The sequence below is a fragment of the Anastrepha obliqua genome, chromosome 1 (genome assembly GCF_027943255.1).
Source record: "Anastrepha obliqua isolate idAnaObli1 chromosome 1, idAnaObli1_1.0, whole genome shotgun sequence".
Taxonomy (NCBI): Eukaryota; Metazoa; Arthropoda; class Insecta; order Diptera; family Tephritidae; genus Anastrepha; species Anastrepha obliqua.
The window spans coordinates 105,033,424-105,177,602 of record NC_072892.1 but is presented as its reverse complement, the minus strand read 5'-3'; the positions used below and the strand labels follow the sequence as shown (position 1 = coordinate 105,177,602).

Below are 144,179 nucleotides of genomic sequence, written 5' to 3'. Positions count from 1 at the left end.
GTTTTTTTTTTTGTACCTAACTCGCCATAATCAACGACCACCATCTATTGTATTTTGTGTAGGTCCAAAAGCTTGTGCCAGCCCACTGTCATTTTCGCATTGATCGCTACATTTCGCAACAATCAGAAGAAGGGGAAAGTAAAAAAATCATACCTTATTACAAACTTTAATTTTTGCATACTTGCTTTTTTTATTTTTTTACCAAGATACTATTTACTTATGAATACAAATATTTTACTCACTTAAAATATAATACTTCAGTAATTTTGTTCAGTAATTCTTCAAATATTAACATACAAGATAACAGTAATAAAAACACTCGTACGCACATGCGAAAATATTAAGTATACACACACACACACACATGTATTTGCAAGATTCCTTAAAAATTTCAATATTTCAAACCTTACACTACGACGCATTATCTGCCCCAAAACGCCGCATAATTCTTTTTTTTTTCAAAATTAACGTTTCACATGTAAGGTCTTTGGAAAAAATTGGTATAAAAGTTCAATAAGTAAAAAAAAAAAAACAAAAAAAAAATTTGGTGACTTTAAAGCATATAAAACAAGTTATGCGACTAAACAATGAACTGCAAATATTTTGTATTTTTACTATTACTTTATTTTATTTTAATCTTAACACTTTTTTGTTTTATAATTAACACTTAAAATTAAACTTGCAAAAATGAAATTGTACTGATTTATGTTATATGTATGTATTTTAAGTTATATTCTTGTTAAAAAATAAAAGGAAATGTAATAAAAAAGTATATTTCAATTCGTTTTAAAAATATTTTTAATCAAACAATAAACCGCTGTACATTACCATATTCTAGCCGTGTATATTTAGCAATAAAATATATTTTTAATTGGAAAATTTCGAAATTTCTAAAATTTTAAATATTTTTAACAATTTTTAATTATTTATTTAATTTTTTTTTTTGTGTGTTTTTTGTTGAGAATGCGTTTGCATTTGAAATACTTTTATTGTAATTAATTTAAATTTAAATTCGAGTTTTTGTCTTTATTTTGGCTTAAATATTGCGCACTTAACAAAAAATTTAGCTTTTAACAAAATTAAATTTGAAAATGTTAATTTTTTGTTTTGGCATTATGTTTGTTTCATAAAATTTTCTTGAATTGTTCTAATTATGTTATGTTACGTTTGTTTTTTTTTTATTTGTATTTTTATTTTTTTTTTTTTTTTGTAATTTGAAATCGGGACGACAGAGCGTTTGGCAAATTAGATCTAATTGTTCAGTGGTTTTGGATATATTCATTTAATTTCAAACAAATAATAAATTGCGTATTTTAAAGTTTGTGAAATATTTGTAAACACATTTTTGGAAATTCACGTTATTTTCATTTTGTTGTAGCAAAATATTTCTATTTTATATTTTACATTTTAAATTGGATAATTATATTGAAAACACTCAATAACTGAATATAACTTATTGTAACAATTTTTGTATGTATTACTTAAAAAAAAAATAATGTTTTAGTGCATAAATCTAAATTTTAATAACATTAACATATATTTTTTTGCATATACATATGCCGTGTGTAAATTAAATGTAAGCAATGTGTTAAATTTACACATTATAATTAACTAATTGTATAATGGAGCAAAAAGCAAAAGCAAAAACAAAAAACAAAAAACAATGTATGAGTATAAAAAATTATTGTGCGAACATCAAACGAATGATTTAACTAAAAAGAGTTATGATATAAGAAAAATGTGATCGCGAAAGTAGTAACCGAATCGTTGAGTTAGGAGAAATGGCATATACATACAGACATATTTTAAGTAACTATTTAGTAAAAGTGGCGCAACGTAATGCAAAATGGCATGCAAAAGCATACACGTAATTTCTGAAGGAAAAAACAAAACAGACTGCGAACTTTAAAGTAGATTTTTTGTTGTGTAAATCATTAAGTTTTAATTGGCAAATAAAGTAATAAAATAAATAAAGTATAAAAAAATAAATCAAAAAACATTTTTTAAAAAATTGGCTAAATTATTTTTTCTAAATTGGTTAGGATGCAGCTATTTTTTGTTCATACAATAATTGTATGCATTAATGATTTGTTGGCGTTTCAACTGTACCTATTTCGTTTGGCATATAGCTACATAGACGCGCATATGCTTATATGTAATTTCTAATTGGATGTTTACATAAAAAAATGAAAGTGTAATAATATGCAGTAAATACCGACGTGATATTCACATAGTTTCCACTATTCACAATCCCTATATGATACTCGTGTGTACATACATATATCCATAGGTTAGGTTAGGTTAGCTTGGTTGGCATTAAGCCACGCATAGACCAATTGGTCCCTAGCGATGCCAGATGACGACCGACCTCTATGAATACTGAAAGTAGACATCATGTGGAGTATATACCCATAAATACTACATATCGACATGGTGCGACGAGGGTAACTTATGTAAACTGCTGTTAATGTGCAACTGAAGTAAATTTTGACCATTTTTTTGTTAATATATTTTGGTAATAAATATTAATTTTTCCTGTTTTCGCTTTATTTCGCTACACCTTTAACTCTCGGACCTTCCTTTGTGGAAAAAACTATTAACAATCAAGGCCTGATCGCATTTCATTTAAATCTATGCTTACAGAAACCTCTCGAAAAATTTTTCCAATTCTGTGTCATGCATTGTGTTAGGCACACTTCACTTCTCTTACTTGCAAGTGTCCATTAGACGTTTTTAACAATCGAGGCCTGATCTCCTTTCATTTCATTTACTTATTTAAATTTGTGGTTATAGTAACCTCTCAAAAAATTCTTTTAACTCTGTTGAATTTTTTCAGACACACTTCACTTTTCTTAACCTCTTCAGGGACATCGGCACATATGTGTACGTTTAGGTTTTGTTTTATTTCAGTTATTTCAAGAGAAATGATGTAAAATTTTATTAGAAAATATTTCACTACAGAATCCCTCAACTAAAGGAAAACTAATCGTCAAGTATAACGGAAGGGATAACGGAATATTCTGCTTTATTCATGGTGTTTTTATAGAATTCCAACCATAACTTCTTTAAAAAATTCGTCCCTGAAGAGGTTAATTGTAATTCTTTATTAGTCGTTTTTAACAATCAAGGCCCGATCTGATTTCATTTCAATCTATGATTACAGTAACCTCTTGAAGCATTCTTCCAATTTTTCAGAAACACTTCACTTTTCTTATTTGTAATTCTCCTTTAGTGGTTTTTAAAAATTCAGATCAAGCAATTGGATACCGTTTTCAACTAAAACAACTTCAAAACCTTGCTTGTGTTTTACTACTTTCTCTCACAAATTAATTACAATACTTTCCTCTTTTTCACTTTTCATTCATCTCTTAATAATTTCGTGCCCTTAACATATCCGCTATTAAGAACTCAAATCCAGCAATAACATTTCTCTTTCGCTAGTATAATCAATGCTTTCTCTTAAAAATAACTTCATCTGTCATTAATATCTTAGCACTTTTCTTATTTGCCATACTTCTCTGCTGCTCTCTCAACATACACAATGCACTTTTCTTACTTGCCAACCAGGCGCAACTACAAATCAGACGCCTTTTTTTGTTTAACTGTAAATGAACACTTGATAAAAATATCGTATTTAAACATGGGCTTGAACGCACTAAAGATCGAAATAGAATACAGCGCAATTACTTTAAATAAATAACTATATCTACTTATAAAATCACACAAAATGTACGCGAATAGAATGGAAGCCACGATCTGTTTGTTGGATTTGTACGACTTCCGCTAATTACAAAGCAAACTCAATATGCCGTCAGCTTCGAATGCACAAGTGGTCGGACTGCATATTGTTGGTAGGTAGACAGTTCACAACTTAAATCAACGTTTAACTGCTAACGTAACGTCGCTCACACATTCACTCGCCGTAACCCAACACACATTTAACAATTATATATAAATAAGAAACTGAATAAAACATCAATCGTTTTTTACATAAAAATCGTATGACTTTTTCTAATATTGCTACAGTTTTTAGCTGTTAAACGATCTAAAAAAATATTATTATTAAAGAAAAATAATGAAGTTACGAAGAGTGAAAAACTAAGGAAAAAGGAAGAATTATATACAATAAATAAAATAAAAATAAAAAATAAATAAAAATAGTGTTATTTCTTTCAAATGTGAAATCTTTGCTTTTGGCAAAGCATTTAAAGTGAGTGATATCTCAAATTTTAGCTGAAGTTTGGACTTATTTCTACTTCAATTAATTTGGTTTTACTTTTTTCATCGAAACAACGGGGTTATTTTATACAATTCACATTTTCTACAAATCTTTAAATTATTATAAGTCCAACTAAAAACACTTTAAAAAACGAAAAAGGCAGAGCAAATCGAATGGTATAGAATAAAAAAGCTAGAGAATACCACTTTACGTGATATAATTTTAGCTTGTTTTTTATAATACATATTTAGACTTATATTTTCAACAAATGACTTATGTTTTCAATTTAATTACAAAAAAAAAACAACAGATGCAAAAATAAAAACAAAAATATTACAATATTTGGAAATGTTTGTCTTTAAGTTATATATAGCATAACATATATTATCTTGTTGTAGTCAAAATCAGTACTTTTTTGACAAATGTAAACTAAAATTGCTACTGGAATCTAAAAAATAAGCTTAAAAATCAATTACTAACCAGTCCAAATTAAAGTAAAGCACAAATCATGATTCTTAAACCGAAAAAAGATTAAATTAAATACCTACATATGTATATCAACCAACAAAACATCGGATTGAAAACTTTCTAAAAAAGTAATACAGAATTGATGAAATATTGCAACAACACGTTAACCTATCCAATAACTTATATACAAATATATATTTGATCGTAGCGAAGGTTAATGCATGCAAATAAAAATAATCGAAAAATGAAGTTAGGCATTATTATTCAAATAGTAAGTATTCGATTTAGTAACTATGATTTTTATTTGATTTTCATATTTTTTTTAAATTATAAATACAATTTTAACTTTCATTAAATGTAAAGCAGCATGGACACATTGAAGGAGAAAAACGGTGAACACATTTAACGGCACTTAAACCTAAGACTTAAGTAAAACAACAATTGAGCTTAGTTTACGTAATTGAAAAATTTGATGACCTCTTTCGAATTTTGTCGCCGCATGCTACAAAAAACATAAAAAAAAAAAAAAATAGAAATGACAAATATATACATACATATAAACAATATTTGAAACACACAACAAAAACACAAACTTTTCTGGCTAAAATAAGCAATGTTATAATTAGCTTAAAAGTGTGTTCTTCTCTATTTTTTCAATAATTTACGATAATAAAATATTTATACGCAAAATTCTAATAAATCTGAATTAATAATGTGAAACAATAAGTGAGTTTATTAAAAAGTAAACAAATAAATATGTAAACCGTAATGAAAATGAAAATACTAAATCAGAAAATTAAAAATATTGTAATAATAATAAAGCAAATTTAATATTAGTTAAAATAAAATAATCCTTGTTTTTTATTAAGTTTGGTGAGTCATTTATATTTTAAATACGATAAATAAAGGGTGTTTTTTTAGAGGTTAGGTTTTCAAGTTGGCACTACTTTTTTCGTAGATGGTCTTTTTGACAGCTGTCACTTGATTTATGCTCAGTTTGGTTTGCCATTTCATAATGAATAGACTTACACCTGAACAACGTTTGCAAATCGTGCAAATTTATTACGAAAATAATGGTTCGGTTCGCGCGGTTCGAAAATAATGGTTTTTGTTCAGCGATGAAGCTCACTTTTGGTTGAATGGGTATGTCAATAAGCAAAATTGTCGCATTTGGAGTGAACATAATCCACAAGCCATTGCTGAGACGCCGTTACATCCTCAAAAAGTCACTGTTTGGTGTGCTCTATGGGCAGAGGGAATCATTGGTCCATATTTCTTTAAAAATGAAGCCAGCCATAATGTTACAGTCAATGGAGAGCGCTATAGAGCCATGATTAATGACTTTTTCGTGCCTGAATTGGACAATGTTGATGTGGACGACCTTTGGTTCCAACAAGACGGCGCTACATGCCATACAGCCAACGCAACAATCGATTTATTGAAGGAAACTTTTGGTGAGCGCATTATCTCGCGCCGTGGACCTGTGGCGTGGCCTCCAACATCGTGCGATATAACACCGCTGGACTATTTCTTGTGGGGCTATGTGAAGTCGCTTGCCTACGCAGATAAGCCCGAGACGATTGACGTCTTGGAAGAGAATATTCGGCGCGTTATTGCTGACATACGGCCCCAATTGCTGCAAAAAGTGGTCGAAAATTGGGCCTCTCGGCTGGAATTTATTCGAGCCAGCCGCGGCGGCCACTTGCCCGAAATCATTTTTAAAACATAATGGCAAACCCTTATCTTTATAATAAAGCTAAATTCTTGGCCATAACATTAAATTATATACGTTTTATTTCATCTTGAAAACCTAACCTCTAAAAAAAACACCCTTTATATACGAGTATCAAATAATTGCATATCTGGATTTAAATTACAAGGTGAGTCCAAAATAAACAAGACTGGCGTCATATTTTTAATGAGTTAGTGCGTTGGAATTTACATCCTTAGTTGACTTCTAGTGAAAGCTTGGGGGCATTCGGTTCAGTGGAAGCGAAATTATTGTGTCTAAAGTGTCAGTATATTTGTGATATTTGTGTCATCGGTGCAAAAATGAGTTTCAAAGCAAGAGCTAATATCAAATTTTGTTTTAAAATCGGTAAAACGTTTACCGAAACATTTGAATTGATGAAAAAAGTTTATGGCAATGATTGTCTATCTCGTGCCAGAGTTCATGAGAGGTTTACACGTTTCAGAGATGGTTGTGATGACATAAATGACAATGAACATACAGGTCGCCTAAAATCAGTAATCAGCGAAAACTCCATCGAAATTTTTCGTAAATTTATCAAAAATTAACCGAAATCATCGTTGAAATTCATGGAATCGGAGTGGAATATCTCCCAAACATCGATTTATCGCATTTTAATTGGTCATTTTGGCTTACGAAAGGTCTGTGCACGTTTCATTCCGCACAAGTTAACTGAGCACCAAAAATTGCTCAGAATTCAACATTCGAAATACCTCATTAAAGAGGCAAGAAAAGACGAAAACTTCCTCTACAACATTGTAACTGGTAATGTCAAAGTGCTCAGACGAGCCATCACTCAAAATCCCGTTTCGAGAAGCTAAAAATCAAGTCGATGCTCATTTGTTTCTACGATTCCGAGGGAGTTGTCCATAAGGAGCTCGTCCCAACGGGCCCAACCGTAAGTGCAATTTTCTATCTTAGCGTTTTGAAGCGTTTGTTGCATCGCATTCGTCGAATTCGCCCTGAATACCGCGAAGGAGGAAGCTGGCGCTTATTGCATGATAATGCACCATCTCATCGATCCACTCTTGTGACTGATTTTTTGACCATAAATCGCATTTTTATCATCAATCGTTCATCGTATTCGCCTGATATGGCTCCCTGTTACTTCCACCTATTCGGAAAATTGCATTTGACCATGAAAGGAAACGTTTTGCGTCCGTAGTGGCCAACCAAAAGGCTTGTATCGACATCATGAAGGACATTCCGGTCAATGATCTGAAACACTCTTTCGAAAAGTTTTTAGATCGCGCAAACCAGTGTATCGAGGGCAGAGGAAACTATTTTGAACAAATAAACTCGAAGTTATCAGAACAAAGCTCCTGGATTTTCTATTTTAGCTCAGTCTTGTTTATTTTGGACCTCACCTTGTATTACTTTATGTAAATAGGTTTTTGGATACACGAATATAGGTGGCGATCAAAACTGTACTTTACAAGATTACTTTACAGATTAAAAGTAAAATCAATATATGTATATACATGTATATATGTGTATATTGTATATATATATAATTGGCGCTTACACTCTTTTCGGGTGTTTGGCCAAGTAACTCCTCCAATTTGCGGCGTGCGTCTTGAAGTTGTTCCACAAATGGAGGGACCTACAGTTTCAAGCCGACTCCGAACGGCAATATTTTTATGAGGAGCTTTTTCATGGCAGAAATACTCTCGGAGGTTTGCCATTGCCTGCCGAGGGGCAACCGCTATTAGAAAATGTTTTTCTTAATTTTGGTGTTTCACCGAGATTCGAACCTACGCTTTCTTTGTGAATTCCGAATGGTACTCACGCACCAACCGATTCGGCTACGGCGGCCGAACAATACTTAATAAAAAAATAGGCCGACTTCCTAAACTCAAGTTTGCAATGCATAACTCTAAAAAATGTGTATGCAATGCAAAGCAGATTTTAATTGCAACCATGCTTTGCATAAAATAGCTTTGCATGAAAACGGCGTTTAGGAACATAAAACATGTGTCAAAAGTAGATAATAAAACAATCTAGTTATATCGTCTCTGGAAAAGGGAAAAGAGCTTTCCACATCTTTAATTTCTCGTAATATAGTTTCCCAAATGGTATTTTGTTTCTTTTTTTTTTGCCGCTAAAATCAGCTTCATGGCGAAGTCTTGTCGTAATTAATAACTTTTTGCGTTGATGTGTCCACTTCTTTTCTCTGTAACATAGATATAAATATACGTTTTCAATTATTTGTAAAGATTCAAACATAAATAAACAAATTAATAGTATATTTATAATAAATAAAGCGACTTACTCTGCCATTGTAGTTTCTTTGAACACACTTTGCATACCAAACAAAACTGATGCACGATTTTGACATTTTATGCGCATCTAAATGAGTTGCCAACCGATTAGGAACATGAGGCGTTGCCATAAAATTCACGAATGCATTTAGGAACTATATGAGTTGTAAATATGCATTGCAACTTGCATTTAGGAAATGGGCCATACAATTAAACACAATACTTACCCCATATCTTCGTCTTTCGCAGATACTAGGTCTGTTCATGTAAAAACTATCCAGTAACTTAATTTCCGAGACTTCGCTCCTAAAGAAAAAAATATCAAAAAAAAAGTGCATGAACACAAAACTACAACAATTTGCAAGTTTTACGAACAGCTGATTAAATTGTTATGTGGAAAAATCACAAAAATTAAATATTTTTCAGTATTAAATAAAAATAAAAAATTAAGCAAATAAAATGCAAAATTACGAGCTTGTGTTATGCGTACGCTTTTTTATTTATTTTGTTCCATTTCATAATCGCTGTCAGTTTTTTATTTCGGAGAAGTGCATACCTCTATAACATTGGACGATTCCCATTTAAAATATGTATGATTTCAAATAAATTTTATGCTTTTGATGTAAAACATATTTACTTGCATCCTCCATTTTAATCACCATTTTTATTTAAATTTCGAATTCTGACTCAATTCGCAAATTTCAATTCGTGTTTACTTTTACTTTGCGATCAGCTGTTCTTCTCACTTGCAAATTCTTACAAGTAAAAATTTATCCAGTAAAAACTTGCAACTTCCCCTCAAAATGAAATGGCCGTTCGCTCTCTAACTTTCTCCTACTTTGCAAGTTTTCTGTATACATGAACACGAAATTTTGATAATTTGTAGAAATTTTTACAAATTATTTGCTTCATGAACAGACCTGTGAGAACAAAATAAATACTCAGGTGAATACTGCGATTTTCCACTGTTACACACACCATCATACAGGAAATCTTAGCATAGCTGCCTTAACATTAACTGTAATTTCTTAGCCTGACAACTCAACTGCTCCCATATATTATAAATATATAATTGGCGCTTATACTCTTTTTGGGTGTTTGGCCAAGCTCCTCTTCCTATTTGTGGCTTGCGTTTTGATATTGTTCCGACTCCGAACGGCAGATTTTTTTATGAGAGGATTTTTCATGACAAAAATACACTCGGTGGTTTGCCATTGCCGGCCGAGGGGCGACCGCTATTACAAAAAACTGTTTCTATTATTTGCTTTTTCATGCACGGAGATTCGAGCCTGCGCACTTTCGAATGGTAGTCACGCCCAACCATTTGGCTACGGCGACTGACTTTTCCCATGGGGTAACAAAATAAAAGCAACAAAGGTGTTTTGAAAAGTTCAGCATGCTTATTTCAGAATGATACCTTCTTGATTTATTTTCATTCATTTCTAACTATTTTCGTTTCTTCCTTAATCACTGTCTATGTTGCAGGAAATGTAATGAGCCGGGTACAAGAAAAACCCTGGATCATCTTCCATCTAGACATGCTACCCGGGTTATCTTAGTTTTGAAAAACTCAGTTTTGAGCAACTCCTAAATTTCGCGAACAGTACGAGCATCTTGAGTGATTCATATTTTCGCTAAAAAAGGACTGATCTGGTACTGCTGTGGACCAAATTGCTCTCTGCGTGGCCTCGGGCACCCAGTATAACCTAACCTAACCTATATACATGTTTATGTAATTATTTCAAAAGTTTATATTCCTTTCCAAGAAGATGTGAACACTATGTTCAAGTCAAATTCACGTATACACGAATTAAGAATATTACTAAAATAATGGTACGGGTGGCAATAAATGTATCCACTTTTTAATGCCTTTAAATTCATTACCAGAATAGTCTCGCCGAAATAAAAAGGTTGAATTACTGGCACCGCCTTATTATTTTTACACCATGACCTTGCTGGCGTTTATATAAAAACTGAACGAACTGATCTATATATATAAAAATGAAATGATGTTTGTTTGTACGCATTTTTTTGGGCCTATACGAGGCCAATTTTATTCGTTCTTTTTTCATATTATAGGGATCCACTAGGGGAAGGTTTTTAGCAAAAAAAAATTTTTTATAAATATTTTCTTCTTATAAAAAAAAGAAAAAATCAAAATATTGTACAAAACAAAACTTCCTCGATTCTTAGATTAAAGTAAGTTTCGAATCGACATTCATTTTATGTGTACAACTTTTTTTGAATTTTTCGTTATTGTATACAGAAATTTCAAATGATTCGAATGAAATTTTTTTTTTTTTATTTCTTCCATAAAATATTACACCTGTCGTTAGACAATAAGTAATTTGATTTACAAAAAGATGGAATGAGAGTGATATTGAAGGGCCAATGCCCCCAAGCTCATTTAGAAGAAATATATACATATTATTTAAAAACAAGTGGTTAACAAACAATGACATATACGATTAGTTGACAATTGATTACAAGGATTTTGCAAGATCTGTTGGTGTTTGACGGTTAAGCCGACTTTGGGTAGATTTTTCTTTATTTGGTAGTCTTCTCATCATAGGATTTGTATGCCTTAATAGTCTATTTATGTGTCTTCTGCTAGCGCTTTGTATTGTTTCATCAATAGTATCGATGTCAAGGTCGCGATGAATATCTGCGTTAGGTATGTACCAAGGTGCATTAGTTAAGGTCCTAAGTATTTATGAAAATAATGTTTCAATTCAATTGAGCAATGCTTTCTTTGACCAATTCTATATGGAAATGAATGCGTTTGCAAACGATGTTTTCGGCTATGAACAAATGTTGGAATCGAATGAAAATTAAAGAAACGCGAAATGATAAAAAAAATTCTTGGAAAATTTAAAATGAATGGTGCTTCATTGGAAAAATTCAAAGGTAATAAGAACATACACAAGATAAAGTTAGAATTCGAACATGAAGCAATAATTAAAGGTGATGTAAGTAGCCTAATTTTCACCCTGTGTTAGCCATCTTGAAGCTACTTAATAAATCCGTGTTGTCCTCTTGGAAAAGCTACTTTTTATTTCAGAGCAAATTCTAAAGAAAAAGTACTCAAAAGCGTAGAAATTAAAATTTTTGCTGAAAAAGTTAGCAGGCAATACTGTTTTGCCTATTCCATTTTGCTTAGACTTTCGCATCTTTCAATTCTATTGAAAGTTCTGTGAAAATTATTTATTTTATTTATTTTTTAAAAGCTTAAATAACAATACAATTGCTAAATAAACAAAAAGATAACGCAGCGCTAGCAACGGAGGCTTTCAGCTGGCTGGTGAAGAATTCCTGGTTTATATACGTCGTAGAAGATCAGAGTCCTTCAGAAATTTATAGATTTTCGAAATGTTGGAATCGGAAGGGTTAATTAATAGCGATAGTGCATCATGACCGTCGAAATTCTGCTGTCTTTGTCTATCTAGTCCAGGGCAAAAGGCAAACAAGTGCAGGATATTGACTGGAGTATTACAAAATGGACACAGGCTTGGTTGCCTCCCTTGCAGTAGATATGCATTGGTGATTACACTGTGACCAATGCGTAGGCGAGTATATGGCGTAGTATAGTTAAATGGGAGGGATGATAGATAAGTTGGTTTAGTACGATTAGGATTAATCCTGGAGTAATGGTGGCTATAGTGAAACCAGTCAGCTACTAGTTTGGTTTGCCTATGCTGTTTATAAGTCGATATACATAATTTTTACATAAAAGGTTTGATGTGATCGTAGGAGTAATGCTCATATCCTTGGCAGTATTATCAGCGATTGTATTGCCGTTGATGCAAGAATGCCCTGGTACCCACATGATTTTGATATTATGAGGGTGAGAAATCAGGATATTTCTTATGGTTCCAATAATGTGGTTGGAATTAATATAGTTCTTTATGGCCTGAAAACAGGACAGACTGTCTGTGCATATAATGTATTTCCCCTTCGATTTTGACGAATACTGCATGGCGTAGAGAACTGCTGTTACTTCTGCGGTGAAAATTGAACAAAACGGAAGTAGTAGTCAATACGATATAGGCTCTCCATTCTCTTTCGCGACAGCAAAGGAAGTGTAATTCGCTTTGGAACCATCGGTGAAGATTAGCTGCCAACTAGTGCTTTTAAAGCGAGATGAAATTTCTAAAAAATGTGCGCAATACTCTGCCGATGTCGTAGTAGATTTTTGCATGTAACTTAAGTCGTTTATAAAAGATGATTTTTTTAGCACCCATGGCGGGTAATGGCCATGTCTCGTCGATAATAGTCTTAAGGGCAGTCCATTGTCTTTTGCAAAAGAGGCGCATTTGGAAATTGATGAAGCTATCTTAGGAGCCCGTGCACGCACGGCTGCCGAGTGAAAGCATTTTTGTAGCAAAGCATTAGAAGTGAGAGCAAGCTTAGGATAAAGTTTCCTTATATTGTCCTCCATATTGTCGATTAGTGATGGTAGACCTGATTCTGCCAAGATGTTTTTTATTGGCGAAGTAGGAAATGCACGTAAAGATCGTCGGACAGCAGTATGGTAAGGAGACGCTAGGAGCTTGATGTTATTTTTAGCATGTTGGCCATGTTCCATCACATCCAAATAAATTAAATTTACTTTCGTCAGTAAATAATACCTAAAGAATGAATATTAATATAAAACCATGAAATTGTTATTTTTTCCCCCACTTACAGTGCTCCAAAAATCGAAATCCTTAGCCATATATTGGCCAGCAAAAACAAGCCGGCCATTTTGGTTTTTCTTGCTTATTAGGGGCTTCTTCCGCGGAACTCGGCCGTGAAAATCATTTTTTCGAAGAAGTCTTCTTATAGTTTCGGGATTTACCTCCACCCCAAGATGCTTCTTTAACCATCGCAGTTAATTTTGGAGCAGAAATGAATGGATTTTTCTTCACTTCCCTTAGCACCATGCTCTCATCTTTGGAGGAAAGCTTCTTTGCAATGAAATTTGCAATGAAACCATTTTCATTGTATCTAGCAATAATATCGTGCACTGTTGGCTTGCTTTTTTTTATCAATTTCGATATTGCTCGCTCAGATTTTCCGTCTAAGTGCAGTTGAATTACTATTTTGCGTTCCTCCAATGTAGACTGTTTACCATTACGCGGCATTTTGCAAAATACTTTTATAAACTCACCCAATGATTAACAAGGCAACAATGAACAATAACTTTTAATACAAGTATAGAAAATTTAGAAATAACGGTATGCATATTTGCAAAACATGGTTTGCCCGACTTTAAATGTGAGACAGAGAAGTGGCCTTTTTCAGTTTTTTATACATTAACATTTTATAAAGCAACTTGGAATATATTTTTTTTGTTGTTTTTAAATAAAACAATTTTTGTGAAAAAACAAAAAAAGGTAGAATGTGTTTTCTTTCATCAAAACATAGATATTATGTCTAGAAGTTTTCGTATGCATCTGCCTGACTTTGAATGTGAGTGACTGTATATAAATTTATCTTTTTTTAACACAGATTTTATACTTCTAACTTTGCAAATCTCGTTAAAAAATCAAATGTATGATTAGCGGACGTGACGAAATAAAAGTGGGTTTTCCTCGTTAAGAGTTCCCACAATTCTCAAGTTATTTTATTTATTACTTCAGTGTAGGTTTACAAATGGCACATATAGATTTCAATTCGATGCATGGTCAAAATACATACATATATGACACAAATCCATGGGAATAGTTAAGTTAAAAATATAAATAATTAAGTACCACTTATAAAATAACATACAATTATTCTATGGCTTGCAACGACCTTTTTAAATTTTTTACTACATTTTCAGAAAGGGGATAAACTTATGCCCTTTTTTCCCTTGCTTCCAAATTGCATCAATGGATTAAGTAGCATCCGAAATCAGTTGTCAAACTTTACTTAACCTTGTATAATTGAATCATGGAATTCGAATTTTTAGATTTATTTTGTTTATTTCTCATTTTTTCAGAAGTACACCACACAACAACTCATTCCAACTCTGATTTTGAAATCCTGTTGGAATTGGTGATCGATAATTTTGTCACTATAATGGTCAATGGAAATTTGCGTGTATCAGACCCTGCATATTATTTACCATATCAACTTTTTATGGAGCATATGGACCAAATGAACACAAAAAAATAATTTAGTTTTGTTTTGATTTTTTGCAACATTTTGGTTTTCAGTTAATACAATAAAAACAATACTGTTTTTTCGTGAGCACAAAATTCTAAATTGTTGTATGTTTAGAATTTTTTTAGAAAAAAAATAAATTTTTTGGTTTTGAGGAAATTTGTTTATTGTTGCTATTTGTGAAAGCGTAGATATTTGTAAGTATTTGACTATAATCCTAAAAGTTAATGGAATACCACTATGACACATAGAAAACATTTTTTCAAAGGGATGTTTTTCGAAAATTATAAAAAAAATTGTTTTCTAAAATTTTGAAGAAATAAAGTAAAATAAAAAAATTTCGAAAGCATGAAATTTTTTCAAAACCAAATTTTCCTCAAAAAGATAAAAGAAATTTCTTCGAAGAGGTGTTTTTCTAAAATTACAAAAAAAAAAATTTCAAAAATTTTAAACAAATAAAATAAAATAAAACTTTTTCAAGGGTGTGAAATTTTTTCAAAACAAAATTTTCTGAGACCAAACAAAATTTAAAAAAAAATGGTGTTTTCAAAGCATTTCATATTCCACTATTAATAGAGAATAAATTTTTTCGAGGGGGTGTTTTTCAAAGCGGAAAAAAGTCTTTTTTAACAAATCAATTTAAACTTTTACAAAAGTATGAAATTTTTTCAAGCACAAAACTTTTCTCAAAAACGTTAAATTAAAAAAAAATAGTTTTTTCAAATTATTTAATTTTCAGCAATTAACTGAGAAGAAATTTATTAGAGCGAAGTGTTTTTCAAAACTTCAAAAAACACTTTGTAACCAAAAAAATAAACCTTTTTTCAAAAACAACAGGAATGATAACATTGCCTTACAATTTCTGCACTTTTGCACAATCTAAAGAGGCATTGATACAGAGTGTATTTCCAAACATAGTTCAACATTACAAAAACCATGATTGACTCAGCGAAAGAGCAATTTTAGCTGGGAAAAATAAGGACGTCAATGATATAAATTCAGCTATTTTAGATCAAATACCTGGTGACATAGTTGCGTATAAGTCAATGGACACTATTACTGATCAAGATGAGGTCGTAAATTATCCAACTGAATTCTTAAACTCAATCGATTAGCCAGGCCTACCACCTCATAATTTACTATTAAAAATTGGAGCACCGATTATTATGCTGCGCAATAGTAATGTGCCCCGACTTTGGGGCACGTTATCGAATGGGTAACGTTATCGAAGCAACAATTTTGAAAGGGAAGTACAAAGGAGAAGACATTTTGATACCCTGAATTCCACTGATTCCGGCGGATTTACCATTCGCAGTTCCCTATTCGCCTTGCCTTCGCTATGACAATTAATAAGGTGCAAGGACAGTCTCTACAAATGTGCGGTATTAATTTAGAATACCCAATTTTTTCTCATGGACAATTGTATGTAGCTTGCTCACGAGTAGGCAAACCATCGTCATTATTCATTTACGCGAAAGATGGAAAAACCACAAATGTTGTCTACCAAAAAGTGTTACAATAAAGTTCGAATGAAATTGTATCAAAGAATTTGCTTTGTTTCGTATTAATTTTATTCTCTTTCAGCAAATCATTGAATTTATCGCCTAGCGAAGTGGGCGAGGGTACGCTAGTTAAAAATAAAACTCCCGAAAGAGCGAATTACCGTACTGAGCGACAGTCCGGCTACACTCAAGGTCTTATCTTCTTCGAGCTTAAGTCCTCACTAGGTCTTGAGTGCATACAGAAACTCAATAGGACATATCGGAATACCTGGAAATAAGATGTCTGATGCCCCATTCCTTGTTTTGGGGCAAGGAAGAGCTTAATGCGTAGACCTAAGACTAAGTGATATAAGCTGGCACCAACTAATGGGGCCAGGCTAAGTCCTTATTTTGAGGATACAATCAAAACAAATTCAGCCATCTAAAGACAAACTAAGCATGCTCACTGGCACTCTTACAGATCACTGCAGATTATGCCGTCATCTTCACAGGCTGGAGATATGGTCCGTCAGTTGTCACAAAGCCAATAAAAAGAAACATCGTTGAGTCGCTGAAACAATAATAATTCATGGTATAATATAATAGTCAACTAAATATTATGGTATTTCCGGATTTTCAACTACGTTTAACCATATTAAAAAGATGAAAAAACTACGAGTGGAATCCTCAAGCGGTCATATAAATTAAGGCAGTTCATTTGTAGGTGAACGAATACGAAAATCTAAACGAATTAAAATCCTTACTTGTTGCAAAAAATGTTTCGAAATTAACTGTAAAAAGACATTAGTGGTGCATTCAACAATACTATGTCGAGGGAAGCCATTCTAAGGGGCTTAGATACAACAAATACAGAACCCGCTGTTTATTCATGGATAAAGAACCTTTTAGGTTGCAGAATAATACGTGCAGAATAGTACGAAGCTAAACTCACTAAATTAATATAGCATTTGACGGTACGCCACAAGGTGGCGTTCTATCGCCAGTTCTCTGGTTACTCGCAGCTAATGAGCTATTACCGAAATTTGAAGACCCGGCATCTGAACTAATAGCATATGCAGATGGCATAGCCATAGTAGTGACAGGCAAATACCTAGATACCAGCTACCAGCTACCTAGGATACCATATATATACCTAGATATGAGCGACATAATGAATAGTACACTCGCTACAGTACATCAATGGGCAACTCAGACAGGCTTGGGGAAAATCAGCGATAAAACGGATATGATACCTTTTACTAGAAGGTACAAGATCCCCAATTGACACCCTCCGAAGCTAAACGGCGTAAAACTGACTCTTAAAGACCAGGCAAAGTACCTTGGAGTAATTTTAGATAGCAAATTACATGGGGAGTTACCATGTACTGGGGTGCATGAGGTCTTCTTCTTCTTCTTAATTGGTGAAATAACCGTTTACGCGATTTTGGCCGAGTTTAACAAAGCGCGCCAGTCGTTTCTTTCTCGTGCTAGCTGGCGCCAGTTGGACACACCAAGTGAAGCCAAATCCTTCTCCGCCTTATCTTTCCAACGCAAAGGAGGCCTTCCTCTTCCTCTGCTACAATCAGCTGGTACCGCATTGAATACTTTCAGAGCCGGAGCGTTTGTATCCATTCGGGCGACATGACCCAGCCAACGTAGCCGCTGGATCTTTATTCGCTGTGCTATGTCTATGTCGTCGTAAAGCTCATACAGCTCATCGTTCCATCGCCTGTGATATTCGCCGTTGCCAACATGCAAAGATCCAAAAATCTTCCGCAGAATCTTTCTCTCAATCTTTCTCTCATCTCACGCTTCTGCGCCATACGTTAGGAGAGGCTTGATGAGAGCCTTGTAGAGTGTTAGTTTTGTTCGTCGAGTCCAAAGTAGCACTTGTTGGCAAGAGAGATTCTACGCTGGATTTCCAGGCTGATATTGTTATAGGTTTTAATGTTAGTTCCTAAATATACGAAGTCTTTTACAACCTCGAAATCATAGCTGTCAACAGTGGCGTGGGTGCCGATACGCGAATGAGCCGACTGTTTGTTTGTTGACAGGAGGTACTTCGTTTTGCCTTGTTCACCACCAGACCCATTCGATTTGCCTCTTTATCCAGTTTGGAGAAGGCAGAACTAACAGCGCGGTTGTTAAGTTGTTGATGATGGCAATATCATCGGCATACGCCCACAATTGTACGCTCTTATAAAAAATTGTGCCTGAGCGATTAAGATCTGGGGCTCGTACGATCCTTTCGAACATCAGGTTAAAGAAGTCACACGACAGCGAGTCACCCTGTCAGAAACCTCGTTTGGTATCAAACGGCTCGGAGAGTTCCTTCCCAATTCTGACGGCGCTGCTGGTATTGAGCAACGTCATCTTGCATAGCCGTATTAGTTTTGCGGGGATACCAAATTCAGATATCGCGGCATACAGATAACTCCTTTCCGCAGTGTCGAATGCAGCTTTGAAATCGACGAAAAGATGGTGTGTGTCGATTCTCCTCTCATGGGTCTTATCCAAGATTTGGCGTATTGTGAATATTTGGTCGATGGTAGACTTTGCAGGTCTAAAGCCGCACTGATAAGGTCCAATCAGTTGGTTGATGGTGAGCTTCAGCCTTTCACACAATACGCTCGCTAGAACCTTATAGGCGATATTTAGAAGACTAATCTTGCGGCAATTGGCACAGATTGCAGGATCGCCCTTCTTATGGATTGGGCAGAGCACACTTAAATTCCAATCGGCAGGCATGCTTTCATCCGACCATATTTTGCATAGAAGCTGAAAATGATGGACGGTGTAGGTGCAGGGATTTATTGCATAGAGCTAAACATCAGGCGGCCAATTAAGTTCCCTGACCAGTGCAGTATTTTTCAAGCATAAGTCTTTGCTGTAAGAAAGGCTGCAGAAATAGCATTCGCAAAACCATCGAGCAACTCCAAAATAAATATATACGTTGAGAGTCAAGCGGCAGGAAAGGCAACTCATATGAAATTTCATCTAAAAATGTTCTTAAGACCAGGGAAGCCATAGAGAGACTAGCCGCATACATACAGTTACACATCTATTGCGTACCCGGACATAAGGGCATTGCAGGATACGAAATTGTAGATGAGATTACCAAAAGCGCTGTTTCCATACAATTCGAACAAGAAAACGACATACCTACATACTTGTAAAACCGCGAAAATCATATGTTCACGGAATGCAAATAAATACGTCAGATTCGTACTAGTCCTGTCTAGAAAGGAGAGCAGAACTATCGTAGGTATACTGACAGGCCACAATTTATTAGTGGAACACGCATACAAGATGGGAATTGCAAACAATGATAATATAGCTGCAGATTTTGCAATGAACGGAAATAGAGGGAAACTCTTGAACACCTTCTATGTTCTTACCCTGCGTTAGCTAAAAACCCGAATGAAATGTGAGAGGTAAGAATGTCTCTCGGGGTCAGAGCTTCAGAGCTTACTTAGACTCGTACCACTAAGGACCAATAGGTCTATGTGATGGCTTTCCGCCAGACAAGTCAAGCTAACTTAACCTAACTACAAAAAATTGCATCATTTCCATTATTTTTAAGTAGAGGCCTATACATTTTTTACATTTATATCCGCACGAAAACATCTATAAAAAATTCCACCATCTGTTTCATCCGATATTGGAAAACCTATTTTCCCATAACTTACAGTGGGTGGGTAAAGCATGTGAGCCGATAGCTTTTGAGGTAATTGATTGGAATGAAATTACCGTTGTATTAAAAGTCAAGATTGTATTGAACTATTAGAAACTGCACTGTTCCACTGGCCAGTGGCGATAAAACGCTCAAGTGAGCGATAACGAGCTACATTTTCCTAGATCCCAATTTATTAGTATTAAATAACGGCACATGGTGTTAATCTTACATAAATTCGTAACAATTGACCGATTGATACAAAAAAAAAATTCGACAGTGGCATTCAATACACACACTGGTTCTCCTAATGTATTATCGGGTGTTTTTTAAGAGCTTAAGAACTTAAAATGATAATACAAAACAGAAACATTGTTGGAATGATTTTTTTTTTACAATAATTTGGTAGACAATTTCATGGCATTTTTTTTTTTTTATATGATATCCGGCATATGACCGCGGCTAAGAGTTAATGGGTTAAATCAGCGCAATTTTTGATTACTTTTTCTAATAAATCTGGCCATATAATGACTTGAATATTGCAATTAATCAATTGTTGAGCGCGCTGCATGGCAAGTTGCGCCGCCCTGCCAGAATCAAATGACTTCTATACTTCGCTGATTAAATTTTGGAAGAAAAGTCAGTCAGCGTGAATAGATAACGCTCGTCATTCATTGTAACGGCAGCCCCTTCTCCATTTCGAAAGCAATAAGGGCCGATGATGTCTCCACTGCTCTATGAACTTCGCGAACAAGTTTTTTTATTTGCCAAACCTTACTGAGCAGAAAAGTCAACACAGTTTGCCATTCTCAGCTGGAAGCAATGGTTATCGATATCGATAGTTTTCATTCTGTCAAAAAAAAACACCCGGTATATAATTAATTTCGCACGCGCCCTTGAAATGTCGCGGTTGATGCGTTAAGTATTTGTTCATAGTTATGCAAATCATAAATCAGTTCAACCGCACTCAATAGTTAATCTTATCAGTATACTCACGCGCATCACAGACGCTTTGTTGCTTTGTTATCAGTGGTTCCATTGACCAATAAAATGATGCATATATTACAGAAAAATAGTTAGTTCGGTTTATTTGTTTAAATTCGAAATACCTTTTGATTTGTTCTTTCTTTTTCATTATTACAAATTCTCGCTCTCAGTAATCTGATAAAAATCCGAAAATTCATAGATTACGAATGAAATGGTATGTATTTTTCTTTACAGATACATACAATGATCATTAACTGATCATTAGTTCTTGATAATTGCACAATCAGCCCTTTGAAATATACATACACAAATTGGTTGGAAATTATAAAATTATTTACACGAACACAGGCGTCACGGAACACGGCTGTACTTGTAAATTTCAAATACGCGGCAGTTTTGTAGGACAAGAGAGTAAAGTAATAATTTGTGCTTTAATTAAGTGCGTGAGCCACATTTCTTAGTCTTCTTTCCGTTTAATTTGCGCTAAATTTTGAACATTCGAATTTACATATAACTGCGTATTACTTTAATATTACGGCGGCTCATGGATGAAGCACCAGTACTTTATTTCCCCAAATGTCTTTTACGCGGCCTCCTTTTTCTCCAGGTATTGATAGTTGATGAAGCGCATTCCTTGCACAGTTTGAGCAGTAGAATTTGTTAAATGGCAAGCGAATAGAAGCATATTTCTTGGTTGCACTTTCCAAGCGAATCGCATGAACACGCACGAGTAGAGTGTAAGGGCTGAAAATAAAGCATGGAGATTAAATATTATTTCTACCAAAAAAACAAACAAAAACAAGAGTAACTAATCTGCAAGTTCAATAGTTCGTGGCACGTTATGTCAGTGTTTGCCAATCAAATATACAAATAAAGCTAATTTAATAATCATCTGGCTTTTCGCGTATTCATACGCTTATTAAATATGGGGCAATAAAAACCGGCTCATAAGCACACCAGTCGAACAACTATTCAATTAGGTTAATATAAAGAATAGGAATTAAAACAAGATAAGAGCGTAATAAGAGCATCTAGGGTGATGTTAGATGAGAATTGGCGCTTGCGACTAGTGGCTGCACCGCGGTCAGATAAACTGCTACAACAACAATGTTGAAATTACTGATTCTGAAGGGGTACCCATGCATACAGTTGTGAGCGAATATTATACTTATATAACTTAATTATTATATTAGCTATGAACGCACATGCCCACGACAACAACAAACTTACCAAGAGTCATTTTCCCTGAGATGAATTTCGGATCTTTTTTGAAATCTGCAATTGCTGCAAGTGGTATTCCCCAATTAGCTACTGGCCCCCAAAAATGTGTGCTGCAGTCGATGAATGAAAAGGATTATTTAATATTAGTTCTACAAATTATGCTTAATTGGTTTGCAAACCTCATTAAATAATCCCGAAACTCCTTGCTCTTCAAGCTGTTCACCATTTTGGAGAGCAGACTTTTGTTAGGTGCGCGTTGAGCCATCCTGATGTTAACTTTCTAAACTGCCGAGATTAGTTATTTGAATCACTTCAGAAGCGTGCACTTTTGTTTGGATGTCTGGCGAGATGCGAAAAAATTCGAATTATTTTCTTTTATTTACAAATTTCTTATTGTCATCGTAAAACTTTTACTGACACATGTCAGCATCAAAGTGTGAATTTCTAAAATGCCCTTTACTTTGTGCCATTAATCACAATTTATTCGTAAAGTGTTTGCTTGCAATTTTAAACATGCAAATGCCCTAACTATGGTGCTTGAAAAGATAAGGAAGATAGCTATCTTTCTGCGACACGTTATGTAAATCGCAACGTCCAAATGGATAGCGACAATTCAATACCCACCAAAACAAATCCAAAACCGATCTGCACTGTTCACTCGCTCAAAATAAACAAGAGACAAACATCAAACTGTTGACAAAATGACTGACGTTTATTGATAAAATCATCTGGTCATCTTATCATATCCTGTGATGCCACATAACTAGGCACTAATACACCTTCAAGAAATAGTTTTCACTCTACTATCGGAGGTGTTCTGAAATCCAATTTTTACTGAAATCGTAATTGAATAATCGCGCTCTGCAATTCAATCGGTTATGATTTATCGAAAACTATGTTCGAATCAGATTGCTTTGCACATCGATTTTGCTGAGACTTCCCTTTGAATAAGACCGACGAGAAATATTTGTTTTGAAATTACCATTTTATAAGCATCTGTTTCTCATTATTTATCATTTATTCATAAATTATGAAAATTTTTGGTATAAAAGTGAAAACTTAAGAATGCGGATCAAAATGTTTCGAAAGAGCTAAAATTGTGTTCAGCATAAAATATATTGTGTATTAAATTATATATACAATCCCTTCTTTTCTTATATTGGGTGCGGTAAGCACGCAAAAGTTTGCTTTTAATTTTCTCCATTATATACTAATCTTTAATTTCGGTGGCTGTCGTAACTACAACCAATATGTTTTATAAAACTGTTTGTTAAATTTGCTTTAACAAACGGTACAAAATCGAACCTCCAAGGCAAATTGTTCACACTCTATCACATTTGTACACCATATATGGCAAGAAACCTATTGACTGTCAGTTCGAATAGGTTTGGTATTCGATTCCAAATTCTCGTTTGCTATAGAATGGCCGAATACTTTTCATATTAAGAGGTGGATTGCGTTCCGATCGTAATTCAGAAGGCCCGGTATGATTCCGCAAGAACGTCAAAGCGATGGTTTTCCAAATAAACTTTAAAAATTGGTTATGAAAGCGAATTCGTGTATTGTGAATTGTCTTTCGGGGCATATGTTTAACACCTCACCGTGTAAATATTTTTGTAGCGGTTTCAAAACATCTCGCGTGAATTTAATTTAAATAAATGGTTAACTATCTCAACAATTGGAGCTAAGTAAGCTATTCAACTCAGACGTACACCCCTCTAAAGAGAAAATATCGTGAATTACAAGATGCATAAGCTCACCCTCTTTCAGTTATGTGGTACAGGAAGACATTCAAATATCTTCTTAATTTTCTTTTGTTTTCATTTGTGTGATGCTTTGCATTTATTTTGTATCATGATGACGAACCAGCCCAAATCAATGCAATTTAGAAAAGTAACTAAGCTGCTTAAAGTACGTTCACATATGCATTAATTACCAATAAATCCACAAAATTAATCTACCCGTTCACATATTAATATTCTATAATAAGTAATAAAAGGACAAAGCGTTTATGGACACACGCTTTTTTCAAAAAGTTTATTAGAATTATATCCACAAGCCTGTTTTCTTTGCCGGCGTTCATTTTATTTAGTTTTTCCTTTGACGTTTCTCTTTACACGCGTAAAAATAATGGTCTATCACGCAGAAAACACAGGGTTGTATGTCAAAAAGTATGGTTATGATTTACGATTATTTTATAATCTCAGATTTTGGGAGAGAAATTTTGTATGGGAAAGCTCACCTTTTAATTATGGATTGGAAGTTAAGCCAATAGATCATCTACTTACATGTGAACATATATATATATACGAGTAAAAAATAATCGCACGAAAATGTTCACGATTTAATTCCATTTTTGGACCGAGATGAATCTTTTAAGTTACTGTAAACAACACAAATAGCGCTGGTATTTCAAAACGTCCTGAGTACGTAAAGCTAAATACACACCAGGCAACTGTTGAAGCAACGGTTGCAGCAACGTGTTGCCTTTGTTTAAGAAACACGTTGCGACCGTTGCTTCAATCTCAGTATTGTGTATAACTGTAGTGCAGGAAAGGTACAAGCGGAAGATACGTAAAACTAAATTTTTTAAATGATCGACGAAATGCATAAAATTACTTCTCTTATTATAATTGACGAACTTTTGTACGAAAATGAGGAAGAAAAGATGCAACAAAAAAAGAGGAAAAAATCTGGTCCAAAAATTGGCTTTTAAAAAAATCGAATTTTCGAACGAGAGGCTGCTGAAAGAACTGAAGGAAAATGAGCCAGCGGACTATAAAAATTACATGAGGATGGACGAAGCCCTGTTTAGAAAATTGTTGGACTTCGTAAAGGCCAAAATAACGAAACAAGATACCATAATGAGAGAGGCAATATCAGTAGAAATTAGACTGGCAATAACTTTGCGGTATCTTGCAACAGGAAACGCTTTTGCGGACTTGAAATTTTTATCAATTTTATTGTATTCATTTTTTAATTGTTCGTATGATTTTTTTCTAAAATTTTTATTTTCATATTTTTCACTACTTATATCCCACAGCTCTCTCAAACTTTTATATTCGTTAATAAAATTAAAATAATTTTCATTATTTTCAATTGCCATTTTTTCCTTTTTCACTTTATTTTACTCCGCACGAACCTTCTTCTTTGCTTGTGTTCAACGAACTGAACGAGTAAAAGCAGTAAACAATGATACACACGAAGCAACGGTTGCAGCAACCTATCCCAAAAATCAAATTTATTTGATATTTCAGGCAACGGTTGCAGCAACACGAAAATCATTTGGCAACACAGCTACACACGAGGCAACGGTTGCTTCAACATGGCCGAGCTGCTGCAACGGTTGCCTGGTGTGTATTTAGCTTAAAAGCCAAAAAATGTCAAACTTTGCGATACAGCTGTCAGTTGCCAGATTGCAACACCGGGGTTGCTAAATCCCGAAATATAAAAGGCACACCTCATATATATATATATATATATATAATTGGCACGTACACCCTTTTTGGGTGTTTGGCCGAGCTCCTCCTCCTATTTGTGGTGTGCGTTTTGATGTTGTTCCACAAATGGAGGGATTTACAGTTTCAAGCCGCCTCCGAACGGCAGATATTTTTATGAGAAGCTGTTTTTCATGGCAGAAATACGCTCGGTGGCTTGCCATTGCCTGCCGAGGGGCGAGCGCTATTAGAAAAATGTTTTTCTTACTTTTGGTGTTTCACCGAGATTAGAACCAACGTTCTCTCTGTGAATTCCGAATGGTAATCACGCACCAACCCATTCGGCTACGGCGGCAGCGTATTATTACGAGTACGTTGTAAAATAGACTAAGTGTGTTTAGGAAATGGAGTGGGTGTGAATGCACCTTATTTTTAAACATTTCTTAATTTGACCTTGTTTTTAGAAAACTGTTCTAGAAATTTCCACTCCTGGTTTAGAATGACACCGTTGAAACCAAACGGATCTCATTGTCTGCAAATTATTCTCCGCACAAATTTTAATTTTCTCCCGTTATAATATTCTTGTTCATAATTATTAGTTCCGATAACATTAGGCTTACGATATTTCTCTTATGCTTCTTTCGATTACACGAAATTTCTCAGGTTCAAAATTCCAAAAATGTGTTTCCTTGGATGTGGCATCATTTACAAAAATTCGGAACTTATCTGAGTTTCGGAGTAAATGTAATTTTGAAGTTGCCAATGTAAAAACAAATTTAGGTAAAAGTTAATTTGAGTAATTAGAACTTTTGTGGTACGTACTTGAATCCTGTTGGATACGGTGTAGGCTATATGGAAAAACAAAGTCTTACATATATTATTTCAACTTCCATTTAATAAGTAAAGTCACTGCTATTTATTCGACCGTACACGTAAAAAATAAATATGACAGTTGTTATTTCGGACTAATTGTAAGTTGGGCAGCCCTATTAGAATGTCAGTTTGGTGTATTTTGTTGCTTTGCACAGGTTGGTTTTACAGTGCGCTTGTGTGATTTTCGTCAAAATTTCTGTTGGACATTGAATTGGTAAATGAACGTGAAATATAATCAGAGTTTTTCCGATCACATCGCGGTTCGAACGTAAAGTAGTTTGAAGGTTATTGCGCCGGAATTATATTCACAATTTAATAACGAAAATAAAAGTGAAATAGTCTCTTCGTTGCTGTGTTTGTGTGTGTTTGGTGCGGAGAGTTAGTTCAAGAACAGTGACTGCTGATATTAAAGTTCACATGCGAATTGGTGAAATATAATACAAAAATTCGTGCACATATTCATATGTACTCGTATATGATTTGTGAAGTATTTATATTGAAATAATTATCCTAATTTTATTAGCAATCATTTACGCGTTGTATGGTTAGTATTTGCACTTGAATGTTAAATTTCATGAATTGTTTGATTTCAAACTTAAAAAACAGAATGATCGTAATAGAATGCATAAATAAAATCTGTGGAGTGATAACCGAAAACGAAGACTTTTTGTGATAAAATAAGATGTGTGTGAATAGATTTAGAAACTTCAAAAGTAACACAAATTATAAGACCGATCATATCATGATACAATAATTATTAGAAGGTAGTGTGGCGTGATTAAAACATCTGTTTGCGCTTCGTATTTACAGTTCCGGACATAAGTTGTGGCACACCTTCCATCATGAAAATTATTATAAAAAATTGGCTAAAATAAATGCAACATAAATTTTTACGTGTTTTTCTCATTTATTTATTAGCATTATTATTTATTCATTTGTAATGCTATTATCCCACTCATATAAAGGAAACAATCAGTGGTGGGGCCCTTAAAAATATGTCATCTGTCGTTAAAGTAAAAAAAGTATGGGCCCGCTAGTGAATCTTCATATATGAAAAAATTACCAGGTACTCCTAGTGTTGTAAGTACCATAAATATACTCAGCGGGCGATGCTTTCATGGTCATGCTCAACAGGTTCTTAACCCAAGCAATGCTGCTGGTATCACCAGCGTGCCTTGGTCCATGCGCAATTTTTGTTCGTCGAAGAACATATATCATTGTGCGATGATATTTACGGAAGCCCACCCACTAGGATGTGTAACATTTTGTAACATATCATAAACTTAGTGACGCAGCTGCAACGGTACGAACTGTCGTATGTTGCCGGTTGAGGCGTTGCAAGTTCTCTATGCCCAGGACGGCTGTAGAGCATTTACAGGTTGGAGTGACAGCATTGTAAGCGAACAGGCGCTTGATTGCTTATAGGTGATATGTTCGATGATGACGAAATTGGCTTGGTGAAGGCGGGAAATTATCGCTAAGTATTTGGTTGCTAAGGAGGAATGAATCTTTGTTTTTCTAGTTCATCCTAAGGCGAATTTATTAAAAGTTGTGTTGGTAAATCAGCTGATTTGTTTTTTTCTTTCGCTGTGTCCATGTGGCTGTCAGCACAGAATAAAACTAGGCGAATTAATTTTTTGTTTTCCAATACTTTGCCGTGACCATCAAAAGTCTAGTGCCACCACCTTTAATAAATGTTGGTTCAGCCGATTCATATAAGAATAAATTCGCCGGGAATCGATTGGATAGTTTTCGTGTTAACCCTTTCGCGATATTGTTGCCATATGGCAACAGTAAACTTGTAAAAAATATCAACTTTTTTGTTACATATTTTGAAAAATTGAAGTTTAATGGTTAAACAGAAATAAAATAAATAATAGCCGCCCATTATATATCGGTAATACAACATTTTTAAAGAAAGCCTTCTGGGATATAGCACTTCACTCTGAAATTTGTATTTTGCATTTTTAGATTTTTGAGGTATTTTGGGCAAATGTTTTAAACAATTTTTGAATAAAGTATATAGAAAAATGTTCAATCTGTCATTTGGCATATAAATATTTTTTCGCTCGCAGTTTTAAAAGCTGTGCTAATTTTTAAAACTAAGCTTGTTGCCATATGGCAACAAATTTCTCGTAAGGTGTTAACTTGCATTAGATTGCAGAAGAAGTTTATTTGCGATTGAAACGAATACAAAACATTTGTTGCCATATGGCAACATTAAAAAAAAACCACTTAACAAAAAAAAAACAACAAATTATTTGTATTCTTATTGGCCCTAAAATAAATACTCAGACAAAAATTTGGATTTTTTGGATGGCGCAATAAAAAGATGTAGCGAAAGAGTTAAGATGGCAGAAGTTTTAGGAAATGCTGTTCCGCGATAAGATTTTAAAATTTTCACTGTATGTTCCCAATAAGTTTTACTTACCAAATACGTAAAAAAATAGTAGCTTTTTTTAACCGAACACACGAGTTGACCGCCTCAATTCTTTTATGTAAATGCAAAAAAAGATATGGGGATTGAAAATTTTATCTTATTGACGACAATTTCATGAATATAACAAACCGTTGATTTACTGTTATATTCATATTCGTAACCGATACGCAATGGTATCTGTGATTCAGAGTCTATTCTGCTTTAATCTCTTCGCGTAGAATGCAACATGCAAATAGAAAAGCGCCCCAAATAGAAACGCGAAACTTTGTTGAAGGATACTAACCAACGAAACTATGCAATACAAATTTTGTAAACAGGTGTAAATTATGGGTAGCGCTACCCAAATTGTAATTAATGAATTTAGTTTGAATGAACTACAATTTCGTACATAACGAATTTAGATGTGGTTTAATCTATTGCATTTTTTGTTTAACACCATTTACAGTGATGAGCAAAAGTCTGCATATACGCCCTATTTTCTTTGGTTTGAAAGTCCATAAAGTTTACTGAAAATTTTAGTTACACAATACCATTTCAAACTTTTTTCTAATCTCAATAAACTGAAAAAAATCCATTAAAATAATAAGTTCTGCTAGGTGGTTGGCCGAGCTCCTCCTTTTATTTGTGGGGTGCATCTTGATGTTGTTCCACAAATGGAGTGACCTACAGTTTTAAACCAGCTCGGAACGGCAAATGATTAAAAAAAAAACAGGTGAAAAGGTAAAGTACCGTTTTTTTCTTACATTTTAAGCTTCAAAACTAGCTGAACCTGTATCAAGCATATCAGAAAAGCTTGTCTATCAAAGAGCTATTCGAAGAGCTCTGAACAATAACGGTTTCCAATGTGAAACACCACCCAAAACTCTACTTCCACTTTCCGAAAAAAAAAACATTAAGCAGGAGTTCGCAAGTACATAAAAAGGAAATGGATTATTGGCAATAAGTTTTGCTTATAACTGCAAAGCTTAATATGGTACATATATTTGGAAGCGATGGAAGCGGAAAAGTTTGGAGGAGGAAAAAAATAGTCCACTTAATCCGAAGCATTTGGCATCAACTATAAAGCATAAGCCGCTAGGGCAACGTAATAGTTTGGGGAGCTGCTGCGGCGTCTGGAGTTTGAAGGCTATCATTAAGTGAGTGTAAAATATGTCGTTATAAATACAATACAAACCTTTACTGGTACATAATTTCACACCTTCGGTGGATAATTTCGAGTTTAGTGCATGTTGGAGCTTTCGTCAAGATAACGATCTGAGACACCTGACACAGATCGTTAAGGAGTGGCTGCTTTACTGTGCACTAAGCCAATTAAGCACACCACCGCAAAGCCCAGGTTTGAATATTATTGAATTGGATATTGCAGAAAACTAAATGAGAAAAAAACAGGTTTCTAGCGCTGCTAAGCTCAACAAACGCTTGATAGAAGCCTGGAACAGCACAACAGCTGCAGAGCTAACAAAATTAGTTATCTTCAGCTTCAAGCAGTTATTGATGTTAACGGTGAACCAACTAATACCAAAAAATCGCAATATCTAGAGTTAAGTAAAGTTTTCACACTAAATTAAATTATTTTTGTACTGGATGCATACTTTTTGTCGTCCCTCGGCAGGCAATGGCATACCTCCGAGTTTGTTTCTGCCATGAAAAAGCTCTTCATAAAAAATATTTGCCGTTCGGAGTCGGCTTAAAACTGTAGACCTCTCCATTTGTGGAACAACATCAAGAAGCACGCCACAAATAGAAAGAGGAGCTCAGTCTAACACCCAAAAAGGGTGTAAGCGCTAATTATTTATGTACATATAAAGTGTGTTTAAGTTTCAAGGGCCGGTGTTGATTTTTAATAAAATACAATTTTTTTAGGAAATTATTGTCGATTATCTTTATTATGATAATATACGTATGGAACAAAATATCGGTCAAATGGCTGCCGCGGCATCGGCAGCACACCTCCATCCGATGGTCCAAATTTTCGATGACGCTGAGACATAATTGAGGTTCAATGCCGTTAATGTGCTGAATTATCTCATCCTTTAGCTCTTGAATTGTTGTTGGCTTATCGACTTACACCTTTTCTTTCAAATTACCCCAAAGAAAGCAGTTCAACGGTGTCGTTGACGTTGAGGTCTGGTTCAAATTCAACATCGGCCCTTGAAATTTAACCAACCTTTACAAAGAGTTTTGTCAACACGGTTTTTACGTTTTCTCTCCCTAACTTTATTACTTTATGTTAAAGAATGTTATTATGATTAGAAAAAACTTTTTGGACTTTCAAACCAACTAAAATAGGAGGTGTATGTAGACTCTTGCCCATCACTGTACCTAAGTACATTCGTAGACTTTTCAAATATCTAAACACATAATTTTTTGTTTTCATTTTATTAATCAATTTTTCATTTGTCTCCCTTCCTCTTCTCCACAGTTAAGCAAAAAGTTCCTTTATTTCCGCTCACACAGTTTAAATCGAAGAACTACTCGCTGCAACTCGCATAAGGATAATATCGTTAAAGTTTAATTTCCGGCAAAGAGCTTGGAAGTGAATGAGTTTACGTTATATTCCTTTCAATAAAAATCTAAATACAAAGCAAGTAACTCACTTTAATAAAAAATAACTATTTGCTACGCAAACATTGTTGCTGCTATAATATCCGTACAATTCTCTATCAACTAAGCTCGCAATTCGTCGCACAGTTTATATCCTTACTAAATATATTTTCATCATGACGCATTGGGAAGACTTTTATAATACTCATTTACCACCAACCGATTTCGAGGATAATCGTTCGCTATTGAAAGAGTTTTGTGAACGACACAATAAATTGCAGAACCGCATCGTCCTTATAACGGTAAGTTGACAAATAATAAAAATGTGAATATACGTACATATATGTTTACATATGTATGTGTGTATGTAATTGAAGTTAGATTTGCCAGATTGGTTGCAAGCTCTAATATGTAACTACACTAGCAACTCGCACCTTGTTTCAAGCAAGTTTATCGTAAAATAATATAATAATAATCTTATAATATAAAAAATATGTTTTGGAACACTTCGAAACGATGGCCCAAACGAATGAAACGAATGCACATTTAAATGAACTCCAATAAGTGGTTATACTTAGTCCTGCCATAAGTTCTGTTACAACTTAAATCTGTTATAGATATCAAATTACAATACTCTTTTTATTAAAGTTAGTTTCATGTAATCATGTAAATATTAAAAACAAAAATTTTACATTTTCATTCGAAACGGTTACCATTTGCTTCTACACAATCCTTCAAACGATTAGGCTATTCAGCTGTTGTAACACGCACGGTTTTCATGGATATTGACGGCGTTGCTCGAATCAAAGATTGTTCGAGGCTCTCCAAATTTCTTTGATGTCTTCGACAGGCCATGTTCTCCAATTCTGGCCACAAACTTTAGTCCAATGGATTTACATCTGGACTTCCAGACGGCCAAACTTCTGCGGCTATGAACCCAAGCTATGTGGCTATGTTTTTTAGCCACTGCTGGGTGGCTTTTGCCTTGTAGGCTGGGCAGGAACCTTGCTGGAAGACCAAACGCTGTTTATTAAAGAGACTACTGCTCAACTGCTTCATCACGTCTTCTAAGACATCCTCCTGGTACATTTTTTGCCCGGTCTTAACCTCTTTTTCGCAGAAATGAAGAGAAGTAATACCACCATTACAAGACACTCCCACCGAACCATTACGGAGGCTAAACCCTTGGCACAACATTTTTTGCGTCTTTAGAAGCTTTAGCATAGATTTTGTCATTTTTCTTATTAAAAACTTCTTCAACAATGAACATTTTCTCAACTGTGAAAATAATATTTTTATGGCCGCTTGCCACCGAAGAAGCTGCTTGCATCAGTCGAGTCTAATTTTCTTCAAGCGCGTTGTCAAAAGATGACCAGTTGAGCGAGGGAAAGCTTTTATGTGGAGATCATCTCTAATTGGTCTTGACAGGGATCTGGTCGATACATTCATTTCCCTGTGCATCATTTTCTGATTTCTAAGAGGATATCTGTGAATTCTTTCTGGGCTTTTGTGGCTGCACTGATTTGCACCACGCGAGGACGACCACTTCTTTTTCTGTCCGCCACTTCAGACGTTTGGGAAAAACGATTGATCGTGCGGTAAACAAACATTCTCGAAAAATTAAGTTTTTTCAGCACTTGTAGATCTCTCTGCCACTTTTACCACACTTTTGTAATGCAATCACTGCAATGCGATTTTCCTTAGCTTCCCACTCCATTGTTAACAAGCGAAATTTGCCCCAAAACTGAGTATAATTTATGTGTAGACAAAGCATATGAACAAAAACAAAAATAACGAAACTTTTTTCTGCGAGTTCGTTCCCGCCGTATGCATTGTGAAATTTATCACAGAATTTATGGCAAGACGAAGTACATCATACATACCTTCAGTGACTCACAGCTTATTTGATGCAGGTAATACTTTTTTAGAAAAAAGAAATTGACTCGATGCATATTAAATTTAATAATAAAAAAATGTATACGACTTGTAATAAGATATGTATGTATGTACTGCTTACCACTGCACAAAAAACAATAACAAAAATAAAGCTTGCGGAAAAAATATAGAAACAAACAGTTTTCTCATCAAAATATGCTCACAGCTTAAATGATGCAGTGTATTTTATATTTTCTCTGAGAATGCCATAACGGTGAAATGTATTTTTTTCTGTTTAGCTTAGCGTCTTAAGTCATTCTCAAAAAATTTGTGTAAAGAAAAGTTGAAAAAATTTAAATTTTTTAAGATGGGGAAAACGGACCTCGCTTTAAGAAAGGGAATACGTTATTCGTCATTATAAAGAGGGCAAAAGTCAACGAAAAATTGCAGAAATTGTTGCTATTAGATCCTCAACTGTCCAGCCCATTATAGAAAGGTTTCGCCACGAAAACAGGATAGAAGGTAAAGGCAGATCTGCGCCAAATAAAATATTTAATAATGCAGATAAGAGGTGGAATGTTCGCAAAGTTAAAGAAAACCCCGATTTAAGCGCTCCAAAATTAACGAATGAAGTCGAAAAATACTTAGGCAAGATCTGTGACTCTGAAACTGTTCGTAGAGTTCTGCGCGCAGAAAATTTTCATGGAAGGACTGCCCGGAATAAGCCGTTGAGCAAATTTAACCTTTGCGGGTCTGATGGGAAGTCCTACGTTTGGAGAAAAACAAACACTGCGCTTCAACCATGTAATTTGCGCTCTACAGTTAAACACGGTGGGGGCAGTGTGATGGTATGGGGTTGCAGGTCCTATTGAGGCGTCGGAAATTTAACATTTATCGAAGGAAACATGAATAAAGAAATGTATCTGACCGCACCTGCTGAATTGTTATGACCATGCCTAATAATGCTTAAAAGTAAAACACAGTCAAAACAATAGAAATGTAAAAGCAGTATTGCGTGGCATCGCCAAACGAAAAATCACTAGCAACAAGGCAAATGAGCAAATACGTTAGTGCACTTTCACAACTTTGCTTTACCTGGCTTTGACACACAGCGAACATACACACCAGCATTTTTGTGAAAAATTGTAACTTTTGCTTCAAACATTTTGGTTATATTTATTAGAAAATAATTGACTAATTTTGTTGATGGAGAACGAAAGTAAATCTTTCAAAGTTTAATCATAAATAAAAAAATACCTCAATCGGTTGATTCGTTTTTAATGTAACAGAAAAAATTACTCGATATTTTATCACATTTTTGCATATTGACACGCAACTTTTATAGACTCCTTCGATTATGTCAGAAATAAACCTTCCCGGATAGCTAAGCCATAAATTGCAAAGAGTAGCATTCTGTAAATACACATTTGACCACTGAAATAGGAGTGAATACTTTTCCGCTCCAATGCAAAATTAAAGTTTTGAAATGAAACTAATAATCTCTTATTAACTACTGTTAAGGGGTAACACCACTGTAGAAATTTCAAAAAATTGATTTTTTTTATAATATAAGCTTAAAAAATTCTTTGAACCTTTTAAAATACAGAACAAAAAGTTTTATACGTTACCGAAGTTTATTTCATAAATATTTTAAGCTTTTAACCAAGCGTTAGTGACTGCTACCTAACGACTTCTCCAAATTTCCAAACTTTAAACGCGTTTTTCTCAAAACACGTTTTCTGAAATTGGCACGCAGCATAACTCAAACAATTTTAAATATTTTTAATCAGGTTTTTCACTACGTCTGTATAATAACCTTCTTAAGAGAAGACCGTAGGGGATTTTCGATAGATTAATTTAAACGATTGTTATAATTATTTAAGTGCCGTTTTTTTAGTCCAAAATAGAGTTTTTCCCTTCAAATGCTTGCTAATTTCACAAAAATAAATATTTTTTAAATCCCCTACGTGTTTTTCTAGCTATTCTTATGTAGATTAAGAAAAAAAATGTTTCTTTGTTCCAGATTAAAATTTGCACCCTCTGTGCTGCGTGCCGCGGAGCTCCTTCAAGAGAAACCACATTACAAAAATGTCTCCAATGCCGCCATTTTGTAAAATTTTTCGATCAAACTTTGTAGTTTTGTATTTTAGTATATAAGTAATAACTTCCCAAATCAGAGTGATTGTTTTCCCTTTCCTTCTATACAAAAGAATTCTTTAAAAATCGTGTTTATTTTACGCGTGTACAGTGGTGTTACCCCTTAAGTCTAGTCTTTTCAAATTAGAGTCTAATCTAAAAGTTTTCAAGCGGCAGGAAAAAGTGATAAATAATTTTTCAATAAGGACATAACATAACTTTTGTAGTGCCCGATCGGGGAAGCTTTGGCGGTTCAAATGATCAGAATACTTAATTTCTTTAAATAATTCGATCGTATTATGGTGTAGGCCAAGATCTTCATCATGCAACATGGACTAAACGAAACATCAGGGAACCCCAGTATCGTATCGAAAATCAATTAAACATATACACTTTATAAAAATAATAGACACCCGATATTTTTTAAAAGTTTTGAATACTTTTATTTTGTACATATTTTTAATTTTAATTTTTTTCAAATATAGCTAAATCTACAAAAAATATATAAACACAAGTTTTAAACTTTGGGCAAGATTTATAAAATTTCGACAAGTTTTCATCACTTCAAGGATTTCTGTCTTCAAAAAGCTCCACATAAAAAACCAAAAACCGAACTATAGTGAGTGCCCTGGTTAGGGCAAGTACTTCTGGCGATAATTCTTTCTTGAAGATCGATAGTTTATTTGATGCGCGTGAGCTTGTGAGCTTTATGTCAAATTAGGAATTCTAGAATTTGCTATTTTTTAAATTTAAATTCTTATATAAAATCCATATTTTCTATGTTAAAAAAAGGATAATAAAACAAACAAAAAAAATTAATAAAACCAAATTAAATCCAAATCACAATAGAACAAACAAAGACACTAAGTAGCATGAAAATAAAAACAATAAAATCTTTAAGAGTTTCTAAAAAAATAGTTTTTGCCCATAATTTAATTATGTTTTAAGACAAGTGATTGCTAAAAAATCTTCTTCTCTCGGTTGTATTTAGTAGAAAATTAAAACTTTCTTTGCCTGGACAAATGATGAATTTTAATTCACGTGATTAAGGCCGTTGAGGAAAATGTTAAGATAAAAAGACGTTTTGGTTGTAACAAAAGAACGGCCGAATATGATTGATTTTAAGGAACCGAACTTCGGCCAATTCCATCTCAAGTCGAACTGAACCGAACATTTTAAAGGGTCGAGTGATAAAAAAGGAATAATTTAAAAAAAATGCCGTGCTTTTATTAATACAAATATTTACAGAAATATGCAGCAAAAGTTTGGTTCCATTTTGCCCGAAACCGAACGTCGGCGGATTTAAGCCGAAGTTGAATAAAAAAGTACCGAACATTTTAAAGGCCCAAGTACAAAAAATCAATGATTTTTTAAAAATCCCGTCGAAGCTGAACCTCGGTCGTTCTCTAGTTTTAATATTTTTTTACTAATGTGTATGACCACCATTCTTTACAATTACTTTGAAAATGTGAATGGGCATAAAGTCATCAAGATGTTTTGTTTTTACGATATTTCGAAAGTATAGTATCTTAAGAATGTACTTTGAAATTTTCATGCGGAAATTCTCAATATTATAGCTTCTATAGCCCATTAACTAAGTAGCGAGCAGTCCGCGCGCTCCTGTACCTCAAACTTTAAACTCATTTATCTCGAAACGACTTTTTTCGGTCTGGTGTTGTCAAAATAAAAAAAAAACTATTCAACCATATCGTCTGAAATATTAATATGTTGTTCACAACATCAATGGCTTTCGCCAGTACTAAAATCACATTATTATTTCAATTATTTCGAATTTTTTTGATTAAAAAACTGAAAAAATCTCATTTTTAGAGTGTCAAATTCAAAATCGCGCTATTTTGTCAAACTTTTTTTATCTAGTACGGGACATAGCTACAGTCATACTGATTAATATTTTTTTTGGGTTTTGTATTTCAGATAAGTAGAAGAACCAAAATGGACAACATCGTCCAGGCCCAATTTTTCGAGAGGGTCAACTTCAGAGCCATTTTTAAAAGTACATATTAAAATTAAAAATTTTTTTTCCAATTTTGTATGTAAAAGAGGTTAATTAAAAAGCCCTAAAAATTGAAATATCCTTTTTCATATTTTTATTAAAAGAAAATCCTGAAAATACCCTTAAGAAGGAACTGGTTTTGTCAATTTCTAATATTATTACAGCCCTAAACATTTTTTCTTTTCAATTTTTGTATGTAAAAGAAGTTAAAAAAAGTCCAAAAAATGTAAATATCGTTTTTCATTTTTTTATTGTAAAAAAAAATTCCTGAAAATACCCTAAATTTTCGAGCTCTAAGCCACTACTACTAAAGGTAGTTTTAAAAAATCGCACACCAGTCTGCTTTAATCGTATGAATTCAGGAAATTGTATCCTTAAATAGTTTCCATTATCATGCACTTTTTCTTTTATTCTCGCAATTTATTACGGGAAGAGTTGTTAGAATAAATAGTTAACAAATTATATGAGGTGGTGCAAAATTAATTACCCTATAGGATGATTTATAATTTTTGAAATACGTTAATGTTATTTGACACTTGAGAACTAGACAGCTCTAAAATACAAACAGACAAGCAAAAGAGCAAAGGAACAAATCAAATAAAGGTCAAAATAAAGAGTTTCATCACTCAAAATAATTTCTTTTAATTAATAAAAAAGTTATTCAACAACAAAATTGGATAATTAATTGTGCGTATATGTACACTGCTGGTCTTAGGTTAGACGCACCATCGTTTTTTTTAAACAAAATCAATTATTTATTATCATGCTTGTTTTAATTGTCCAAAATGCTTTTCTTATCAAAGAGCGAATCTTGTTCGAAAAAAAATGCTGACAGCTGGTTGATTTGCGAAAAAATAACTGTACATTCGGAGATTATAGAATTTTCAATGGAAATCACACGTGTTTTCGGTTGGTCATTGAATTAGACGCAGCTTAAATTTCTTCGTATTGCGTGGACAAGTGTAAACTTTCGTATTGAAAAAATATCAAAAATAAACAAATAAAGTGTTTTCGAGCTACATTTGAAGAAAAAAATGGGAAAAGCTGCTGTTATGAGCTTATTGGAACGTCAAAAAGTAGACTTTCTTCACTCCCAAGGACTGTCCAATCGGAACAATGCCAAACAAATAAATCGCAGCTCCAGAACTTCAAAGGGGGAAAAAAGGCACTATCAAAACAAGCAGTACGCCAAATTGTTTCGAATTCGACTAAATCTGCTGCTAAGATCAAGGAATTGGCTGGAGTAAAAGCCAGCCTATCAACTGTTCAGCGTACGATCAGAAATGCAGAACACCTGAAGCGTCTAAAAATCAAGAAAAACCCCCTTTGAATGCAATACGCAAAGAAAACCGGCTTCAATTCGCGAAAGAATACATGACGTGGACTGTCCAATCTGACACTCGACTAAATGATTGGCGTTCAGTTGTATTTAGTGATGAAAAACGTTTTAATTTAGATTGCCCTGATGGATTTAAATATTCATGGATGGATTTCGAATAACGGTGTGGGGTGCTATCACGTTTTATGGAACAATTGACTTGATTTTTATCGATCAAAAGATGAACGGCGATCGCTTCAAAACATTGTTGGAGTCCGTATTTCCAAAATTAAAAGATCTCTTTCGACCAATTCCTGGGATTTTTCAACAAGACAATGCTCCTATTCATAACTCTCGAGTAGTAAAATCTTTTATTTCGAGTCGAAACGTTAATATCATGACCTGGCCACCATATTCTCCAGATCTTAACGTAATTGAAAATGTTTGGGGCTGGCTAACACGGAAGGTATACGAAGTAGGAAAGCAATTCGAAGATAAGGAAACACTAACTGCAGATATTAAACGTTAAACGTGCTTGGAGCGAGATTTCCCTGAACTACATAGATTCCTTGTATCATTCTATGAAGGACCGGATTTATGAAGTTATTACTAACAAAGGAGGCAGTACTCATTACTGAAATTATTATTTTTTATTTCAAATAAATCAAATAGTAATTTAAGTTAAAATCCAAATACTTTTTTTATAAAAATTAAAAAGCCAAAGTGCGTCTATTCTAATGACCAAGAAAAACTCGCCTTATTTTGATTAGCTTTAAGAAAATGTTTGAAAAACACAATTTTGTTCAATATATGTATAATCATTTGAATATTATATTTAAAGTATCATTAAATAAGAAATGTTTTTGCATTTCAACTTCTTTTCTATCGTCCTTTAATAAATAAATATGAAGCAAAGTTGTATGCAACTAAACGTGCGTCTAACCTAAGACCAGCAGTGCATATACGGCAATGTACATATCTTTTCGGCACAATTTAATGGCTTTGAAAATTTGTTATGTTTGAACCCCAAAAGTTAAGAACTGAAGATATATTCGCCTATATACATATGTATACCTTTAGAGTTGAAAACGACGTAGAAGGTAACCTACTATACATTTTCTTCCCTGGTATGCCCTGCCATATAGTCCAACATACAACAAACACATCCATCTACATACATACATATATAGTTTGCATACTAATTACGCTATATATTTTTTATATCTATGCTAAAATTATTCCAATAAACATTAATCCTAACCTCACGTTATTCTACTATATTTCTACTTGCAGTCAGGTGGCACCACAGTACCTCTGGAGCACAATACCGTACGCTTTGTAGACAATTTCAGTGCGGGCACACGGGGCTCAGCGTCCGCTGAATATTTCCTGGACAATGATTATGCCGTGATATTTATGTATCGCGTCAAGTCGCTAGAACCCTTTACACGTCACTTTACCGGCCAACAATTCTTCGATATGCTCGACATAACGGATAATGGACAGAGTACATCGATAACGGTGAAACCGGATTCAGTTGATGTTTTCGCACCAATACTGGCCAAATATAAACAAGCGCGCGAATCCCAAATGATATTGTATGTTAGCTTTAACACAGTAGCGGATTACTTGTGGCTGTTGCGCGCCGCGTGTGAATGTCTGGCGGCATTCGAGGAGAGGGCATTGTTGTACTTGGCAGCGGCGGTGTCGGATTTCTACATTCCTCAAGATATGATGGTGAGTTTTTGTTGTTCTTTAAGCATACATATGTATCATACTATATGTATGTATGTATGTATGTATATTATAGTAGTGAACGGAAGTCGGAATATTTGTTTCGAATTGTATTTGTACACTGGTGACGGAAGCACCTGCTTTGAAAATTGTCTACGTAGCACAAGCGTGAGCCGTTTTGCAGTAGCAGAAAATATTTTTTTTTGCTGACGTTGCTATTTAGTTCGCATTACCAGTAAATGTATATTGATTCCTGAAAAATAATATTTTTGTACTGTTAATTTTTGTTTCCAAAAATTGAAGAGGATGACATGGACGACATTTGGTTTAAACAGGACGGTGCAACTTGTCACACTGCCAAAGTTACACTCGAACTTTTGGCTACCGTTTTTGAATTCCGATATCAATTGGCTGCCTCGGAGCTGTGATTTAAGCCCGTTGGACTATTTTTTGTGGGGAGCCCTTAAGGACAAATGCTATGCGACGATTGATGCTTTAAAACACGAAATCGAAGTTGCCATTCATGAAACTGGAGCCCAAACAATCGAAAATGTGTTTAAAAATTGGGTTGATCGAAAGGCCTACTGTAAAGCCAGTCGTGGCAGTCATTTGAACGATATTATTCAATTCATTCATAAATGACAATGTTCACTCTTTAAAATAAAAGAAAAGTTTGAAAAAATATTGATTCGTTTTTTTTTATAGCCGATTCAAAAAGCAAATTTTACATGGCCCTTCCTACATATACAGCCCTTTTAATCCCTTTAGGGCAGAAAAATAGCAATAGCAGATTTTTTATTAATTTTGAAAAATTTTCGCGGTATTTATCGGGTCCCCGTTTTGTGAAATATATCCTCTTCTGTCAGATATGACGCTTAGGTCAACAAAATCCGGCAAATTGGTCTCTAAGGTATTCAAATAGTATTTTTTTTCATTATCCCGAATATTCGTACTAATGAACTAATATGTCACCACGTGAAGCAGCTCCGCACCATAAGACTACCATCGCCATGCTTCATCGTTTGTTTGACTTGCTCAGGCCAGGGTTCAAACCCCCTAAATCTGAGGGTCTGCGCACGGGCCTGGACTTGCTTTTCCTGGGGTCGGTGCCAGCAATGCTGCTTCCTATCCGACTGAAAACGGTTATATGGGTCTCATCAGACCATATCACTCTTTTGAAGTCGTCAACACCTCAGTGTTTATACTTTTTGCAGAATTTAACCTCGCTTTCACGTTCTTGTCAGATAACGTTGGCTTTTGTAACTCCTCCAAACAGATTTTTTTCAGCGCTTTAGTGTTTTAGCTACTTAATGAATGGATAGTCATATCGTATCACACATTGCTCGTACATATCCGAGAGTATAATAAGGCGCCTTTTTGTAACCTTTGGAGGCATTACATTCGGTCGTTTAAGAACATTTCCATTTGAGCATTCATTCGTTTAAGTATAAATAGTCACTTCTCTTTAATCCTCTTTTTTCCCCCGTTGGTTTGTTTTTGTTTTTTGGAAACATATCCCCATATACAGTAATTGCAATTTCATATGGCTTGGCACACTTCAAAAACTACATTTATGTCTGTATGTTTGCATTATTATTCCACATCGCTTATCTTCAAAAGACAGCCTGCTGAACATATGTATGCACCGATGTACTCATGCTTAGACAGATCGATAAATTGGCGTTTTTCTCAGTCATTCATTTTGCACTTTATTCCACTTTGCATGCCATTCATTTTTATTCGATGCGGGCACGTTTTTCTATACCAGTGAATAAGTCGGTTTTGGTCACGTTCACTCATACTTATATGGAAACTTTCAAATCTTCTTTACTTCTGAATGGAACGTTTGCTATTTTTACCAAACATTTTTATAATACCAAAGTGATTCATATACATACATATGTACAATGGCGAGCAAAACTGGCATTCATGGATTTTTGATTGCTGTAGAGTCGTTTTTCAAAATAACACTGTGTGACAAAAAAAAAAAAATAAATATACTTTTATGGAGACCTAGCACAACTTGTGGTTATAAAAAAACTAAACAAAATGGTATAGGAGAAATTTCCAATACACCCCCAAAATCTCATTTTATGGCCATAAAACCGTTTTTTAGTAGGTTGATGTGAAAAATCACTCCTAACTTCACCAATTTCCATCTGATTTCGAATTTGTTTGTTTAGTTCGAAAAAACAAAAACAAGCCTTTTTGACAGTGTGTTGACAATTTTTCTGAAATGACAACTGACGAGACTGTAGGCGGAAGTATTTGGAATTTTTTTTTATTTTTTCTCTATTTTTTCAACTTTGACATAATTTTTACGATATTATCCGATATTGAGGATTTTTTTTAGTACACTACTGTTATAGTAAATTTAATTTTGCGTCGAATGAGCTATATTTGAGTGTAATTGAATTAAAATTAATTGAGTTGTGTGAGTTTTAAGATTTTATTTTTTTTTTTTTGGTATGTAGGTATAACTTACGCTAAATGGGAATAAGGAAGTGTTTTGATGCGTTATTATAGATACGTAATATTTATTGGAGTATATATGAGTACACTGTACTGCATACAACAGAACTGGTTAATACTTACGAAAATATCTGACATATCACACATTTTGTTTTTTCAATAGAAATTTGAAAAAGCTCCCAAGTATACCAAAGTTCACACTGTACATTGATTAACAAAAGAAGTTTGTTATTATTTCAACACACTGTCAAAAAGGCTTGTTTTTGTTCTTTCGAACTAAAAAAAACAAATTCGAAATCGGATGGAAATTGGCGAAGTTAGGAGTGATTCTTCACATCAACCTACTGAAAAACGGTTTTATGGCCATGGTGTATTGGAAATTTCTCCTATACCATTTTTCTTAGTTTTACTATTCCTACAAGTTGTACTAGGTCTCCATAAAAGTATAAAATCACTGTCGCACAGTGTAATGCTATAAAATTTTCAGGTTTAGTGTTTCATTTATTGAGAAATTAAACATATTAATTGAAGTTCACAAAACATTTAAAAATAAAAAAGATATTAAAGATATTAAAAAATGGAATACAAAAATTGATATGACCTTTAAATTAGTTTCAGTGAAGTCACCATCAGCGCTACGGTGAAAAGAAAAATTACTATTATCAACAAATATAAAAGGAGTATTCTGGCTCTATATATTTGCCCGTAAAATCTGAATTAAGATCCAAAATAATAAAATCAAAACTTCTAATTTTTGCAAATGGCATCGTACGTGAATCATACTTGACACGTACGAACTAGACAGCCGTAGTATCCAAATATACAAATAATGGAACGCGTAAAGGTCAAACAAATATTTTTTTGTTTTATTTTTTTATGTATAAAAGTCATTCAAAAACAAAATTGGATGACTAATTTTGCGCCACCTTGTATTAAGTATATTGGGCAAGCTTCTCCTCAAATTCGTGATGTGTGTTGTAATATCGTCCTAGAAATTGAATGACCTTCATCTTCATAATGTTGACTGTCAAATAACAGATAGTTTTTGTGAGGAGAGCTTTCCATGGCAGAAATGAACGCCGAAGGTTTGCGGTTGTCTGCCAAAAGACTACCGTTGTTAGGGCTTTAAACCGGACCGACAGATTGTTATTCACGCACAAACCAATTCGCCAACGCTAGCCACTAATAAGGAATATTAAACCGAGCTGTTTAACTGTCTAAAAACGTAATCCCTAAATGACATCTCTTTCGCTGATGTTCACTAATCACAGATTTTTCTGTGCCATTGATGCAGGCTGCTGCTTAAACTAGCTCAACTTGTTGCAGAAATGTGTCTTGTTTAAGCCTACATGCCTTCATATGCATACATACATATATTTTAATATACAAATGTATCTAGTCCACATGAGTATACCAGTACGTGCCGAAATATATATATAGTTTTCCTGCCTGTGGCGCTAACAGTCGCAATTGCGCCATTTCCAATACTTTTCCTTACTTATATACGCTTTCATTGTGATTAAAACTTCACTATTTTTATATTCACAGCCGTCTCTTTTGCGATTATCATCTTCATTATCACCTTTGTCCTCCCCATGACCATTGGCAAAGTCTTTCACTCGACTATCTCATTCAGCAGTTGACATGATTCAATCGTTTGCTGTTGTTGGCTCACAGCTCGAGTGAAAATGAATGAAATTTGTACATAGTTGGAGCTTACACAGTACGAACATTTCCAGACACATTGAATGAGTGCCGCAATGACGCTATGCTCCTGCTAATGCCTCTACCAACGATGGCGACAACGCTAGACTCAAGCAACGATGTCAGACTTGGCAACGTTTCAAACACAAAGTTAGCGAGGATACACTCTCACACATCTGCCATTACGAGGGTTGATAAATAAATATCTGTACTTGAAGATAGGCACCATTGTGGAGGGAAATTGACTCTACGGCTGGGTATCATCACCTTGTAGAAAACCTCTTCATAATATTCTGATGGGCTATTCACGATGGGTGCATATCAGTTGTCCCTTGTACAGGGGCTTGCAAGCTTGATCTATTTTTCAACAGTATTTTGTTTGACAGCTGTCACGGTTCGCTTCATGTTTCTTGTGACAGAAAGCTTTTGTAAAATAGCATTCTCGAAATTGTCGGCATAGTGCCACAGTACGCACAACTGTCATTGAAAATGTCACCAAAAGTATCGACATCTGTAAGCGGGTGCGCGAGGGACATTTGCAAAATATTATTTATCGTTCGTAAATTATGAACCCTTAACTATATATGATAATTCCCGTTCCAATAACGTCTTTCGAATTAAAAAATGAAACTCCATATTGAGAGACCCTGTATGTGTGTGCCTAACTTTATTGTCATTTTCAATATTATTCCATTCAGTTTAATTTTATCATCCGCTTGTGTCCATGCGCCACTCTACTTATTTGCACCCTATAGTCACACGTATATACACATACACATGCACAAGCATGTCTTCCACCAGCATTTGACTACTTGCATAATACATATTTCTTTTATATCTTTGGCTCGCCATAGGCGCTTTTGAAAAGTTTGCTTTAGATGTTGGTTGGCACTCACTCGCCTTGACATTGTCCTTGTCCATTGCCTTGTTGTCAGTATTGCAAATAAACGTACTCTTGGCTTAGTTGGTTAAATGTCTCTGTAGTCGACTGACTGCTCGGCTGTCGCTGCTTTGCTCTAATTCTTGTTTGCCCTGATGTTGATGTCGTCGATGTCGGACCAAGCCAGTGAATGAGGCACGGATGTGTCATAGTGTGGTCATACTTATGGATGTGCATACATATGTATGTATGTATGCCTATTAATGTTTGTTGCTGCGTTGAGCTTTTGTGGTGGGCGCTATCTGCTTTTCTTGTCGCATGTTTTTTGGATCGATGTTTTTTCTTTGGAGGATAAATAAGAAAATAAAATGACTATTTGAAGTACTTAATATTGCATAAAATATTATATAAAATATTAGCTAAATCGGTCCAGAAATATTTATAGGGTTCTGAATTGGGAAATCTTACCCCACCCGCCGTATTCCCCAGACATTGCACCTTCGGATTACCATCTGTTCCGATCAATGCAACCAGCCCTTATGCAGCCCAGCCCAGTTCACTTTTTATGAAAGCATCGCAAACTGGTCCAATAAATGGATCAAGTGAAAAGAACTCGAATTTTTCGTCAGAGTAATCCGTATGCTGCCTGAAAGATGGAGTAAAGTTGTAGTTTCCAATGGCACATACTTCTCATAATATCAGGTATTAATTAATTGTTTAAATAATTCGTAAGTTTGACTAAGAAAGGACGGGAACTTATTCCCATACCCAATAAAAAAAAATTATAAAAAATTAAATAATATAAAAAAATTATAACAATGTAACAAAATAAAATAAACAAATAAAAAGAGGAAATAATAAAATTAACTTTAAAAAATTAAAATAAGGTACAAAAAAAAAAAAAACAAAAATAATAATAGGACTACGGTTAAGTTCGTGCGGTTTTTTTTCGAAATTTGAAACTTTATTGACGTAAAATGGTTACAAATTTAATATTCAAAGTATTGTCCATCGCTTGCTACTACTTTTTCCCATCTTTCTGGCAATTCACGGATTCCCTTTGTGAAAAATTCGGTCGGTTTTGCCGCAATCCACGAATCGATCCATTTTTTGACTTCATCGTAATTACGGAAGTGCTGGTCAGCCAGGCCATGTTGCATCGATCGGAAGAGATAGTAATCGGATGGCGCAAGGTCTGGACTATACAGCGGGTGGGGTAGGACATCCCATTTGAGCGTTTCTAAGTATGTTTTGACCACTTGTGCAACATGTGGCCGAGCATTGTCATGTTGCAAAATAACTTTGTCGTGTCTATCGGCGTATTGCGGCCGTTTTTCTCGCAGTGCTCGGCTCAAACGCATCAATTGTCGTCGGTAGACATCCCCCGTAATCGTTTCATTCGGTTTCAGTAGCTCATAATACACAACACCCAGCTGGTCCCACCAGATACACAGCATAACCTTCAGGCCATGAATATTCTGCGCCGACGTCGATGTTGAAGCATGGCCAGGGTATCCATACGTTGCCCGACGTTTTGGATTGTCGTAATGGACCCACTTTTCATCGCCAGTCACAATTCGATGCAAAACACCCTTTCTTTTGTGCCGTTGAAGCAGTTGTTCGCATGCCATAAAACGGCGTTCAACGTCTCTTGGCTTCAATTCATACGGCACCCAATGGCCTACCTTTCGGATCATTCCCATGGCTTTTAAACGTTTGGAAATGGTTGATTGATCAACTCCCAAAGTTTTTGCAACCTCTTCTTGCGTTTGAGCCGGATCTTGATCGAGCAATTCCTCCAATTCGGTATCCATGAACTTTGGCGGCGCACCCTCGCGTTCTTCGTCTTCCAAGCCAAAATCACCACTTTTAAAGCGTGCAAACCACTTCTGGCACGTTCGCTCAGCTAGAGCATGCTCACCATAAACTTCCACCAAGATACGATGACTTTCGGCTGCTTTTTTCTTCATATTAAAATAATGAAGAAGAATTCCCCGCAAAAACACATTATTTGGCACGAAATTCGACATTTTCAAGTGTGGTAAAAATATTGTTGTTTACGCTTCAAATAAAAAACTTATACTGACGCTTGTGCCTTACGACAGTAGCTCTCCAATGAATGTTTGGAAATGTGGATCGATGGAATAATACGCCATCTGTTGTAAAACCGCACGAACTTATTCATAGTCCTATTAATAATAAAACAATTCGAGAGAGTCAAAATCCGGTCTGATAGTGTTTATTAAATATATAATATATAAAATAAATAAAATAAAGTTTCTTGAGTAGGCGTTGTTACGGCCATTTTCCTAAATTTGTTTGTAATCGTACTTATGTTTACAATAATATTAGAAGATGTATTGCAACGTTTTGATTATTTACAGTGCAATCGGTGTTGAATGAAAGCCTCGATCGAACATCAACTTTCTTTCCTTGACTAATATGTAAAGTAAACACATAATTTTTTTTTGCACTGAATAGAATGAACAAAATTAAGAGTTGAATGAAAAATATGCTGTAACGGCGCCAGAAGCTATTTTTCTTGAAATATTTATTGCACCGGTAGCCGGGCGAAAGAAAATTAAAAAAAAATTTACTTGGCTGGGAGATGGGCGAACCACGTTTGACAAGGAGTTTCATAGGTATACATATTTCCGTGGAAGGTGGCGGCGCATGACTGTTTTTTATTTTTATTAAATTTTTAAAAAGCTTATTTATTTCCCTGACATCATCCCGTACACGACACTTGAATAAATTTATTTACTAATTATCCCGACATAGTTTTTTTAATTTTTTTTTCAAAATTACCTTTTGCGAGGTTAGTGACGGAGTTTGCTACTAAAGGGTGATGATTTAGATGTATCGGATTTTAAAGTGAATAAAAAGTGGGCAATCTTTATTATTTTTGTGCAGAACAATTCATGACATTTTTCGAACATGTTTCTATTATAGCTAACGGCTTGAGCTTCTAGGTACATACCGCCACAAATAAAAGTCCGAATGTGTGATATCAACGATATTGGTGGCCAATCCACTAGTCCGCGACGAGAGATCAATTTCTCAACGAAACGACGACGCAGTAAATCCATTGTTTCGCAGGCTGTATGGCATTCAATGTTACATTAGCGCCAGGCTCGCCTTGAAAAAATATGGGCCGATGATTCCTCAAGCCCATAGACCGCACCAAACGGTAATTTTCAGTTGATGGCACTTCATGAATGGCTTCGGGTTGTTTTTCAGCCCAAATACGGCAACTTTTCTCATTGACGTAGTCGTTAAGCGAAAAATGAACATCGGCATTTTTTGCACAAAGCGTCCATTTCTGTAATGCAATTCTACGATTTGTAAACGTTGTTGAGGCGTAAGTCTTCCCTTGGTGAAATGTCAATGAATACTGAAAAAGAAAATGTATTTAATTTGGCAGTAGTCACACATGATCTGTCAAAAAAACCCTATTGGAAAAGGTACCTTCAATCGATCACCCTTACTTCCTGGGGCCAAAAAAATTAAAAGAAGTCGAATAAATTGGAATTTCACTAACTTCAAATAAAATATTAATATTAATTTATATAAAATAAATTGGCGCAAAATAATAATTTAGAGTAAATCGAGTAATAAAATTGGAAATTTCGTTTAGTTCTCCGACTTCCTACTAAAAGTCTTAATACAGGGTGAACGATATGAAGTGTTATCTATTCAAAACACCATAACTTTTTTGTGTGAAATTAGTTTTTATTGATTTCAAAGACAAAATTGTTCAAAAATGATTACAAGTTTAACATATATTCACTTTAGCTTGATATGACCACCTTTTGCCTTGATTATAGCCAATGGAACGTCCATGGTCTACGACCGAAATGTTTGCGTGTCCACGGCTCTAAAGCAGCTTCTAAAACATTTTCCCGATAAAAGTCGCATTCACTTTGACACTAGGCTCGATAAAAACGATTGGAGAGCGTCCATCAGCGGTCACTGCGGCCCAAACCATTACTCGCGATGGGATTGCTTCGAGTGGCCATATGTAGGCTCAAATTCTCGTATGAGCGTTCGGTCAAGTAAACGCGATCGTTTTGAGTGTTTATGAACTGCTCAATTGGGACATTTTTTTCATCAAAAACACAATGTTAGGAAATTCGCCACGTTAGTGCAAGCGCAACAACTCCTTTGCTCTCTCGCACCGAACTTTTTTTTGCTGTGGTGAAAGTTCGTGTGCTTTTTGGAACTTGTAAGCCTTGACCTTGAGCTCATTTTTCAATATGCGTCGAATTTCGTTGGCCATTTTTCTTCCACTTCGACGTGGATTTCGTTCAAGTCGAGCCTTCACTTTCCGAACCATTTCTGGGGTTGTTGAGGTTTTTTTTGGTCCACCTCCATAGCGTTCTGCAATGCTACCAGTATCATTGTAAAGTTTTATAGTGCGATACACAAACATTTTATTCACTTTGAGCTGACTGAGTTCACGAACAATGGCTAGTTGTGATTTTCCAGCCAAATATAACGCAATCACACTATTACGTTTGAATTCAATCACAGAAAAAAATTCAGCAAAACTGAGACGCAAATGCTTTTGATGGCTTATAAACAATATATTGAACTGTCATTAGAATAACTTTGACGTTGATGTCATGAGCTGTTTTACAGATACAAGCAGTGTGAAGTTGGTAACACTTCACATCGTTCACCCTGTATATAAAGCAAAGCCGCCGTAGTCGAATGGGTTGGTGCGAGACTACCATTCGGAAGTGCGTAGGTTCGAATCTCCGTGCATGAAACAGCAAAAACCAAGCGGAGTCAGCTTAAAACTGTTTTTCTTTTTTTTTTGTTTTTGTTGAGGTGGTCAGGTCCCTGTAGGTCCCTCCGTTTGTGGAACAACATCAGGACGCATAATACAAAGCGCGGCCAAACATGTAACAAAAATGTATGCGTCAATTATTTATTTTTATTATTTATAATTTATTATAAGGATGAAGAACTCTAGTTGAAATAAGAAACTAAATGTCCAGCAGAAGTGAGGAGGCCTCGATTCTATCAATGGCAAATTTGTGCTGAGGTTTCCAAATTTTGCATGAGTTGTCTTAGCTTCCGAACTTTGTTACGAACTATCTCCATTTCACTGTCATTGAATTTGGAATATTTATAAAAATCCGTAGTTTACATGTCAAGTTGTACACAAATCCTCTAAAATGTATATCATTTGACATTTTTATCCGACAAAGTAAAACAAAATGGAGCCGTTGTATATACACACATACATACATCATCAATAAATAGCAAGAGAATAAACGTAACATAGGAAAATAAAGTGAAGGAAGTGTCTAAGTCACACTAACCTAGCTGCAGCAACGACCACGTAAATCCTAACAAACTCTGCTACATGGGTACAAATAAAAATGAGCTTAAAGCCTTTTCTCCGACAACGACATGGTGCTGTGCATCGACATCATACTTAAGCCAAGCCAACTGTTGCCTACAAAGCTATAAAAAAATAATATTAGTGTAGTGAACAGAGAAAGTGTTGGGTGTGTAGGAGCAAAAAGGAGCGAAATTATGCAAATCAAATTAGTTTACAGCGACACCGACAATGTCGCAACTACTGCGACTATAAAAAACAAAAACGGAAAATTTTATATATGTATGTATATAGAAATCTTTGAAAATGAATGTTGATAACTTTTAAGGCTGTTGTTAGTACGTGATTAGAGATGTTTTCAAATCTTTTATGACTTTGCGGATTTTTTTGTTTTCAAATATCTTGCTTATTTGAAGAAGTGGAATTAGAATCACACGGGAAATTACACGTTTAACTATAAATAAATAAATAAATTAAATAACTTTGCTGAAATGAAACACACTCTTAATTTGGAAGTTACTACCCGTCGTGCGCAACAAATTTTGCAAGCGGATTCTAGTCTTCAATATGTAAAATGAGTACCTCAACCTAAGTGAACCACACAACACAAACTGGCCAGTTTGGGCTATTACTTTTTTTTAGGATATTTTCGAGGAGGAGTAGATTTTCCAGCATGACAACACAGCTATTCTTGCTTCTAAAGCAACAAAGAGTTTTTGGCGGCGAAAAAATGCTTATTTTCGCTTGCAGCCCTGACTAATCAAGAGAGAACCTGCGATTGAGTTCTTAGCGTCTTTAAAACTGGCATTTGTTTCTTAAATTTCGTTAATATGCACTTGAATATTTTGATAAGCAGGTATTTTAATTTCTTCAGGTGTGTCGAGGAAGGTTTACTTAAGGGGTCTCGGTGGTCTAGAGCTCGAAAATGTTGGGTATTTTCAGGAATTTTTTTTACAATAAAAAAATGAAAGACGATATTTAAATTTTTTAGGCTTTCTAATTAACTTCTTTAACATAAAATTATGAATTTTTTTTTTTTAATTCTAATAGTTTTAAAAATGGCGCTGAAGTTGACCCTCCCGAAAAATTGAACCTGGACGGTGTTGTCCATTTTGGCTCTTCTATTTATCTAAAATACAAAAGGCATGTTTTTTCTTGAGCTTTTTTTTTAATTATTTTTTCATTTGCACTTTAACATGTGGTAACTTCTAATTCATGATCCTTCTCTTCAAGTTTTGTATTTTTTTTTTTTAATATTTTATTACCGTAACCCTTAAATTCCCCTCCTCAATTTTTGTATTTATATTTTTTTTATTTATTTTTTATTTATTAATTTTTTCTTTTTATTACCGTAACCCTTTATTCCTCATCTATCACCTGTTCTAAACTTCTTTAAATGTCGTACGTGTAGAACTACATACATACCCAGAATTCCTGCCATTAAGACATTCAGCGCCTTATTCTGATACAAAAACTGGAACTGAATAAAGCGTTGAATGCCACAAACTGCAATGCTTGGCTGCTACAAATTTTTAGAACTTATAATATATTTATTATTAGCTTGAAAAGTTTTTTTCGGCTATGTTCTTTTATTTTTTGTTTTTTTATAGAAAAACGCGTTTTAAAAAAAAAAATGCCAGTACCTTCGAAGAAAACACCCGTTGAAAGTCGAACCATCTACCAAACTTGTTAGAAACCATCTTAAGCGAGCTTCGCAGGCTGTAAAAGGCTGCAGATGGAAAAAAACTGACACTTTCTATGAGCGAAGCACATGGAAATAGGCATCTCAGATAGTGCACTCCCCCAGCAAGTGGAGAGGAGGATGGGACCGCGGACCACTTTCTATGCGTCTGCCCAGCCTTCGCTCGAATCAGGCTAGCGGTCTTTGGCACTGATGTGTTAAGAAGTGACCACCTTGCCTTCTTGGCTCCGCAAGATCTACTCAGATTTCTTCGGAGGTCGGATTGATTTAAAGAAAATTAAAAAGGGAATCCGAGTTCAGTCCAATGGACTTAATGCTGTCTGTGTGCTACATTTGCTAGTTGTCACGACAAAAAAACAAATTTACAGAATATCTTTGAAAACCACTGGAACTGACAGAATATCGAATAGTCTTAAGGCTATTCATAGAGAGACAATCACCACCATCACCAAATTTTTTTCCATGAATGGCGTAATTAAAGTGCAACCATCACTAACTGCGGCCGAAGAGTACCAGCTGCCTTCTCTACTTAGGCTTAGGACTACTAAAATAACGAACTGGAGTTTCGAGTTGTGCTTATCCTGAATTGAAACATAATTGGAAAGGAACTTCCCACTTGCACCTTTAAGGCAACCCAACTAAAACTTCTTTGCTACTAATTTAATATTTAATACAAAAAACGGCAATAACTGTGGTGGAAAAGCTATTGTCTGCCCTCCTTCAAATTTAGTAAAGACACACTGAATGTGCCGGCTCAGTTCTGTTATAACAACATATTAAAATTTCAGACTATGCGGTCGAATAGTTTTTTTTTTGACAACACCAGACCGAAAAAAGTCGTTTCGAGATAAATGAGTGTAAAGTTTGAGGTACAGGAGCGCGCGGACCACTCTCTACTAGTTAATGGATTATAGAAGCTATAATATTGAGAATTTCCGTATGAAAATTTCAAAGTATATTCTTAAGATACAATACTTTCGAAATATTGAAAAAAAAAACAAAAATTCGTTTTTTCTAGACCACCGGGTCCGCTTAAATATTTCTTTTTTATTCACTTTGATTTCAGTCTAGTTTCAATTTTATCTTGTTTTATGCTTATTCTGCCAAACACCCAGCAGAAGTATTTGCACCAATTATTTATTTATATTATTTGTATGCTTATTCTGCGCATGTTTTGCAAATTAATCAAATTACTTCAAAGTCCCTCAATTGCCCAATACTCAAAGCCGTCAGCATTTATTTTCCTTCCCTGTAATTCAGTGTACTTCCTTTTTCTCTTAAAGTTCATTATTTCTCTCTTACTACATTGAGCTCTGCAGCACCTTGGTGTGGTTTTGGTGCACAAATACATGGGCATCTAAATTTAATATTTATTGGAAACGTGAGTTCATTTTAATCTGATATGAGTGGAATTGAATTATTTTGTATGAATAAGCTAAAATACTCGTACATCAATACACATACATATAAAAACAAACAAAAAAAACACAAAACAATCCCTTAGTGCTGTGTGTTCTTATTCGAGTTCAAGTAGAAAAAATTCACTGAACATTTTTGGCGTGAAATTCGTGGCGTAATATTACACTTGAAGCTGAATTGTTTGCATTGGTGGCTTCCGAGTGATTGATGTATATAAGTATGTGCTGCATATGCATATGTATAGGTAGATTTCGTCAGAAAATTGGCAAAATGTGAGAAGTATTTCGATTTGTTTGAAACCTTAAGAGATAATAATTTTATATGTAAGTGGCACTTTGAAATCCAAAAAAAGTTTTGAAAAACTTTGCATGTTGAAAATAATAATTGTTCTCAAAATTTAATAACTCCGAGGTTACCAGACGGAATTTAATAAAAATTCCAGACAATATAGCTTAATATACACACTTTAATATGTACATATATTATTATGAAGAACATTAAATCAAATTTAATTACATACATATCTCTAAAAAAGTATACATTTTTATATTTTATACTCGTATAATATTTAAATGCGCTGTTTTTTATTAATTTTGGTCGAATTTTTATTATTTCTAAAATTTTACCTTTTACATATATAAAAAATGGCGTACACCGTGGCCCCCATATACCCACTAAGAAAATAAAATAAAAAATTAATTCTCACAGTTGAGGAAATGTGGAACTAATGTCCTAGCCTGCCTGTCACGTTATGAAATATGAAGATTTTGAAATATTAGCTCATGGATGTTTTTATTAGTTCACCAATTTTGGGCGACATTCACGAAATTGCGTTCTGTAGACCCGCGAAACACAGTTGGTGATTCAACACCAAAATCGAAACGAGTTTATCCATTCACCGTTTTTGGTCTGATCCAAGTCGAAAGTCGTATATTAGAAAATCATTATATGAAACTATTCACGATTTAATTACATTTTCTACGAAGATAAAACTTTCTAAGCTCGATAAAACTTTTCGAGCACGATTATCATTAAAACCATAAAATTTTTTAATGAAAATATTCAATTTAGTACATTCACACTGGTGTACGATATCTTGAAACTTAAGTAGCAACCTGCGTATGTCTTGCTTTTGAGATAAACCCAGCAATTTTCAACGAGATTAAAATCCGAATAGTTGTTGGGCCCAGATAGTGCGCGTACTCGAAGCATTCATGATCCACTGAGCGATGCGTAATGTTGTATGAAATGTATTCCTTTGCATTTCCATGGACCATCTAGAACACTTTCTAAAACTCTCATAGACTAGACAGATAGCCATGTTTCCTTTTCAAAATAAATGAGTCCTGGACGTTATGCAGGTCCCGATCATCACTGCCGGTGGATGTTAAACGCCCGATGTAATGAAGTTACATGGATATCTCGCCCACTCTCTCCTCCACTGAATTTATTATCATCATCACGAAGCATTTCTTATAGCGTTAACTAACCATACGAGCGTTTATCTATTCCTTTTCCTCATCCCAATGGTACCACAACGTACGAATTCAAATTCACATTCAAATGAGACCACTTACCTTTGGGAGCAAAAATGTACTCTAACCCACTTATTGATCGAATACCAATCATTCAGTTTTTAACTCTTTTAGGTCTTTAGAAGTTCATTTAGTTGAAAAGTTGATATTTAAAGCGAAACAAAAACAAACAGCAAGCGCCAGTCAGTCATAACTGTACAGTTATATAATCGGATGTGTTCGTTTAAAAATTCAAATTCAAATGCTTGTGTGTCACAAGGATTTTCATTTAATATCAAATGCAAATCATTCGAACTTTTTAAATATATTATATAATATATTAATGACGATTGCAGCTAATTCAATTCATAATTTCATCTTGTTAAATGGTCATTGTAGGCTGGTTTTTATTTGTGAGAATCAATGCCAGTTGGATGACAGCTGGGGCTGCCCCCCATTCCTCCCATGCCCCGCAAATACACATCTGCCTTTATATTCTTTATAAAATGTTCAAACGCACTTAATTCGTTAACGCAACCTGGGTTACCACTGCTTAAGCACCAATACTGCACATCCTGCCAAACAGGCAGACCGCAGTAACGCCATCTTCGCTAAGTGACAACTGCGCTTCTGTTTTTTTTTACTTTTTATTTGTTTTTGTTTTAACCCCACATCCTTTTTAATGCCTTTGGCTTCATTTCCCCTCTCCCCTCCTTACGTATACAGGGCTTTTCTAGCTCGAGTATCTTTTTTCAATTCAAATTAAACATATACATACATATTTTGAATTAAAAATTCATTGGCTGTTTATTGGCATTCATATATGTACTAGGTACTTCCATAAGTTTTACGGTTCGATAAGAAAAACATAATTTTATGGTTTGAAATACAGTTTATTATTCAGTATAGTCTCCTTGAACATCAATACACTTGTTCCAACGAGATTTCCATAAATTTCCATCTCTGAAGTGAAAATCTGGAAGGGCTGCAAAATACGTTTCCACAGCTGTTATGACTTCATCATTTAATGATAAACGCCTTCCACGCATGCATTTTATTTAGGTCTGGAAACAGATGTAAGTCGCTGGGGTGAAATCAGGTGAATACGGTGGATGCTTCAACAATTCGAGCTTTAATTAATGGATTGTAGCCATTGCCAAAATGCTTTTGTGTTACGGTACATTGTCTTGATGAAAAATAATGTTTTGCTTTTGCAAATCTCTTCCATAGTGATGAATCGATGTACAAAATCCACTTTACCCTTTCGAAAACACTCTAAATGTTGCTGAGGATACGGATAGGTTTTCGTTCCATTATTAGCGAATGCGGCACCCATTGTGCACACAATTTCTGAAACCCAATCTTTCAGTAAAAATATTGCTGACATTGTTCCATGCCTATGGTTTCTACTAAAACTCTTTCAGTACCTCGCGATTTACCAATACGATATCCTTTATTTTTGCATTTTTTCTACAATTTCTGGTGTTGTTGCTGTTTTTGGACGTTCTTGACGTGGATCGTCTTCAAGGGTTGAACGACCACGTTTAAATTCAACAACCCATTTTTCTACTGTACCAATTGATGGCGAAAAGTCTTTATACACTTTGAACATTCATACATAAATTTCCTTTTTCCACGGTACTTGATTTTTTCCTTTGCAGAAAATACTGTGACACGCCGAAATGGCTTATAAATAATAAAAAAAAACGCCCTCTCTTATCGAACCGCAACACTTATTGAACAACCTAGAGAAGGCATCCAATTTATGAATGATAAGTTATATTTTCCAAATGTGAAATTTTCGATGGCATTCAGATATTATTGGGGCTGTGTATTTGCCATTTTCACACCGAATATTATCTTTCAGAAGACGAGACGACCGAGCACTGGTGCTTTATGCAATGTGCCGCGTTATTCGACTCAAATTTTAGGTTTAACTTTTCTTATTCCGGGCTCTGTTGTACTATTGAATACCCAAAAATATCGACAATTTTGCGAAAAGTAGTTTTCACTTATCCAATATTTTTGTACTATAATAGCTTTTTGCGTTTTTCTGAATCGTTTTCATATGAAATCGAACTAATAATAAATTGTAGATTTTTAAATTCACATTTGTCAAAAAAAATCCCATTGAAGTATGTCAGCTGTCAAAATAAAACACTGCTAAAGCAGAATCTCCAACATGAATGACCCAATATGCATATACTATATGTAGTGCCATCTATGTACTTGTATATAAGTAGTATTTACATAACGCTATTATATAGCAGCAAAAGGATTTATGAGACTTCAAGGCTATATTCGCAGCACAGTCGAGCGCCGCAGCGTTGGCGTTTGTGAATGAAGTACAAATTTCTGCGTTTGCTTTTTTCACTGTCTTTTATTTTCGCCTTTAAAAATTTTTTTTACGATTCGTTGCCTAATTAAAGTGCAAATAAACTAATTAGATAGATGCTTGTTGATTGACACAGGCGGACAGGGGCAATTCAAAATGAATTTGTAAAATGTATGGTGAAATAGCAGTAAAGAAGGCGGCATGCTCTAATAAAAAATGGCAAAATAACGTAACGTCGGCAAGGTCAAATGTTATTTATTGAAATGACTGTAAAATGTGTTTATTAAATATTTAATGTTTACGACTGATAGAGGATATAAGGTGAAGTCCAAAATAAACAAGACTGAGCTAAAATAGAAACGTCAGGAGCTTTGTTCTGATAAATTCGAGTTTATTTATTCAAAACAGTCCCCTCTGGCTTCGATACATTGTTTTGCGAGATCTAAAAGCTTTTCGAAAGAGTGTTTCAGGCCATTGACTGGAATGTCCCTCAGGATGTTGGTACAAGCCTTTTGGATGACCTCTACGGACGCAAAACGTTTTCTTTTCTTGGCCAAATGCAGCGGCCGAATAGGTAGAAGTCACAGAAAGCTATATCAGGCGAATAGGGTGAGTGATTGATGGTTAAATTAAATTCCTAGTCAAAAATCAGTCACAGGAGTGGATCGATGAGGTGGTGCATTATCATGCAATAAGCGCCAGTTTCCTCTTTCGCGGTATTCAGGGCGTATTCAACGAATGCGATGCAACAAACGCTTCAGAACGCCAAGATAGAAAATTGCATTGACGGTTTGACCCGTTGGCACAATTCCCTTAGAATCATAAAAACAAATGGGCATTGACTTGATTTTTGACTTCTCCAAACGCGATTTTTTGGACGGTGGCTCATCTGGGGCCTTCCATTCGGCACTTTGACATCACCAGTTACAATGTTATAAAGGAAGTTCTCGCCTCTTTAATGAGGTCTTTCAAATGTTGAATTCTGAACAATTTTTGGTCCTCAGTTAACTTGTGCGGAATGATCAGCTAAAATGCTATAAATCGATGTTTTAGAGATATTCAACTCCGATTCCATTCATTTCAACAATGACTTCAGTTCATTTTTGATAAATTTACGAAGAATTTCGATGGAGTTTTCGATGATTACTGATTTTGGGCGGCCCGTATGTTCATTGTCATTTATGTCCTCACAACCATCTCTGAAACGTGTAAGCCACTCATGAACTCTGGCACGAGATAAACAATCATCACCATTAACTTTTTTCATCAATTCAGATGTTTGGTTAAATGTTTTACTGACACTCAGTTTTGTACCAACGACACAAACATACTGACACTTAAGACGCAATAATTTCGCTTCCACTGAACCGAATGCCACCAAGCTTTCACTGGAACTCAGCTAGGGATGTAGCTTCCAACGCCCTAACTCATTAAAAAGGTGGCGTCATCAAAATCATTTTTATGACGCCAGTCTTGTTTATTTTGTACTTCACCTTGAATAAATAAATGTAGAGTTTGTCACATTAGAGTCACAGACTCGCAGAACACTAAATTTATAACATTCTCAATCTCCAAAGACTTTGGAAAATAGTTCTCATTTTTCACCAAATTTGTTTAGTAATTTTTTGTAATTTGCAAAACTCACTCTTTTACGAAATTTCAATTTGATTGCGGCTCAAATAGTTTTAATTGGATTAGTATCGGCTGATTACAAGATTTGGTCATCTGACAAAAAAAAAAAAAAAATCTCAATAACTTTGGCTGCTACATTGTTCAAAAACACTCTTCTTCTTCCCATACTTTTGATAGGCTCTAAGTGTGCGATGATGTGTGAATGCTTGGTTTTCTTCGCTTGAGCGCATTGATGAGGTTGCTGTGCCAAATTGGGATTTTGTGAAACAATACCGTAGTGAAATCATTTTTTAGTCTTTCAATTTTCGAAACCGATTGTCGCTTGCCATTTTTAACTTTTAATTTTTTACATTTTTTGTTGAGATACTGCAACTAAAGTGCGAATTATGGAGCAAATATTATATAAAATATACTGCAAAAATTAAGGTCCATGCAAAATACTAGTTTATAGTAAGTTTTTCGAACTCTGCATTAAAATAATATAATAAAATATCTTTTAATGGGTAATTAGTGTTTTGAACTATTGCCGGAAGGCAGGTAAACTTTTCTTGCATTTATTTCAATTGACAACAAAACGCACACATTCTTTAAATATGCTAAAAAAAATCTTTTTAAATTAAAAAATACCATCACAACGAATTGAATATCGCGATGCAGTTATTTAAATTGAAGAGTGGCAAGTATCTTATAAAAGCTGAGGGGAATCCATATTAAAAGTAGAGTTTAAGGGGGGAACCTGGTTTATAAGGTCAAAAAAATAAATTTTTTTTTTTTCGTTTTAAGCGATTCCTAATATATTTCAGAATATTCACACAATGTTACAGAGCCTAATTCTCAATATTTACGTAGATACAAAGCCAAAGGTAGGCGAGCGTTAGGTAGTTACGCTGTGACCGGACAGCTATAGTACAAACTTTATCTTCTTTTCTCGACTTTTCATTTTTATGATTTCTTCGAATTGGCGTACATGAATGAAAAAAAACTAATGAACCTTTTGAAATGAATCATAGCTTGTTCCCTTCAGTATTAAATTCTCTTCTATTTGAACTAACAAAATAGATAAAAATTTTTTTTCAAGATTTTTATACCAAGCTGAAGTGAATTTTTTTTTTATAGAAAGGCATTTTTTTCTTTAAAACCTCCAAAAAGTTAAAATTTTGGAATTTCTCTCAGTTTTCTTAGTTCATCTAGAATAAAAAATCATGATAATTAGAAAACCATTTGAATTTTTTGCTTTAGATAATAATTACGAGCTGTATCTTGTACGCCAGTTTGAAACTCCAGCGTTGCAGCGCTCTACTAATTTCTATGTTAAACATTTTTTTCAACTTATTTTAACCAGTACAAAATTTTTTTATACATTTTAAATGTTCATTAAAAGATAGAAAAAACTTTGCAGTGCTAAATTAATTTTTTCCTTAAAAAAAAAAATCGCAAAGAGATGCAATTTTTAGACCTCATAAACCAGGCTCCCCCCTTAATTTAAAAGGCACATACAGGTTTGATAGATTTGTGTTTGATCGAAAAACGCATTCTGAAAAAACTCGCCATAAAGTATTATATATAAAGTATATCTTAACTATGACGAAGTGTCTTCATCAAGCAATAATTTATCAGACATTTTTGCAAATCATCGCAAATTAGGCTTGCTTATTGTCCACTAACTCTTGCCTCTCTTCTTTCTTTACTACTGGAGTGCTTTCGATAAGTTCGCTTTGAACACTCGATTGTACACCTATTAATTTGTAGCGTTCCTTCTTACAAATATTTAGTAGCGAATGCACTAGAATTTTCCTGCTCCTACTTGGGCTTGGATTAGGCGAATTTCACTCACACCTGTGGCTGATTATGGCTGTCAATCCAATGTGATTACGCCAATTCGCTAATGGCTGCATACCTGATATCTGATATTTTCATTCAACAATTTGATTTCTGATATTTTCCAATATTTCACGTTATGGGTGAGCAAGTTTCTAAATGTAGTTTAAAATGTTACATTCACACCTTTTCCACACACTTTGTCAAGAAAGCTGCAATTTGGGAAAAGTTTGACTTTAAGGGGTTATACGCAGTTATGAAGCAAATAAAAGACGGGTTGTCAAGGATTTATCCTGAAGAAACTTCAGAATATTTTAATTTGAAAATTTTTGGCGGTTATAAAAGCATCCTTCAAGAACGTAACAAAATTTTTTATTTATGAAAATGTTGATTATAGAGCGCGCTGCAGGCGATTTCTGGAACCTCCTTTAAAAAAAGACGATTTACGGTGTACATCGTAACTCAGGATTTGATTATCTGAAATCAAAAAACCAAACAAATTTTGTTAATATATTAGATTATCTAGTAATTAATCGTTCGGCTAATCAAAATAGTGAATTTTCACAAAATGGCAGCTTTTAAAAGAAATGATTTCGATTTTTACGTTAAAATTTGGCCGTAAATTGATTATAAAATGGAAAATAAGTATCAGATTTACAAAAGGAACGATTAATTACTAGAAAATGTATCTTTAAAGATTGAGTTAAAACGGTTGACCGATCAAACAAGCCGTTTTCGAGATATCGTGTACACCGACTTGAAAAATGCCGGTTTGAAAAAAACACGTTTAAAGTTTCAATACCTACCTTAAAACGTGCCGAGGCATCTCTACATATTTAGGTATAACTCCGAAAGTATTGCTTAGATCTACTTCAAATTTCGTGCGCATACTTTTGAATATATGTACATTACAAAAATGCAATAAAAAAAATCGATTTTTTTGAAAGTCATAACTGCGTATAACCCCTTAAATAACATAAAGGATGGCGCATCGGTAATCCATTGAAGAATTGGATGTCTGTGAGCTTTGGTTTCAGATAAGTCAATGTACGCAATCAAACATCCAACTGTTTTTGAGGTGTTAGTTGACTTAGGTGAAACTGTGATTTGGCACTGTCAGACTTTTTACTGGAGTGCCGTTAAAGGTCGATGTTGAATCTGAAAATTGGCAAAATGCCCATTGGCTGTCAAATTGTGTTGAGAGAATAGGATACTGTAGAGCGAGCCAAGGTAGCTCTTCGAATGAAATAATATTCAGTGGTCCAAGAAAACGCTATGGAAAAATATTCAACAGTGTTTTTCAAAACATTAAAAAGTACTTTGCACTTTCTTATACGAAATCACCCACCTGCGTACAAACTGCTGTGACATTCGCATGTATTTTACGGCAGCAAAAAGATCACAGCGCGAGACGTAAGAAACACCTTTTTAATAATGCATCAAGTACAATACTTCTCTGCGAAAAAATTTAAAAACAAACACTGATAACCTGTTGCAGGTTGTTGCCTCAGCACGCCAGCCTATTTACCTCTATTCTGGTGGCGCAACTTGTCCTCCTTATAAACTCCAAACAACCTTAAGTTACCCTAACCCTCTTCTGAGGCTTAGAACGCCACCGTAGGCCCACAGGCGGAGGCCCTCACAATGGCCAAAGACCCTGGTGTGGTCTTAGTACCTATCTTCACCTCGACTTCAAATATCTTAAAGACGCAACTAACATTTTCGCCCTCTGTCGTTCATCGTGCGCTGCATTGCCCAGGATGTGCCCACGCTACGTCCGTAAGCGCTTCTAGAAGGCAGATTTTTTTATTTGATTTTTCTTTTGCTTTACGGTTGCTGCACATGGAAAGTGACGAAATCCCTCACTTCGAGCCTTCACGTTTTCTTATATCGCTGCCTAAGGGACATTTTCAGGAACAGTTGAAAGAGAAGCTAGAAGCCTCGGAAAGACATTGCCAAGAATCGCACAAGATGGCGTGCAGGCGTGGTTGATGGCTTATGTCCCACGAGAGATTGAGGACCGGAAGAAGAGGAAGTATACGGTGTTCCAAGATGATTTATCACGAATATAGAGCCCTAAACCTTAACAACTTAGAACTTAACGTTAGAAAGTATTGAGACTGCGAAGATGGTTCTTGGGTAGAGTTGCGCAGTTGCACATTTAAATAAAGTCGATTCTACAGGTTGGGATAAAATGTAATTTCACCATTCCTTATTGGGTGTGAATCCACATACAGCTACGGTCAAGATAACAGTACTGCCCACACTGCGAGGAAGAACTGAAGAAGAAGTAAGTTTGTTTTTGTTAATTATTTTTGTTGTTTTTATTTCAAAGAAAAATTGTAGTATGGTTTTTTTTAATAAAAGAACATTTAAAATATATCTTTCTTTTCATCACATTTAAAGGAAAAATAATGCTTAAACAGTCGTAATAATAATTAGTATTTAGTAAAGTATCCCTTTTTCGATGTTACCACAATTCATCGCCAATGCATGGAATTAACGAGATTTTCACATCGTTCCTTAGGTATCGATTTCCTTACCCACTCTACTCCTACCCAAGCCTTATTATTACTTGTTGGAAGAGCATCAGCAACTGCCTCTTTCACATCGCCCCACAAATTCTCTATTGGATTGAAGTATGGAAGAAGCTGCACGCCATTTCATAACCTCAAACCACTGCTTGCTTGTATGCTTTGGGTCATTGTACTGTTGGAAGACCCAAAGAAGTGGCATTTCTTAGCGAGCATATGATCCACGGTTTTCTTGTTCCAGTATATCGGTCCTACACCATAAAATCAAAAAAATGCCTAAATCATACTACTTAATCCTCCTTGTTTAATAGTTTTGGTTGTGTATTTCGGGTTGTACTCGGAATTAGCAGGTCGTCTAACGTATTGGTGTGATCCTCCCGTACCATGTAGCACGATTTTGGATTTATCTGTGCACAAAATATTTTTCCATTCCTCGATGGACCAATACAAGTGCCCATTTGCAAACTTCAGCTATTGTGTCACATGCCTTTTAATCTTTTAATTAGTAATGACACTTTTCTTGGACTATGAGCTTCCAAATTGTGTTCTCGCAAATGTCTACGAATAGTTTCCACGCTTGCTTCCAGCTGCAGTTCACTTTTAATTTAACGAAAGGATTATTCTTTGAATATTTAACCACACGATCAATTGATGTAGCAGCCAGTACGGGACGCCGTCTACTTGTTTCAGCTTGGAGTTTATATTTTAATGCGGTACAAATCATTGTTGGTGAGTAGCCCACAATATCTTTAACTTCTTTCTAAACTTTCCCTTTCGAAATTAGTTTTTTTTAAGATTGAGCTGTTCCGTGGTGCAATGCTTGCCTTGTCCAATATCTGAAAAATGTTCAATCAGATTTTCACAAAATGTTATGCAAATTCAATGCATCAAAAAATGCAATACTTACTTTTTTGTAGATTTTTGACACAAATAAATATTTTATATGAATTTTTTTTTTTGGTTTTTTTTGTAAGTCAGATCCAGTTTGTGACATTTGACTGACTCATCCGCCAATAGTCTTGAAAATAAATGAAATTACGGCACCAAGTGTATACATTACAGTTATAACGGCACTTTTTTTATTGAACTATATTTATACAACAGTATTTTAGAGAATACAGCACAAGGAAGACAACCAGAAAAAAATAAAATATTAAAATATGTTGGGGGTTGTGCTAGTACTACTATTATTTTGACCGCAACTGTGTAAATTCTACCTGGATGTCGATGCCCTCCAAATTACTTCTGCATTTGTTGTTGTCAATATTTATATAAATGCAAAAATACATAATTTATGCATATAAGTATTTAACAATAAAATTGCAAGTTTTGCTTCGTCCTTCTTCTTGTTCTAATAATTTAATAATTTCATCTCTGCATATATTTTATTCATGAAACACGCATAGTCCAAAGTCTGGTAAATGAAATGGCAAACATATCAACAAAGCATTATAATATTTTATTTACATACATAAATGTAGTATTTGTAATGATGTACAAATATATGAAAGACAAAAGCTATCATATTTGCATATGTGCATGCTTGTGAACGCCGTATACTCGTATAATAATATGATATATTTCATTATGACTGCCAAGACTGGCTAGACGGCAGGGCGTATGAGTAGCCCCTTAATAAATACGTATGTAAATGTGATCGCTGAATAAGTTTTATCAGCCTTCATGTAAGTTTTAGATGAAATTTTTTCCGCTGAATTTCGATAGTATTGTCAGTATTATTCGAACTATAAGTAGATTAAATATGCGGAATTTTGTTCGATATGCAGTGGCTCATAGCTGACACAATACATACTAACAACTCCAATGTTTCACAACTACGAAACTAAGAAGAGTATTAAAGAGATATTGGTACAATTGAGAAAAGAAATAACTCAAGTTTAACAAAATATCTTCACTTCTTGGGAAAATATATATATATATATAATTGGGTGTTTGGCCGAGCTCCTCCTCCTATTTGAGGCGTGCGTCTTGATATTGTTCCACAAATGGAAGGAGCTACAGTTTCAAGCCGACTCCGAACGGCAGATATTTTATGAGGAGCTTTTTCATGGCAGAAATGCACTCGGAGGCTTGCCATTGCCTGCCGAGGGGTGACCGCTATTAGAAAAATGTTTTTCTTAATTAGGTGTTTTCACCGAGATTCGAACCGACGTTCTCTCTGTGAATTCCGAATGATACTCACGCACCAACCCATTCGGCTACGGCGGAAAATATATATATATAAATAGCTGAAAATTAAGAAAATGCTTAATTTCCGGTCACAGCTTATACGGAATACTTGAGGCCGATAGTGAAACATGGCGGTGACAGAGCCCTGGCCTAGGTCTGTAGGTCGACTGCTGGTACGGAAGGTTGATGTTTATTGAAACAAAAATCTTTTTAATTCTTGTCCTCCCAATAGACAAATTTAATTATCTATATATTCTAAAGAATAATCTGTTGCAGAGGGCCGTGAATCTGGGCATAAAGTCGACTGTTGATTTTATCAGGAAAACGATCTAATGTACAAAAAAAGTTAAGTCCTCGTCCCTATTGGTGGAAAACTTGAACAGCTCATTTTCACAAACTCCTCTTGAGACCAGTATTCTAACATACATTTCTTCAAATGAATGTCTGAGTTTGTCTTGCATCTTTAAAGTTGAATGCGATCTTGTACCTATCTGATTAGTTGTTGAGAGTAGGGGTCTGACAATTGAGTGATTGGCTCGATGGAATCAGCTCTTAGTGTATGATAATTCCCTTGAATCCCACTAAATACACAAGAAAACATTTCTTGCCGTTAATCCGTGCTTGGAGATTGTTTTGCTATTTGACCACGATCCTGTTAATTTGTGTGCGTCTAGTGGAACATCGCGTTTTTTCTTTTACAAATTTCTAAAGCCGGGTTTCTGGTTTCAGTTCAGTTCTTGGTAGATGGATGGAGTACTCACATGCCGTTCAAATTCGATGACTTCTATGTTTTATTCCTCAAAAGTGATATTGTCGCCTTCAAAGCACTCCCCATCAACTGTAACGCAGTTATGCCAGCGTTTGATCCAGCTCTTGAAACATTTCGGGAACTCGGTATAACCATCGATTTTTCCGTTACTTCCTTTTGGCTATTAAAACGCCAAAATGGTTCCCCGTAGCAATTTTTTCACTCGCTCAAACCGAGAAAAATCGCAAGGAGCCATATCAGGTGAATTCGATGGCTGTTGGGTGGTATTCGTTTCGTTCTTGGTCAAAAATTCGCTGATAATGAAGCACTGTGCGACGGTGCGCTATCATGGTGCAAAATCCACGAGTTGCTTTCCCACAAATTCTTTCTTTTTGGCAAATTACTTCACGTAAACGCGTTATGAGACGCTCAAATAATTAACTGTCTGCACTTCTGGCAGAAATTTGTAAGTGTAAAATACCGTTATAATCCACAAAAACCGTGAGCATCGCTTTCTTTTTTTGACTGAAAACGACGTGGGTTTTTGGTCTTGGTTGATTCGGAGCTCTTCACTCCCGCGCCTGATGTCTGGATTGCGTGTCGCGCTCATAAACCCACGTACCCACGCCTTGTCTCCAGTAATGATGCCTTTGATGAATGTTGGGTCGGACTCAGCCTTGGAAATCAGGTTCTTTAATTAACAATCAAATGATTAACTACATTGTCCTGAATTTGCAGTTATTGATTAACTTTTCTTTACTTTTATTGATTTTTCGTGCAAATTCAAATCCATTTTTAAAACAGTAAAATATCGAAAACACGTGCACAGGTAGATTTACTCAAGACGGCGTAACTTTTACAAATTGCAAGCATTGGCGATAAAATTTTAGTAGGAATAGGTAGGTAGGTGAAATAGTTGAAGTGCCAGTCTGGCACTCCCCTAGTAGCACTAAAGCGCCGTTTTGATACCATTATAAGACCTCCAACAGGCAGATATCTACAGCCAGCCAGAGCTGTTGGTATAATGGAGAAAATTGATGGAATTTAGGTTGGCGCACTGCCCCAGGCTGTCACAGAAAGGAGCGCCCAGTGATTTTAATCGTCTAGGTGCCAAGCCCGGACATTTACAGAGAAAGTGCTCAACAGTCTCCTTCTCTGAAAGGTCCCCATAGCTTCTGCATTGGGGGTAAAATGGTAACCCTAGCTTTTCCGCGTGTGTGCCGATCGTGCAGTGACCGGTAAACACACGAGTTTGAAAATTGAATGGCGAAGAGTCCAAAGGACTTTCTGAGCCCCTTGTATATCGTATTGGGGCCAAAGGGTTTTCGATAAGGCTCATGAAGAAATGGAGCTCCATCTTTTATGCGCTTTCCTGAGAAATATTTTGTGCAGTTCCCTTTTACGAACTGTCAAGGGGATGCCGATGACCGGGTTGGAGGTCCCTCAGACCAATTCAGTCCTCTTCCTGGCAAGCTCATCAGCAATTTCATTTCCCTCTATGTTCCTATGTGCTGGAACCCAGATCAGAGAAATGTTACCTGCACACCCAAGAGATATGATCTCAAGAATATTATTCACAGATGTGGCAACCTAACAAAAAATACAGGACTCAAATCAATAGACTTAAAGGTGGTATTCAGAATGGAATTGTTGGAATCACTGATGTGCTGTTACATATGTATGTTTTTCAACCTGGTCTCTCTTTCAACCTCCATTTTATATATCGTAAGATAAGGCTTATTAAAGAGCAGTTGCGAGAAATGGTCAGGACTTTTAACTCCTCCTAAAAGTAAGTTGAATACCTTCCAATACCAAAGCAGTCTGGTAGGGATAACACCGTTTTATAGCTTCATATGTTGCCATATTGAAGAGCTTCATTTAATCGGCCCACCTTGTCGTATAGTCGTTATGTACATACATACAAACATATTTGCCAGCCGGTTTGCCAATTGCCGAATGGAAAAACATAGTTATGAATGTATGTCTATTTATTATCCTAGCATTCACTTGTATGCCTACGTAAAACGTTCGTTCGGTCGTGCAGGTGTGTGAATTTATTACTTCTGCGCTTGCTTTTTAGGTTAACGGTAGAATTTTTATGTTTATTCCGAATACGCTTATTAACTTTTCTTCCCTCGGTATCTTCTCATTGTCTGCGAATGAGTTTTTCTATGTTTTATTCGTTCAAGCAATTACTTTAAATGATAATCAATAAATACAGGGTGGTTCGAAAGTTTCTGTTCACCACATATTTGTCTATAACATTGAAATGTATTGAAATTCAACCATACTCAAGAGGGACAATCAATGAACCTATGTAAAGTTTTAATAGAAACTCCGTTGTTTACCGTTAATTTTTTTATCATGTTTTATTTGTTTAGCTCGCTACGGTCGATTCACTCAAGGGCAAATTTATGCAACTTATTATTTGAGTGTAAACATCAGCACGATTTTCATTCCTGCAGCGAACTGTTAACCCAGTTTCCCAAGATTTTAGCTCTAGCTCACGAATGGCTAGAGTATTTACATTAAGGTCCTTAATCTTTAATGGATTTTTCGGTCCTTCACGTCACCACAAAAAAGGCTAATAGTGTCAATCATAGCTCCGGGGGCCACATCGCCGAGACGGCTGTTGACACGATTACCTAACGTGGCGCGAAAAAGTTCGATTGCAAAATGGCGCTGAAACCAAAGATCATCCAAGTCCATGTCTTAAATTTCATGCCACAAAAATCGTTTTCACGTCTCTGTAGTGCTCACAATTGTTCGAAATGGCGATTCCAGCAACATTTTCAAAGTAAAATGAACCAATATTGCCCCAGCACCGAACTGTTACTCTGCAAAGATGCATTGGCATCGATCACGTGTCGGTTCTTTGATCCCCAAATATGGCAGTTTTTTTGTTAATGTAGCCGCCAATATGAAAATCCACTTTCTCAGAAAAGTTGATCTTGACTTCTTTTCAATAAACGCACTTTTTGCGTTACACAGCATTGACTTCAGAAATAAGTGCGGAATATGTTCCACTTCACGGAAAAATGATACTGAATTTCCGTTTAGATTTACTGCGCAAAAGAGCAGTGGCTGTCAAATAGCATATGATTAAAAGAAAACCAATCCATATGATCACCCTGTATGCTCAAAATCCCATCAAAGTATATTTGTATCAAAGTATGTTAACGCACTTTCAGAATGGAGTTAGCTCAATTTTGCTGACTTAACAAAAAATGTTATGATCTTTACGAGGTGTTTTCGGGCGCAGCCAAAGCCGAAACTACACAAGCAAAAGAGGAGCCATTAGTTCAGTTTTGTAAAGTACAGTTTTCGTACAGAAAATTCCTCTTTTCTTTATTTTTTACATAAAGTAGTGTGGAAATAACAAAAGCTAAAAAAGCTAACCTGCTCTGTTAACCCTCTTCACATAAAATTGCAGGCAGTTCTGCTAGCAGCAGTTAACTCTATATCTGACGGGGGTAAAGTTAATAAATGGAAAAAAAGGCACATTTTTATGATTTTTTTTTGATGACACAGTTAAAATTTATTCGTCAAATCTTTTACTACATAAAACTATAGCACTTGAAGTATATTTTGTGAAATTTTCATCCAAAAATATTTAAAAATACGGCAATGGCAGAAATTATTCGGACGCATCTCAAAAAAAAAGTAGTTTTGCGGTGCCCCTCATAACTCGGTGTTAAATCATCTGAAATCAAAAAACCAAAGTTATTTCGTTAGATAATCGTTTTCTCCGGGTAACGCCGAGAGGGTTTTTTGAAATTAAAAATTTTTCGATTTTTGGGAACACGTTAAAGTCAAAAACACGATTTTCGCGTAAAAATCGGTGAATTAGTTACCGTAAAAACAAAAGTATCAACAAATTCGAAAAAAAAACTCTTCGGCGTTACCTTGTAAAACATCTACAGAAAAAGTGTTCAAAATTTCAAAAGGATCGGTGCAGTAATTTCAAAGTTATGAGGGGCACCGTCTTTGAAAACGTAAGTTGTGGGAAAAACAGTTGCTAGGTACAAATAACGCGCGGTTGAGCCAGGTAGGTAGCAACACTTACATGGCTGTATCTTTGTAAGTTTTGCTCCGATTCATCTAAAATTTGCACAGAATATTCTTGAAAGGTTCTTCATTTAAAAAATCAAATAAAAAAAGAATGCAAAAAAAAAAATTTAAAAACGTTACCCCCCCTTAATAAACATAACGCTACAAATTCGTTTGACATTCTTTGCACCAAATAAACTGCTCAATGTGGAAAGTGCTGAAAACAATGAAAATGTAATCTTGAAAAATAACTTGAAATCTTCAGAACTGCATCTTTTTTTTTTGTCATATAGGTTAAATTTTGTTAGTTAAGAAGCTGCTGCACTTAAATCTTTGATAATTGTCTAACATCAAATAAGCTGGCACCCCCTGTAAGTGCAATATTTTTATCATGGTTGTTATGCATTTTATTATAAGTTATTAATATTTTTAATAAACTCGCATTGCTGCATAATTATCGTAAAATCCCTTTCACCGCTTTTCATTTTATTGTATTATTATATGTAATTGCAGCCTACTCACAAAATACAGTCTGGTCAAGGTGCTCCGACGATTTCATTGCAGTTGGTGCCAAAAATGTTGGCTCCGTTGGCAAGCCTATGGGTGCCTCATGCATTTGTTGTCTCTTTCAAATTGGAAACTGACGAGAATTTATTGATTACGAAGGCTCGCGACAGTTTATACAAATATAATCATAAGGTGAGTACACGTGCACTTGAAAGTTGAACAATACACAAACATACATACATATATCCATACAATATGATGTACATATTGGACTTTATGTTAATATGCTTTTGCTTGGGTATATTCTCAGGCAATTCGCACCATTAGCATTTTTAGGAATTCCTTTACACAACACTAACAACACTGCATGTTGTGCAATTTAAAATATCAATATTTGCATTTGTGGCCTGAACTCTGTTGGCCTGGCGGCCTGCTGGTAATGACAGTGGTCGGCAGCACGACAATCAAATAGGCTGCCATGCCAATTTTTCATGGCACAAACATGTTCTTGCACTTACATAGGTACACACATGCAAGTTATTAATAAATAGTTGCTGTTTTGTTGGCAATGTACTTTTTATACACTCTTTTAGGTTTTTTAATTGATTAAATAATTTAGCGGTAACATTTAATTTTCTTTGACTTAAAATTGGCGTAAATGTAAAATTTTGAAATATGTAAGACTTTTATATCGCAGAGAATATTTTAAACTTATTTTAATTCCAATCAAATACACTTTTAAATGCGAAAAGGACAAATAAATTGCCATATTTGGGCATTTGAAAATATACAATAATATGTTTAGAAGCCTTTACCTAACTCGCCTGGTGGTATGATTGGGCCATTTTTCTTCGAAAATTCAATTGGAAATGCGCTTTCCGTCAACTGATTGCGATGCCGAGATATGTACAGCTTTGGCCAAAAGTATTAGGCACCCCATTAATTACTGAATTTCTCGTTTTAAAAAGTGAAGTAATAATTTATTATTAATAAATCGGTACAAATCAAAAGAATTAGTGATAAGAACATTAATATTTAGTAGGTCCACCTTTTGAATTAGACCAGCAATCCTCTGGGACATGTAGCGTACAAGCTTTGCACTTTCGGCTGTACTTATGGCGCTCCACTGGTGAATTAAAGCATTTTTCAGGGCTATTTGCGATGTTAGTTCCTTTGCTTTACGTTTAGATCTGAAGACTGTGGTGGTCAATCTAACAAAACAATGTTATTGTCTGTAAACCAACGCATCGTAGTCGCTGATTTGTGACAATTACACACTTTTATTCAGTACTTTAGAAAAATTTGTAATATACAGCTTTATTTCCCATTGAGTTTTGGTATAATAGAGTGCAAACTTCAAGTGGCTCAAAAATCGCGTGGAATTTTGACAACTTTGCAGAAAAAATGGGTTAAATAAATATTAAACTACTCAAATTTGCGCAGTCTCTCAGGCTTCGTTTCGTGTACACCAGCAATTAGTGTGCACGTGAAATGCGATCTAACTGTGTTTGCGGTAAAACTGTCGTCCAAGTCTAGTGCGATTTCAATGCCAATATATTTTGTATTTTTACGTATTTATTTACAAAACTGCTTTTTATGTTTTACTGTTTTACTGTTTCACTATTTCACTTTTTTGCACTCGTGGCCTTCATTCGGCCGTATATGCATGAGCATTTGCATGTATGTATGTATTTGTTGAATGTTTATGAAAATGAAAACTATTTACACGCCATACATTTTGCTCCTTTTATACCCCAGCGCACAAATGCTCTGCGGTATAACAACTTTGTTCATATAACGGCTATTTGCTCAGAATGAAGATAAAATTGTATATTTAAAAATATTCGAAAATGGACGTGACACCAACAGATCTTCGTCTACTGTGCAGCATTTAATAGTAGGGTTTCAAATTAAAGGGGGCTAGAGAAGGCAAAAATCAAATTAAATAAAAATTTTACCTGAAGTGTCGAAAATTCATTAATCGGAAAAATCAATGAAATCTTCAAATTATCGGCTCTAAAAATTGGTTCATACAAAATGTTGGCACAAAAACAAATTGTCGTGTCGTGCGTTCAAATGGTCGTGATCGTAAAACCGAAGAAGCTGCTTGGTATAAAACAATTTCAAACTTTTGAACATATACCAATATGAAGTATAGGAAAATGTTACAAGCCAACTTTGACTGCACCAGTTGGATATTCGAAAGAGTCATTGTATGTAATAATATGATAGTTGTTCTGCTTCCCAGAGTTTCTTAATCTAATTAGCCCTTCTAATATGACATTCGTGGCAGAGCATTCAGACAAAACAAGCAACTGACTTCGAGCGTACGAGCAATGCCAAAAATACTTAGCTTAAATGTATAGGGAGCTGTGAATTTGGAGCTAAAACGAAGCAGGCGACTGAATACGGCTTAGGAATGGTGACATTTAGATGAGTGTTAAATAAAAAATTTGAGTCGAAAACCAAACCTGAGTCAGGGATCTCGTTAAGAGCGAGTAGTCGAGTAGATTCAATAACAGGCGGGGATAACGGCATGCGATTTAGAGAATGATAAGTGAAAACACTTGCCTAGATTTAACTGTAGACCATTCGTTCGACACCAGGCTGAGACATTTTCCAGATGAGTTTGGATTTTAATAGAGTCTGATAAGTGTGGAATGGTTGTTTGTACTTTGCTGTCTTTAAAAATTCGTTTGCTAAGTACAATTGACTGGCCTAAAAATGTTACAGAGCTGTTACAGTCTAGAAAATGTAAGCATTTTACCGAGTTTTTTTTTACGAAACAGTTCCAACATTTACAGTCATTACTAAGCGAAGTATAAATCTTAAAGCAAATTTTGTTATCTATACTAATATTATAAAGAGGAAAACTTTGTTTGTTTGTTTGTTTGTTTGTTTGTTTGTAACGAATAGGCTCAAAAACTACTGGACCGATTTTAAAAATTCTTTCACCATTCGAAAACTACATTATCCACGAGTAACATGGAGTACATTTTATTTTGGAAAAAAATAGGGTTCCGTAAGATATTTGGATTTTTCGGACACAAACTGAAAAAAATCTTATATATAAAATAAAGTCAACTTTTTGTGTGTGTTCGCTAACCGGCCGTGTCTGCACCGAATTAAACCAAACTTACACACATAGTTAAGAAGGTATTGAAGATGGTTTCCGTATAGTTTGGATACCTATTGGTGGATAGGGCTCGAGATATAGGTCAAAACGTGGACCCGGGTAACCTTCGGATGTGTATGTACAATATGGGTACCAAATTGAAGCTGTTGGTGAATGCTTTAGTACAGAGTATTTTTCATGCCGCTCCGTGACTGGGGTCTCGAAATATAGGTCAAAACGTGGACCCGGGTAACCTTTGGTTGTGTATGTACAATATGGATATCAAATGAAAACTGTTGATAAGTGTTTTAATACGGGGTAATTTTCATACCTATTGATGACTAGGGTCTGGAAATATATGCCAAAACGTGGACCCGCCGTGTCTTTGCACCGAATTAAACCAAACTTACACACATTGTTAAGGAGGTATTGAAGATGGTTTCCGTATAGTTTGGATACCTATTGGTAGATAGGGTCTCGAGATATAGGTCAAAACGTGGACCCGGGTAACCTTCGGATGTATATGTACAATATGGGTATCAAATGGAAGCTGTTGGTGAATGCTTTAGTTCAGAGTATTTCCATCCGCTCCGTGACTAGGGTCTCGAGATAGAGACCAAAACGTGGACCCTAGAATGTGTTTGTACAATATGGATATCAAATGAAAGCTGTTGATAAGTGCTTTAATACGGGGTAATTTTCATACCTATTGATGACTAGGGTCTCGAAATATATGCCAAAACGTGGACCCGCCGTGTCTTTGAACCGAATTAAACCAAACTTACACACATTGTTAAGTAGGTATTGAAAATGATTTCAGTATAGTTTGAATACCTATTGGTAGATAGGGTCTCGAGATATAGGTCAAAACGTGGACCCGGGTAACCTTCGGACGTGTATGTACAATATGGGTATCAAATGAAAGCTGTTGATAAGTGCTTTAATACGGGGTAATTTTCATACTTATTGATGACTAGGGTCTCGAAATATGTGCCAAAACGTGGACCCGCCGTGTCTTTGCACCGAATTAAACCAAACTTACACACATTGTTAAGTAAGTATTGAAAATGGGTTTCGTAAAGTTTGGTTGTAATTCGGAGCAGTGGCAACGGGTACAGCGTTCTTTTGAGCCAGCCATAATGTCGCTTACTTTTTTAACGCTTGGGGCGGAACTGAACTGTCAAATTGACAGTGTGAGTTACAATGTGTCAATATTTCTTTCTGATTTGGATGCCATAAGGAAAAAACGTAAGTGCAACATGTAAAAATTGTTAGTGAATTTTTTTGGAGTGGATTTTGGAACAGTGAATAATTTCTTACGAAATTTGAGAATTTAATGTGAAATCCGAATGAAATTATGTGTTCGTGGAAAAAACAATTTTTTTCGTTTTTTTTTTTTTGAAAAATATAAATGGATAATGGTTAAAAAAGCTCCAATGCTTAATAAAACATATAAATTGAAACGAAAAATTCATGGATGATCAGGAAAAAAGACGATTGTTTATTCATATGCGTTGATTTGAAATTTAAAAACAATCTTCTTTTTTCCTGATTTTCAATTTATATTTTATATTTACTCAAAAACAAAATATTGTTTATGCCAAAGCGCTTGAATAAAGAATAAAGAAATAAATAATATGAAAACCATATATTTTCTGTTCTAAACCATATCTATTCTATTTTAGTGTGCCCAGCGAAGGGGGCCGGGTTTGCTAGTATTGTAATATAATTCTTTTCGATTCTAAATGTATTGTTGAAACTACCTATAAATCCAACTAGAAAAACATCAAGTTCTCCTCTTGCCATGAGATGAGAACTCTTGTTGTTGTTGTAACGTCATAAAATATATTGCCAGTAAATATTTGGTTAATGCAAGTGAAGTGACAGTCCTTGGCTGGATATAAATCAGGGTCGTTGCGGTAGCGTATAACCGAATACCCTGGAAAGGTTTAATAAAGGCTCTTTCAAAGGTCGCATCTAGATGTTGATTTAAAATTAAATATGTAAAACTTTAGATTCCTTATGTGAAAAATTACACACATTTAATTTTAATTTTTGAAATTTAAGATTTCGATATATTGAAGGATGTTCAGCAACACTTTACGCTACAGAGGCAATATTTTGAATAGGATGCCCAGTTTTTGATATGTCAGTCGTGTTTATATTCTCGGCAGAATCAGTTTCTTAATATTCTACACCAATCTTTGAATTTTAGTCTCATTCGGTCGCTTATTTCCACCAAAAACATCACGAATTTTGCAATATGTTGTTCTTAAAGATCGAGCATTTTCATAATAAGTTTCAATAATTTGTATGCGTTATCCTATCATATAAAATTGTACATCTGTCTACTTGAGAAATGTTAAAGGTGGCATAAAATGGTACGGTTTAGGGATTATCCACTACCTACATCTATGCGTCACTTTCGAAATACCCTTTATTTATATCAGATAAAATAACTTACCCTAAAGAGTTAGACAACTTGGTTTGTGTAGTAACTTTATGGTTTTTTATTTCAAAACTAAAAACTGTTATATACAAAAAGTAAAGAACCCGTTTTGTTTTTTAATTTTACATTGCTGAATGAAACATACTACTTTTCCACAAAATAAACTATAAAAAAAATCAAGTATTTATTTTAAAGAAACATATATTTTTTAATATTTATTAAATATTTGTCGCTTTATTTATTAAAAAAAAAGTATTATTGGATTTTGAAAGTGCTTATATTAATTAACACTCATTGCATACCATCATAATTCCAACAATCTTAAATTCTCATATAAACATAATTCTTACCATGGTATGACTACTAAAACATTTCTTTAAGAGTTAAAAATCTCAAGCCACTGTAACGGCGTAAAAGTAAGCAGTAGCTGAATTTGACTCGAAATTCGTTTTGAATATCTTAAGATAAAAAGGAAAATTAACTTCGAACTTCTACAGTTCTAACGATTTTAATTAAGAGAAAGTTGGGACAGAAGAGTTTAAAGATCTTGGATCAATCTTTTGCACCCGTTCTATTTTTGTAATAGCAAATTGGTGATAAGGTCTCCAAATAAATGAAGCACATTCCAACCCAGATCGAACAAACGCGGTAAACAGTAATTTCATCGTGTAAGGGTCTGAGAAGTTTGAACTATTACGTCTAACAAAACCCAATATCGAGTATGATTTTGAGTTAATAAAATTGACATGACTTTAGAAAAAAGAATTTCAGTCAAAAATTTCTCCAAGGTCATTGATCGCATCCACCCTTTCGAGGACATTCTTAGATAATATATCAGGTGTTTTTTTATTTGCATGAGAACTATCGATATCGATAACTATGGTTTGAGAGGCACAGTGTTAACATTCATGGGGGAAAAGATTTTTAGAGCTCTGCTCTTTACCAGACCGTTATTTGGTTCTGAGCGAATTTGACACCATTAGCTGATGATGGGCTAACATAACTTGGGATGTGTTTCTAAAACAACTTAGATTGTGTTAGTGATATACGAAAAAAATCAACCAATGACACTTCGTTGCCGTCTGATCGTGACTGATTAGACGAGTGTGTGAATACATGTGGAATGATTGTGCAAATTTCGACTGCCGAATCCCCAAGAGCCGCGGCAGCCGAAGTTCCCCTCACAATTTTCTTTTTCACCATAGTTAAAGAGCAAACCTAGTAAATCATCATCTGTGGTTGGCATTTCTGTTCACTAAGGTTTGGCAAGTCATTATGAATTAACGACAGAACAACGCTTCCAAATTGTGGAAATTTACTTTAAAGAAAACAATAATAATAATAATAAAATTAATCTATTCGCGAGGTTCGTATAACAACGGGCATAACAAGGAGCTGCCGTTACGGTGAATGGCGAGCGCTATCGAACCGTGCTGACTGAGTTTTTGTTTCCAAAAATCAATCAACTAAACATTGACGGTATTTGGTTCGAACAAGACGCCGCAACTTGCCATAATGTGCGCTTAACAATCGATTTATTGCAGTATTAAAGCCACCATTGACGCTATACGGCCAGGTTTTTTGGCCATGTAACTCGTAGCCGTGGCGCTCATATGCCGGATATCATGTTAAAAAAAAAAAATGTCATGAAATTATCTGTCAGATTATAATACAAAAAATTCAACCCAACAATATTTCTGGTTTGTATTATGATTTTAAGTTCTCAAGCTCGTAAAATACACGATTGTTACGAAAATTTGGAGTAAGTGACTTCAAAACATTTTGTTTTATTTAAAGAAATACATGAATATAAACACAAATAAATAAGTTTATTAAGGTCAGCTTGAAGCAAACATTTTTAAGTCGTTAGCCGTGTACCTGATAAATTAAAAGCAACTTCTAATATCATTTATATATACATTCTGTCAAAAAAGTACCGGGAATTGTTCAATAGAACGCAAAATAGTTGTTTAATCATCAAAATTTATTTTGTCGCCTTCAAAATAGGCTCCATTCGAAGCATATGTGTACCCAGCGATTACTCCAGTCATTAAAGCACCTTTTAAACGCATTTGAAGAGATCTTCTTCAGCTCCTACAGCGAATTCTCCTTAATGGTCGCTATTGACTCAAAACGGCGTCCACGGAGTGGCAATTTAAGTTTTAGGAAAAAGAAAAAGTCACAGGGGGCTAAAACTGGTGAAAACGGAGGATGCTCGATGATATTTGTCGAGTTTTTGGTGAGAAAAATGTTCACAATATGAGCCTTGTGAGACGGTGCGTTATCATGGTGCAAGAGTTTTCTTTTCACAAATCGGGCCGTTTCCTACGCACATTCTCTCACAAACGTTGCATAACTTCCAACTAATATTCTTTATTTACCGTAGAACCATTTGGAACGAGTTCCGAGTGCACAACACCATGATAATCAAAGAAAACGACTAGCATGACTTTCACTTTTAACCGACTTTGAGTTGTTTTTTTGTGTTTCGGCTCATGCGAATAGCACCATTGAGCCGCCTGTTGACTGGTTTGCATGTCAAACTCATATACCCATGTCTCATCACCTGTTATAATGCGCTGAATAAACGTTGGGTCCGAATTCACTTGCTCGACATGTCTTCATTTTCAACGATTCGCCACATGAAATCCCCTTCAAAACACAAAATGTAAGACAAATTCATTACTCGATATTTTTATCCATAGTGAAAATAGCAGAGCAGACCTGCGGTTAACTGATATACTATAATTAAATGCCAAAAACAAGCTAATTTAATGAAACTCTTCGACACTACATATAGAGGACAGTTGTACCAACATTCAAAAAAAATTTTACATTTGTGTAACGTGCGCCTTTTAAATTCCCTATATTTTTTTGACAGAATGTAAATAAAAAATCGATGTTAAAAACATGCACCGGGTGTACAAATTTCGTTTTCGCCCGAACTTGGGCGCTTTTCTTTACTGTTTTTTGTCTAGAACTGCCACCATCACGTGCACGAAAGCCTGTGGCAGGTAACAAAAACATGCAAATATATATATATATACATATATTGTCCATGCCATACATACATATGCATTTATATTTATTTTTTTAACTATTTTGTTTTCATAAGTATTATATGTATGAGTATGTAGGAAATCTACGTTTTATTGTAGCCAACAAAATAACATTGCACTAAAACAACCGTCTAGGTACTTGTATACAAATAAACAAGTGCACTTAGCCACTTAAGCGCCGCACCCCACACGTTTTCCTCTATTTCCCCCACAGATTTCATATTTTTCCATTGCGTTCATTCATTTTGTTTTTCTACTTTCATGCTTTGTCATCCTACCAGATGGTTATTGCGAATATTCTACAGACGCGCAAACATCGCGTTGTTTTTGTCACGCCAACCATGTCCTACGAGGTGCATCTGAGCAGAGAGCAAGCGCTGCAAGGACTTGAAATTGAGGAACCAATTGTTGCCGATCTGGTAAGTACCACCACCGCCACTCACTTGTTAATTTATTTAATTCCATAGCAATATTTGATGTCATTATGCACTAATTGACTGTTTCCATTTCGCGAACATTTCTATTCAAAATTTTTTGATTTCGTTTCATTCGACTAAAAAATATGTCGTCTCTTACACACGGGAAACTCTTAAACAGACTTCCGTGCGAATTGAATTAATTTTTATGTTGTCATCGGCTTTAGGCAGAAACTTGCTTTTAATCAGCCTTTTTCGTGTTCATATAAGTATTTATAGATAAACAGTGCTATTCTTTGTGAGCTGAAGTTGCCACAAAAGCGCCCCTTCTAATAAGACGCAAAATTCGCCTTTGCAAAGTAGCAGCTATCTTATCTTTGGCGTCCTTTTCGACGATTTTGTTTAAACATCCCACTATTTCGCGATTTTTATATGGTAGCTTTTTAATAATTCCCCTGTGTTCTGGATTGTACTGCTTCGCTCTTTCTGTTTTTTTAAACTAAATTGGAATTAAATTCTAAATTTCTTATTTATACTTTTTTTATTATTTATGTTTGTTTTGTTAATTTAATTTTTTTATTTATTTATTTTTATTTATTTATTTATTTTGTGTGTGTTTTTTTTTTTTTTTTGAGAATCTTGTGGATTCCATTAGTTTTATTATTTTAGTTTTATTGAAATTCACTTAAGTCCAATTTTTGCTGTATTTTTTACCAAATTTTTAAGTTTTCGTTTTGTGGCCTGCAATAAATGTGCGGTAAATCAAATATCATCCGCATGGTCCAAATCACATAGTTTTTCATGGGGCCTCCATTGGACTCCTTCCGGACATTCTTTCTTTGTCTTCCGTTAAATTTTATCTAGAACTGTGATGAAAAGAAGTGGTAATTGCAGACTGTCACGCTATATTTGATATTGTGAATTTTTCACTGAGTTTTCCCCGAGAGCCTGCCAAACAACATTTCTTCAAACGCACGCTCGAAATCCACAAATACAAGAAATAAAGGTGATTGCTATTCTATGCTCTATCATTATACGCAGAGTATTGATGTAGTCTACACATGAGCGTCCAAAACCACGAATATACCTCATATTTACTGTAGAGAGAAGATGAAATCACTTTTCGTTTGAAATTTAATCCCAAATCACTTTTCAAATTGTTGTGCAATTTGTTAATTTTTATTTCATCTACAATCTGAGTAAAAAAAAAGAAACCGCATGAAGTATAATGGTTATATACCATATTTAAATTTTTTTTACATGAAAGTATGTACAAAACTACTAGTCGCAATTACTCAATAAACCGTGTAGTCTTCATCGTTGTCAAGTATAGCCTGGCATCTTCTTGGCATGCTTTGAACCAGCTTTTCTGCGTAGCTCGTCGACACAGAGGACCAGATTTTGCGAACTTGACGCACGAGTTGCAATGGCCTTCCGGCAAGATGCGTGTTCATAGTTTCCAACACATTTCCAATGGGGTTGACGTCTGGGGACTGGGAAGGTCAGTCCAATACTGTGACGCCATTTTCTTGTTTTGTTGTTTCTCAATGTGTTTTTCTGAGAGCAGTGGTTTTGATCATGTGGGACGGTAGGATATGTTCGTCTCCTTCAGTCGATGTTCGATGGTGTTGATCCTCACATCTATTCCATTTTTAGCAAAAACTGATCGTGCTTGGCGTAGTCACAAAGAAGAGTCCCGCTTAAAAAGTTGGACGATCACTTTATCCTGCTTTTTTGTCGTCATTGGCTTCAAGCCGCGCTCGGAAAAGTCGTCAATGTTTTTGTACACCTTGTACCGCTGATTCCACATCACAACAAACTTTTTTGATTTTTTAATTAAAAATGGTTACCATTTGCTGTTGCACAAGCCTTCGAACGATTAGGCCATTCAGCTATTGCAGCACGGTTTCCATGGATATTGGCGGCGTTGCTTGAATCAAAGATTGTTCGAGGCTCTCCAAAATTGTTTGAGGTCTTCGACAGGTCATGTTCTCCAATTTTTACTAGAAACTCTGGTCCAATAGATTCAGATATGAACTTCCAGACGGCCAATCTTCTGCGGCTATGAATCCAGAAATATTGTTTTTTAGCCACTGCTGGGTGGTTTTTGCCTTGTGGGCTGATTCAACGGCTGCACCATGTCTTCTAACACATCCTCATGGTACATTTTTTGCCCGGTCATAACCTCTTTTTCGCAGAAATGAAGAGATGTAACGCCTTTACAAGACACTCCCCACGAAACCATTACGGAGGCTGGATGGTGGCCCTGCTGAACCCTTAGATCAACATATTTTGCGTTTTTAGCAGTTTTAGCATAGATTTTGTCGTTTTATTTATTATATTAAAACAGTGAAAATTTTCTCATCTGTGGAAAGAATATTTTCATGGCCGTTGACCGCGTTCCGCCGAAGAATCTGTCGAGCCTAATTTTCTTCAAGCGCGTTGTCAAAAGATGACCAGTTGAGCGAGGGAAGGCTTTTATGTGGAGATCATCTCTAATTGGTCTTGACATGGATCTGGTCGATACATTCATTTCCCTGTGCATCATTTTCTGATTTCTAAGGAGATATCTGTGAATTCTTTCTGGGCTTTTATGGCTGCACTGATTCGAACGACGCGAGGACAACCACTTCTTTTTCTGTCCGCCACTTCAGACGTTTGGGAAAAACGATTGATCGTGCGGTGAACAAACATTCTCGAAATATTAAATTTTTTCTGCTATTCGTAAATCTCACTGATACTTTTACCACACTTTTGTAATGCAATCACTGCAATGCGATATTCCTAATCTCCCCACTCCCCCATTGTTAGCAAGCGAAATTTACCACGAAACTGAGTATAATTTATGTGTAGACAAATCATACGAACAAAATCAAAAATAACGAAACTTTTTTCTATCAATGTGTTCTCCCTGTATGCATTGTAAAATTTATGGTAAGACTAAGTAGAAATTTACCACGAAACTGAGTATAATTTATGTGTAGACAAATCATACGAACAAAATCAAAAATAACGAAACTTTTTTCTATCAATGTGTTCTCCCTGTATGCATTGTAAAATTTATGGTAAGACTAAGTAGATACCTTAACCCACACCGACTTAACAGCATTTGCCCTTCTCACACTGGTATTTAAAATACTAAAACGGAATTTATGATTATTGTTTAGTGGTTAACAAACAACAGCTAGTTGACATTTACATAATAATGCAATGAAAGTGAAGCAGTATTTCCGCGCAGAGAAAGAAAAAGTCGTGTCGATGTAGTTCACGTTTTTATTCTAACTGCCGTTTTTACATTTTTTGTCATCGCCTACTATCTAACGTATAACTGTACAAGTATAAAGTTTCATGTAAGTGAAGTACAAGAGAGTAGGATTGGTTTGCAGAGTTGTATTTAGAATTCAACAAACGCCCCTTCAAACCAAGCCTGTACATTTAAAAATTCAAGTTTACATTTCAATATTCATTAAGTTACAATTCTCAATATGCTTCTGCTTCCCCAACGCTTTGGTAAGTATGTCGGCTGCATTCTCATTTGTCGGAACATACTCGACCTCAATTTGTCCGCATTCGTGTTTCTCCCGTATATAATGGTATCGAATGTCGATGTGTTTGCTTCGTTTCTGCACCATGGGATTTTTCACCATATTTTTCGCGACTCCCAAGCTATTGCTCCACCAGCCATTGTAACAAAATAACCTGTATAAGACTTCCTGTCCAAGCTGTCGCTACCCCAGTCAGCGTCTGTGAAACACACAAAATTCTCAAAATTAGCAGAAAAAGTTAATTTACCATAAGGGGTTTTCTTCAAATATCGAAGAACGTATTTTGCCGCCTGCATGTGCTCTGTATGCGGATGTGAGTTATATTGAGATAACTTTGACACCACATGCGCGATATCCGGACGAGATATGACAGCCAGATACATCAGCCCGCCAATAAGACTTTGGTAGTCCTTCGCCTTCAAGTTACTGCACTGCTTGTCACATTTATGAAGCACCGTGCCTGGAGCCCATGGAGTTGCCGCTGGTTTACAATCTTCCATGCCCCATTGTTGAAGAAGTTGCTCGACATATCGCTTCTGATGTATAGTGATGTCACCTCGATCACCATCCCGTTCAACTTCCATCCCCAAATAAAATGATATCTGCCCGCGATCGACCGCTTCAATGTATTGATTCAACGCGTCTATTATACTCCGCATCTCATGCTTGTTTGAGCATGCCAAGATCATATCGTCTACGTAGAGAGCAATAATGCTAACATTCGCATTACCACGACGAATATAAACCGATGGGTCCGACTTGCACCTTACGAATCCCATCTTCACCAATATTTGCGTAACTTTCCGGTTCCATTCTCGACCGGCTTGCTTCAGGCCATATAAAGCCTTTTTAAGTCTGCATACCTTATTAACATTTTTCGAATCTCCAAACAAGGGTGGCTGACACATATAAACCGTCTCCTCCAAATCGCCGTTTAAGTATGCAGCAACAATGTCTATGTGATTAACCAGCAATTTGTGTTTCGCTGCCAATGCCAAAATTAGACGTTTTGTTGAATGACGTACCACCGGAGCAAATGTTTCGCAGTAATCCACGTTGTATTTTTGTGCGCAACCCATCGCAACTAGCCTCGCCTTAAACTTCTCAATTGAGCCATCCGGATTACGTTTTATTGCGAAAACCCATTTACAGCCGATAACATTTTTATGAGCTGGTCGATCCACCAAGTCCCATGTTGCATTCCGCACCAACGATTCATACTCTACTCTCATTGCCTCTTTCCACCTGTCAGCATCTTTAGAGTTTAGCGCCTCACTGACCGTGTTCGGATTTTCAATAACAGAGTTCAGCATCTCCGGACCAGCCTCTGTACAATAGACTTTTCTCGGCCTTCCTACACCTCCTGTACGCACCATTTTTGGCCTTCCTCGCTTCCTCTTGTTATTGTTTACAGCAACAGCCTCTTCGGAATCAGACTCAGTCTCAGCTCTTTCATGTTCTTCACGCTCGCTGCCTTCGTCTTCACGCTCGTCACGTCTGTCTACGCTTACTAACACTTCTTCAGCGCTACTCGGTTTTGCTTGAAGTTCAACAAAAAATGTTTCTTCGTTGACATCACTGTCCCTTAAATTTAATTCAAATGAATTTTCGAAGAATATGACATCACGTGCAATTGTGATTTGATTCGTTTGTAAGTTAATTAATCTATAACCTTTCGTAGTTGGGTGATAGCCAACAAACTTTAGCTTAACCCCTTTCGGCAAAAACTTACTACCGCGTGGTCTTGGCCCCTTTTGCAGAACCACTGCATCACAACCAAACGTACGGAAATGTGCAACCGATGGTTTCCGCCCATGCCATTTCTCGTAAGGTGTAACTGCACCTAAAACTTTCGTAGGACACCTGTTTCTAATATATACCGCCGTGCTTACCGCTTCAGCCCACAATGATTGTGGCATTTTAGAAGAGCTTAATAAGCATCGCGCCATTTCCCCCAAAGTTCTGTTGGCTCTTTCAGCCACACCGTTTTGCTGAGGGCTGTACGGCACAGTGGTTTGATGCCGAATGCCTTTTTCTCGTAACCAATTTTTAAACTGAGAGTTGACGAATTCTCTCCCATTGTCACTACGAATTGTTTTTATTTTGCGGCCAGTCTGCTTCTCCGCGGTCGCAGCAAAAATTTTGAACATTTCGAATGCTTCGGACTTTCTTTTTAAAAAATACACTGCATTATATCGCGAGTAATCATCTATGAATGATATAAAATACGATGCACCGCCAACCGAATTCACACCCATAGGCCCGCACAAGTCCGTATGTACAAGTTCTAATACACTTTTTGTATAAATGCCGCTATATTTCACATAAGGCTTACTATGGATTTTGCATACCGCGCACGTAAAGCATTCAATGTTTTTTGAAATTTTAAAGTTCAAACCATTTACCATCTTCATTCTTGAAAGTTTATTTAAATCATTTGTATTTATGTGACCAAACCGCTTATGCCAATCACTCGCGTCATCACTAACCCCATTTACACAGTCCGCACTTTTGCTCACTAAAACGTTAGCAACATATATGCCATTTTCCAATGCACCAGTAAGAATTGTTTTTTTGTTTTTGTTTTGCATTATGGCATTATTTTCTGTAAATGTGATGACATTTCCACTCTCTGCAGCTTTAGCGATTGAAAAAAAATTGGAATGTAGATCAGGTACATACCAAACGTCTCTCAAATTAACAGTTGTGTACTTTGTTTTCAGATTAACCGTGCCCTTTCCGCGTGCATAAACGCAAGCACCTGAAGCTAAAACTATTCTATGTTTCACACAAACAAGAGAACTAAACAATTTTGCATCTTTGCACATGTGAGACGTTGCGCCACTGTCGATTATCCAAGTCTCTCTTAAATTCTCCTCTTTCTCTACTAACGACCAAGCTTTTTCATCTACGAGTGAATTATTTGATTGAAAACTGCACTGAGAACGTATATGACCTCTCCGTCCACACTTAAAGCACTTTATATTGTTGTTGTTGTACCTGCTGGAAGTTGTGCTTTCGTTCGCTGTTTCATTTTCCTTTTGTCTTGTTCTGCTGCTGTTACCGCTGCCAGCGCCTCTGCCGCTACCTACACCAATCTCACTCCTTACGCCTCTGCCGACGCTGCTTTTATTCCGAAAAATTCCAACGCGCCTTTTCGATTCGTTTGCAGAAAAAGCCGTTTCTGCGCTACTGCATTTGTCGCCGTGCCTTTGCTCCTCTTCCAGAATCTTCGCGACGAGATTATCCAATTTCGGCAATGCGTCCCTGCTCTCGATTGCCACCACAAAATTCTCCATTTCGTCTGGTAATGAGCAAAGCAACAAAATTGACAAAAAGTCGTCCTCCATGGATATGCCAACTTCTTTTAAGTCGTCTACAATACAGCAAAACTCCTTCAATTGAGCTGAAAACTTCTCGTTGCTTCTGAATTGAAATCGGATCAGTTTTTTAAATAGGTTAACTTTCCTACACGCTGTATCTGCCTTGTAGAGCGCGTTCAACGTGTCCCATGCACTTTTTGCTGTGGTACAGTTTTTAATATGTATCAGTTCACTTGGCTTGACGCTCAACGTTATAGTAGCGAGAGCCTTCATGTCGCATACTATCCAGTTGGTCTTTCCAGGCTCCTCCTCCGGACACTTATCCACTACTGCACTCCACAAATCTAGAGTAATCAGTAAACTCTTTAACTGAATACACCAAGTGGTATAATTTTCCCCACTTAATTTTTCGATGTTGGCTAAAGCGTTAGCCATTTTACCGCGACTATTGCTTTTAACACCGGATAAGCAAATCAACCGAATTATTACAACTTCTATTTATGTATGTTGACCGTGAACTTAGAAACCCAAGTCGATACCTGGGCCCATAACCATTTGAAGCAGTATTTCCGCGCAGAGAAAGAAAAAGTCGTGTCGATGTAGTTCACGTTTTTATTCTAACTGCCGTTTTTACATTTTTTGTCATCGCCTACTATCTAACGTATAACTGTACAAGTATAAAGTTTCATGTAAGTGAAGTACAAGAGAGTAGGATTGGTTTGCAGAGTTGTATTTAGAATTCAACAGAAAGTAATAAAAACATTTTTTCACTGTAACTGTTTGACTCGGTATTGACTTAAAAATAAAATTAATTATGTATATTTTTTTGTCCTAAAAAATACTTATCTCTCTGTCATATTTCATATTTACTTTTTTTTTCTCCAATAGGCGAAAAGGCACAATGAATACATAAACGGCGCTTCGATGAATCGGCAATGACCACAGTCGGTACGACAAAGACGTCACACGCAAGTCGATTGTCGCGTGACAACACCACATTTTTGTCGCTTATTGAATCCAGGACCAGGCGTCGGACGCAAATATTAATTTAAGGTAAATGTGTATAGATTATAAGTAAGGAAAATAAGGAAAGTAATTACATGAATATTGAAATGTGTCGATTGGGGTAAAATATATCACAGTTAGTTAGTAAGAATACAATAAGAATTATGCAACTAATTAAATACATAGTTTTTATACTATAAGCATATTGAAAACAAACAAACAGTGTAAGCTTCAACTTTTATATACTTATACATACATACATGTAAAGTCCATATCTGAGTCCCTAAAATACCTCCTAATAGTATATATAGTACAATTAATTTATGTCGTTGTTTATGTTTTTTTTCTAACTGCCCTTATGTCGTTCTATTTTTGGAAATATAAAAGTGGAAACACGCAAATTTATTTAATTGTAGAACTCATATTTTATAAATGTTTACTAAAGTGTAGATGTGTGGAGGTTGGGATAATTTATATTTCTAGTTGATACAAAGAGGGAGAAATATATACATATATAGTAAGGGGAAAGTAGCAATTTATCTTATCAGGTGTCAGTGATTATTTAAGTAATTAAAATAGCTTAGCACATTTAATTAAAATATTTAATAAAGTTTGTTTATTTTTGTGGCTATTAATAAGTTTTGCTCTATTCATTAACATTGGAATTACATACATACATACATATGTACAGAGAGTCAGAAGTTCTACGTATATTCTACTTTTAGCATGAACCGATGGTTGATGGTCGATGCATGAAACGTTTGGTATCACTTCCACGTGTATCTGAAAAAAATAACATGTTACAAATAATTGCTGTGAAAGATTTGCATCATCCTTGAATCATCAGTGAACAAGCAAAGGAGGGTACATTTTTTTGGGTCTGATTGAAGTTCTACGCAGATTTATATTTTGGCTTGAACCGTAAATTCCTTTCATGTTCTACTTGTAAACCTCCGAGTGTATTTCTTCCATGTAAAAAAGCTCCTAATAAAAAATATCTGCCGGTCGGAGTCGGTTTGAAACTGTAGGTCCCTCCATTTGTGGAACACCATCACGACGCACGTCACAAATAGGAAGAGGAGCTCGGCCAAACACCCAATTATCTCTTATTATCCTTATATATATTATACATATATATACTTACATATATTATATATATTGCTAAAGTTGCTTGCAAATTAGAAATTCTTTTATGATTTTGTTTAATTCTTTTTGCAACAACTCTTTCGAAAGCCGGAAACTTTCAGTATCAGAGTATTTTTGTATAAATATCTCCCGCGTACTTAAATTTTTTGCACGATTTATTATGTTATAAATAGTTTTTTGGATTAAATAAAACATTTCTGCACAGTTTTTATTATTGTATATTTACAATAGACCAATTGAATCCCCTCAAATGGTACCCGTTTTCCAGCCACTTTTGCGTTCTTTATAATTTACGTACGATTTGATATTGTGGTCAACAAATCACTCTTACGATCACTTTATGACTGATTGACGACTAACGCTTCTTTAGTGGACAAAGGTATATAATATAATCTTTTTCAATGAGTTCTTACAACTAATATTTATGAATTAAAACTATACTTATTGGCAATAGTTGATGCACTTGTACAATAATTGGTGAATCAACGAAATATTTCTTACTACTAATTTCTACATTCTACTATTTGCGCAAGTGTCGTTGCACTTCTTTCATTGCAAGCTCATTGGCATATCACTTGGGAAATGAAGTGGTGCGATGACACTTATTTGGTTGAGTCTTGTGTTATGATGACCATTCAACTTCAGATTTGCATTCCAACACGCCTTCTTCATGAACATATTGCGATATATATGTATATCGATATGTTTGCTCCGGGAATGATATAAGGGATTCTTCATCAAATTCATCGCGCTTAAGTTATCTCCGTTTACGATCATGACCTTACGACACTTAAGCTCCATTTCACTCCACAATTGCTATAAATAAGTCGTCTCCTTAACACCTACATACCTATGAGTTCTGAAGCGCAAGAGTATCGGGAGCAAGTCCTGTAGCGGCTGTGGCCCAACAAATAGTCCATCCTTGAGTGATTTTCCAGTTGAAGTCTTAGCGGATGCGTTGAGAACAACTCTTAGTTTCGTCGTAACGCTCGACTGCTTTACTACGGGATATTGTGGCATCCAGTAAGCTCGACGTGCCACTTCAGTTAGCCGTTCCATGTGATTCCTTATGAACTTATCTCATCTGTTAGATGCGTTTTGTGCAGAGTCTCTTCTAACTCCCACAACCTCGTAAGTGCTCTTTTTAGTTGAATATCACAATGTAATGCCTGTAGACTAGGCATTGGTAGTTCGTCTAGTCGACCAAAGAGTGACCATCTGAAGACCGTTTGTTGTGCCATAGGCATACTAAGTTGACCCTTGCGGTTTTCCGGACTGTGGGTTTGCCAAGAATAGTTCTTGAATGTGCGGGCATTTCAACGCGTTAAGGTTTGCGTTGGCAACCCTCGCATAATTTTGGGGAAAATAAGCCCATTGGTATACTATACATCCATATTGTACACATAATGCAACATAATGAGTATTGCAGTTTTGTTAAAAAAAAAGAAGAAAAGAGATAAAAAAAAATGTGGATGAAAAGCCTGTACGCAAAACGTAAAAAGTTTACTCATGAGCATCTTTTAAGTGAATTAAAATTATCATGTAAAGACGAATATTCAAATTGTATGCGAATGGACTCGGAAACATTTGAAGAGCTTTTGGCCATGGTGACGCCATTAATAGCAAAACAAAATACATGTATGCGAGATGCAAAAACACCCAACATGCGATTATCATCAACATTAAGGTATTTGGCGACTGGAGAAAAGTTTGAAGATCTGAAGTTTTTAACTGCAATTTCTCCACGATCCCTGGGAGTGATTGTTATAGAAACTTGTGAGGCTATTATTTCATGTCTTTCAAATGCTATTAAGGTAAGTACATTGAAGCAACTAAAAAATTTAGTTTTGAAAAAAGCAAAGAGGAATGTGCCAAGTTTATTATGATTAAAAATTGATTAAATACTTTTTTTCTTCTTTAAAAATAATTCAACTTTTATTCCAATATACATATGTATATATATATATATAATATATAATAAAAAATCCATTTTTACCAAATTATAAATATTTAACTATTGGCCGGCTTACCATTAAAATGATGATATGACTACTATTTAAGAATCGGTAAATGTGGAGAAGAATTGTGAAACTGATTCTGACGATTCATTGTCATTGTTCAAACTATTGCTGCTATGGATGTAAAATTCAAGTGGTGTATTGTGAGTTGGATGTTGGTGTTGGTGAGTCCGTGTGGCTGATTGCTAAGGGTATTGGAGAGTATCCTGCATTTATTTGTAGGGAATTCTTGTGTAATGTTCCCATCTGGCCCTCAAACAGTATGTCCTCTACGAATTTTTCACACAGAATTCTTTGATTAGGAGCCATCCGCTCTAATTTTACTGCCCATGAATCCGTAATAGCTGTTGATTTATTTTTTTCTTTTGATGGAAACCGCTTTGTGGCGATTTTCACCAAGGTTTCAGCAGCATCTGGCTTCCTCTTTGCTTCTTTTCTTATCGTGGCCGTTAACAGATTCTGAAATAAAAATAAAACATATACTTTGAATGAAAAGTACAATAATATTTTTATTGATTTTGAAATATTTTCAGGTGCCGCAGTCTGAAATTGAATGGAAAGCTAACCTTCGTTCAATAATGTGTGCGACTAATTAATTAAAACACATTTTTTTGCCAAAATTCGTTTTTATTCATCAACATAGTCCCCTTTTAGGGAGATACAATCATTCCAACGCTTTTCCAATCTTTCGATACCGCCTTTGTAAAACGATTTTTCTTTGCCTTCAAAATAGGCCTCATTTTCGGCGATTACTTCATCATTTGAGCCAAATCTCTTACCACGGAGCATCTTTTTGAAGAAGAACCAGTAGTCGCTGGGGGCCAAATCTGGAGAATACGGTGGATGGGGAAGCAATTCGAAGCCCAATTCGTTCAATTTTGCCATCGTTTTCATTGATTTGTGACACGGTGCATTGTCTTGGTGGAACAACACTTTTCTCTTCGCCATATGAGGCCGTTTCTTTGCGATTTCGTCTTTCAAACGCTCCAATAACGCTATATAATAGTCGCTGTTGATGGTCTGCCCCTTCTGGAGATAGTCGATGAATATTATTCCATGCGCATTCCAAAATACAGACGCCACAATCTTGCCAGCCGACTGCTGCGTCTTTGGTCGCTTTGGGCGGCTTTCACCGGCTGCATGCCACTCAGCAGACTGCCGATTTGACTCTGGAGTGAAATGGTGGATCCATGTTTCATCCATTGTGATGTACCGACGCAAAAACTTCGACTTATTGCGCGTAAACATGTCCAAACACCTCTTTGAATCATCGATTCGTTGTTGTTTTTGCTCCGGTGTGAGCAAACGCGGCACCTATTTGGAAAACACCTTTTTCATACCCAAATAATCGTGTATTATGGTGTGTACACTGCCTGGTGATATCTTTAGAATGTCAGCAATCTCCCTCACTTTCACTTTACGGTCGGACATAATGATTTTCAATGTTTTTTCAACGTTTTCCGGAATATCAGCGTCATTTGGTCTTCCAGTAGATGGAATGTCATCGGTGTCTGTACGACCACGGTTGAATTCGGCATACCAATAACAAATGCTTTTTTTTGATGGAGCAGAGTCCGGATAATGTTTTTCAAGACATTCCTGGCATTGAACAGTATTTTTTTTTTTCATTAAAAAACAATGATAAATCAGCACACGGAATTGCTTTGAATTCATTTTATTTAAAAACCCAAAAGTAGCGTCACTTAAAGCACTGTAACTTGTAAACAAATGGTCGGATTCGAAAAAAATATTGATTTAGTACTAGTGCCGCCATCTATGTGTCAGTCACACACATTATTGAACGTCCTGGTATAGCCGATGGATTTGGAGAAATTTGGAACTTCCCAAATTGACTTGGAGCGATCGATGGCAAACATGTTGCCACCAAAAGACCACCCAACTCTGGCGCACTATACTACAATTATAAAAAATTGTATAGCATTAGTAGCCATGAGAACTACTGTGACTGCAAACTATGAGTTCATAGTAGCGGATGTTGGCACAAATGGTCGTGTATCAGATGGTGGTGTCATAAAAAATACGGAATTTGGGAAAGCTATCTACAACAAAACTTTACCACTACCTGGTCCATCGCAGTTGCTGGAAAGCGATTAAGTACTGCCGTACGTTTTTGTTGCTGACAATTGTTTCCAAATGCAGGAACATTTAATTAAACCATATCCTGGGACAAACCTAACAAACACACAAAGAATTTCCAACTATAGATTAAGTAGAGCACGCAGAATTGTTGAGAATGTTTTTGGAATTTTAGCGTCACGATTCGGAGTTCTACAAACGACTATTCAGTTGGCCCCAGAAAAGGCTCAAATAATAGTGCTGGCTTGCTGCTATTTGCAAAATTTTTTACGTAAAAAAACGTCGTATTCATTCAGCCACTGAATTGACCAAGAAGATGTAAACTCTGGAAGTATAGCTCAAGGAGCATGGCGAATGGAATCACATCTTAATGTATTGGAAAGTACACATTTAAGAAACTCTTCGAACAAAGCGAAAGAAGTTCGGAACAATTTTGCAGAGTACTTTATAAATGAAGGAGCTGTTTCGTGGCAACAAAAGTACTTACGTTAATATGAATAATATTGCTATACATAATTAAACAACAGACACTTATAAATCGTAAAAATAAACTTATGTTTTTGAGTAAAGTATGAGGGAATGGGCGATAATGTTCAATTTTGTAAAAAAAATTGTTTTCATTTTTACACAACAACAAAAACTGGCCAACTATTTCACACATGCAAATTAATGTTGTAACGCGCGATTTACGTGTTTTGCCGTTAAATTGCGTAAAAAAAACTAATTCTGTTTTTTGATTATTAAAATTTATTTATTTAATTCAATACAACAAACTACTCCGATGAAAGGGAGGAATCATACTGACTTTATTCTTTTACTTCAAGTTTAATCAAAGCTTACATATTTGCTTACTCGATATATTCTGTTTTTCTTACTTGCTAAATTACATTGGCTTATGAAAAAATACTTATTAATATTACATTTTAGTGTGGGAACGGAAATGCAGATTTGACAATATTTATTGTAAACGGACAGTAAAGTTAGTTAATTTTGGAACGGTTGCAATTCCTGGAATTGCGACCGAAAAATAATTTTGATTTATGAGTTTAATAATAATTTTTGCAAACAAAACGGAAGTAGGTATAATATTACATTTTGTCTTTAGTTATACTTGCAATGAATTCATCTATGCTTGGTTTTATATATGTAATGCTTGGTTTTACATATGTAACTTCTCCCTCCCTTAAATTAGAATTCTCCTGAATTCTTTTATTTAATTTTATTTTTATCTGTTTATGTTTAGTCAGAATTAATACAATTAAAATAAGTACTACAATTATTATAAAAAAGTTACATCCATATGTTAATTTTGTATGATAATCTAACGCTTTAATATTCTTTACATTATTTTTTTGCTGTAATTCAATTTCTTGAAAGGATAATTTATGTGTAAAATTCTGATCTCTATTTGAATTTTCGATAATTTGTTTTTCTTTTATATTTTCGATAGTGTTTGAAAAGTAATAGTCTTTAATTTTTATTGCACAGTTGCTGAAATTTATTAAATAGTTTCCGTTTAACATAACTTTTTCGGAATTACAAGTTTCATTAACACTGATATTCATTGCATTCTTAATTATAATTGTGTCTATATCTAGTTGTATAATTTCAAAATCTTTGTTACTTACTAGTTGACAGGTATTTTTTATTATACAATGAGTGCTTAATTTTAAGTCTTTTAAATGCTTATTTTCTTCAAATCTATATGTTTTATTTTCAAACTCGAAGCTTTTTTCTATAATAGCATCTATTTCGTTATTGTGAATATTGGGTAGTGGAACAATAGTTCTTAATTTAACAATTATGAAATTTTTAGGTATTTTTACTCCTAAAACTAAGTATGTCCCATTAACAAATGTTGTACCACACTGTATATATTTCAACTTATTATAATCGATATTGTATTTTTTAATTTCGTTACTGGTTAGAATACTTGGATGTACCAAATCATGTTTTGCAGAAATTACATTATCTTGCAAATGCTCTATTCTACTCTTTATTAGTTGTATATTACTTAATTGCTCTAAATATCTACTTTTATTATTTTCTGTTTCTACAAACTTACTTATAGAATTTAGTTCTTCTTGAATTTTTTGTCTGTCATTTGTAATTCCCATTTTTAAATGATTTATAGTTATATTAAAATAGTGATTAATTATAATTTGTTGATTATTGTTGTTAACAATTTCGTCAATATTGAACAACTGTTTTTGTATGTTTTGTCTGTCTTCGTCGTCCATAGTCCCAAATAACCATTTTTGTATGCTTCCTATTCCATTAATTAGTCCTCGTCTTTGCCTATTTTGTCTTGGTAATAATGTCAATAATTTATTTTTAGCGTCACTTAGTTCTAAATTAAGCATTTCTTTATTATCAATCCTCATTAATTTTATATTTTCTGTCATGTTGTCCAAAATGGTTTTGATATCATGCAAATTTATGATATGTAATATTATATCCGTCTCCTGAACTATTTCCTGACTATTGATATAAATGTCTACAAATCCTTTTTGTTCTGTTAGTTCCGTCAAAGTCATTATACCTTTACATTGTCGTATCGTTAGTATTATTGCTATCATCATGATCCATGTCTGTAAATTTTAAAGGTCGTTTAATATTGTTAGGATGAATGTTTTCTAATTTTTCCTTCCTATACTTTGGTTGTTCTTTATGCCTAACCGCTTTATATTTAATATTCTGAATTTCTATAGCTAGTTCACTTACCGTTCTTACACATAAGTTGTTAATTTTTTTGTATATTTGATGTGGCTCCGTATCTGGCCTGTATCTAAGTTTTAGCAGTTTTTTAATCAGCTGCCAGTTGTCTGGTGTCGGTATATTTATGATGACGTCCTTGGCCTGTCCTTGTATGACTTTGTAGAATATTGTTCGGACCGCTTCCTTTTTTAGACTTTCCTCTTGTATGGTTGATAACAGGTATTCTATGCTGCTGAAGAAGCTGTTGACCGTGACTTCTCCTGTACCGGTAAAAGTTGGCATGTGGTTTATCATTTTAAAGATGTTGTCTCTTTTGCCGTTATCCTGTATTTGGTGTTGTTGCTGTAGTTGGTGTGTTTGCTGTTGCAGATCTAGGTAGGCTTGGCGTAAGCTTTCCAACTGCTGATCTTTTCTGGCCAGTTCTTCGGCCACGCTGACGGAGGCAATGTGGGCCTGCTCTTCCATCCTTCTCCGTTTGTCGTATGTTTGTTGTCTCTTAGTATACAGTTTTAGAGAAAAAAAATTTATAGTGGTGTCTAGTTTGCAAAAATGTTCACTGCACTATTTTTTGGTTTAGTGGTGTTCAAATTGCCTAAATTTTCACTGCACAATGTTTTTTTTTTTTTTTTTTTTTTTTTTTTTTTTTTAGTGGTGTATAATTTGCAAAAATGTTCACTGCACTATTTTTTGGTTTAGTGGTGTTCAAGTTGCCTAAATTGTCACTGCACTATTTTTTCTTTTTAGTTTTAGTTATCGTATGTTTAGTTATACCCTGGAGGGTCCGGTCAACTCCTGAGTTGGCTACGGATACGCAGGATTAGGTTGGGTGTTTATAAAAATTATTTTTATTATTTTTATTTCCCGTAATTCCTTTCACTGGATCCTTTTTTTTTACTGTTTAAAGGATCCTACCGACTGCGCCATTTACGTGTTTTGCCGTTAAATTGCGTAAAAAAAAACTAATTCTGTTTTTTGATTAATATATTAAAATTTATTTATTTAATTCAATACAACAAACTACTCCGATGAAAGGGAGGAATCAGACTGACTTTATTCTTTTACTTCAAGTTTAATCAAAGCTTACATATTTGCTTACTCGATATATTCTGTTTTTCTTACTTGCTAAATTACATTGGCTTATGAAAAAATACTTATTAATATTACATTTTAGTGTGGGAACGGAAATGCTGATTTGACAATATTTATTGTAAACGGACAGTAAAGTTAGTTAATTTTGGAACGGTTGCAATTCCTGGAATTGCGACCGAAAAATAATTTTGATTTATGAGTTTAATAATAATTTTTGCAAACAAAACGGAAGTAGGTATAATATTACATTTTGTCTTTAGTTATACTTGCAATGAATTCATCTATGCTTGGTTTTATATATGTAATGCTTGGTTTTACATACATATGTAACTCGCGTGAGCGTTAAAAAATAAATGCAACGCTTGATTTCAAACTCAAACTTGAAGTAAGTCATTTTATTCTTTCATTATTTCTTTTATACAAAATTTTTGCTTACTCTATCCTTAACAAATAATTGTTTATGTTTACTGTAAATATTTCACTACTGGAAGAGCCTATTTCATCATCCTCCTATTTGTGCTTATGCTAGCTTTAAAAAGTATTGTTTGCTGTAACTTTTTGTATATAAGTTATCGTCCGAAAGATTGGACGATGGAAAAAAAACACAAGTTTTTCTTGGTCGAAAGACCTTTATTCTTCAAATTCCAATTTACAACTCAAAACTTAATACTAAATCTGTCCTTAGTATAGCTTATTTCTACTTGTGTCAGTATTTTTGACAATTGATTTACATCGGCGCATGCCGGATATTTATTGCTTAAATATTTATTGATTTTGTTGATCGAAGTGTCAGTATATTTGGATATTGTAATTTTTATTGCTAAAGCTAGTTTCAGCATTTTTTACAATTGCTTTACATCGGCGCATGGCGGATGTTTATTGCTTACATTGTTGCGTTTGTTTATTCAGCATCTGAGATGTTGCAATTGCATTACGGGTGTGGGTATAACTTAAGTGGTGCTAACTCCTCCGCCGCTAAAAACGGACGTCCCCGTTCGTTCAAACTAATAGCATACGGTATCTATTATATTTTTATTATTACAAATTCTTAAATTATTATTTTCTTTACATTTTAGTTTAACAGCAAACATTTTTTTGTTACAAGTAATAATATCCTCGTGTGGGATTTTATTGATATATTTGTTCTTTTCAATTGGTTTAATTGTGACTGAATTACAAATTTCTTCATTAGTTAGAGGTATACTGACAATATAAAATATCGTAGAACTATTTGTAACTATCTTTATATCTCCTAGTTCTAAAGATTCCTCAGCATTATTTAATGTGAGGTTATTACTTATAAATACCGATTTGATTATTTCTAATTCCTCGTTTGATAAAATGTATGAATTAACAATTCCGGCCTTAGCCCAATGAATTGCATAATTTATATTTATAAATTCTTCTCTTATAATCCTAAGTTTATATTTTAATTCTATTGCAAAATTTGTTTGTATGTCCTTATTGGTTTGGACAACTTTCAAGATTTTATTTGAAAATGCTGTTATGTTACTTATTCTATCAAAAATTATTTTATTTATAGTTACTTGCTTATTATTATTTTCTATTATGTTATTTATTTGATTATTTAGGACGATAAGGTCGTCATGATCGGGGTTTCCTGCGATCCATTTCCAAACTTTTCCTATTTCGTCTATAGACTTTCTAAATCTTTTGGGCTTAAGTCTATTTAGTTGTGTTTGTGTAAGGTTTAATTCATTAATAAGGATGGGTAAGAGGGGATTTTCGGGAGTTATTTTGGATTGGATGGTTCTGCTTATTTCATTTAAGGTTTCCTGACATGCTTCCAAGTCTATTTTGTGTATTATTCTGTAAGTTCCGGTTTGAATTTTTGTCAGTCCTGTGTCAAATGTCGCCAGTTGTGAGTTCGTGTAGTCTATAATTTTGAAGTCTGCGTACACAAAGTGTACAAGAAATCTGTAAGGAAAGAAAAACCTGTTTACTATCGTCTAATGTTGCTTTTGTGTACTGTTCGTCCTTTCTCTGTGATCACTATACTGGATTTGTCCTCTTTTACTATTTCTTTCTTGTATTTTGCTGTAATTTTTTATCCTAATCGTTTGTTTATCCTAACGTAGATTATGTCTCCTGGGGCGTATGTTTTTATGGGTTCTCGCGTTTTGTTGTGGATGTCCTTTGCTTGTTTTTTTCGAAGGATTTCTATATTTTCTTGGCGTGAATTCTCATATTGTTCTGGGTTTATTGAAACACGTCTACCAAAAAATACTTCTAGAGGTCTTTTTCCTGTCGTGGAGTGTATGGAGTAGTTGTATTCGTATGTACATCGATCTAATAGTTCTTGAAAGGTACGGTGTGTGCTTTCTGCTTTGAGACAACGCATAATTTCAGATAGAGTGGAGTGAAATCTTTCCACTTGTCCGTTAACTGTGCTTGCATATGGGGGGGTTTTAAAAATTGTAATTCCAAGTTGGTCTTCTACCATAAAATGTATAGAAGCTGGGTTTAAAGACTTTTCATTGTCGATAACTATTGTTTTTGGTACAACGAAGGCGAAAAGTATCTGTCGTAAGAGTTCTCTGATATCTTCTATTGCTTTTGACTCTATTATTTTGACTTGAGCGTATTTGGAGAATTTATCCACTGCTGTTAGGACTAGCTTTTTTTCTGTATTGTAAATGTCTATATGTACTATTTCTCCGGGATACTGAGGTATTGGGGTTTCCAGTATGCGTGGTTTATTTGGGTTACGGTCATACTTATTTTCTTTGCAAATTTTGCAATGTTTAATTATATTTTCTATTTTAGCTCTCATTTTTGGAAAGTAGCATCTCTGTATAAGTTGTTTTTTATTTTCGTCTCTATTTCTGTGTGCTCGTTTATGTTCCTTTAATATTTCCTCATTTTGTGTATCTTCGTTTACCAAGTCTTCTACTTTTGTTTGGGTATAACGGATTTTATAATTGGAAAAATGAAGTGGGTAAATTTCCTGAATTTTTCCCATTATTTCTTCGGAGGTAAATATACCATTTATTACTGAAGGATTTAGGTAGCGTTTCAGTAGTGCAGTTAGATTTTCTATTGAATAGTTTGGTTTAATTATTATATGCCTATGGTAGGTTGGGAATGGAATTTTAAACTGATAGCTGTCTTCGTCTCCTAGTGAGATCCAAAGTTGATTTTTAAAGGCATTTATGGCTCCTTCTACTGCTGGGATTAGATTGTGAGATGAGCGTTCGTCGGAGTGTGTAGCGACTGATAGGGAATTTATTTCAAATGGTCTTGATAACGTGTCGGCAACTACGTTAGATTTTCCGGGTTTGTATTTAATTTCATAGTTGTACTCTTCCAAAATTGCTTTCCAACGTTTTAATTTAGAATTATTATTTTTATTGCTTAGGGCGTAAGTGAGTGGCTGATGATCTGTATGAATAATTACTTTTGCTGTACCATATAGATAATTTCTAAAGGAATTTAGTGCCCAAATTATGGCGAGCATCTCCTTTTCATTTACTGCATAGTTTTCTTCTGCTTTGTTCAATGTTCTTGATATAAAGGTTATCGGTTTTCCGTTCTGTTCTAAGACCGCGCCTATGGCATATTTTGAGGCATCAGTGGTCAGGTCAAACTCTTTGCTATAATCAGGATATTAAAGTACTACATCTTTGGATATCAGGGTGGTCTTTATTTTATTAAATGCTGCCTTCGCTTTTCCATCTAAGTTTATTTTGATTTTCTTTGAACTGCTTTTGGACATCCTTCCTTCTTCGCCTCGAATATCGCCTCGATAAATCGTCTATAATATCGAAGATAGACCTAAGAAGGATCTTAAGTCCTTGATCGTCTGAGGATAGGGGAAGTTGGCTATTGCTTGTACTTTGGATGGGTTTGTTGAGATACCCTCGGAGGATACTACAAATCCTAAGAACTTGACTTGTTTTTTAAAGAATTCGCATTTGTCGACTTGTACTTTCATGTTTGCTTTTGTAAGAGTATCAAAAATTGTATCTATGTGTTCGGAATGTTCTTTTTCATTTTTGCTAAATATAATAATTAATATCATCTATATATACATAGCATATACGTCCAATATGTTCTCTTAGTATGTCGTCCAATGTCCTTTGGAAAATGGATGGGGCATTTTTCAAACCAAATGGCAGTCTGGTGAACTCGTATTTTCCGTTGTTCACGGAAAAATCTGTCTTCTCCACGTCAGATTCCTTGAGAGGAATTTGGTGGAAACCGCTTTTTAGGTCAATCACAGAGAATATTTGATTTTCTCCTAGCTGAGAGAGAACCTCATTTATTTCAGGTATCGGGTACCTATCTGCAATTGTGACTGCATTTAATTTTCTGTAATCAATAACCATTCGGAATCTCTTTTCACCTGAAGCGTCGTTTTTTTTTGGGTACGATCCACACAGGTGAATTGTAGGGTGACCTTGATTTCCGTATGATTCCGTCTTCCAATAACTTTTTTACTTGGTCCTCGACCTCTTGTTTAAGGCTGATGGGGTATGGGTAGGATTTTGAGTATATGGGTGTGTCGGAAGTAGTACGTATTTCTGCTACTACTTTTGTTGTGTATGTCAATTTTTCGTTTGGTTCTGAGAATAAGTTGCGATGTTTTTGCGTTATCTGTCTTATTTTGTCTTTACCTACCGTTGTCATTTGTTCGTCTCGAATTTGTATTGCATTTACGTCCTGTATCTTATACTGTCTGAGATGGATTCTTCTTGTATTTGCTATAAACATGAAATTTTCTTTGGTATGTATGACTGCTGAGAGTTCTTTTAGGCTGTCGTTCCCTAATATTGCCTGGAATGTCTTTAGTGTGGGTAGCAGGAAAAATTTAAGTCTGCAATCTTCTAAATTAAAAAGGTTTAAAAAGGTGTGGTGGGTAATTTTTATTCTTCCTCCGACTGAGTTAGCAAAGAAAGGCTTTTCGTTTTCCGTATATTTTTTTACTAAATTGCATTGTATATAATTTCTGTTTGATCCTGTATCTACTAGAATGTTTAGTATGTCGCCGCTCTTCGTCCTACATCTGAAGTACGGTAACGAAGAGCTGTTTAGTCTAAAAAATGTACGTCGTGGGTCTCTTTCATATTGTAGTCATAGTATTGGTCTTCGTAGTTTTGGTCGTTTGTGGTTTCGTCGGAACTTATATGAAAGTTCCTTTGAACTTTCGTGGGAGGGTGGTTTATCATAGATGCGTTTGGTGGGCGTTTACCTGGTTCGTGTGGTTTGGGACGGTTTGTATAGTTTACTGCTTTCGTCCTGATGCTTTCGTCCACATCCATAGGTTGAGGTGGTTTAGGTGGTCTTGGAGGGGGGTGGTTTTGTTGTTGGTTATAGGGATTTTGGGATTGGTAATAGCGATTTTGTGGTTGGTAATAGGGATTTTGTGGTTCGTATCTATTGTATAGGTTTGATTGGTTTTGGTTTTATTGTCTATAGTTTGGATGAGGGTGAGGTATATGGGCTAGTTCGGGGTAGAACCTTAATTGTGAGTTTGTAGGTTGCACATATCTTGAGGTGGGAAGCTGTTGTCTAGGGATAGAAGAATTAAAGGTTTGATTTCTGAGGGTTGGTTGTGGCATTTGATTGTTTGCATGCTGCGCTCTAAAGCTCTGGTTTTCTAGTTTGAGGCAAAGGTGTAGGGCCTCTGGAAGGCTCTTCGGCTCTTTTATGCCTAGGAGTCTGGGAAGATCTCCAGAAAGTCCTCTGATGAAGGTATCAAGGGCTTTAGCGCGGTAGTTATCCGTTAATAGATGGACTGCCTCTTCTCCTATTTCCATGCATCCTATTTTATTAAGGATCAGGGATAAATGGCTATAAACTTTCTGGTAGAATTCGTTAATCGTCATTCTTCCTTGAATGAGACACGTCATCTGGTATTCCAGGGTACCTATATCGCGTTTGTCTGTGTAGTGGGTAGTTAAACAGCGAGAGATTGCTGTCCAATCTAAAGGTGTGTTGTACGATTCAAGGGCTATATCCGCTTTTCCTATAATTTTGTTTCGGATCACATTTAGGATACCGAAGTATCTAGGAGTGCCTTTTGAGGGTTCGTATATCCTTAAAATACGTTCAACGCTTTTTTTCCATGAACTAAATTCGGAGGCGTTTCCTGAAAATTCTCGTAGTGAACGTACTACGTCAGGAATTTTGTCCATTTCATTCATGTTGTTCCTAAATTGTTCCTCTATTGTTTGGTCTGTTATTATGGGGGGGCTGTTATTGTTAAGGACATTTTGTATAAGATGAGGTCCATTGGATTCTATGGTTTCCCTAATCATATTCCTAATGAGAGTAGCTAAGTCTGGGGAAATTTGGGGGTTTGGGGGTGAAGGTGGTGCGACTAGCACTGGTGGCCTAATCAGATTGTTTGGGTTTGCCATGGTTTATTATTTAATACTCGTTCAAAAAAAAAGGTTAAAATTTTTACATTAGCAACAGGTTTTCAGTAAACACTTGTAGTTGCTTTATAATTCTATTATTTATTTTATTTTTACAAAAATTTAAAATATTTGAATGTTTGAGAAATTTTGTTTCCTCTATTAACGTTACGCGATTTAATATTTTAAATTTAATTATTTTTTCTTTTTTACTATTGTAGGATTTAGAAATTTTAATTTGCTGTGGGAATATTCCTCGCTTGAATTTTATTATACGCTTTCCGTTTTTTTTTACTATTTCAAAAAATTTCATAATATTTTCGCAATTTCTTTCAGCTAAAATATTATCAAGTTAGGCACGATTTAATTTACATTTTCCAATTTTATATTCTTACAATAATCTCATCTATGTGAGTTAAATTCTTAAATCTAATGTATTATGTTATATTATTGTATATAATCTATTGTACTCTTACATTAATCTCAGCTGCATTTGGGTGCCGGCAAGTGTGCGTGGTCCTGTTTTCCGTGGGTACTGAGGGGCACTAGGCTTGTTCCTTGCTGATGAAGTTGTTGTTGTCCGGGCTGGCTTTGTCTGGCTTGTCGTTGGGGCGTCAGGGAGGTTCCACGTTCCCTTTCACGCCTCTTTTATGTTGATTGCTTCTTCAAAGCTTTTTGTGGCACTTTATTTTGTAGCTTTTTAGAAAAAAATTTGTGGCACTTTATTCTTGTAACTTAGTGGCACTTTGTAGCTCAGAAAACATTTTGTGGCACTTTATTTCTGTAGTTTTTAGAAAAAATTTTGTGGCACTTTCTTCTTATAGCTTAGTGGCACTTATTTGTATTTTTTAGAAAAAATTTTGTGGCACTTTCTTCTTATAGCTTAGTGGCACTTTATTCCTGCAACAACTTTTGCAAGACGCTGCCAAGCTTATTTGACTCGGGCGCCAGTTATCGTCCGAAAGATTGGACGATGGAAAAAAAACACAAGTTTTTCTTGGCCGAAAGACCTTTATTCTTCAAATTCCAATTTACAACTCAATACTTAATACTAAATCTGTCCTTAATATAGCTTATTTCTACTTGTTTCAGCATTTTTGACAATTGATTTACATCGGCGCATGCCGGATGTTTATTGCTTAAATATTTATTGATTTTGTTGATCGAAGTGTCAGTATATTTGGATATTGTGATTTTTATTGCTAAAGCTATGTAGTTTCAGCATTTTTTAAAATTGCTTTACATCGGCGCATGGCGGATGTTTATTACTTAAACTTATATTTATTGATAAAGCTAATTTTGCTGATCGAAGTGTCAGTATATTTGGATATTGATTTTTATTGCTAAAGCTAGTTTCAGCATTTTTTACAATTGCTTTACATCGGGGCATGGTGGATGTTTATTACTTACATTGTTGCGTTTGTTTATTCAGCATCTGAGATGTTGCAATTGCATTACGGGTGTGGGTATAACTTAAGTGGTGCTAACTTATATTTGCCGTTATGCGGCTTACCAGAGTAGGGTATTAACTTGCATACCCGCACTAGGATTTTTTTGCAAGCATTTACAAATACAAAAGCCTGGAGAGAGCGTCGGCAACTACGTTGGTTTTTCCTGGTTTATACTTTAGTTCATAGTTATATTCCTCAAGGATACATTTCCACCTTTTCATTTTTGCGTTGTTGCTTTTATTACTCAACGCAAACGTCAAAGGTTGATGATCTGTAAAGATTACCACTTTTGGTGAACCGTATAAGTAATTCCTAAACGTAGTCAGTGCCTATATTATTGCCAGCATTTCTTTTTCGTTTGCGGCATAGTTCTCTTCGGCTTTATTTAGTGATCGTGAAATGTATGAAATGGGTTTTCCTCACTGTTCGAGAACAGCTCCTAATGCGTAGTTAGATGCGTCAGTCGTGAGGTGAAAGTCCTGTTTAAAATCTGGATATGCCAATACCACTTCTTGAGAAACAAGAGAAGATTTTATTTTGTTGAAGGCTTGTAATGCTGCGCTATCAAATTTAATTTCCTTTTTTTTAGATGCGTTTTTGGACACGCGTCATCCTTCCCTCTTAAAAGCGAAGTCAGGGGTTTCGCTAGTTTAGCGTAATCCTTGATGAAGCGGCGATAGTAGCCGGAAAGTCCAAGGAAAGATCTTAAATCTTTCAAACAAGAGAAGATTTTATTTTGTTGAAGGCTTGTAATGCTGCGCTATCAAATTTAATTTCCTTTTTTTTAGATGCGTTTTTGGACACGCGTCCATCCTTCCCTCTTAAAAGCGAAGTCAGGGGTTTCGATAGTTTAGCGTAATCCTTGATGAAGCGGCGATAGTAGCCGGAAAGTCCAAGGAAAGATCTTAAATCTTTCGAATTTTTCGGACATGGAAAATTTCGGATTGCTTCCACTTTAGAAGGATTTGTTTTTATACCGTTTGGTGAAATGACGAAGCCTAGAAATTCGACTTCTTTTCGAAAAAAATCGCATTTGTCCAACTGCACTTTCATATTAGCGTTTTCGAGAGTGTGAAAGACTTTTTCGATATTTGGACGTGCGTTTCTTCATTTTCGCCGAACACTATTATGTCATCAATATAGACATAACAAATTTTCCCAAGTGTTCCCTTAGAATATCATCAAAGGCTCGCTGGAAAATGGAGGGCGCATTTTTCAGCCCGAACGGGAGTCGTGTAAACTCATATTTGCCATTATTGACAGAAAAGGCGGTTTTCTCGATATCGGATTCCTTTAAAGGAATTTGATGGAATCCGCTTTTGAGATCTAATACAGAGAAATATTTATTATTTCCCAATTTCGCAATAATTTCGTTAATTTCTGGTATTGGGTATCTGTCAGTAATAGTTACGTGGTTTAATTTTCTATAGTCAATTACGAGTCTAAATTTTTTTTGTCCGGATGCGTCTAATTTCTTTGGAACTACCCATACAGGTGAATTGTATGGGGACCGCGATGGCCTTATAATGCCATCTTCTAGTAGTGTTTGAATTTCATTGTTGACAAATTCTCTCATTCCTACGGGATACGGATAGTATTTTGTATATACAGGGGTGTGTGAAGAAGTTCGTATCTCACCTATTACTGTTGTAGTGTAAGTTAACTTTTCATTTGGGTCGGTAAATAGCTGTTTGTACTTGTGTGTAAATTGCTGCATTTTGAGCTTCTGGGTGTCATGTGTTCGGTTCTAAGGTCGATTTTATTTACTGTAGGGGAAAGCATTTGCTTAATTTTGACTTCTTTGCCATTGCCGAATTTAATGATGTCATCATGAACATTAATGGTCGCGTGAAGTTTTTTGAGGCTATCGTTGCCGATAATACCATCAAATGACTTCAAACCAGGTAAAATAAAAAATTTCAGGTTTGAGTTTCCGAACATGTTAATAATTGTATTGTGAGTTATTTCAATTTGGCCTGCTATCGAATTTGCGAAAAAGGGTTTTTCGTTGGGGATGAGTTTTGCTACGAGCTGCGGTTGGATATAATTTTTACTTGATCCCGTGTCTATTAAAATTAAAAAAAAAATCGCCGTTCTTCGTTTTAAATTCGATGTAAGTTAACGAAGAACTCTTCATGCTAAAAAATTTGCGTCAATATAGTCTTCACGGTCTTCAAGATATTCCTGAGGTTGTTGGTCGTATGATGTGTGCGTCATATGGTATTCGTCAAAGTCCGAAGTATATTCCGTTTCGTATTTTCTATCATCTTGTACACATTTCGCTTCCTCTACACCTGCTTCGATGTGGAAGTTTCTTTGCTGCTTTGATGGTATCTGGTGAGAAAAGTTTGACGGTCTTTTCTCAGTTGGTCTGTTAAAAGTAGGTTTATTCATGTAGTTAATGTTCCTACTATGAATAGAACGGTCGATGTCCATTTGCTCTGGACGGGGTTGTGGCTTCGGAGCAACTGGTCTGAATGGCTGCGCTTGACGGTTGTTTTGCCAAGGTTGTTGAAAAATTCGGTTTTGTTGGGGAGTCTGTTGATAGTTTCTGGGTGGTTGTTGGTAATATTGAGGGGGTTGTTGGTATTGTGGCTGTGCACGTGGTCCTGGGATGTATGCGAGTTGTGGGAAGAATGGCTGGGGCTTGCCAAGGTGTCTCCTTGGTGGAAGTGGTGGTGGGTTTACATTAAGCCTTCGCATGGCGTTTGGTTGGGTGAATACGTAATTACTGCGGGCAACTTGGTTTTCTAATTTTAGACACAAGTGTAGTGCCTGTGGAAGATCTTCGGGTTCCTTCATTCCTAGAAGTCTAGGGAGGTCACCTTTAAGTCCTCGTATAAAAGTATCTAAGGCTTTATGCCTGTAAGTCTGCGTCAGCAGTGTCAAGGATTCTTGGCTCATTTCGAGGCTACTCAACTTATTGAGAATGAGGGATAAGTGAATGTAAACGTTTTGGTAGAATTCTTGTATAGTCCCGTTTCCTTGAATTAGGGACGTCAGTTGACATTCAAGAGTTGTGATATCTCTTTTGTCAGCGTAGTGTAGAGTAAGGCATCTGCATATTGCCTTCCTTTGTATTTGCTGTACAGTGTTGCCAGAACCAATCGCAGCAGCGTACTAAAGCGATGATCAAAAAAGTAATAGATTGCTGTACTCCGTAGTAGGAGTCTAAGCAAAATTAAAAAAAAAAACATTTTTCTAATAGCGGTCGCCCCTCGGCGGGCAATGGCAAACCTCCGAGTGTATTTCAGCCATGAAAAAGCTCCTCATAAAAAATATCTGCCGTTCGGAGTCGGCTTGAAACTGTAGGTCCCTCCATTTGTGGAACAACATCAAGACGCACACCACAAATAGGAGGAGGAGCTCGGCCAAACACCTAACAGAAGTCTAATTTTCGTTTAATAATAAATCTGCAAGACAAAATACGGATTCCTTCTTATACATACATATAGATATTCTTTTATATTAAATTTTTGTTCATGGTCCATTGAAAAAATAATCCGCAATTATTTCACGTGAGAAAATGTTCAGAAACACTCACCTTTCCATACTGATGTATCAACAGGATTTAATTGACTAAAACGAAAACAAAACACTCACTATCACACTGACATGCTTATCACAGTGACAATTCTCGAACTGAATAAACTTCTAACAAAGCAGTAAAGCTCATTCAGAAAGGCAGAGTCAAATAAGCGTCATAACACAGTCAGTAACACAGGATATCACTAATTAACATATATTCTTCCAACATTAGCGGGTTTAATATTTTAAGCCTTTATGGCCAATGCGCACGTTGCAAGTTGCAACGTGTTGTTATACATATTCAAAATTGACGATGTGCAGTAGCGGAGAAATTATTGTCAAAAGGGCGAATGAAACAAAAATATCTCCAGACATATGTCCTTTTAGTATAAATCATGTTTTCTTTTATGACTGCTGCTCGCCCTCTCTCGTTAACAATGGGACTTACATAAGCAGCGATGCATGAAGAAGGTTTCCCAATACGTCTTTTATAAAACATTTTTTTCAAAATTTGTCTGAAATTGTAATTTAAAACATGAACAATTTTTCCTGTTTCCTCTTAGAATTGGAAATTGTAATAGATTTCATATGAAGTGTAATAGCTTAATAAACTGAGAACAAATGTAATAGATCTATTACAATTGTAATAGACTGGCAACACTGGTGCTGTACGACTCCAATGCGATGTCGGCATTACCAACAATTTTGTTCCGCACAACGGACAGGATTCCGTAGTATTTTCGGGTACCTCTAAGGGATTCGTAAATTTTCAAAACCCTGTCTACACTTTTCTTCCAGGAGCTGAATTCTCCTGGATTTCCATTAAATTCTCGCAGGCTACGGACTATGTCCGGTATTTTATCTAAGTCGGAAAGTTTTCCGCGATGTTCTGGTCTTATCGTCTCGTCTGTTGCGTTTGTAAAGTCAGCATTAGGATTTAATAGGTATTGGCGTCCTTCATCCCTTAATACCCTAGTCACAATGGAGGTGATTAATTGCTCTAACTCAGGATTGCCGCTCGAAACTGGTCTGTCCGGATTAGAAGCAGATGGCGGGGGTGTTTGGGAAGATGGGTTTCCAAGGATGCTTGGTCTAATCATTTTTAAATTTTTATTTTTTTTCTATATACAATTTCTCTAGATTATTTAAAAATTTGTTTAGCTTGTTTTAAATCCTAGAAATTATTTAATAGGTTTTATTTTTATTCCTTATTTATTATTATTTGATATTTATGTAACTTCTTCTGGGAAGAGGGCCCTTTATACTCCGGAGGGTCCGTATAAGGATTCGCGGAGTAAGGGTTATTTTATAAGTTTGAGGATCTCGTAAGTGCCTCAACTTTGTTATATTTTGTTATGGTTTTACAATCTGTTATCGCTTTATTATTCTTATCCTTATTTTATTTAAAAACTTTCTTAATACTAGGATTTCCCACAATCAAAGGCTATTTTTATTTATCTGGTTAGACTTGATCACTATCAATTCGATTAATTTCTTTATTTTTAAAACTTAATTTCAAAGGTTAAGTTAATGCATTTAATAAAATTTTATTTTTCTCACTTAATCACTATAATTTTTTTTCTCAAAACATTAATTTAATTAGTTTTCATCTTTAATAAAAATTTTTTCTTAATCGTTTAACACTTTCCTTTATTTTATTTTTAAAGATACTTAGTATATAATCTTAACTTAATTGCTTACAATATTAATATGCGTCGTATCATTCTCTCGGTGACAGGCGGCTAGTACTCTGTACTTCCTCTTTGCTTGCGCTACTGGGGGGCCTCGTTTCCTGCACCTGACCGGTTCCGATTTTTTTTTGATGGCGGCACTGCAGCTAATTTTTTGTAAGGTGGCTGGCCGCAATTAAACGTGTGTGTTGCACCTGATTAAACGTCGCGGTACACTAGTCGTTTTTCGCACGTATTAACTTTCGATTTAACACTTTCACTTTCGCGGAATTTAACCCGGTCCCTGCTCGGGCGCCAGTTAAATTTTCATTTTATAATTTATGTTTTTAAAAAATATTGCGTGGACAGGAGTCCACGTCTTTTCCTTTTATTGTCCACTTAAAAACTGAATTTACAAAATATTCTTACTTCTATATTACAACTATATTTTGGCCAGGTCACGTTGCATCCCCATGTGCTGGGAAAATTCCTAAGTTTAGGAAATGCACGGTCAGCACTTTATTCCTGCGCGTGTGGTGTCGTTTACCCGTGCGTCGCAACTTTGTGATATGTTCACAATATGATACTTGATATGTGGCTACAAACATTTTCTATGTTTTCACTGCTGAATGTGTTAACTTATGTACTAAAGTGGTGCACAAGTCGACATATATGTGCTTTCAAGTCATTTGCTAAATTCACACAACAATGCAGTGTTTTGTTCTCAACTAACAGTAACAGGCAATAGCAGCTAGAGAGAAAACCAAATCATGCTTTTGTATGACTTGTTTCTCTCTCAGCATTGTCACAACACACATATTTCGGCAAGATAGCAATAAAAGCAATGACACTGAAAGGCAATGAAAAACAATTCAATTCAAACAAGTGAATTGTGTCAAATGTGGATTATTTACTTACATGAATTCCTCATATTTTAAAATCAAATAGGCAGTTAATGTTTGGTATGATGGTTTTGTAGAATAAAAATTAAATTCTGATTAATATTTTAATATAACTTACACTTTGCCTGCAAATATTCTTCTGCGCACTTTATTGGCTTTTAAATTTACTAAAAGCTGTCTTATTTCATAACTTCAATAGCTTATTATTAATTATTAATCGAAAGTTTACCGTTATTTATTAATATTCTCCCCTTAATACGCAAAAGTGCGCGGGGAGCGAAGAAATGTGTATGTTTGCAATTTTCATACATCTCGAAGGGGTGCTAATACACACTACGTACATACATACATATGACACCAATTCACACATTGTACTTGATGTCTTTCGGCAAGGCTTGTATGAGAATGTTTTTCTACCATTGCCATGCAAGCATATAAGCAGCGTCGTGCAATTCGTGCACTGTCGATAGAGCCGAAGTAGTATTGCTTGTTGAAGACAGTTTTTCTTCGTTGCTGTTCAAGTTGTGTGCCTACATTGCTTTTTGTCATCACAAACAGTGTCACATGCAATATGTGAATTGTTGCTTTGTAATAAACAAGTCATTTGTGCACCACTTTATTATGTACCTATATAGATATATATATGTACATATGCATACATTTAAAAAGGCTGTTTACTTTACTTACCTTACTACCAGTGCTACTCTTTGATGAGCATGGGGTTTCAATGTCGTTTAAGAACTCCATTTCATTATAATAAAAAGGCCTTGTCTCAAGTGATTCCTCGTAACCTGCGCCACTTCTGCTTATTACAGCAAGAGGTTGTTTTTCACGCCGAAAATTTGTACGCAAAACATTAATTTTTTTTTAACATCTTCTACTGTTGCGCTAAGGTACCGCTCTTTGTAAATTCCCAATAGAATTTCATATTGTTTCGCCTTTTCCTCGCGATTACAATATGCTTCTACTTTTATATTCCATAATGCTGGTAAACATTGATAATTTTCAATAAACTTCAATATGAACTGCTTATCTTCGGTGCACTTGTCCATTTCGAATATCAGCACAAACTAGCAACCCCTAATATGAAAAGCCAATTGTGGAATAGCGAAAAGGCATTGTGTAGTCGAAAATTTGCAACTCTGGCTGAAGCGAAAGAAATAGCGAAGACGCAACGAGGAACTACAAGTAGTGGAAGCAGCAGGAGCAATAGGAGCAGCCGGTTGGTGTATGCAAAGGTAATAAAGGAAGAGACGATGTAATTATTGCTACCGTTTTTGAAGTTGTTTCTCTCATCAACAGCAAAAGAAAAAACAAAATCGTCAGAAATAATAGCAATTTAAAAATTACAACAAGAACAATGTGAAGAAAGTGAAAGTAGAACTTAACCGTCGTCCTTGTGATGACCCATTGCCTATGATGACTACAGCATACGATGTTCTGTGCGCTATTACAGTAGCCAGCAGAACGCTTCTTCGATTTCCAAGTAGTGAGTCAGCACTAGAACTTAAGCACGAAGAAACAGAAAACGAAGCGGGATAGGGCGGTTGTATTGTTCGGTGGAGCCGTATCTCCGTTGGCGAAGTTGGAACTTGGTTTTTCTAAAACTGGTTGAGGCTGCAGCGATATGCGGTACTGTGTGAAGACATATTCGATATGCAGATAAACTATTGCATCGAGACTTAAAATGAACCGAGCTCAAACAGTTTAAACAAAGATGTGCCTCTTTAGCGAACTTTAGTTCAGCAGTACAGAAGCAGACACGGTTGATGGTGTCGTTGTAGGCTGGCTTGGAAATTCTGTATCACACTTTTGTACGCGGTTGAAATTCGGCAAAGCGGTAAAGAACCATGTTTCGACTTGAGTTCGTACGTTTTCCTCCAATTCAGCGTTGTCAGCACCACATGAATTTCCCACTGTATCCTGAGCTGCACTTAACCGGGCCCATTGCTCATTAAGCAGCTGCAGACAACTTGTGACGGTTTCGGCATCCATTGTAAATGTATTATCGATGCTCTTTAATCGCAGAATCGCGGGTTTTTACAGCATTCGACGTTGCTACTTTGCCTTTCACTTGCCTTAAGCCAATTTTCATAGAGCCAATTTACTCGATGACTTTTCACCCAATTTTACACATCATCTTTTAAAGAAGTCTTCAAAAATAGTCGTGCATTTACACGATGACTTTTTGCTTGCGGCTTTTCTTGCTTGGTTTTCGACGTCCGCTTATTTTCTCTTCTCATTCATTCATTAAATAATTATGGCCGTTAATAAGGAGCGTATAATTGAACAACTTTTAGAAATCGCTGAAATGGCTACTAAACTATCAAATTTGAGCAATAAAGGAGACGTGGAACTAATTTCCACTTTGCTTAATTATTGCCGCGATGCAAATAATTTACCTTACAGAAAAATAACAAAATGGGTGAAATTTTGGAGACTAAAGCAAAAGGAAAAAGGATCGGTTTATTTTTGAGCGAAAGAGCTGTCTACTGACCAGAAATCTTTTTTCGATTATGTATATATCAGAATGACGCAGGACAATTTCAACTATTTCAATTATATTCTTGCTGGGATTGAATCTGATATAAAAAACAGAATACAATGATGCGGCAATCAGTATCTCCATAAAAAAATTAGCTATCACATTTCGATACCTGGCTACCGGTGAAACATTAAGTAGCACAAATAATCAGACTATTATCAAGCTCATTTCTTTGTGCTGCTATTCTAGAAAAGTGTAGACCGATGTGGAAACATTCTAAAGTATATTATTTTAAGGTTTGTAAGTAATACTTTTTATCAGCAATAAGAGAAATCAAATCATTAAATCATCACCAAGTCATCATCAATCAATTAATTCAAAAGAAATCTTCATCGTCCAGAATACCATCTAGAGATTTCTGTAAAATTTACACCGGAAGCGGATAGTTCTTCTTTCATGCTAATGTTACTTGACATAGAGTAATTTAAACATTCACTTTTAAAATATTTCTCATTTTTCTGTTTGTTTTCAATAGATTTATCCTTCAATTTAGCTGCTCGCAAAATCATTTAAATTTATCAAGCATATTTATTTCTTATAGCTTTAAATTCTCTCGTGACTAACTTTTACGAGAGTTTATCGACATAACAATTGTTTACAATAAAGGAGCTCAATGTTTGGCTGGTGAACCTGTTTTTCATGCTCGCACGAAGCACATCGACATTAAGCATCACTTCATTCGTGAAAAAGTCGCCGCTGGCCATTTGAACCTACAACACATATCAACGCAAAATATGGTTGCATGTTATGACGAAATCACTCCCAAAAGTTAGTCACGAGAGATGCTTGGATGGGCTTGGATGTTTCACTTAAGTTGACCTGCTTATTGAGGGGGCGTGTTGAAAATATTTCACTACTTCTCTAATACAATATGCATGTCAGTATGGCATCTCTGTTCAAATGTCAATATTCTATTGTACTTTTTCTCTCTCTTTGTAAATTTCTTATGAGCATGTATACGCTCCCCAGCGGCCATAGCATAATTGCCAATAAATCACCATTTATTGATACACTCATGCCTTCCAACTTATCAACTGCATCGAAGAATGCAGCTCTTTAACATTACCACCCTCATCTAATTTTTGTAGCAGTAGCTGTTTCAAAAGAGTTGCTTTGCGCGCAGGCCCTTTTGATGCATAAATTCACTCCAATTTAAGCCACACGTCCCTTGAAGTGTCGCAGCCACGAACTGATCGTTGTATTGAAATAACTAAATCTGCCTTAGTTTTTTTATCATTTTTCAACCATAATGCTTTAGCAGCAGCATTACCCTCTGTTGGCATTGCACACGTACCATTGACGTAATCCCACAAGTCATTTTTAATAAGCAACTCCTCTACCTGCATACTCCAAATGTCAAAGTTCTCCTTGGACAAAAGCTCAATTCTGGATGAGCTATACACTGAATTCACACCCATCTCAGATGAACTTTTAAGAGTCGATCCACGTGTCTCTTGGATAATTTCTGAATGTTCTTTTGGAATCGCCTCTTCGTCGGTTTTAATCATTACGCGCAATCGAAATTATTTCAGCAGGGTTATTTTGGGTAACCGGGCCCATAACCTGTTGAGAATATGAAAAGTGAAATTGTATTTCATACGCTTTATACTATTTTTCCAATTGCTTAAAAAAGTCTTTTACATATGCGAAACACACAGAATCTTCGAAGTTGGGAGAGCTAAGCGTTCTATTGTAAAATTTTAAAAGACTAACAAAAAAAGCTACAACTAAATCTCTTTCCCAATTACTACAACATAAAGAAGGTATAACATTTTTCATTTTGTGAAATAAAATTTGACCTATGCCTATCCTATGACAAGTTGAATCAAATTCTGCCTGAAAAATTACTTCTAACTCCTTTAACTAATCTAAAAATCCGTGGGGCAGCTTTAATAAGTTACACATGTCAACCTGCCTCTGTTGTGTGAAATAAAATTCAGACGTGATTAAAAATGGTAAGGGTTGGGTACAACCATGTGCCTTAAATATATTCAAATAAAAAAAAGCCGCAAAAATACGCATAAGCGTTTTCCTTAAGGAAATGAACTTTGTAGCATTCTTTCGTAGAAGTACTAAAATCAGCTAACGTAATTTCACACTTCACATTTCAGTATTTACAACCTTTAAAGTCCATGACAGACTTTAGATTAGCGCTTGCTACGCTAGTACGTGCACCACAGTCAAAAAATGCTTGACCTGGTACACCGAAAAGTTGTACGTTGACCATAGGTATGTCTCTTCCAATACCATTCGCAGTTATTGAATTAAAATTCACGAAACCTTCCGCGAGTTGATTTTTGTTCCGACATGTTGGCCAATTTGCGCGAGTAACGCCTGGGGTATTACTACCATAGCAAGCAAATTAGGCTTAACAGTTACAGCCTGTGCAATTGCCACTGACTGAGCTTCCGCTGCATCGGCCTTTTGTTTTTTGAAACAGTTTTCCGGCGTGTGACCTTTCTTTCGACAAAAATTGCAACGCAATGCCACCTCACTGTTAACACTCTTTCCAGTTTGATCAGAGTTTCCACTCCTACGTTCACTTAAAAAAAGTTCGGCTTCTCGAGCCTCGCTGAGTAATGTTAGTAAAAGGCTTCTTTCTTTCAATACAAGATTTTATCTCGCCTTCCGTAATAAAATTTAACGTTGAATTAACAACGACTTCAGTTAATACTCCATAGCTATGTAAGATATCAATCGGAAAATCAAAAAGAGGCTGAAAACATTTATATAACGGATCATCATTTAATCGTATAGGCTTGAGAATTTTTATCGAACGTTTATCTTCATTCGCAGCGATTAACTCAAGTCTTATTCTCTTGAATAATTCTGATCCCTCACATGCGAATTCTATTCCTCTTCTTATAGGGAATGAACGTAGCGATCCAAACATAACAAAAAGCTTTTCAACAACACCATATGGCATTACAACATGTGCTGCTTCTTTAATAAACCTGCTTTGCATTCGCATCATTGTATGTATTGACGTCTTAGGGACTAATCCTTCATTATCTAACCCTTTAACTAAAACTATGAAAAAATCTGGATTAACATCGACTGTTACCGCATGTTTCAAGAGATTTTCTCCCTTGAAATGAAAAGAAGTTTGTAGCTTCATTCTGAATATATTATACCAATATATTCTATTATACTCATTCACTCGTATAAAGAACTCTAACATCCGCGTTGCACAAGTTGTCAAAAATCGTCTATAAGGCATTGAACTGTTTCCTCGATCTAGGAACGCCATCGCTCCTAAATATGTCCTCCATCTACCTAAATGCATAGATGAATTCCTTATTTCTTGGGAATCATCAGTGTCAACTACATAATTATTTCTTATACAACTATTAGGATAATATCTCCTTAACAAGTCATTCGTCTTCGGGTATCTGTTCCCATTACCACAAGAACCGCCCGGACCATTTTTAATCTTCAAATATTCAAAATTAACTCTCGCTTCATTGCTCCTTGTTTTTAAATCATAATCATTTAAAGGAAATTCATTTGGTACACGCTCTTGATTCAGTTTAATCACATCAAGAGCAATTCCCCATGCGATCAATGCTCGATCAACAGCTATTTGAGTTTGTTTTGAGGAATTAATAAACATCGATCCCTCATCATACATTAAAAGCATCCTTATACATAATGCGGTAAATCCGCGAACATAAATTTCTGAATCCCCCATAGGAAAATCAATATTTAATATTATTTCGCCTGGTAATAAATAAGACTATAAAAATAATACGAGATATTCTGAATATTCCGCTTTCCATCCACGATTTATTATATCAGTAATATGAGAAATAAAAGGAGCATATATTGTACCTTTGACGCAGTTAAGAGATTCATGTAATTTACCTGTAATATCTGTAACGCCCGGCAATTTATTGGCAACTAGGAATTTGTCAGGGATTTTCTTATTTTTAACAAGTAACAGCAGAGAACCGACGCGAAGCTCAGTAATCTTGTTGACTTCTTTACTTATTGCTTGTATGCCCTTGTAGACAGCAAAACAGCATAAAGTTGTCAGCGGTTTCTTTTCATCCAGGGCTCTTGATAACCCAGAAGCGGGGGTCATCCGTTTTGGTGATTGGAAGTTCAGGAAATATATTCAGTGGAGAATTTTCAGGGTGTTTGCGTTTGGCTTTAGGTGACGGAGACAACAGGGCGAGCCTATTGTTTCCAAAGTTAATGGCCCCAGGGGCCATAGTAACAAATCAGTAATTAAATTTTATCAAATTTGCACTAACTAAACAAAAAAAAACAATAACGGGAAAAAACTGAGAGAATGCTCGAAATAGCACGGCGGAACGAAAAAAGCGACTGTACGCTACGAGAGTTCGTTGGTGACTGCCTTCAGTTATTATATCCCGAAGTTGTTGTGAATATCTGTGCTATTTTGGAAAGTTGTATCAAATGTTTCCTTCCACTTTTCACAGCTCGCCAACTTGACAAAAGATAAGTTCTTTTTGTCATCTCGGAATTTCTCAGATACCACATCACTCATTTAGGATGCTAGAGAATAAACCAAGATTTCAGGCAAAATTTGGTCTCGTTTTGCCTTTGATAGAACAATGGTCTCTTCTACCTGAGAAAATGGAGAAAACGAAACCTCCTCTAAAGAAACTTTCGAAGTCATCGTAGCCAATTGATATCATGTGCTTAACAGTGACATGCCTGTTAATGTTTTGGAATCTGGTCAGCACTGCGAATCCCACCTCTGGGAAACTGTTTAGAATCCTAGGTAATGTGATTGTCTCCCTATTGGATTGAAATGCGACCACATTCTTCGTGATCCTATATATTTTCACCAATTCAGAAATATATCTCTGAGTGTCCTGCTTTACTTTTCCTGTTTTAGACACTATTGATGACCCTTTTCCTAATTTCTGATTCCGGCTGTAATTTTGCCATCAGCTTTCGTATGAATATAGGGCCAAAGCCTTGATCGGACACTGCGCTCATGATACAGCGTCCGATAAATACGTAATCATAGTGGTTATGAAATCATCTGAGTCGAACATTTCAGCTTCAATTGTCTGCATGTCAAAAGAAGAAACTCGGCTAGTTGTTGCGATTGCAATTTTATTGTTTAGGTCAAAGCTTCTACCTCCATGTGCAATGGCTACTTCTGTTGCTGTACTGATTTCCTTCAGTACAGTGCACCTCCTATCATCTTAACTTTTTTGTCTTGCAGCCGCTCTAGGTTAAGATCTCTCTCGCTATGTAGATTGTGTGACTTGATCATTGATGAGTTATTAATTTTCAATATCTTCGTGCATACTCTGGCAACTTCTTCATGGGTTGATGCATTTGCATTTAAACCTTTGAATTTTAAATTTTGTTCGCTAACGTTGTTGTTGTAGCATTCGCTGGTAAGCTTGACGTGGGAATATCTTGACGCGAGCGGTTCATGCCTTTGCACACTGACAGAATTGCTACGCCATCGTCTGCTCTGCAGCCAAAAATTTCATGTGCCAATTTATTTGGTGTAGGAATACGCTAACTCGTGCATTTCACGCGAGTTATGTTTTCACTTCTTTGTGAAACATTTGGTTGCGGTTAAATAATAGACATTAAGTTATGTTTTCAAAAAGTTTATTAACTGGAAAGTCCAACGACTATGACCAGTCGTCCTCTCTGCTCGGCCACAACTGCCTTTACTTATTTTTTAAGTCTTAAATATACCCTAAGAACATACATATTTAGATCGTAAATATGTATGTTCGATATCCTACTCAGTACCGTCCAAACAATTTACTTTTGTTTTGATTTGCAACATAGTTGCAATTATTTCTATTTTTTTTATTGTGTTCTCTGATTTCATTCAAGTATGTTTTGCATACTTGAATGTTGACACCAGTATGTTTGTTTATCTGTTTGTTTATCTCCAATGAACGGATTACAGTTGAAGCATATACATATGTATATTTATATTTCTTTAACTTCAATAAAACTCTAAAGTGCTGAGTGGCATTCCTAAGGCTCATTTTAAACAAGCATAAATTTCCATTAAAATATGGTTGTTTACTTTTTAATATTTTTATGTGTGGGAGCGGGGCCATTCCACATAACTCGCGCTTACATTATAGCAGAATTTTTAAGACATCGTCAGCCCTGTGGTGTCACGGTGGCGAGGATTTTCATGTGTTAATTTATGTTTAGATTTGCCATACTCAATCGCATCGACCGCACCGCATAGTCCGTCCAGATTCAAATTTAATGGAATTCTGAGTAATGAAATTAGATCGATTGTAAACATAAATAATGCTTGACAAATGTTATACTGCAACTCATCAGAGTATAATATTTGTAGCCTTTGATTTTGATTATGGAAATTTAATATTTTAATAAAAGCTTATTGGATTATGGCAACGGCCAAATTTTTATTTTTTTCTTCTTTAGGTGACCTTTGGATTTGTTTATCGCTTCTCTGATGCCCTTGCTACCGCCAAATACGTCTTGTTGACTTACTGACAAGTTAACTTATTAGAATTTTTTTTTTGGTGTTTTATGGGCTCTTGACTAGGATATTGTGGGAAGATAAGTCCAACCCTTTAAGGTCTGCAAATGAATTAGTTTTTCAAAATGTTGTATAAAAACTACCGCATTTCTATTAAGTTTACGAAGGGCATAAAGATCGACATTTATTGTTGGGGGATGGAGTTTCCCAGGACATTGACTACTAAGTTGCCGGTATAGAAATACCGAAGTTATTGCAGTTGTTGTGCAGTATATCACAAAGGACGAATCTCTCTTCGTCCAAGTGTGCCCACTCCCTGGGCAACCATACTAACCTAACCTGCAGTTGTTGAAAGTCCGTTTATGACGGAATGCGGTTTTAAAGGTGTTGAAAAGAAGTTTATTTGTGCTGCTTGAAAGTTCGGCTGTTAGCTTAAGAGTGGTTATTTGATTTGTTATTTGTTATTTTGTGGTTAACGATCTGTTATTTCGGTGATGGTGGAAGTACAGCTTCAGCTAAAAAACTCTTGATTGAGGTTGGGAAGGCAAGGCGTTAGGCTTCGTCTGACCGCAGAGTGATAATGGGCATTGAGAAGGTTTAGATGTTGTTTGGCGCAACAGCCGTGAATAATGGAGAGAGAGTAATCGATTTTCGATTATACCAGAGATCGAGTAATGTTGATAAGTGTGTTTTGATAACAAAGATTTAATAATGTTCAGCCTTGTCAAAAGGGTTGCTCTTAGGGGGAAACAGTGGGGTTTAAAAGTGTACTTGACATCAATCATTTCACCAAGTATTTCTATTCGCAAATTATTTACCCTTATGTTTATGAGTGGGCAATTATGTTTTCGGCATATGTGTAGCACTTTGCATAAGCTGTAGTCTGTGTGGTGCTTGAATATTGCCCTCAAGCATTGATGTGCAGTTGACGAAATCACTTTCGACCGTCGAAGAATATTTTGTTAAACTTTTCGAAGACTATCGTAAAGAGTAGAGCCAGGTGGAACACCGTTTGCCAGGGCAAAGGGGTATGATGATTCACTGTTAACTTTGACTTGGATCAGAAAGGATCTTATAAGATTTTTGGTACTTTGGTACTATACGGCAGTTTGACAATTGCTCTAAAGCAACATGGGCTCCGATACGTTAGAACGCTTTTTCGAAATCTATGGAGAGGTTAGTAGCGTGGTTCTTAGTTGAAAGTGCATCAGTAATAAAATGCTGAAGTGGGAATAGATAGTCAAGGACGTCAAACTTTCTTTTAAAGATCATTTGGTTAATACTTAAAAGGGTGTTTTAGAGATAAACCACATGAGACACTGTGTTGGAATTTTTCGAGTATTTTTCCAAGGCATGAAAGGGCGGATATCAGTCTATAGTTCTTGGGGCTTATTCCGTTTCGGTATCGGGAGGACAGAACCGGATAACCCGGATTGGGTGTTGGTACCATCATCGAGTATTTTATTGTATAGGGGTAGCAACACGGTCTTAGCAGATTTTAAAAGGCTCCGTAACATAGGGTGGAAGATGATCCTATGTTACGCGCTGAAGGGCAAGCTCAAGTTAGACTTAGGTAGATTCCGCTTCTAAACAAGTTGCATCCCTGTAGCTTGTAGGGGTGTGAAATTAATGATGGGGATGCTGGAGTTTTCGGCGTACTTAAATCAGGTATTACTGAAAGCGTTGGCTATTGCTGATGCCGATGTCAGGGAGCGATTTGATACTTAAATAAGTCCTAAGGTGCAGATAATGGGTTGATATCCGAGGAGAAGTTGGAGATCGCCTGCCTTTTGTGTTAATTGGTTGTGGTTGATTGTTGATGGAGGTGTAGGCGGATGAAAAACTGATTTTGTGATTGCGGGTTTGCTGATTGGTATTGTTGTTGTTATTCATGGATTTTCTTGAGTGATTGAGCTGTAGTTAATGCTACTATTTTGCGCTGCTTTTGATATTTAGTTTATGAGAAGAGAGTTTAGAATGAGTTAGTATTCAGGAAGAGGGTCCTTCGGGTTTTGTGAAGTTTGTTCGCTTCTCTGCGCTCTGCATTCTTCTTGTGTTTTTATTTTAATGATATCTTTCGCTTGCTGATAAAGGGTGTTTTTTTTAGAGGCTAGGTTTTCAAGTTGGCACTACTTTTTTCGTAGATGGTCTTTTTGACAGCTGTCACTTGATTTATGCTCAGTTTGGTTTGCCATTTCATAATGAATAGACTTACACCTGAACAACGTTTGCAAATCGTGCAAATTTATTACGAAAATAATGGTTCGGTTCGCGCGACGCATCGAAGAAAATTTTGTTCAGCGATGAAGCTCACTTTTGGTTGAATGGGTATGCCAATAAGCAAAATTGTCGCATTTGGAGTGAACATAATCCACAAGCCATTGCTGAGACGCCGTTACATCCTCAAAAAGTCACTGTTTGGTGTGCTCTATGGGCAGAGGGAATCATTGGTCCACATTTCTTTAAAAATGAAGCCGGCCATAATGTTACAGTCAATGGAGAGCGCTATAGAGCCATAATTAATGACTTTTTCGTGCCTGAATTGGACGATGTTGATGTGGACGACCTTTGGTTCCAACAAGACGGCGCTACATGCCATACAGCCAACGCAACAATCGATTTATTGAAGGAAACTTTTGGTGAGCGCATTATCTCGCGTCGTGGACCTGTGGCGTGGCCTCCAAGATCGTGCGATATAACACCGCTGGACTATTTCTTGTGGGGCTATGTGAAGTCGCTTGTCTACGCAGATAAGCCCGAGACGATTGACGTCTTTGAAGAGAATATTCGGCGCGTTATTGCTGACATACGGCCCCAATTGCTGCAAAAAGTGGTCGAAAATTGGGCCTCACGGCTGGAATTTATTCGAGCCAACCGCGGCGGCCACTTGCCCGAAATCATTTTTAAAACATAATGGCAAACCTTTATCTTTATAATAAAGCTAAATTCTTGGCCATAACGTTAAATTATATACGTTTTATTTCATCTTGAAAACCTAACCTCTAAAAAAAACACCCTTCATTTCTGGCACACGTTGTAAGAAGCAGCATGACCGCCGGCACAGTTTGCGCAGTAGGTACGGTTGTGTGAAGAGAGGGATTATATGATTGGCATATTTTTGCAGAACTTGAGCGTGTGCCCCAAATTCTGGCAATTTTCGATCGCATGGGGTTCAGTTAGGAAGGACTTACTTTCGTAGTGATCCATGCGATGTCAAACTTGTCCGGAGAAAGTAGTTGTCGATAGAAATTAAGATTACTCCTGTGGGTTTAGAGGCTCCTTCGGTAATGTGTTGGAATTTATAAACGTTTGTTACGTTATACTATTTCAAGCCATCGACGACTCAGTTTTTGGCGATGTTGTTGCGGAAAGGGGCATATCAATTATTTTTAGGTACACATCTGTGCTTTATTGCGTCTCAATTAGAACTAATAGTGTTTTCGTTTCTACACAAAAATGTTGCCATGCCGACGTGCAAAAGTTTTTCAAAGTCGCACTTCACCCTGTGAAATTGCCACCATTTTTAAGGTTCAGTGCAGCCGTTCACATTTATAAAAGAACACAAACTGTAACCCTGAAATGAGGACCTCAGGTGCAAAACGCCAAAAGCTACAGTTTGAAGAAGAGCTCGAAAAAATATTCAAAATAGATGATTCCATTGAGCCGGCAGTAAAAATAAGTAGCCAATGTATGATAAAAAAAAGGTCGCAGCAAAAGAAAAGCAAAAAAAGAGGAAAACGCTGCAAGAAACTATGTTAGAAATTGCTGCTCGGAAGGAGGAAGCCAGAGAGAAGCGACACAAGGAAAGAATGGAGAAAGCTGCAAGAATCGAAAGCCTTTTGGAAAAGTGCATCAGTGAAAACAAACCAGCTTGAAGCTGTGGGCGTGTGAGGTAAGTTATTAAAGCCGGTTTGAATTGTGTATGCTGCTTATGATCCATTAAATGTTAATTGAAATATTTTGGTTTTGCAGGCTTCTGTAATTTAGTATAAAATGGGAAGAAGTGTCTTTCGTTCCTGGTCCAACGTTTCGCCTATTTATTTTTTACTTTCTACCTGCTTGAAGCAAATAAATATGATCTCCCTTATTTTCAATAAATACAATATATAAAACAAAAGAAAAAGTAGTTTTTTAATATATATTGAAGTTTCTTTCAAGGTACATCTCGTTAATGCAATTAGTGCGTTCGAAAACCGTGCTAGTCCAAAATTTTACATTTTTGGTCTCTTCATTGACTGGCTTTAAAACGTTACTTAGCTGTTAATATTGTACAAATAAGGAGAAATGCCGAACGAAGTTAAAAATAATTTTTTGATTTCCTCGGAACGTTAATATTGAACATTTACTGTTTTTGAACTAACCTATTCAATGTTGCTAAGTAGAAAATTTCCGATTTTCATAAACAAATGTAGGTACTTTAAAAAAACATGCCAAAAAAGTGACTTTATTTGGCTTCTTTTTATTTCGCCCGGCTCAGTAAGAACAGTGTCGCTTACTTCGAAAGGAAAATGTTGTTCCTGAACGGAAGCAGGATCAACGCAGTATTCTTTTTTTCCTATAAAATCTTGTTTGTCTATGCAAATATTATGAAGTACGCAGCATGCTAGTATAAATTTCGCTGTAGTCTCAACTTCATGAAAATCTAATCACATAAGTTGCCGGAATCGACATTTTAACAATCCAAAGGCGTTTTCAATTCGGACCCATGTTTGACTAAATATGTAATTGTATCTCTTTTCTTGCTCAGTTGAATTCCCGTAATCCCTATACGGCGTTAACAAATAATTTCGGATCGGATATGCAGAATCCCCTAACATGTGGATATTTTGGTAAACATAGCTTTGGAAGTTCTTTACCAATGAAAGATAACTTCAACACACGCGATTTACGTTTTTAGCCGTTAACTCGCGTTAAAAAAAAAAAAAAAACTAAATTTGTTTCCGTTTATTTCATTTATTTATTTAATTCAACAACTACTCCGATGAACGGGAGGAACAAGACTGACTTAAAACTATTTACATTTGTGTTTTTATAGGGTAATTCAACATTGCATTTTCGTAATGGGAACGGAAATGCAATAAAGGCGAATTTGACAATATTTGTTAAAATTATTTTCTTAATTCTTCTTTAAGTTACTTTTTGAAACGGTTGCAATTCTTAGAATTGCGACCGAAAAATAAATTCATATTATTTAGTATTGCATTTACGGTATGGGAGCGGAAGTGCAACATATACAGATTTTATTATTTCACTTAAAGTTCATATGTGTACAAATTAATGTTCTCCGGTCCTGTTGCGGGTGAAGATTAGGTTGAGAGGCGAACTGTGCCTCTTATCGCTGGCCTCGGGCTCAGACAATAAAACAAATTATTTAACGGCCAAGTGCCGGAGTGAATATTTATTTAAGCGACTTATTGGAAGAGCGCTGTATTCAAACTAATTTCTTAATACATATATTAGAATATTTCACTTAAGCTAAGCCAAAACTTGCATCACGTCACAATGTCATGGTCGGCAAGCCGACTCAGCAAAATCTTTGACGATAACAGAAACTCTTGCAGCAAAACAAAAGTGTCCGGTTACCGTCGCTGACCATTGCAGCTATAGCGCGCTGATACGACTTATGTAATGTCGCAATTGCGAGGGCTGTTTCTTAACTTATGAAGCACGTGATAGCGAGGGTTGATTATAAACTTATGAAATATCCTATATTAAGTGTTATTTGTTAACTACTCCCCCTTCAAGTATAAGGCCGTCCTCGGCCGACCCAATCCCGGCGACGACTTCTCGTAACTGCTTTGCAGACTTCTTTGCACCTATGATTCGACAAAGAGTGAGGCCAATGCAGATTAAAGCACAGCATATGGCTCCAATGATGAATGCCACACGATAAGCTTGATCAGTTCCGGCGTTTTTCTCGAATTGCTGTATCACCTCCAGATTACGTTCATTCAAACGATGAAGGTAAGGGAGGCTGAGGACATCTTGGGTGGCAGTGATGTTCAGCAAGGGAGAATTGGCAATACCCGGGACTCTATTGCGTACGTTGTTGTGATTGTAAAACAGAGTCCCGTTAATTGCGACTCGGTCTCCGAACGTGATGAGATGCGCGCCTTGTACCTGGATCTCAGTGCCGTTGTCCACCTGAATCCTTGCGGACCCGTCGTTGAGGATGATGATTCCGTCATCTACATGGGGGATTATTTCCAGGTTGCTCGGCTGGATCTCGCAGTGTGCCGTGCCACCTGCATGGAGCTCTTTGGCACATGAACTTTCCAAAGCCAGACGACAAAATGTGGTTCCAGGTGAAGCGGCGCAACTCTGCAGTGTGTGGGTTTCTCCATCGCATTCGGCTATGACGTTGTCAAGCAATCGCACTATGAAGTTCTTGTGGACGACAGGATAAATCGTGATCTTTCTGCAAGCTCTTTTAATACAAAAAAAATTTCTTTATAAGGTTGGTCACTCGCAGCTCCCGCGCTGCTGTCTTGATTGCTGTTGGTTGTTGCAGCTCCTGTGCTGCTGTTTTAGTTGTTATTGGTTGTGGAGTCTGACCACTAGTTGGGCGCCAATTAATGTTCTCCGCTCCTGTTGCGGGTGAAGATTAGTTGAGAGGCGAACTGTGCCTCTTATCGCTGGCCTCGGGCTCAGACAATAAAACAAATTATTTAACGGCCAAGTGCCGGAGTGAATATTTATTTAAGCGACTTATTGGAAGAGCGCTGTATTCAAAACTAATTTCTTAATACATAGAATATTTCACTTAAGCTAAGCCAAAACTCGCATCACGCCACAATGCCATGGTCGGCAAGCCGACTCAGCAAAATCTTTGGCGATAACAGAAACTCTTGCAGCAAAACAAAAGTGTCCGGTTACCGTCGCTAACCATTGCAGCTATAGCGCGCTTATACGACTTATGTAATGTCGCAATTGCGAGGGCTGTTTCTTAACTTAAGAAGCACGCGATAGCGAGGGTTGATTATAAACTTATGAAATATCCTATATTAAGTGTTATTTGTTAACTTACATATTTGCTTACTCGCTAAAAATTGCTGATTATGTTTTAATAAAAAATTGTTTATTCTCTGGAAAGTTTATGAATTGCGACATGTGCCGGAAATGGAAGTTAACGTGTCCCGCAGGACATCGTTGAAAAAATTAAAGTTGCGGGCCAACCACTTGGCCCGTTACGTTATACTTACTTTCTGCGTCCTACAAGTAATTCTCCTTTTTTTAAGTATTGAACAATATATTTTATTATATTTGCTGAATAGAATACCGATTGAATACTACTGGTTCAAGACTGCCCGCGCAGCGCCACACTCAGAACCTTTTATACTTAAGCTAGCCTTATTCCTACCCTAACTCTGCTGACATAGCGGTTCCCACGATGTTGTGCATTTCAGGTGAAGTTGCTGTCTGCTGGATGCGCGTGTGGATCACGTTGCATTAAGCAGACGCACTGTCGGCATATTTCAATAGACAGGTGTGCTTCTGCTGCATGTGAGCGAGTTAACTGGTGGGGCCCAGTTTGCCCAGATGGTTGATATTCGTCATGCTCAACTCATGAACGTATTCTAGACTTGGTTTAAATCCTTGGCTTTTCACGTTGGTAACCACTGCTGGTAATACCTGCGAACTCTGCGATGCTCTGTTAGAAAAGGTTTCGTTCTTCACCCAAATTGTCTCATTGCTGAACTGGATGAGGAACGTGCCGTTAAGGACGCTCTTGCGATTATCATTACGAACAGTCCCCTGAAAGTTGGTTAGAAATAATGTACCTTCACTAATTAATTCGATAGTTTCTCCATTTTCGGGTTCGAAGTGGCATTCAGCATCACCCCCCTTAATTAGACGTGCCAGGCATCCATCCTCGGGTAATCTTTGCAGATGGCTCATCTCGCAGATCGTTGAATTTTTGATCGAAGGACATTCACTTATTATGCCGTACGTTTCTTCCTTGCTGAGGTTTATTCGGGAAACTCCGACGAGTTTGTGCAGAAGGATCCACTTCCATTTTTTCCACTGGTCGATATATTTCCGGTTTTCGGGTAAATGTGCGATTCTGGAAGGAACCACTCTGCGGCCTAAATTCGAACTTATAATCATTTCCTGTGGGTCGAAAGTTACCGCTAAACTTCGAAACAGATGGGTGAGGCTTAGAATTCCCACTCATGGTATTCATGGGAACAGTCACCGTATTTCTATTTACCGCTCCATGCACAGGTTGATTCCTGAAATTAAAATTTTGTATGTCCAAACAAGCCGTGTACGCCTCAGGCAGCGATCGCGGTTTTTGGACTATTATACGAGAAAGGTCGCCATTTAACCCTCTTATGAAGACATCCAGCGCTCGATTCCGGTACGTTTCCATTAAAGCACCCACAGTTTTCGCAGAATAATTCTCGGTTTTTAATTTGTTAATTATTAGAGAAAATTGATGGTTTACGCGGGCATAAAATTCGTCTAACCTGAGACCACCTTGCGTCAACTGGCCCAACTGGTGCTCCAAGGTGCGTATGTCCCTTTTATCTGCATAATGTAGCGACAGGCTAAGGAATCCATAATTATTGTAAATAAATTGACTCACCGACTTTTATTTTCACTCCTTTTCAAACCTTTTCCTTCTCCTTCGCCGCAGATTTAAAATACATAATTTTTCTCAAGCATCTTTTAGTATTCTTTTTTTTTATTTTTTGACAAATATATGTTATTTCCTTCTGACAAGGAGTCGAACCTTGCACTATGAATGTTTCACGGTGCCCACCAATTTGTCAGGGATTTTAATTATTTTAAATTTGTTTATTGTTGCAGCCTTTTTATAAAATAAGGCATTTAATTAATTTACCAGTACTTGGCCCCATGCAATCTCCAATGTGGAAGGTGTAGCATGACTACTATTGCGGGCACACAAGACTGTAACCGACCGACATTATAGTCGCAGGAGTCCGTCCTAGTAGGCGTAGGCATACGGCCTCCTGTGGCAATTCTAATGTCACCGAGCGCAGACGAAAAACTGCTGTGGTGCAGTAACAAGTAACATTTTGTTTTATTTCCTTGACAAATTTTAGCCATCTTCTTTCATCCTCGTGAGTAAATTGCCAGGAGGGTCCCCCCGTAGGTAGTGAATCGCTGAGCAACATACTCCGAGTTTTATATTTATTTATCGCAGTTGTGCAGTTATAAGTAATGTTTTATTTAATTCACAAATTTTTAGAAATTTTATTTCATCCTCGTGAGTAAATTGCCAGGAGGGTCCCCCCGTAGGTGGTGAATCGCTGAGCAATTTACTTCGACATTTATATTTATTTTATAATTATTATTATTATTAATATATTTTTTTTTTTTTTTTTTGAAAGAGAAAGAAAACTACTTTCACCGAGCATTCACCCTTCACTGCACCTCACAAAATTATCGTCGCACTCCGCTCCATTTTGCCGGATATTCCCTTACTAAATAAGGGAATCCTTTGTGAAGCTCGCATTGCGGCTGTTATTTTGCACAAGTGCGGCTTCACATTGCGGAAGGGCATTTTCAAGCGTTCGTGATTTTTCGTTTTGCGCCGTGAATCATCGAGAATTTTTTCCAAACACTTAATTTGATTTAATTTGAATTTATTTCAAATTCAGTTTTAATTTCACTTCATTTTGTTAACTCCATTTTTTAATTAATTTATTAAATTTAATTTCATTTGAACTTAATTTATTTTGTGTTAATTTACATTAAAAAATTTAGCTATGATCCCAATTTTGGTTTCTTGTCTAATTTTAATTTAATTTTAGTTATAATTTGATTTATTTTATTTTATCAGGTTTAATTTTATTTTCCATTTATTTTTTTTTTTATAACACGGGGCACTCACTTTTTCACTTACACCTTTTTTCCCCTTCCACTACACCACAAGGACTCCCTTGCGGAGATCCTTGTTAGGTACCCCATATTTGAAAAAAAGAGGGGTCCCTGCTCGGGCGCCAGTTAACGTGTCCCGTAGGACATCGTTGAAAAAATTAAAGTTGCGGGCCAACCACTTGGCCCGTTACGTTATACTTACTTTCTGCGTCCTACAATTAATTCTCCTTTTTTTAAGTATTGAACAATATATTTTATTATATTTGCTGAATAGAATACCGATTGAATACTACTGGTTCAAGACTGCCCGCGCAGCGCCACACTCAGAACCTTTTATACTTAACTCTGCTGACATAGCGGTTCCCACGATGTTGTGCATTTCAGGTGAAGTTGCTGTCTGCTGGATGCGCGTGTGGATCACGTTGCATTAAGCAGACGCACTGTCAGCATATTTCAATAGACAGGTGTGCTTCTGCTGCATGTGAGCGAGTTAACTGTGGTGTTAACTTGGATATTTGGTTACTGTTATTGTCAATTTTATTTAAAAATTCTTCGAATTTATCAGGTACATTGGCTTTGAAATCAATGTAACTGTTTGTATATGTAACTCGCGAGTCGTGCACTTTACTCGCCACGCCAGTGAAAACATCTAAAAATTTTAGATTTGCATCACATATACCCTGCATAGTCACGGAAATTGTGTCATGCCTATTTATATATGTTGAACGAATTTTTTTTTTCGGCGCCCTTGTCGAAATGTAGGTTCCGTCAATGCAGCTTTATACGTTAGGAAAACCAGAGATTGCCGCAAACTCATTTGATATAATCTCTTTTTCAGTAGCACTTTGAGGGAATTTTATGATGTCTGATGAAAGTCCAATCAGAAACGACACAACATTGTTTATCACGTTATGGGCACAATAATATGACACATTAAACAGGTTGCTAACCGTATGGTAGTTTTATTGCAGCAAAACCTACATAAGAAAATTATTTGAATTAAATGCCTACACATTGGAGTCATTCCATTGTTACCATAAAAACAATAACGCGTGTGTGTTTGGCGTTGCTTGTGGTCTCCCTCCTTTATAGTTCCTCCTTATATAGTACGAGCTGTTTGTGTATTTTGCGATTAAATCATTAGCACTTTCACGCTCAATGCGAAAATTTTGTTTAAACTGTAAATGTTAATAAATTATAAAAACATAGAGTATATAAACAAGCACAGAATTATTGAAATGGTGTCTAGTATTTTGCCCACTAGTTTGAGAGCGGTAAGCGGAAATGGACGAGAGATCTTCAAGAAACTCCACCCAGAAAAAAGAAAAAGCGTTAACACCATTCTTCATAGTATGCATCTTTCCTGAAACTTGGTGGGCGAAAACTAAACCGTGCCCCTATGAAAAAATTACCTCGCGGCCTGTGTTCTTCATTTACAAAGTCATTTACGCGTAAGCAGTTAATTTTTGGATTTAAAAGTACGCCGAGCTCCTCGTCATCTGAAGAAGAGGACGACGACTCCAGGAGGTGATTTATTAAACTGTTTGCTAAAATCAAGTATCGTTTTTCCATTTCTCGGCTAACAATGTTCTTCCACCTATGACACCAATTACACAGTCCTGCGAGGGTGAGTTTCTAGAATGGCTGTACTTGTTTCTTGTAGTTTTTTATGCGCTGAAAACGAATCTGACCTTCAAAATGCTCCATCACGTCAGGATTTTTGGTAAATGAAGCCTAAAAGGTCAAAAAATGGCCATTTTAGTCATTTTTGATCATTTTTTTTGGGATAGAAAATTTTTTTTTTCAATTTTCGACGAAAAAGTCGCATAGTACAACTCTTTAGCTTTAAACCCCATTTTTAAAATTATTGTACGATTTTTTAAAAAAAAGTTATGACATTTTGAAATTAACAGTTTCAGTTACGTATACGTTGGGTATAACGTCTATTGGCGTAACTGAAACTGTTAATTTCAAAATGTCATAACTTTTTTTTAAAAAATCGTACAATAATTTAAAATGGTTGTACTATGCGACCTTTTCGTCGAAAATTGAAAAAAAAAAAAAATTTCTATCCCAAAAAAAATTATCAAAAATGGCTAAAATGGCCATTTTTTGACCTTTTAGGCTTCATTTACCAAAAATCCTGACGTGATGGAGCATTTTGAAGGTCAGATTCGTTTTCAGCGCATAAAAAACTACAAGAAACAAGTACAGACATTCTAGAAACTGAAAAAAGTTAAATTTCGCAGGCCTGTGTTATTTGTATGGAGGTAACTATGTATACATATGTAAACTCAATATTTTCGCGCAAACACATTTACCAGACAAAATACAATTTCTTTTACTGATTTTGGTAATTTCAATTTGCAAATATCTCGGGCACTATCGCCGAAGAAATTCGCTGATCATCGTTTCGGGTTAACTTATACAGCGCCCTTAACGCAGTTGAGGTTATGGTATAGTTGACTGTAATTGCATACATACCAGGAAGTTAGCGGGAATCGATAAACTTTTTCGCATACTCACGATTTTTTACCAATAGGAAATTTTGGAAACAGATGGAGAAATTTCTGTAGTGCAAAGATTGAATATTTGCTGAATGATTTATTTGTGTCTTTTGGTTTTATTGTAACGATTTAAGATCCCCTTTTTTGGCACTGGGAGCTTGGGAAACTCTTCACTAATATTTCTACTTTTTTTTCGTTTAGCAAGGGTGAGTGGGGATAATAGGGCAAATCTATTATCCCCGAAATACAAGTGATGTCTTTGATAACCACTGCGCTGATATTCAGTATGATTTATTTAAATCAAATCTGATATCGCTTCCAAATTTATGCTATTATACAGGATATGAATTCCGTGGAAAGACGATTGAATAATCACGATTTTATGGTTTCATTCAAAGAATCTTATTTGGCAACAGTTTCGATTTTATAATTTTTATTCACACAGTTTTACAGGTTGTTGATTAGATGCTAGCAAACTACTAAATTCTAAAGTCAAACTTATTTTATTTGATAGCAAATACGGCAGCGAATGCAGTCGCTTTTGTTATTATTGTAGCTGCTTCGGTAGCTTATTCTTAGAGTTGCTGTCGTAGGTAAATTGTTTCTTTAATTTTTTTTTTTTAACATACGCACTTCGCCGATATAGCGTCAGCATTTTGTATAGAAGCGAAATGTTTCCCATGAACGCGAGTTATGATTCTAACTCTCAAAAGATAGAAAAAAACAAGATATTTCGTTCTTTCACCACTGAATTACAACTGATTTTTATTATTAAAAATGTTGAAAATGAAACTTATAAATTAATTACAAAATTGCCTATTCTGTGTTTTAATAATAACTCTTATGAATTCAAATTAATTACAAATTTCTTATTCTATATTTTAATAATAATTCTTATGACTCTACCTTTAGTTCATTGACCCATGTAGCTATTTATGTTTAACCTTGGAGGTTTGGTTAGTGGTTGAGTTGTTATTAGTGTTATGGGGGTTTCCATAACTCCTGCCCCCTTAGAGTAAAGTGAAGGCCACAAGGAAAATCGTAGGGGCTGGAACGTTTAGTGGAATATCAGGCATGAATTGGAATTTAGTTCTTTTCCTTCCGATGTAAACAAGGGCGGCGGTAAATATTATATGATGCTCAAAGTTAACGTGTCCCGCAGGACATCGTTGAAAAAATTAAAGTTGGGGGCCAACCACTCGGCCCCTTTACGATACTTACTCCTGTTTTGCTGCCAATCAAAAATGCCTTGTGATTTCTTTACGTACAGAACCAAGAATGGTTTTACAATTTATTCCTATGCCTAAGCTAAGCTAATTCTTAATCTAACAAATTGCTGACCTAGCGGTTCACACGGTGCAGCGGCGGTTATATATTAACGCTGCAGCGCATGTGTCATCTGATACGCATTGCTAGCGAATCGCAGTCAGGCAGCTGCCTTAGGGTAGTTTCACACTATGGTGCCGATCACGGTTCGTTCTCGGTCTAGTCTCGGTTCGGTAAAATCTTTCGACATCTACATTTGTGTTCTTACATCGGTCCAGTCGCGATTCATCGTTCGTCGCACACACACACACTATCAGTACAAGTCGCGGCCAGTTCGATCACGCTCCAGCAAAATATTCTTCGAGCTTGATCGATGCTGGAGTGTGACTGTACCGAAACTTGAACAGCACGGATAGTGTGAATACAGTCATTGTTTTTCGTTTGTGAATATTTTACCGGACCGAGACTGGACCGAGAGCGGACCGTGATCGGCATCATAGTGTGAATCCGGCCTTAACTTGCTGACATAGCGGTTCACACGGTGCAGCGGTGGTTATATACTAACGCTGCAGCGCATGTGCAATCCGATGCGCATGGCAGTCAGGCAGTCGCCTTAACTCCTCCCCCTTTAAATATCTGCGTCCCGCAGATTGGGTGACGAAGGGCGTTTCTCGATCTTTCGACTAAGTTGGTTCTCGATTTTTATTTCGGGTAAATGGATCCTTGCTATGAGCTTCCTCCAGATAAACCAAATTATCACCATAAGTAACAGTAGTCCTGATCTCTTGGATAATATAAAACGATTCGTCTCAGACTTGAGGTGCTTCAATATTTCCAAGTTGTCAATTGCTATTCCATGTACCAGATCGAGGTTTATAGCCATTGTGCGGTTCGTGACGCGAGTTAGGATTGGTGGGAGCACCTGAACTCTTGAGGTGGTAATGCTGGACTTATGTTGCCAACGAAATTGTTCAGGAAAATAGTATCATCTTTGATTACTTCGACGGTAGATGCGTTGCTTGTCAGGTAAGGACAACTTGTTTCTCCGCCCTTGAGAAGACGAGCCAAACAGCCAGCCTCCGGCAACAGGTCCAAGGATTTCTTTTCACATACCCTTGCTGAGGATAAGTGCAAACAGTCTCCCCTTATGCCAAACGTCTCCTGTTTGCTTATAAGGATAGTTTTGAACGTCAATTCTAACCGATGGCCTTTCTGGACATTAGTTCGTGTGATAAGGTGGTTGAATCTTTCCTCCGTGACCTTAGGCAGAGATAACACGTACAGCAATAGCGTGTTGTTGGTGTAGATCGAAGGTTTGCTATACTCGATGGCTTCAATAGCATTACTGTATGGAGGGATGTCAATCTCGCCAACAAGCTGGTTAACTTCTTCCTTGCTTGAGAGATTGCTATTGACGATGCCAGCCTTAGCCATTTGGCACGCGCGTATCAGCTCGTTCACGTCTTCCCTCAGAATAGCTATTTTGTTTTGGACATCCTGCTCGAGCCTTTCCCTGGTTCTTCGATCGACGACGTCATTTGTGATCGTCACAACGCTGTTTAGCTTCTGCAATACGGTGTCGAGGTATTATAGGTCAATAGCGTGGATTAATTCAAAATGACCGCTGATGACATAGCCGCTACCGTGCTCCACCGTAACAATTGAGGATTCAAGTTTAAAGACATTTTTAAATATAATAATTTGTTCTAAAACTATTACAGTGCTTCAAACTTCTAGGCGATTTTAACATGTTCTATTTTTCTTTTAAATTTTTAATTTTACTTTCAAATTAGCATTAACCTATCTTGCAATGAATTTTAAAGTTTAAAGATATTCTTAATAATTTCTTTTAAAACTATTGTAATGTCTTAAGTTAATATTGCCAGTTGCGCGTGTTCTTTTCTTGAAAGCAACTTGTTCCTAATCAGAATATCCTTTGAAAGGAAAAGGGAGAAAAAGCATTTCATCGTTTATATTAAAACAAGTGGCTTTCGGGAAAAGAGGAGCGTTACATATATGGCAAAAAATATTTTTTTGTACAATTTACAACGCCCTAGATTATTTAAATATATTTGGCGTATTTTTTCCTTTTTTGATTAACAGTTTCTTTCTCTCTTTTTTCTTAAATATAAGAAATTGTTTCATATAAAAATATTTGTTTTTCTTCTTCTTTTTTTTTTTTTTTTTTTTAAATTTTAGTTTTACTTTATGATTTTGTGTATCAATTAATTAATTAAAATTTTGTGTATTAATAATAGTTAAAAAAAAAAATTTTATTATAATTTTTTCTTTAAAGTGCCATTCCCATGAGGAGTCGAACCCCGATATTCAAAGAATATCCACCAATTTTGTGGATTGGAAGAGAGCTGCTTTTCTTTGTACTGTGCCTCCCCCCATAAAAATCGTGAGGGTGACACTATCCAAAAAATAAACACGTTGGGCAATTGGAGGTGGCTGATTCACAGCAGCTACAAGTGCTAAATCTTATTTTACGTCGTGCTATGGCAGGGCTGAATTTAGAACTTGTTGGGCGTAGTTTCTTTGATCCGAAGACAAAGCATTGTCTAAACAGTTTTTACCTCGAATTATGACCTGAATATCAAACTTCAATACGACAACATGAGCAAGGCATTCTCTTATGTGCTGAAATTGCTCATAAAGTAATGCGCACTGATACGTTATATAAAATTTTACAAGATTGCGTCGGCAAACCAGACTACCATGATGCTTTTAAAGGAGAAGTCGTTGGAACAATAATCCTTACCGACTATAATAATAATATCGGATAAATGACGTGGATTTCCAACAGTCGTCCAAGTCGAAATTTCCAACCAAGGATGGAGAGATTTCGTATGTTGATTATTATAAAAAACGTTACAATTGCAATGAATTTGCAGATTGGACGCGAGAATTTCGAAATAATTCAATGTACAAACACGTTGACATTAAGAGGTGGTACGTGATTACGCCATCACGGAATTTACGCGAAGTTCAACTTGTCGTACAAATGTGTACAAGAGCAGCTAATGGAATGCGTATGGGCATTGCAGAGCCTATATATCAATGGATTAGTGACGATCGTAGTGGATCTTATTCACAAGCAATCAGTTTCCTACTGGAGATCCCCAAATCGTGATGGAGTCGGTGGTGGGCAATTGCATCAAGTTTTCAGCACCGAAGTGAAATTTTTGATGGAAAGGTTAAACAAAATGTATTCTGATTATGAGAAGAAACCTCCAGAACGTTATGACTTTTTCTTGGTATCTCAGTCTGTGCAACAAGGAACAGTGTCGCCAACAAACTGTAATATTGTATACAGCAATATTCGTTTAACACCAGGTCAAATGCAGCTTTTAACATGCAAAATGACCCATCTGAATTATAATTGGAGTGGCACTTGCTGTGTACCTGCCGTGTGCCAATACGCGCACGAACTTGCATTCCTTGTCGCTGAGAGCATTCATCGTTAGGCAAGCAATGCTTTAGAAAAGCAACTTTATTTCCTTTAAAGAGATTGAAAATGAGATAAACTAATTTTTATCCATTTCAATTTTCCTTATATATTTTTTATCTACTGCAATATACAGCGATTACTTGGGACAACTACCTTACTAAAGGTGTTAGCGTGGATAAGGGTTTTTTTCCTTTTTTTTTTTTCTCTACTGCAATATACAGCGATTCCTTGGGACAACTACCTTACTAAAGGTGTTAGCGTGGATAAGGGTATTCCACATTGTCAAATTTTGTATGTTTAGGTAGGCTGAGTATGCCTCTGGCAACGATCGCAGCTTTTGTATAATTAACATCTTCGAAAGTTCAGGATTCAGGCCACGAATAAACACGTCCAACGCCCGATTCCTATAAGTTCCTAAATGATTATGGAAATTTTTGTTGATCGAGGATAGCGTTAACCGCCCCATTTAATTCAAGAATTAACTTCTTTAGGTCCTTCATTTTTTATTATTATTATTTTTTTTTTTTTTTTTTTTTTTTTATTTCTTTCCCCAAACCTTAAGGCACAGTACAATAGAAAAAAGAATGAATAAATTTGAGTGTTACCTTGCTTTTGTTTTTTATTTTTTCTTGTTTTATCGGCACGGCACGGCACAGAATTTTTTCCATTCGGATTCTTTTGGTTCTCCTATAAATGAGAATTAATGAGTTTTTATCTTATATGATTCTCTATCATTTTTATTTTTTTATTTTTTTAATATTTTTAATAAAGAGAAAAAAAAAAAATTTTGTTTGCTTCTTTTTTCTTTTTTTTGTTGGATAAAACGATTCTTTATTATGATTAGTAGGGAACATTAAAAAAGAAAAATTTGGTTAAATTTACTTTATATTGTTACTACAAAAGTTTTCATAAATAAAAAATAAAAAGGAACAAAAAATTAGGAGAAAAAAATAAAAAATAAAAAGGTAAATATGTTGGGGTTTTTCCTCTTTTTTGTTTTGTTGGTAACGATTTTTTCATTTTTCAAAAATTTTGTTTTTTGTAAGGAGGCGTTTTAAATTCTTGTATAGGACAGAGGGTCATACTGTACTCGAACCAGCTACGGAGAGATCGCCAGAATCCCGTTTGGAAGTAGTGTAGCCATTTGTCAAATTCGATGGCACTACGAGCCTACTAGGGCACGATTCATCCCACTAACAAGCCCGCTCTTGTAGTAATGACCATTTCCTTTGTACCAAGTTTACTTTCGTATTTTAGTTTATTTCAATATAATTCTTTATTATATTTTATTGGTTAAGGTCACGGAAGGGACGCGGGAACCCTTTTAGTCGTCCTACAATCAGATTGTAGACAACCTACTTAGGACGCTTCCTTCACACGATTCTCGAAAGCCTAAACAACTTTTAATTTAGCTGCCAGAGGCCAGAAATAGTTGGCGTGTTCCCATGTGAACGACAACGTGCACCCAGATAGGGCGTATCTAGTCCACTGGCTGCAGCTGCTTTATCATGCCGAGATCGTTGACGTTACCCAATTTACTTATAAACATGGCTGTAATTACACTAGCCAATTAAAATTTTTTTTTTCTTTTTTTTTATGAATCCGGGCAAGGAGTCGAACCTTGTGCCAATGGCACCCACCAATTCGCCACAGATTTAAAATATGTAATTTTTCTTCAAAAATCTTTTTGTATTCTTTCCTTCTGACGATGAGTCGAACCTTGCACTATGAATGTTTCACAGTGCCTACCAATTTGTCAGGGATTTTAATACAATTTTTCTGCGTAATTATCTTTAAAAAAATTTTTTTTTTTATTTTTGCAGCCTTTTTTTATAAAATAAGGCATTTAGTTAATTAACAAGTACTTGGTCCCATGCAATCTCCAACGTGGAAGGTGTAGCGTGACTACTATTGCGGGCACAACAAGACTGTAACCGACCGACATTATAGTCGTAGGAGACCGTCCTCGTAGGCGTAGGCATACGGCCTCCTGTGGCAATTCTAATGTCACCGAGCGCGGACGAAAAATTGCTGTGGTGCAGTAACAAGTAACATTTTGTTTTTTTTTTTTCTTTGACAAATTTTAGCCATCTGCTTTTATCCTCGTGAGTGAATTGCCAGGAGGGTCCCCCCGTAGGTAGTGAATCGCTGAGCAATATACCCCGAGTTTCATATTTATTTATTGCAGTAGTGCAGTTTATTTAGTTCACAAATTTTAGAAATATCCTTTCATCCTCGTGAGTAAATTGCCAGGAGGGTCCCCCCGTAGGTGGTGAATCGCTGAGCAATTTACGTCGAGATTCATATTTATTTTATAATTAATAAATTTTTTATTTGGGCATTCACCCTTCACTGCACCTCACAAACCTTTCATCATCGTAAGTAAATTGCCAGGAGGGTCCCCCCGTAGGTGGTGAATCGCTGAGCAATTTACTTCGAGGTTCATATTTATTTTATAATTAAAAAAATTTTTTATTTAAGCATTCACTTTTCACTGCACCTTACAAAACTATCGTCGCACTCCGCTCCATTTTGCCGGGTATTCCCTTACTGAACAAGGGAATCCTTTGTGAAGCTCGCATTGCGGCTGTTACTTTGCACAAGTGCGGCTTCACATTGTGGAAGGGAATTTTCAAGTGATTTTTCGTTTTGCGCCGTGAATCTTTTCAAACACTTAATTTGATTTAGTTTGAATTTATTTCAAATTCACTTTTAACTTTAGTTTATTTCGTTAACTCCGATTTTTAATATATTTATTAAATTTAATTTCATTTGAACTTAATTTATTTTGTGTTAATTTATATTAAAAAATTTTGCTATGATTTCAATTTTGGTTTCTTGTCTAATTTTATTTTAATTTTAGTTACAATTTGATTTATTTTATTTCATCAAGTTAAATTTTATTTTACATTTTTTTCTTTTATGACACGGCGCACTCACTTTTTTATTTTCACTTTTTTCCCTTTCCACTACACCATAAGGATTCCTTTGTGGATCCTTTACACTACAAGGATTCCTTGGGGGAGATCCTTTACACTTACAAGGACTCCTTGCGGATCCTTTACACTTACAAGGACTCCTTTGTGGAGATCCTTGTTAGGTACCCCATCTTTTTGAAAAAAAGAGGGGTCCCTGCTCGGGCGCCAGTTAACGTGTCCCGCAGGACATCGTTGAAAAAATTTAAGTTGGGGGCCAACCACTCGGCCCCTTTACGATACTTACTCCTGTTTTGCTGCCAATCAAAAATGCCTTGTGATTTCTTTACGTACAGAACCGAGAATGGTTTTACAATTTATTCCTATGCCTAAGCTAAGCTAATTCTTAATCTAACAAATTGCTGACCTAGCGGTTCACACGGTGCAGCGGCGGTTATATATTAACGCTGCAGCGCATGTGTCATCTGATACGCATTGCTAGCGAATCGCAGTCAGGCAGCTGCCTTAACTTGCTGACATAGCGGTTCACATGGTGCAGCGGTGGTTATATACTAACGCTGCAGCGCATGTGCAATCCGATGCGCATGGCAGTCAGGCAGTCGCCTTAACTTCAATGAACAGGTTGTTAGAATAATAATAATGTTTTTCTTTGATGTTGTTTCGTGGCTTTCTATTTGATAGCTTGTAAGTTTAGCGAGGCTCAGTCTGTTTGCTATGGTTTTTGCGCTTACTTCGGAATAGCTTATGAGTGGTAGAAAAAATTCGTCTCTATAAAACATGGGGTTGTCTTTGTAGATTTCGCCGTTGACATTGGTTGAACAGTTGAGGAGAGCTGTACCCTTAACTTCGTAAGTGTCGTTGTTGCAGCTAGTTGTTACGGTAGTCTTGTTTGTATTGATGAAGAGAATATAGTTTGGTTCAGGTTGCATGATTAGGTTTATATTGCCAACATCTTCTAGGTCGCAAAGATCATCTTTGTTGTTTATTATTTCTGCAATGCAGGCGGAGCTAGTTGTATATTCAGTATATGATGATTTTTTGCAATAGAACACCTACTACTCGACTCTTGGACAAGGTTCGTTAAAAAATTGGATGTAGTTTTTATTGTAAACATACATACATACATGATTTTATTTTTATATTTTTAGTGTTATTTAAGGGGAATGGAATATATGATAAAGTTCATAGTTTTCTTTTGATTTATTTGGTATCTGTACATTAAATATAATATTTGAATTATTATAATATGCTTGTAGTCGAAGCAGTTCGTATATTTGCTCTTTAGACCTAATTTTTCTTGACTAATTTTCCATCTAATTATATAATTGGCCTAGCTTTGTAGTGCTTAGTATGAACTTCGATATCACATTTAGTTTTGGTAGGGCAATTGATTCCGCAATGCTTTCCAGGTGATTGTTTAAAAAGTCTATATTATAATTAATTTGGCTGATATACTGAAGTTCAAACAGTTGATAATCTTCTTTCAAGACATTGTTTGCTATTTTGTTAATGTATGTTTCTATTTTATCCTGTTCCTTGTTTATATGAATAGTGACGTTTTGCAATCTTTCCTGCATGATTGAATTTAGTTTTAACCTAGTTATTTTTGTGAAGCTTGTAGTTCTGTGGGTGTTCTCGAAGTCTGACACAGTGTCCTGTATTTTATTGACAGTTTTAGTGTATTCGTCAAGGTTAACAATATGTGTGAGGTTATTGTGATTAGTGATTATCCTTGCGGGTCCTAATCGGAATCTAACTACTTTCTGATGTTTGCTTATTTCTGTTATGTCTATCGTTTGAGAAAATGCTAGTGGTATCCAAATCAAGACTATGGTTCTAAACATTGTTGTTCCTGGTAGTAAAGAGTTGAAACTCTCTCACAGTCCTTCAGGAAGCGCTTTTACTGGAATTTGAAATCGTCAACCAGGCCTAAGGCGACTGCGCCACTTATGATTCAAACTCTCGAAAGATAGTAAAAAAACAAGATACTTCGTTCTTTCACCACTGAATTACAACTGATTTTTATTATTAAAAATGTTTAAAATGAAACTTATAAATTAATTGCGAAATTGCTTATTCTGTATTTTAATAATAATTCTTATGAACCCTACCTTAAGTTCATTGACTGATGTAGCTATTTATGTTTAACCTTGGAGGTTTGGTTGGTGGTTGAGTTGTTATTAGTGTTATGGGGATTTCCATAACTCACGTTAGCACGCGAATTTTATAACTAATTTGCGGTTAGTTATTAAAAAAAAAATTAAGACGACAATTAAAACCGAACCAGACTGAACAGACTGACTTTTAGTTTATTTCAATTTTTCAGAATTCAGTTTTTCTTACTTGCTAAATTACATTGGTTTAAGGGGGGCCTCTTATCAGTGGCTTCAAAAAAAGGTGTTTTTTCGAGGCGAAAAAAGCGACACCCAGGAATAATCGTTTTTGCATTTATTTGAAGGCATGATTGAAGAGTAATTAACAATTTTTTAACATAAATAAAAAACAAAATGGTGAACATATGAGGGATCTCGCACAGCTTCTCGTTGCGCGCTAGTAAAACGGCGTGTAAGATTGCGGTCGTAGTTTTCACCTGAAACACAAAAATAAATATAATTGCTGATTTTGCTTAAGTAAGTAAAATTGTTTATGTTTTTGAAAGGATGGCTTTACGTTTTCTTTATTTCTCTAAAATCGTAAGCCTTTATTTTACTTATAAAATTATCAATAGAACAATTGAAAGGATCGGATGTGGTTCTTTCCGTCTCAATGGCTGCGCGGTAACTGACCTAAAATAGCACGCTCAGTCGTTGCCGTCGCTGGTTGCTGTCTTCATCAGGGTTGTCATAGGTGTTGCTTACACTTTGGAAATTCTTATGGATTGCGGCATGTGCCAGAAACTGATATTGTGTTACTGCTTTTTTCAATTTCATTTAAAAATTCCTCGAATTTATCAGGTGATCAATGTAACTGTTTGTATATGTAACTCGTGTAGTCCTCGACTTATTTTGGCTTCTCTCAACATGTTACTAGGATGAGACGTCTCACAATTGCGTTTGTTCTGTTCGTTTGTGAGTCTGATATAGATACGAATCTGTCAATGTCGAACCCTGGTGGCATTCATTTGTTCCTATTGGCGATCCAATCCAGGGAAATAGACGCATTTGTTGTGATATCTAAGGGATATCAATTTGCATTCATTTTTATCACCTCCTTGGATAGTTGGAATCCCATTATGTAGGATGCTCCGAACGTTGATACACTTTCAGCATTTGATGACAGAGGGCGGATCACTCTTCCAATCCAAGGACTATTATCGTGAGTTGGTTCAGTAGAGTTGATTTGGTACCTATAAATTGTACCGCATCGCCAGCTGCTGTTTGGTTGCTCATTTTGTTTTTTTTATATCTGAAGGTCTTTGAGCTTTGTAGATAGTCACTTAGGTATTGAATCAGTTTGAGATTGATTCTTGTACCGTCCAGGTTCTCTTGAAAGAAAACACCTGTACCTAATACCCAGAGTTTCTAGTAATAAGATGATCTCTTATTTTTGAACGGTGACGTTACCGAAATGTTCCGCTAGATTCTGTTTTGCAGTTCTTCCTGCAGGTACAAATCCGAAAGTTGGACTTGTTTGATGAGGCTTGAGCCATCAAGATGTCACCACATACTCGGAGACTTTTCTTTACTTACTTACTTTCTTACTCCGATTGAGGCTGCGTGATAATCAGTCCTATTCAATTCGGTAGCTGTGGGCATTACATGATCAGACAAGAAAATTTATTTTCCTGTTTTATCATTTACATGTCCTATTGCTTGTACATATAAATA

At 35.7% G+C, this 144,179-nt stretch overlaps 2 protein-coding genes and 1 pseudogene across 5 annotated transcripts; 1 reads left to right on the top strand and 2 right to left on the bottom strand.

Annotated features, from left to right (window-relative positions):
* Nucleotides 1-21,421: 21,421 nt before the first annotated feature.
* On the bottom strand, nucleotides 21,422-22,938 carry LOC129235630 (mitochondrial pyruvate carrier 1). Of its 2 annotated transcripts, none has more exons than XM_054869574.1 (4): nucleotides 22,814-22,938; nucleotides 22,369-22,529; nucleotides 22,199-22,299; nucleotides 21,422-21,712 (listed from the first exon to the last, which is right to left on the bottom strand). In XM_054869574.1, exons 2-4 carry the CDS (start codon nucleotides 22,452-22,454, stop codon nucleotides 21,552-21,554), a joined length of 348 nt encoding a protein of 115 aa, XP_054725549.1. In that variant the 5' UTR covers nucleotides 22,455-22,529; nucleotides 22,814-22,938; the 3' UTR covers nucleotides 21,422-21,551. The 2 variants fall into 2 exon arrangements, with proteins under 2 accessions (XP_054725549.1, XP_054725550.1); XM_054869575.1 differs by lacking the exon at nucleotides 22,814-22,938 and adding an exon at nucleotides 22,650-22,786.
* A 3,604-nt stretch (nucleotides 22,939-26,542) lies between these two features.
* LOC129235336 (phosphopantothenate--cysteine ligase) lies at nucleotides 26,543-89,346 on the top strand. 3 transcript variants are annotated; one of them, XM_054869115.1, is made up of 6 exons: nucleotides 26,543-26,597; nucleotides 31,362-31,785; nucleotides 40,120-40,563; nucleotides 71,422-71,607; nucleotides 80,320-80,457; nucleotides 88,211-89,346. In XM_054869115.1, exons 2-6 carry the CDS (start codon nucleotides 31,660-31,662, stop codon nucleotides 88,259-88,261), a joined length of 945 nt encoding a protein of 314 aa, XP_054725090.1. In that variant the 5' UTR covers nucleotides 26,543-26,597; nucleotides 31,362-31,659; the 3' UTR covers nucleotides 88,262-89,346. The 3 variants fall into 3 exon arrangements, with proteins under 3 accessions (XP_054725090.1, XP_054725089.1, XP_054725091.1); XM_054869114.1 differs by lacking the exon at nucleotides 26,543-26,597 and adding an exon at nucleotides 26,639-27,043; XM_054869116.1 differs by lacking the exon at nucleotides 26,543-26,597 and adding an exon at nucleotides 26,645-26,713.
* Nucleotides 89,347-115,371: 26,025 nt separating this feature from the next.
* Nucleotides 115,372-135,396, bottom strand: LOC129236379 (uncharacterized; annotated as a pseudogene).
* Between the last annotated feature and the right edge of the window lie 8,783 nt (nucleotides 135,397-144,179).

Excerpts from the sequence above, each read along its gene's own strand:
- LOC129235336 (XM_054869115.1), top strand. The coding sequence starts at position 31,660 with ATGACGCATTGGGAAGACTTTTATAATACTCATTTACCACCAACCGAT. Across the intron at positions 40,564-71,421 it reads ACATTCCTCAAGATATGATG|CCTACTCACAAAATACAGTC; the intron begins GTGAGTTTTTGT and ends ATGTAATTGCAG. Across the intron at positions 71,608-80,319 it reads TATACAAATATAATCATAAG|ATGGTTATTGCGAATATTCT; the intron begins GTGAGTACACGT and ends TCATCCTACCAG.
- LOC129235630 (XM_054869574.1), bottom strand. The coding sequence starts at position 22,454 with ATGGCTCAACGCGCACCTAACAAAAGTCTGCTCTCCAAAATGGTGAAC. Across the intron at positions 22,300-22,368 it reads TTTCGGGATTATTTAATGAG|CACACATTTTTGGGGGCCAG; the intron begins GTTTGCAAACCA and ends CATCGACTGCAG. Across the intron at positions 21,713-22,198 it reads CTCAGGGAAAATGACTCTTG|CCCTTACACTCTACTCGTGC; the intron begins GTAAGTTTGTTG and ends CTTTATTTTCAG.